Source organism: Aquarana catesbeiana, linkage group LG09 (assembly GCF_042186555.1).
Source record: "Aquarana catesbeiana isolate 2022-GZ linkage group LG09, ASM4218655v1, whole genome shotgun sequence".
Classification (NCBI taxonomy): domain Eukaryota; kingdom Metazoa; phylum Chordata; class Amphibia; order Anura; family Ranidae; genus Aquarana; species Aquarana catesbeiana.
Window position 1 is genome coordinate 215,279,010 of NC_133332.1, and position 144,179 is coordinate 215,423,188.

General features: G+C 45.6%; 1 non-coding gene across 1 annotated transcript; it reads right to left on the reverse strand.

Annotated features, from left to right (window-relative positions):
* Positions 1–124,349: 124,349 nt before the first annotated feature.
* TRNAE-UUC (transfer RNA glutamic acid (anticodon UUC)) lies at positions 124,350–124,421 on the reverse strand. Its single transcript has one exon. It is a non-coding gene; the product is annotated as a tRNA-Glu (tRNA).
* Positions 124,422–144,179: the final 19,758 nt, after the last annotated feature.

Below are 144,179 nucleotides of genomic sequence, written 5' to 3' on the forward strand. Positions count from 1 at the left end.
GTGATGTTGTGGAAGAGGAATGTCACTTCACCAGTGAAAGTGCCCAGATCCTCATTGGGGAGATAATGGGGTGTAACAGGGATTTGGAAAACATCAAGCAAAACATCAATGATGTTCAAAACAAAATGAAGAACATCATTGATGTTTTAGGGAGAATTCAAAACACCCAGAAATCCCTAACTTATTTCTGCTTTTTATTGATATTTTTCTGACAATTTTTTGACATATTATAGAAAAGCTAAATTTTGAAGATGCACACAGTGTGTCAACATGTGCTATCTGCCATCACGGGAGATCAATGTACGCGTTTTGTGGGTGCAACCCCCTTCCTCAATAATAAAGTAGCTGAGAGGAAGGGGTTGCACCCACAAAACATGTCCATTGATCCCCCATGATGGCAGCTGCATTCGCCAATCCTAATTGGGAACCCACCACTTCTGCAGCACCCGTACTTCCCCCATTCACATCCCCAACCAAATGCAGTCGGCTGCATGAGAGGCATTTTCTTTATGTCCTCCAGAGTACCCCTACCCAACGCACCCCCCCAAAAAAGATATCGTGTCTGCAGCAAGCGCGGATATAGGCGTGACACCCGCTATTATTGTCCCTCCTGTCCTGACAATCCTGGTCTTTGCATTGGTGAATGTTTTGAACGCTACCATACACTAGTTGAGTATTAGCGTAGGGTACAGCATTGCACAGACTAGGCACACTTTCACAGGGTCTCCCAAGATGCCATCGCATTTTGAGAGACCCAAACCTGGAACCGGTTACAGTTATAAAAGTTACAGTTACAAAAAAAAGTGTAAAAAAAAAAAAAAAAAAACACAAAGAAATATATAAAATAAAAAAAAACAAAAATAGTTGTCGTTTTATTGTTCTCTCTCTCTCTATTCTCTCTCTATTGTTATGCTCTTTTTTACTGTATTCTATTCTGCAATGTTTTATTGTTATTATGTTTTATCATGTTTGCTTTTCAGGTATGCAATTTTTTATACTTTACTGTTTACTGTGTTTTATTGTTAACCATTTTTTTGTTTTCAGGTACGCCATTCAGCTGCAGCGCGGATTTATTTATCTTGACAGCAACAGCGTTTGCTCCCACGATATATAAAGTCGTGACTCCAGCGGAGGTGATATATGCTGAAGCATGGGGGCAGCAGGGGCGGAGGAGCGATTTGCATGTGCATGTATGCCCATCATTAGAAGTGGGTGGATGAAGGGAGGTATTCTAATGGTGGGCATACCCATCAATCAATTTCTTTTTTTTCCTTCAGCCCACTGGCTGCATGAAAAAAAAAAAAAGATTACAATATATGCCCAACAAGGACCAGCAACGTACTGGTATGTTGCTGGACTTTGAGTGGTTATACCAGAATGATGCCTGCAGGTTCAGGTATCATCTTGGTATCATTCTTTTCAGCCGGTTGGCTGTCATGTAAAAGCAATCCTAGTGGCTAATTAGCCTCTAGACTGCTTTTACAAGCAGTGGGAGGGAATGTCCCCCCCTCCCACCGTCTTCCATGTTTTTCTCTGGCTCTCCTGTCCCAACAGGGAACCTGAGAATGCAGCCGGTGATTCCGCCAGCTGACCATAGAGCTGATCAGAGACCGGAATGGCTCCAATCATCTCTATGGCCTAAGAAACCGGAAGCTATGAGCATTTCATGACTTAGATTTCGCCGGATGTAAACAGCGCCATTGGGAAATTGGGAAAGCATTTTATCACACTGATCTTGTGTGGTCAGATGCTTTTAGGGCAGAGGAGAGATCTAGGGTCTAATAGACCCCATTTTTTTCAAAAAAGAGTACCTGTCACTACCTATTGCTATCATAGGGGATATTTACATTCCCTGACATAACAATAAAAATGATAAAAAATTTTTTTAAAAAATGGAAGGGGGGCGTGGCTTAGCGATGGCCGGGTAAAGACATGTGCTGCAGGAGCTCCCGGCCCGACCCGTTCCTCACCGGCCGCTCAATCAATTATCGGTACAGGCGAACGTGGCATGAGCACCCCTAAACAATACAGGATGAGAGCGACAAAGAGAGCGACAGGGACCCCGACCTCTCAACTCGGTATACGGCGGTACCTCAGAGACAGACAAGAACTATCACCGGGCGCCATTGTTTCCGCGCCACGTGCAGCTCGCTCTGAGAGAAGTCCCAATATGTCTCAGGTATTCCCCTCTGCTACTTCGCTGGACGCAGATCCACATATGGGGACCCCGGCCATTTTCCGTTCAGGGCCGGTAGGCCCTTCCCAAAGTCAACTCAGGCTTGATGATGACCTCCGCGCTATGCTGCAGGCCTTACCTACGAGGGCAGACATTGAAGCCCTGATCCAGCATGTGGAGGAGGCACACAGCAGAGACATGCAGGAGATAAAATCAGAACTGCACACAATCACTCATAGAGTGTCCACAGGGGAGAACTTGACCTCAGCACTGGAATCCCGAGTGTCATCATTAGAGCAGGCACATGAATCTCATAATATGGAGATTCAGGAGATGCAATTGCATATTGAAGAAATGGAGGACCGTAGCTGCCGCAACAACCTAAGGCTGCGAGGGATTCCAGAGGCAACAGGACCTGAGGACTTGGCTGAGACGGTTACAGCCATAATTCACAGACTTTTAGGATCCCCCCCACCCTCCCTGGAAATTGACAGAGTGCACCGAACCTTGGGCCCAAAGTCTACAGACCCTGCAAGACCCCGTGATGTACTTTGTCGTTTTACACAGATATGCCCAAAAGGAGACCATCCTGCGCAGTGCTTGGGAGAACGGCGACATCGAATTTGATGGTGCACACATACAGATTCTTCCGGACATCTCCAGAGCCACACTCCAACGCCGAGCTATGTTGAAACCCCTATTGGAAGCAGCAAGACAGCACGGATGCACGTACAGATGGGGGTACCCTCTGGCGGTAATGTTCCGCTCCAACCAATCTGCATTTACACTGCAGTCACCAGCGGATCTTCCCGCCTTCTTTACCTTCTTGGGGTCTGACCCGCTCGGGTCCGTTCACAGCTAGATCCGACCGGTCAGCCCACCCTCAGAGAACCCGGGGACGCTCGCGGGCTTCCAATGTAAACGGATCATGTGAGTCATAATTTAAGCGCTGTATTAGTTTCAGTTTTGTGAACTGCAGGACTGGGCATCATGGCACTTTCAAAGTTAGACCCCAGAGACTGTGACCCCTCCGTAGTGGGATTTTCCCAGTTTGCCAACCTACCGCCCTCATAATATGTTATCAGTTACTGGACAAAGCAGGGAGTCTATATGCATGTTGGGCTTTTAATGGAGTGCCCTGGCCACTGGTCGGATGACCCCCCCGCTAGCCTAAATGCATGCTGCCGCTGCACAAATATTAGGAGAGAGACGTGACATCTCAGCGCGGGGTCCAGTCATCCTGAAATAAAAGGGGAACTATGCATCTCCCTTCTTGTCACTCAGTTGACTTATGCAGTACCCCGGGTCGGGTACGAGGTGATCTATGTCCCCTACCGCCCTTTGGAGGCCCCGGACCGCCTGCCGGGGGATACCTCGTCTTGCCCACGGTGCCCGCATTTCTCCCATCTGAGCCCTGTCAATTCCTCACCCTGAGAGGCAAGTCAGTGAGGTCATCTTCAGAGAACACTAACTCACCGGGACCGCGCCGACACGCGCTACACGGCTGGGGGCCACACACCGAGAACTTAACTCCTCTCCCCCGGAACATGTGACTGCCTGGACGGGCATACCCCGTACACCATCCGCAGGGCTGGTCAGTCTGCTATATCCCTGATGCCTACAGGTGTCCCCGATCCAGTGACTCTTCTCATCACATATACTCCAGAGTACGGTTTGGATGGGATATTCGAGACTCTGTGGGGAGGGGGGAAAACTCCTAAATAGGCAAGTTGATGCCTCATTGTCCGGTCTCCCCCTAGATGTACGACAGAGCGGTGTCTCTGGGGGGGGGATGCTGGCCGGGGGGGCGGTGGATCGGGGGCTGTGGGGGGGGAGCGCCGGGGACACTTCCTCGGGGCTTATCCCCCCGCCTCGCTGCCGGTCCCCGGTGGGCGGTCTGTCCTAGGCTGTTTATTGGAGTGTGTTGATTTGGATCCGGGGAGGTGGGTTGAGGAGGGGTACCTAACTAAACAACTAACTGTCTTATTTGGGGATTGTTTTTTGCCTAAGTTAAATGCCAGATCTGCATGCTTACTATGTTCTTTATACTGTTTGAGTTAGATAAATATTACCTGTTACTTAAGAATGTTGATCCACAAGGTTCCCATGCCTTCTTGATTCTCATCTCCTGTACTAACATTAAGTCTTCTACTGCCTAGCCTCATAGACAAAAAAGAGCCCGGGGGGGGGGAGAGCGGGCGGTGCCCGGGTGTCTCCTAAGACCCTCGCTGAACATACTCCCAATTAGGACTACGCTCAATACTCGGGTCCCCCTGTAGAGCGTTTAAGCAATATTTTGCTATTACTTTAGTATATCAAAAACACTACTAGAGGGATCACTACCCTCATTTCTCTTTCTTCTCTATTACTCTCTCTTCTCTCCCTTTTTTTTTCCTTACTGCCCCCTAACTACACCCTTCTAACCCCTTATCCCCCGCTCCACCGCTCCGCACGATCATGGACGAAATTCACATTTTTGCCTTAAATGCTAAAGGCCTTAATGTCCCTGAAAAGAGACGAATGTTACTAAATGACATGAAACGCATGAGGGCAGACATTGTCCTACTGCAAGAAACACACTACCGGGAAAATGCTTTTCCCATTCTGAAAAACAGATACTACCCGACAGTATACCATTCAACGTTTACAGAGACCAAATCCAGAGGTGTCTCTATTCAGATCTCGGCCAAAATCCCTTGGTCCCTGAGTGCCATAAAGACAGACCCGATGGGAAGATACCTCTTCCTCAAGGGCATGATAGGAGAAGTGAAGGTGACTATAGCCAATTTCTATGTCCCAAACTGCCACCAAGACGTTTTTATCAGGAAACATCTGAAACTACTTCAAGAGTTCTCAGAAGGCCAACTCATTGTGGGTGGGGACTTCAATATCCCTTTTCTCCCTTCAGAAGACACCTCGTCGGGGATCTCATCCACGACTCGAGGAACACGCAAAACAATACACACAGCTCTGCATAACGCACAGTTGATAGATACCTGGCGTCTTTTTCACCCTGGTGAACGAGACTATACATTCTATTCCCATCCACACCAAATGTACTCACGTATAGATTACCTTTTGGTACCCCATAGACAACTACAGGCAGTCAGGAACACCGCTATAGGATCCATCACATGGTCTGACCATGCCCCAGTCATGATGCGCTACGCACTGACAGACTTCTACAGAGGACAAAGGAGTCCTTGGAGACTTAACGAGAGCCTACTGCAAGATCCGGAGACACTAGCTGCTATAACCAGGGAAATAACACACTACTTCTAAGTTAACCTTACCGCGGACAGTAACACAGGTCTTGTATGGGAAGCCCACAAAGCAGTGATACAGGGCATCCTTATACAACATGGCGCACGCCTCAAAAAACTAAGGACTGAACAAATGACTTTACTGATACACAAGTTACAGGCACTAGAAATTGCTCACAAACAGACCCCGACCAGACAACTGGGAATTGAACTAGACACGGTCCGTACACAAATCACCGACTTACTTTTTCGCATTTTAAAGCGAAAGCGTCAATGCAAATTGCCCGGAAAAAGTGTACGAATCCGGAAACAAGTGTGGTAGACTACTGGCACAATCCCTACAAACTCAAAGATCAGCTTCATATATACCACATGTAATCTCACATACAGGCCAGAAAAAGACCCTACCCCAACAAATTACAAATGAATTCAAATCTTATTACGAGAAACTATATAACATCCCCACGACACATCCTTCAGCAGAGCACATGAGGGAATACTTAACTGACTCCTTAATGCCCACACTATCAGCTGAAACACGGGACCTTTTAGAAGAACCTATAACACTATCTGAAATACAAACAGCAATAGGCAGCACTAAACCGGGGAAAGCCCCAGGCCCAGATGGACTTACAATCCAATATTATAAAGCGCTACTACCATCACTAGGAAATCACATGGTAAAGCTATATAACAACCACACAGAGCAAGGGATATTTCACAGCTCTACTTTGCAAGCCCAGATATCGGTCATTCCAAAAGAAGGGAAAGATACATCCCAATGCGGAAGTTATCGGCCAATCTCCCTGCTCAATACGGATCTAAAACTGTTTACCAAAATAATAGCCTCCAGACTACAGCTGCACCTCCCACACCTAATACATTTAGACCAGGTGGGTTTCGTCCCAACCAGGGAAGCAAGGGACAACACTATTAAGGTTCTGAACCTTCTTCACGTAACCAACCTCACAAAGACACCGGGTGTTTTTGTGAGCACAGACGCGGAAAAAGCGTTCGACCGTGTAAATTGGTCTTTTATGTTCGAAACGCTCCGACACGTGGGAGTGGGTAACAACATGCTGAAATGGATTGCAGCGGTTTACACAACACCGACGGCAAGAGTCAGAGCAAATGGGGTGCTATCAGACCAGTTCCCAATCACCAACGGGACGAGACAGGGCTGCCCTCTCTCACCCCTCCTCTTCGCCCTATCCCTCGAACCCTTCCTGTGCCATGTAAGACTAAATCCTGACATCAGGGGAGTGGAGATAAATCAAACCCAATATAAGGTGTCTGCATACGCGGATGATCTTATGTTCTCCATCACGAATCCAACAATCTCCCTCCCGAACCTACTTAAAGAGTTTGAGCTATACGGTAACCTCTCCAACCTGAAGATCAACTTCTCCAAATCTGAAGCTATGGGGGTGGGAATCCCAAATTCCCAGCTATTACATCTCCAATCCAGCTTTAATTTAAAATGGACCAACACCGCGCTAAAATATCTGGGTACTTTGATCCCCCACACTCTATCTCGGCTCTATGAATTTAATTTCCCACCACTACTAAAAACGGTACAGGCACTCCTCAACAACTGGGGCGCGGGCTTACACTCTTGGGTGGGACGGTGTAACATACTGAAAATGTCCATACTCCCAAAATTTCTCTACCTTATGCAGACTCTGCCTGTAAACATACCCGCCACTTACTTCAGGAAAGTACAATCGATCTTCTCGGAATTCGTGTGGGCTAAACAAAGACCAAGGCTTGCTCATAAAATACTGGTCCTTCCCAAACTGTTCGGTGGCCTAGCACTGCCAGATGTCCGTGCCTATTACCAGGCGATACATCTGGGGAGATTAATAGACTGGTGCCGTCACCATGAAACCAAGCTTTGGACCAACCTGGAACAAGACCAAAGTACAGTTCCTCTCTGGAGGGCCCCTTGGTGTCACTTGGCGGTTCCGATAGAGACTAAGCGGCACCCATTAATAGGAAACACCATACAAACCTGTGCTCGACTTCTTACACGGGCAGCCATGTCTTCTTCAAATTCCCCTCTATACCCAATATTAGGAAATCCACAGTTTACACCAGGCCTACAGGATGGTGTCTTTGGAAATCTGATTAGGTCGGGTATTTACCAAGCCTCCCATTTTAGCGCCGGAGGACGTTGGAAAACAACTGCAGAACTTACTGACCCTGCAGGCCCATATAGACTGGACTTTCTGAGGGCGTTTCAGCTGAGTCACTTCCTTAAAACCTTACAACCCCCCACGAATAGACAGATGCTCACCACACTGGAAGACATATGCTCAACCCAGGGGGCACTATCGCACACACTGTCTCTAACCTATAACATGTTGAATACTCCTACATCAGACTTCGTTCCACCAGGCCTAACTAAATGGGAAAAAGAACTAGATTGCAGCTTTAGCAAAACCAAAAAACAACAAATTCTTAGATTCACACACAAATCTTCTATATGTGCCAAAATCCAGGAGATGAATTACAAAATTCTATCACACTTGTACAGAACCCCAGCACAGTTACACAAACTTTTCGCAGCGACATTTGACCTCTGTTGGCGATGCCAAACAGAAAAGGGGACACTATTGCATGTTTTCTGGTCATGCTCTAGACTGACGTACTTTTGGCAAACAATAAGGAAAATGATACAGAAATTTACAGACTACGAGATTAAGGACGACCCAACATTTTTTCTCCTACACGCAGCTAACATCCCCTTAAAGACATACAAAAAATCTGTACTCCGACATCTTCTGGACGCAGCTAAAGCCTGCATTCCACTACGGTGGAAGTCCTCTACCCCACCGACCGTAGACTTATGGATCAAAAAAGTAGAAGAAATCAAACATATGGAAGACCTCATCCATACCGCACAAAACAGACAGGAAAAATTCTCCAAAACGTGGCAGGGTTGGAACTTGTTCATTTACTCTAACGAGAGTCAGACTCTGCGAGAGGCTACACCGTTTTCTTGAACACACACAAGCCAATTTCAATTTTTAAACTATGGACACAGGGCATTTGGCATTACAATTGCCGCCCGGCGGCGACTCTATTCGTCCCATGATCGCAGTGAGCATCCCCCCCTTCCCTTCCTCCTCATTTTCCCTCCTCTCATTTTCTCTCTCCTCCTGACTATAGGACTCTTTTACTTTCTTTTTTGAAATAAGGAAAAAGAAGGGAGGGAGCCCATGGGACCATACTTATTTAGTTCACCTCAACTCAGGAAACATATATGTCTGTGTTTTTCATATTTTTCACATTTACCTGTTAATAGCAATGTTTGATGTCACACATAGGTTTGTTATGTATGAACATACGGTGAAGACATATTGTATATTGTATGACACTGGTCCATGTGGGCCCCCTTTTGCCTGTTATAAATAAAAAATTAAAAAATAAATAAATAAATAAATAAATAAATAAAAATGGAAGGAACAGTTTAAAAATAAGATAAAAAAAAGCAAAAAAAAAAAAAAAGCACCCCTGTCCCCCCCTGCTCTCGCGCAAAGGTGAACGCAAGCGTTGGTCTGGCGTCAAATGTAAACAGCAATTGCACCATGCAAAAGACTTTTAAAAATGTATGTAGTTTGTCGCCACTGCACGTTTGCGCGCAATTTTAAAGTATGTCATGTTTGGTATCCATGTACTCGGCCAAAGATCATCTTTTTTATTTCATCAAACATTTGGGCAATATAGTGTGTTTTAGTGCATGCCTCTCAGCAAATAGCTTGGGGTGTCTACTTTCCAAAATGGGGTCATTTGGGGGGGTTTGTGCCATCTAGGCATTTTATGGCCTTGGAAACGGTGATAGGTAGTGAGGAGTGAAATAAAAAATTTACCCCCTTAGAAATCTTGAAGGCGGCGCTTGGTTTTCGGGGCCCCGTACGCAGCTAGGCTCCCAAAAAGTCCCACACATGTGGTATCCCCATACTCAGGAGAAGCAGCAGAATGTATTTTGGGGTGTAATTCCACATATGCCCATGGCATGTTTGAGCAATATATCAGTTAGTGACAACTTTGTGCAAAAAAAAAAAAAGTTTGTCATTTTCCTGCAACTTGTGGCAAAATATAAAATATTCCATGGACTCAACATGCCTCTCAGCAAATAGCTTGGGGTGTCTACTTTCCAAAATGGGGTCATTTGGGGGGGGGGGGTTGAACTGTCCTGGCATTTTATGGCCTTCAAAACTGTGATAGGTAGTGAGGAGTGAAATCAAAAATTTACGCCCTTAGAAATCCTTTAGGTGGTGCTTGGTTTTCGGGGCCCAGTACGCGGCTAGGCTCCCAAAAAGTCCCACACATGTGGTATACCCATACTCAGGAGAAGCAGCTAAATGTATTTTGGGTTCAATTCCACATTTGCCCATGACCTGTGTGAGCAATATATCATTTAGTGACAACTTTTTGTAAATTTTTTTCTTTGTCATTATTCAATCACTTGGAACAAAAAAATTAATATTCAATGGGCTCAACATGCCTCTCAGCAATCTTGGGGTGTCTACTTTCCAAAATGGGGGTCATTTGGGGGGGGGTTGTACTGCCCTGCCATTTTAACACCTCAAGAAATTAGATAGGCGGTCATAAACTAAAAGCTGTGTAAATTCCAGAAAATGTACCGTAGTTTGTCGACGCTATAACTTTTGCGCAAACCAATAAATATACACAAACCAATAAATATACGCTTATTGACGTTTTTTTACCAAAGACATGTGGCTGAATACATTTTGGACTAAATGTATGACTAAAATTGAGTTTTTTGTATTTTGTTTATAACAAAAAGTAGAAAATATTGTTTTTTTCCAAATTTTCGTTCTTTTTCCATTGATAGCGCAAAAAAATAAAAACCGCAGAGGTGATCAAATACCATCAAAAGAAAGCTCTATTTGTGGGAACAAAAGGATGCAAATTTCGTTTGGGTACAGCATTGCATGACTGCGCAATTAGCAGTTAAAGTGACGCAGTGCCAAATTGTAAAAAGTGCTCTGGTCAGGAAGGGAGTACATCCTTCCGGGGCTGAAGTGGTTAAAAAGATTGATAATCAACAATGTGTGGCTTCTTCTTTCAATGCTCAAAAGCATTTTTTGTAGTAAAGTTGGTGTTTTCAGTGACAATGGGGGTTATTTACTAAAGGCAAATCCACTTTGCACTTGCAGTTTCAGTGCAGTCTCAAGTGCACTTGTAGTGCAAAGTGTATTTTCTTTTAGTAAATAACACCCAACAGTGCTTTCTAATTTTACACAATCACGCCATTTTCAGGACTCCCCAAATTTCGGTCACGGTCAGCTAAAAGAAAGCAGTAAATCAAAGCAAATATTTGTTCAGTTTAAAATATATTTTCATTTAAAAAATGTCTCAGACATTGTATGGCATATCAATGGCCCCCCTACCCGCAAAGTATTCCATGTATCTTAGACGGACCTCACGGCACTCTGGGGGAGCAAGCCAGAACGGCCAGTTTCAAGCGCCGTCAGGGTTGGTTCATTCTGAATTCTGGTCTCAGGCCCAACTGAGGCAGCATAGTTCACAGAATTTCTCCTTAAAAAGTTGTGGAGAACACAGCAAGCCAGGATGATGTGATTGAGTTTATATTCCGCCATGTGTATCGGTGTAAGAAATAGGCGGAACCGGCTGGCCATTATTCCAAACGTGTTCTCCATCACTCTTCTGACTTTGGCCAGCCGGTAATTAAAAACCCTCTGGTTCGGGGTGAGGGTCCTCATAGGGAATGGTCGCAAATGATGGTCCCCCAGCGCAAACGCTTCATCCACAACGAAGACGAATGGGAGTCCTTCCGCATTGTCTTCTGGAGGTGGCAAGCCCAAGCTGCCATTCTGGAGATGCCTGTAGAACTCTGTGTGGGTGATGACTCCACCATCTGACATCCGGCCATTCTTCCCCACGTTCACATACAGGAACTCGTAAGTAGCCGTCACCACCGCCAACATCACAATATTATTGAACCCCTTGTAGTTGTAATAGTATGACCCCGAGCTGGGGGGGTGGGGCGATGTGGACGTGTTTCCCATCAATTGCCCCGACGCAGTTGGGAAAGTCCCATCGCTGGGCAAAGTAGGAGGCCACAGTCTGGCCACAGGAAACTGTGGAGTCAAACAAGAAAAAAAAATTAATCAACATGCTTGGCCAACACCAGTATTGCCCCGTACACACGATCAGACATTGATCGGACATTCCGACAACAAAATCCATGGATTTTTTCAGACGGATGTTGGCTCAAACTTGTTTTGCGTACACACGGTCGCACAAAGTTGTCGGAATTTCTGATCACCAAGAACGCAGTGACGTACACCACGTACAACGAGACTAGAAAAGGCCAGTTCAGAACCAAGCGGGGCACCCTTTGGGCTCCTTTTGCTAATCTCGTGTTAGTAAAAGTTTGGTGAGAGACGATTCGCTCTTTTTCAGACTCGTGGTTTTCAGATCGTTTTCTGCTGTTCAGTTTGTGCTTGTGGGTTTGTATCTGCTCTTCAGTGCGTGCAGCGAGTACCATTGACTTGTCATTGTGTTCTTGTTCGTTCGTTACTGTTTTTCAGGTCGCTCTTCACAGGCCTTGCTGTTCTTCAGTGCGTTCTGTTACTTCGTTCTGAGCAGCCGACCGTTTTCTAGCCATGTTGCGTATACGTACTCCTCGTAGAGTTCGTGCTGTGCGGGGGCTTGGTGTTGGGGTCCTGACCTTGACACAAGTCCAGTCCATGAACAGGGTGGGGAGGAGTTCATGGACCAAGAATTGGTTGCTTCAGCGTGACCAGTTCTGTCATATGCCTTTGCTCTGTGAGATCCGTGAGAATAATCCTGATGATTTCAGGAACTTTCTCCGGATGACGGACCCCGTATTTCACCGTTTGTTGCCTTTGCTGACCCCTTATATTAGCAGGCAGGATACCTGCATGAGGCAAGCCATCACTCCGGAGCAGAGGCTCGTCGCCACCCTGCGGTACTTGGCGACAGGGAGAAGTCTGCAGGACTTGAAGTTCTCGACAGGCATTTCCCCCCAGGCTCTGGGGATCATTATCCCAGAGACCTGTTCTGCCATCATCCAGGTCCTGCAGAAGAAGTATATTAAGGTAAGATTTTTATCCTTTAATATCACATTTTATTGTATTTATTGTTTGATAATATATTGTATTTCTTTCCTCATTCCCTAATTACCATGATTGGAATATGCTGTGAATGTCTCCTTTGTCCTCATGCATGCTGGATTTTTATGTAATTATTTTTGTTGTCCTTCATACATATTTGCCTTCACTTACCTCCCCAGCATGCTCTCCTGGCCCTATATTCACCTCATGTAGTCACTTAACAATGTATTTTATCAGCTCCATAGTAGTGCTTTACCCCAAACACCCCTAAAATGTTTTGAAATGTGATTTGTGCTTTAAATTCAGGCAGAGTGCCAGAGGCTTTTTTTGGGGGTCCCCAAATAATTTGGAACCCTCCCTCCCCCAACTGCTAAGTCAGCTGATAACAATTCTCTATCTATCCTCAATCATCTATCTGCTGATTTTGCCAAACCCATACACACTATACCCATCTCTTTTGTGGTCAGATATATGGATGAATTCCCCAAAGCATGTAGTGCGAGGGCCTGCCTGTATACTTTCAAATGGTAATGTTTAAAGTTTTTGTATCCTATTATTATCTTGATAGGTAATAGCAGAATGTCCAAATGTGCTCAAATGTGTACAGTGTGTATTTATATTTCTGTATTATGACACTTCTTACCTGTCCAGTGGGCTGCCAATAGTGTAACTAAGGAGGGGCTGTTCAAAGTAATACCCATTATTTAGGCATTCATCTCTCAATGAAGTGGAGAGGGTTACCTGTCCAAGAGTCCCCCCCTATAATGTTAGAAATAGCCCATGAGGGGGGGGATGGGGAATATGATAGGTATACCTTATACTTTGGTCTTTAAAAATTCCCATAAATAAATGTTATCTTGATGTTGGCCAAGAATGTTTGTGTCTAATCTGCTTTCCATGTTTATGTGCAAAAACACTAATTTTTTGTTTGTTTTACTCCACAGTTTCCTTCCACGCCTCAGGAATGGCAGACTGTGGCCTCCCACTTTGCCCAGCGGTGGGACTTTTCTAACTGCGGAGGGGCAATTGATGGGAAACACGTCCACATCGTCCCACCACCCAACTCGGGGTCATACTATTATAATTATAAGGGGTTCAATAGTATTGTGATGTTGGCGGTGGTGTCGGCTACTTATGAATTTCTGTATGTGGACGTGGGGAAGAATGGCCGGATGTCCGATGGTGGAGTCATCGCCCAGACGGAGTTCTACAGGCATCTCCAGAATGGCAGCTTGGACTTGCCACCTCCAGAAGACAATGTGGAAGGACTCCCATTCGTCTTCGTTGCGGATGAAGCCTTTGCGCTGGGGGACCATCTTGTGCGGCCATTCCCGATGAGGACCCTCACCCCGGACCAGAGGGTTTTTAATTACTGGCTGGCCAGAGCCAGAAGAGTGGTGGAGAACACGTTTGGAATCATGGCCAGCCGGTTCCGCCTATTTCTTACACCCATACATATGGCGGAGTATAAACTGAATCATATTATCCTGGCGTGCTGTGTTCTACACAACTTTTTATGGAAACATTCTGCCAACTATGCTAGCTCAGTTGGGCTTGAGGCCAGAATTCAAAATGAACCAACCCTGATGGCGCTTAAAAGTGGCCATCCTGGCTTGCCCTCTCTGAGTGCCCGTGATGTCTGGCTAAGATACCTTGAATTATTTGCGGGTAGGGGGGCTATCAATATGCCAGACAATTTGTGAAACCTTTTTCAAATAAAAAAAAATTAAGCAAATCTTTGGTGACATTTACTGCTTGTGTTTGTTTTAGCTGACCCTGACAGAAATGTGTTGAGTCTTGAAAATGGCGTGATTGTGTAAACTTACAAAGCACTGTTGGGTGTTATTTACTAAAGGCAAAGACACTTTGCACTACAAGTGCACTTGAAACTGCACTTGTAGTGCAAAGTGGATTTGCCCTTAGGAAATAACCCCCATTGTCACAGAAAGCAGCAATTAGAGCACCACAAAAGTGTTGGAGCGTTGAGACAATAATCCACACATTCTTGATTAACAATCTTTTTAATACCTGCACAATCACATGTGCATTTAGAAAAGGTTTTTAAAACAAATCAACATGTTTGTTGTATAACAATTTTTGGGGTCGCATTAGAAAAAGTAGAAATGTCCATTTAGGATAAAACAGGCATGTTTAAAACCAACAAGAAAGACACAAATCTTGAACTTACAAAGTTCACATTTGGTAGAACTTGAAGGCAATATCAGACATGAGTATTTAGAAACTGTGTTTGATATTGCGTTCAGATGGGGTGAAGTCACCCCCGGAAAAGCCAAATTTTGAACATGCACACAAATAGCCGAATGTCAACATGTGCTAGCTGCCATCACGGGGGATCAAGGGACGTGTTTTGGGGGAGCAAGCCCTTCCTCTCAGCTACTTTATTATTGAGGAAGGGGTTGCACCCCCAAAACACATCCATTGATCTCCCGTGATGGCAGAGAGCACATGTTGACACACTGTGTGCATCTTCACAATTTGGCTTTTCTACTATTTGACAAAAAATGTTAAAATTGTAGCACACCATAAAACAAAGGGATTTGGAGGGGTTTTAAACTCTCCCCAAAACATCAATGATGTTCTTATTTTTTTGAAGAACATCATTGATGTTTTTCTTGATGTTTTCCAAGTCCCTATTACACCCCATGATCTCCCCGATCAGGATCTGTGCACTTTCCGAGGTGAAAGGATCTGGATCCATAACATCATGATCACCTAAAAAGATAGAAACCAAAAAAAAAACATGTATTATAAATATGCCGGCATCCATCTCTTACCTGAGCCTGTGGTCGCAGACACTCACCTGTTGTGGTGCCAATTTCCACCACGTCTTCCTCCTCCTGCTCTTCATGTCTTGGTTGGATTTCCCCTTCTTCCAGAGGTGGGGGGGTCTCTGGTCTCCTCGGATGAGGGGTGTCCTCCGAGTCTTTTCTCCCCTATGTAAAAAAAAAAAATCGTATACTTAGCACACAGATATTTGAGGGAAGAACTATAAATATGAAACATTGCTTGGAAGTGGGGTACAATTGTCTATTTTGGCTGAGTTCCAAGATGTAGAATTTTTAGTGTCCTTTGTCAAGCTCCAATACTTTACCTGTTTTGTACAAGCTTCACAGATGGAGACACCCCTTTAGTATACACTAGAGCACCTGTGTGGGCCCCCTAATAAAAAGGGTGTTCTTGTGTCCCACACTAGTGGTCCAGCGTCCAGATGTCTAAACAGCTGCTGAGTGTTCTCTCCTTACACAGAATCTAGTTTGCATTTCATTCTATTAACAAACCCATCTACACAACCAAATTATTTTCAGACAAGTAGTCCCTAAAAAATGTGGGCAAATGCATATGGCCAAAACAATGGTGTTTTATAGGCCGAAAGAAAAATGTTTGATACGAACGAATAATGTGCCCATGAACATGAAAGTTGACATTTTAAACTGGATAACAGTTAAGAAAAGCACATGGAGCAGCACGAACGTAATAAAGACAAAAAGAATAGGAACACAGCACAACTACTTACTTTTTTGCAGCACTCTCCGGATCTTTCTGTACTGCTCGTGCTCTCTTAATTTTAGGTCCGACCACCGCTTCCTGAGCTGATCTTTCATTCGACGTACCCCGAAATTCCGGTGCAGACTTTTGACCACTTTCGCCATGATCTTGGCCTAACGGACATTGGGGTTGGGGTAAGGTCCATACTTTCCATCATAGTCGGCCCTCTTCATTATGTCGACCATCTCCAACATCTCCCCAAAGGACATATTTGATGCCTTATATCGTCTCCTTCTGGATCGGGACATTTCAGGCTCCGGGCTTTCTTCCTCCTCCTCCTTGTTGGTGTAAATATCAGACACCTGCTCTGACTCCGCCATGTGCTCTTCCCCACTGTGCCGAACGAGAAAGGGCAGGGAATAGACTAGAGAGAACGTCAGGGGCGGGCGGAGTTTCACGCATGTCTATAAAGCGTAACACGCGTGCGTAGTACGTATGATCTGTGAGCGGAGGAAGGAGTAACGGAGGCGCCGATCGTGATAGTGAAGGTAAGATTTAACATTGGGCCTATACTGCTTCTAGATTGAGGCCTGTATTTGCACAAGTTTAGAAGACTTTAGGCTGACATTAGGGTTTGTCTTGTGTTGTGTCTTGCAGTGAAAATGGATATCTTGAAAGATAAGGACTTTATGGCAATCTTCATTGATATGTTCAGGGAGCTGCCCTGTCTATGGGAGATAAACCACCCTGAATATAAGAACCAAAGAAAGAGGAAGGCAGCTGTCATGAAGATCCTGCCAGAAACCAGCGATCCAGGCGCACGGGAACACGGCCATGGGTGCGGGCACGCGCACTCCCGCTGGTGTCAGGCGGGCTATTTAAACCGGTCTGTCACACTCCATCCCCGCTGTCTGCTCTACAGCGTTCTGTGTGAGTTACCTGATCTGATCTGTGTATCCTGTTATCTGACCCGGCTTCCTGTTTGACCATCCTGCTATCCGCCTGCACCAGACCCTCTTGGCTTGCCTGACCATCCCTCTGCATTACCCCTGGTACCTCTGCTGTCCGACTGCTACCGACCACCGGCTTGTTGACCCTCCACTGTGTATACCGGCTTCCAGGCTATTACCTGCTGTTGTTCCTGGTTCCAGTCCAGCGTTCCAGTCTGCTACCTCCTGCTTGTTCCTGGTTCCAGTCCAGGGTTCCAGGCTATTACCTGCTGTTGTTCCTGGTTCCAGTCCAGCGTTCCAGGCTATTATCTGCTGTTGTTCCTGGTTCCAGTCCAGCGTCCCAGTCTGCTACCTACTGCTTGTTCCTGGTTCCAGTCCAGCGTTCCAGTCTGCTACCTACTGCTTGTTCCTGGTTCCAGTCCAGCGTTACAGGCTATTACCTGCTGTTTCCAGTCCAGTGTTCCAGTCAGCTACCTACTGCTTGTTCCTGGTTCCAGTCCAGCGTTCCAGTCTGCTACCTACTGCTTGTTCCTGGTTCCAGTCCAGCGTTCCAGGCTATTACCTGCTGTTTCCAGTCCAGCGTTCCAGTCAGCTACCTACTGCTTGTTCCTGGTTCCAGTCCAGCATTCCAGTCTGCTACCTACTGTTTGTTCCTGGTTCCTGGTTCCAGTCCAGCGTTCCAGGCTATCACCTGCTGCTTGTTCCTGGTTCCAGCCCAGTGTTCCAGGCTCCTACCTGCTGTTGTTCCTGGCTCCAGTCCAGCACTCCACTATCCGGCTTGCTTACCTGTTGGGTTCCTGGTCCTATCTGCATTCCAGTCTCTGTCTTCAGTCTTCTCTTCAGGTTCCTGATTCCAGAGGGTGCCACCACTACTGAACTACCAGCAGCTGTTGATCCTGCCAGGCACCCATACCACTCTTCACTCCTGGCCCTCTGTTTCCATTCCAGGGGAACGGGAGTGGGAGCTGTAAGGGAGGTCTTTCCCTGCACTTCAGGCTCACAACCTACCAGGTACGTGACAGTAGCAGACAGCCATGTCTGAGCCTGAGCAGGGAACGTCTCCCATGGACGAACTCTGTGCACACCTGGCAGGATTGACTGAAGCAGTCAAGAATCTACAGCAAGGATACACCAGGCTGGAGGAACGAGTGTTAACCCTGTCTAATCCCATTGGGGTGCAGGGAGCTTCCTCTGCTCCTGCTCCTTCAGTCGGGCCTTCCTCAACGGTGGTCATGCTCCCCCCAGAACCTAAGGTTCCTACACCTGAACGTTTCTTCGGAAATCGCCATAAGTTCAGGGCCTTCCGCAACTCCTGCGAATTATTTTTTGCTCTTCAGCCACGTACTTTTTCCCTGGAGGCTACAAAGGTGGGCTACGTAATTTCTCTACTCTCTGGTGACCCCCAAACCTGGGCCCATCGCCTCTTAGAGCAAAAGGACATATCCCTGACCAATCTCTCCACGTTCTTTGACGCACTGGGTCAGTTGTATGATGACCCCCAGCTGTCCGTAACTGCAGAGACGGCTCTGCACACCCTTCAACAGGGTTGCAGAGCAGCAGAGGACTATGTGGCTGAATTCAGGAAATGGAGTGCGGACACGAATTGGAATGATGCGGCTCTCCGCTATCAGTTTCGGTCGGGACTTTATGATTCTCTGAAGGATGAATTGGCCAGGGTGGGTACACCACAGACTTTAAATGCTTTAATCGATCTAGCCATCCAGATCGATCGACACCTACGAGAGCGTAGGTCTGAGAGAGCTATGGGGTCTTCTCGTCCAACTTGGGTTACCCCTAAGGTTCCTCATCACTCATCACCAACTCCACCTACCTCCACGTTTAACTTACCTGAGCCGATGCAATTGGGAGTCCTGCGGCCTTCGCTCACCCAAGAGGAACGACAACGTCGTCGAGCAAATAATTTGTGCCTGTATTGCGGGGAACCTGGGCACTATGTCAGGAACTGTCCCCTTAAACTCCGTAAGTGTTTATCTCTATCTACTGACTATGTTACACCTCTGGTTTAAAACACCACTAACCTTGCTCTTCCTCTTCTGCTACAGCTTCCAGGAGAGACCCTGCAAATCACCGCCATTATTGACTCGGGAGCTTGCAGCTGTTTCATGGATTCTCTTTTTGCCACCCAACACCAAATACCTTTGTTGCCTAAAGCCCATGGACTCTCTATCCATCTAGCTGATGGAACCGCTATCAAGTCTGGACCTGTTACTCAAGAGACTATCCCAATACCCGTTTCCATTTCCAACGCCCATCAGGAACAGTTACGCCTGGACATTATCGCTTCACCCCTGTTTCCCATAATTCTCGGCATGCCATGGTTACAGGCTCACAATCCGGACATTAATTGGATCACGGGTGAGGTTACCTTCCCCTCTCCTTATTGCCAACAGTTCTGCAGAACTCAGAATACCCAGGAGAACCCTACTCTGCTATGCCTAGATACAGATCCTAGTCTACACCCGTCCGTTCCTTCTGCCTATCATGACTTTTTAGACGTATTTAGTAAGCAGAAGGCAGAGGTGTTACCCCCTCACCGGGCCTATGATTGTCCCATTGAGTTACTTCCCGGTGCTGAAATTCCTTTTGGAAGAATCTTTCCTTTAACTGAAGTGGAACAAGGGGCGTTGAAAGAATATATTGATGAAAACCTTAAAAGAGGCTTCATTCATCCATCCACGTCTCCCGCAGGTGCAGGCATCTTTGTGCAGAAAAAAGATAAAACCCTCAGGCCTTGTGTGGATTACCGCAAATTAAATAAAATCACTGTGAAGAATCGGTACCCTCTCCCCCTAGTACCAGAGCTGTTCCAAAGACTGGGGACGGCCACCATATTCACCAAACTTGATCTCCGTGGGGCCTACAATTTAGTTTGTATTAGGGATGGAGACGAATGGAAGACCGCCTTTCGTACCCGCTATGGACATTTTGAGTACCTCGTGATGCCTTTCGGCCTGTGCAATGCCCCTGCTACATTTCAATACTTTATTAATGATGTGTTACGTGACTTTCTAGACCTGTTTGTCATCGTCTATTTAGACGACATATTGATTTTTTCTTGTTCCCTTGAATCCCATCGCAGGCACGTCAGAAGTGTGTTGGGCCGACTTCGACAACACGGTCTATATGCAAAGGCTGAAAAATGTGAATTTGAACAGGAAAGTATTCCATTTTTGGGGTTAGTCATTTCCAGTAAAGGCATTAAAATGGACCCTCAAAAGGTCACTGCAGTCCTAGATTGGCCAGTCCCGACAGACAAGAAAGGAATCCAGCGATTCGTTGGATTCGCTAATTTTTATCGTAAATTTATTAAAGGGTTTTCAGCCATCATTACACCCATCACACAACTAACCAAACAAGGTATATGCTTCCATTGGTCTGCCGAAGCTCAAATAGCTTTTGAGACTCTCAAGGGCCTTTTCACCTCCGCCTCTGTACTAAAGCATCCAGATTCCTCTCTGCCATTTATACTAGAAGTGGACGCATCTGAAATTGCAGTAGGGGCAGTGTTGTCCCAAAGACAGGGAACTAAGGCCCTGCTGCATCCTGTGGCCTTCTTTTCTCGTAAATTGTCCACGGCAGAGAGAAATTATGATGTAGGTGACAGAGAGTTGTTGGCAATCAAGTCAGCATTGGAGGAGTGGTGCTATCTGTTGGAGGGTGCCGCTCATCCAGTCTTAATTTTTACAGATCATAAGAACCTGGAGTATTTGAGATCTGCAAAGAGGTTGAAACCAGGCCAGGTGGGCTCTCTTTTTCTCCAGGTTCTCCTTTCATGTCACTTACCGCCCTGGTTCCAAAAATACCAAACCTGACGCCCTATCTAGGATGTTTCACAAATCCCAAGAGATTTCCCCTCCAGACACCATTCTGTCCCCGGGGAATTTTCTTTTACTTCAGGGAGACCTGCTTTCCCAGATTAAACAGGCTTCCGCAGGATTGGAATCTTCCATTAAAACAGAGCTCCAGGTTAAGGATGGGTTACTGTGGCATGAGAGTAGGATCTTTATACCTGAAGCACTACGAGTTTCAGTACTAGAGCTCTGCCACGATCATGCGCTGGCTGGGCATTTTGGCGTAGCTAAGACCACTGATTTGGTACAGTGTACCTTCTGGTGGCCTCAGCTACGCAAGGATTGCAAAGAGTTTGTAGAGTCCTGTACCACCTGCATTAGGAACAAAGGGCACAAAACAAAGGCATGGGGTCTACTAAAACCCTTGCCTGTCCCAGATAGGCCCTGGAAAATGCTCTCTATAGACTTTATTGTAGAATTACCCCCGGCTGGGGGCTTCACCTCAATCTTTGTCATAGTGGACCAGTTGTCGAAGATGGCTCACTTTGTCCCAATAAAGGGCACCTCTTCAGCTATAGAAACAGCACAAGCATTAATTAAAGAGGTCACCAGGCTCCATGGGGTACCAGTTAATATCGTTTCAGATCAAGGGGTACAATTTACCTCTCGATTCTGGAGGGCTTTGTGTAAAACCTTGAACATTGAACTTTCATTTTCATCGGCTTATCATCCCCAGACTAATGGGCAAACAGAAAGAACAAACCAGACCCTTGAACAATATTTGCACTGTTTTTCTTCTTTTGCCCAAGATGATTGGATTTCTGTTCTGCCATTGGCCGAATTCGCTTATAACAATTCTATTCATTCTGCTATCAAACAGACTCCGTTTTTTGCGAATTATGGTTTCCACCCTTCATTTTTACCTAACTCTCTTCCAGAATGCACAGTACCCGCAGTCCAGGAGAAATTGGATTTCTTTACCTCCAACAACCAAGTTTTACAGGACACCATGACCAGGACCCAGGAGTATAATAAAGCAACCTTCGATAAGAAAAGGCGAGGTGAGCTCTTACTTGCACCTGGGGATCAGGTATGGTTGTCCACAGTAAACCTCAGGTTGGCTTGCCCTTCCAAGAAATTGGGTCCCAAGTTTCTTGGACCGTTTTCTGTTAAGCGGAGAATTAACGAAGTCGCATACGAACTTGAACTCCCGGATTCACTAAAGGTACATCCAGTTTTTCACGTGTCCTTGCTCAAACCATCTATTGCCAACCCATTTCCAGGTCGAAGTACGGATCCTCCTGATCCAATCCTGGTAGATGGGGAGGAGGAATTCAAGGTGGAGGCTATCATGGACCATAGGAAAAGAGGTAACCAGAATCAATTTTTGATAAAATGGAAGGGGTTTGGCCCAGAGGAGAATTCTTGGGAACCAGAAGATAATATTCATGCTGAAGATCTGTTACAAACCTTTAAAAGATCCCACCCAGAGAAATTTTCTCAAAGGTGCATCCGGAGGCTGCCCGTTGGGGGGGGCAATGTCATGAAGATCCTGCCAGTAACCAGCGATCCAGGCGCACGGGAACACGGCCACGGGTTCCACTGCGCATGCGCGCGCGCTCACGGGTGCGGTCACGCACGGGCACGCGCGCGCGCACTCCCGCTGGTGTCAGGCGGGCTATTTAAACCGGTCTGTCACACTCCATCCCCGCTGTCTGCTCTACAGCGTTCTGTGTGAGTTACCCGATCTGATCTGTGTATCCTGTTATCTGACCCGGCTTCCTGTTTGACCATCCTGCTATCCACCTGCACCAGACCCTCTTGGCTTGCCTGACCATCCCTCTGCATTACCCCTGGTACCTCTGCTGTCCAACCGCTACCGACCACCGGCTTGTTGACCCTCCACTGTGTATACCGGCTTCCAGGCTATTACCTGCTGTTGTTCCTGGTTCCAGTCCAGCGTTCCAGGCTATTACCTGCTGTTGTTCCTGGTTCCAGTCCAGCTTTCCAGGCTATTACCTGCTGTTGTTCCAGGTTCCAGTTCAGCGTTCCAGTCTGCTACCTACTGCTTGTTCCTGGTTCCAGTCCAGCGTTCCAGTCTGCTACCTACTGCTTGTTCCTGGTTCCAGTCAAGCGTTCCAGGCTATTACCTGCTGTTTCCAGTCCAGCGTTCCAGTCAGCTACCTACTGCTTGTTCCTGGTTCCAGTCCAGCGTTCCAGTCTGCTACCTACTGCTTGTTCCTGGTTCCAGTCCAGCGTTCCAGGCTATTACCTGCTGTTTCCAGTCCAGCGTTCCAGTCAGCTACCTACTGCTTGTTCCTGGTTCCAGTCCAGCGTTCCAGTCTGCTACCTACTGTTTGTTCCTGGTTCCAGTCCAGCGTTCCAGGCTATCACCTGCTGCTTGTTCCTGGTTCCAGCCCAGTGTTCCAGGCTCCTACCTGCTGTTGTTCCTGGCTCCAGTCCAGCACTCCACTATCCGGCTTGCTTACCTGTTGGGTTCCTGGTCCTATCTGCATTCCAGTCTCTTCACTCCTGGCCCTCTGTTTCCATTCCAGGGGAACGGGAGTGGGAGCTGTAAGGGAGGTCTTTCCCTGCACTTCAGGCTCACAACCTACCAGGTACGTGACAGCAGCGCTGGATAATTTGTTGGAATTTGTGAAGACGGTGATCCCCACGGCAGACATCACCTATTTGAAGATCCTAATTGGTGGCCTGAGGAGCACTTATCTAAGGGAGCACAAGAAGGTCCAGGATTCCCAGAGATCCGGAGCTGCAGATGACATCTATGTCCCCAGGCTGTGGTACTATGACAGACTGCATTTTCTGTCAGGTCAGACTGAACCCAGGCCAGCACTCTCCAGTCTTCCTTCCACGCTTCCTTCCCCCCCCCCGCTGAGGCTTCTGATACACAACCTGGGCCTTCCAGGCAGAAATATGTGGAGGAGCCCAGCTTGAGCCAGGTATAGCATTCCTCTAAATATTTCTGGTTGTCCCATCAATGATGTTAACTAGATGTTAGTTTGGAGTACTAATTTATGATTGTGATTGATGATGCAAAAACTACAACCATGTCCCTTTTTCATACACAGGGAAGTTTCAGCCAGGAGGTGGCTGGGCAAGCAGGCTGCCTGATATCCAGGTCCTTACCCTACACCCTCAATGACAAAGTGGCAGGAAGATGAGTAACCTGGAGGAGGCTGCCATAGGCCTCTTTTGGAAGGCTACAGAGGCCCTGAGAAGCTCACACAGTGTGGAGGAGGACTTTGCTGGCCTAACTGCCTGCAAAATGCTGCAGATGGAGGAGGGCCAACGACTCTTGTGTGAGTCCTTAATTTTGGAAGCTCTCAATAAGGGGTTGAGGGGCCAAATAACATGTGCTACCCACATTTGTAACCTCACACATAGTCCTCCTCCTCCTCAAGGTCCTACTACTCCTCCTCCTCCAGGTCCTACTACTCCTCCTCCTCCTCCAGGTCCTACTCCTCCTCCTGCCACATCTACAACACCAGAGCCACAGCCAGGGAGGAAGCGTGGAAAGAAGACCAGAGAGTGATGACCTGGGTCCAGTCTGGTCTGGCAAAAGATGCAGCCTCTTGTAGTACCACAGCCTGGGGACACAGATGTCATCTGCTGCTTTCCGGATCTCTGGGACTTCTGGACCAGACTGCACTCCCTTGGATATGGACTTCTCAGGCCACCAATTTTGCAGAAAAAGATTTGATGTCTGCCCTGGGGGTCCAAGGCTTCGCCAATTTCTGCTGTTTCTCCAGCGTTGCCTCCCTCTTTGTTTGGTTCTAAGCCCTTAATAAAGGATTTTTTCTTTCAATTATACTCGCCTACGTGTGTTTTCCTTAAGGAAGGACAGTTTGTTTGTGAGGAGGCAGGTACTTTTCAAAAATACAATGTGAAATTAACAAGGGACACCAACACCAAGCAACCTTCTTGAGCTTAAATAATACAAGATAATAATCGTGTTGTGGTAACTTGACACACAAAACACACACAAAAATATTATGGAGTAAAACTAAAAATAAAATAAAACAAAGATCAGCCTTGAAAAAAATACAAACCCAAAAAAAAAATAAATAAATAAAACAGCCTTGAAAAAAATAAAAATAAATAAAACAACAAAAAAGAAATTTTGTCAGATGTGACAAATCCAAATATATTGAGGGAATCGCGACAAATAATAAAGAAAGAAGTTTGTGAGAAGTCTGTGTGAATATGAGCAGCAAAACGACTTAATTCTTCTCACATTATAAAGAAGAAGAGAGTGCGCTGTATTAAACCATTTTTTACATTGCAGCGTGACGAAAGTGCTGGATCCATTGTGAACGCTAATTTTACCAGACCGAGCTGTTCCGTCTCGGAATTTCTTCTGAGCATGCGTGGCACTTTGTGCCTCGGAACTGGCCACACATGGTCGGAATTGACGCGATCGGATTTTGTTGGCGGAAAATTTTATAGCCTGCTCTCAAACTTTGTGTGTCGGAAAATCCGATGGAAAATGTCCGATGGAGCCCACACACGGTCGGAATGTCCGACAACACGCTCCGATCGGACATTTTCCATCGGAAAATCCTACCGCGTGTACGGGCATATAACATTTATTTTAGGGAGTATTTAAAGACAAAGGTATAAGGTCCACCTATCAGATCCCCCCCCCTCTCATGGGCCATTTAAAAAATTTTAGGGGGGGGAGATGTTTTGGACAGGTAACCCTCTCCACTTCATTGAGAGATGAATGCCTAAATAATGTGTATTACTTTGGCCAGCCCCTTCTTACTTACACTATTGGCAGCCCACTGGACAGGTAAGAAGTGTCATAATACAAAGATATAAATACAGTGTACACATTTTAGCACATTTTTACATTCTGCTATTACCGATCAAGATAATAATAGGATACAAAAACTTTAAACAGTACCATTTAAAAAGTATTCAGGCAGGCCCTCGCACTACATGCTTTGGGGAATTTATCCATAAATCTGACCACAAAAGAGGTAGGTATAGTGTGTATGGGTTTGGTAAAGTCAGCAGATAGAGTATTGGTATCAGCTGAGTTAGCAGTTGGGGGGAGGGAGGGTTCCAAATGATTTTGGGACCCAAAAAAGAAAAACCTCTGGCACTCTGCCTGAATTTAAAGCACAAATCACATTTTTACACATTTTAGGGGGTATTTAGGGTAAAGCACTACTATGGAGCTGACAAAATACATTGTTAAGTAACTAGACGAGGTGGATATAGGCTCAGAAAAGCATGCTGGGGAGGTAAGTGAAGGCAAATATGTATGAAGGACAAAAATTTTTTTTTTTTTAAATCCATCATGCATGAGGACAAAGGGGGCATTCACAGCATATGAGTACGTACACGCAACATGGCTAGAAAACGGTCGGCTGGTCAGAACGAAGTAACAGATCGCACTAAAGAACAGCAAGGCCTGTAAAGAGTGACCTGAAAATCAGTAACGAACGGACAAGAACACAATGACAAATTAATGGGAACTCACTGCACGCACTGAAGACCAGATACAAACCCACAAGCACAAACTGAACAGCAGAAATACGATCTGAAAACCACGAGTCTGAAAAAGCACGAATTGTCTCTCACCAAACTTTTACTAACACGAGATTAGCAAAAGGAGCCCAAAGGGTGCCGCGATTATTATTGAACTGCCCTTTTATAGTCTCGTCGTACGTGGTGTACGTCACCGCGTTCTTGGTGTTCGGAAATTCGGACAACTTTGTGTGACCGTGTGTATGCAAGACAAGTTTTAGCCAACATCCGTCGGAAAAAATCCATGGATTTTGTTGTCGGAATGTCCGATCAATGTCCGATCGTGTGTACAGGGCATTAGAGTCCACAAACTATGGTATGTATATTTGAAAATGGATCAGTCCTGATGTACTAACTGCCATCTCATTTCTTGAGGCTCTAAAATGCCAGGACAATACAAATACCCCTCAAATTACCCCTTTTTTGGAACCTAGATAGCCCAAGGTATTTAGTAAGAGGCATGGTGAGTTTTTTTTAAGTTGTAATTTTTTTTTTCACAATTTTTTGGAAAAGAAAGAAATTAAGGAAACATTTTTTTTGTAATTTTACCAAGTTATGTGTCACATACCTGGACGGAGGCAAAAGTGATGAGGGGGCTTCCCTTGTGGCTTAGTGCAGAGCAACCCTGAAGGTGGAGATAGGGAGTGCTATACCCAAAGAAGTACGGGCTGCCAGCTGTGGAGTTGGCTGAGGATCAGAGTAGATGAGGCACCAGAAGGAGCCTTGACCATGCAGCGGTGTCAGCAAGGCAGAAAGAGTTAAATGACATTTTTGTATGTGTGCACTGTAATCATTTTTTTGGTTTGTATGGTCTTATGGCTGCACCATCTTTTATGCATTTTTTAGGCTGTGCCCACCAAATCTTTGTTTGGCAAGGCAGAAGACACTCTAGAAGGGCAGGTGAAGTCTTGAGCATGCAGAGGTACCAATAAGACAGGTGTCACTCTAGATGCATAGGCAGATCTTGACAGGTGAGTGGAACAGGAAGCGGGGTCAGGAGCCAGAACCAGGATCATGCATAGTAGGGGCTAAAGCAGGTGGTAAGGAGGCAATACAGTGCCCCCTCACAACTTGTCAAATGCTTTCTGAAGAGCAATCTGAACATGAATGAACATGCATGGCTCTTCAGAGAGCATCACACCTGTGAACAAATCCTTATGGTGACACAATGACTGCTGTGACAGTGATCAAGGGCACCGTAACTGGTGTGGTGGTGATCAGGGACACTGCAACTGGTGTGGCGGTGGTTACAGACAATATGACTGGTATGGTGGTAATCAGGGACACTGCAACTGGTGTGGCAGTGATTAGGGACACTAAGTGGGTGGCGGTAATTAGGAACAGCTGTGTTTATATGTTATCAAGTAATCGCTGTGATTGGTCACAGCGTTCACATGATATCTACCGATCACCATGATCTGCTGTGTCCACACGCAACAGCAGTCACAGGATCGCAGGAAACTGGAAAGCACCTGCTCAGCCATATTATTACAGTAGACCGGGCAAGAAGTGGTTAAAATGGTCTGTTGCAAAGTGGAAAACTGTTCTTTGTTCAGACATTCTTTTTGGTAACCAGGTAGGCCTTGCATATTTTAGCAGGACAATACTAAACCACATACTGCATCTATGACAACAGCATGGAAGAATCCAGACCTTTAAACAAAGGAAAATATTTGGCGCATCTTGAAACGAAAAATACGACATGGAAGACCCAGGACTATTGAGCAGTTCGGATCCTATATCAGGCAAGAATGACAACATTCCTCTCCCAAAACTCCAGCAACTGGTCTCCTTAGTTCCCAGACATTTACAGAGTGGGGGTCATTTACTATAGAGCTACGGTGCTAATTAGCGCGAATTAGCGCTAATAGCGATAATTAGCGCTAATTTGCAGTAATTAGCGCTAAAGCGGTATTCAGTATAGCGCTGGTGAGAAAATACTCCCAAAATCGAATTTACTATGGTTCCCTGAAACCAAATAGCGCCCAAACCCTTACTCTGCTAAAACCTGGAGTAGTGCACATGAAAATAATGTTTAGAGCATGATAAAATTGCCTAAATGGTACTGAAATATGCGTTATATTATTTAAAGATAATCTGCTTTTAAACTGTGTAAAAAAGTAATTTCTACACTGAAATATCTTTAAAAGTCTGAGAAGTGAAAAATTCCCCGTTTTGGACAACTAGGTGCCAACACAACTTAGCATGCTCAGACCTGAAAATAACTCTCATTTTAACTCAAGTGCCTTTTTTAGCTGGCGGTATAGTAAATACCAAAATGAGAGCTAATTAGAGAGCATTTTTTTGAAGTGAAAATCTGCTCTATTTTAGTCCAAATCAAGTTTCAGCCATTGATTCTAATGGAACAATTCTAACTTTCACAAAAAAAAAACCTTTTAATGTTGAGATGAAATGTATCTTTCTGTGAAATAAATTTTCCTTTGCAACATTGTTACTTCTACTTAAAATATTTTGATTTTAAGAAAGCTGGAATGTGGAATGTTTTGATGTTTTGGTAAAATATATTTTTCTCTGCCACTTTCACTTGTTACTCTCAAGCTCACAACAATCTTTATCCCAAACTCACACAGGTGTATTTATAATCCACAAACAATACCATTGCTGATGCAAATTTAAAATTAATCACTTTTTTTGTGCTTTTTATTATTTCCAAATATTCATAATTTGAGCCCAAAAAATGTGATATGTGTACCAACATCGGAAATCAAAATGTAATTCCCAAAAATTTGAGGGTAATATTCTACGCTCACCCACAAAAAAACACCAAATATCACAGAATAAATCAAGAAGAATAACTCTTGTTGGAACAGGAAGGGGCTTTCCCCAAACTGTTCCCACAAAGTTGGGAGCATGAAATTGTCCAAAATGTCTTGGTATGTTGATGCCTTAAGAGTTCCCTTAACTGGAACTAAGAGGCCAAGCCCAACCCCTGAAAAACAACCCCACATCATAATCCCCCCTCCACCAAATCATTTGAACCAGTGCACAAAGCAAGGTCCATAAAGACATGGATGAGGGAGTTTGGGGTGGAGGAACTTGACTGGCCTGGACAGAGTCCTGACCTCAACACAACAGAACACCTTGGGGATGAATTAGAAAGGAGACTGTAGGTCAGGCCTTCTCATCCAACATCAGTGCCTGACCTCACAAATGCACTTGGAAGAATGGTCAAACATTCCCATAGACACACTCCTAAACCTTGTGGACAAGAAGAGTTGAAGCTGTTATAGCTGCAAAGGGTGGGCCAAATGAGTTTTCAACCCAATACTAATACTGGGATGCCATTACAGTTCATGTGCGTTTAAAGGCAGGCGTCCCAATACTTAGGCCAATATATTGTATATTGCTTGTGACACTGAGCATGGCTATGGACTTAGGGCTGGTTCATACCACAGAGATGCAGAGAACATGTGTGGGGGCTGCCTGGTGGCTAAGTGGGTAGCAGTTCTGTCTAGCAGCACCTGGGATGTTGCTTCAATTCCCCAACATGCTAATCCTTGTGTTGAAGTTTGTATGTTCTCCCTGTGTGGGTTTCTCACCACAATCCAAAGACATGCTGGCACCCTATTTGTCTCCTGTCGAAATAGGTTCTAATGTAAGAAAGTTAATTTTGGACTTTAGATTGGAAGCTCATTGCAGCCAGGGACTGATGTTAATGTTTATTAGCACTAATCATGACCAGGGACTTGGACATTTCAAATTTTAGGGTTTACACTGCATGGGTACATATGCTTAGAAAACTGTTGCTTTGTTTATGTGGATGCAAATTGACTTTGATCTTTGTCCTGTAGTTGGAGATTTGATGCACATAGCCAAGGGCTAACACAGTTGCGAATACTATTATGTGTTCCTGCTCATCAGGTGCAATCAGACATACATGAAGAGACAGATTGAAAGATATTGGTGGGTGTGTACTTCTATTGGGTGTGTCAGTGTGCTAACAATACAACCTCTCTTATATAAAGGCCTGCAGTAGGGGGGTTTGTTTGGCCTGAGAAGGCCAGGTTTTTGGCTGTGATTTGTGGGGGAGAAGGAATGATATTGTGCATATTGACAAATGCCCAACTAGGGAGATTTGATGAACTTCTTGTCCGTTTTTTTCAATCAAAAGTGGGTTTATGTGGCCATGCTGTCAATGTTGTGCGTGTATTGTTCCTCTCTGATTATGCAAACATCGTTTGGAAGCATCTGCTGACCTACTCTTTTTGATCTCGTTGTTTAATCGTGTACACCGAAATGCAGCTTCCAGCAGAACATGGTCACCAATGTATGTATGTGTGGATTGTGGGCTGGTGGTGGGTGTTTTGAATAAGTCTTTTGTAATATTATGTTGGAATGCTTTGTAAGAATAATAAGTATGTTTCTATAATCTTGCAGATAAAGATGTGATGTGTTGCCCGTTATACACTGAAATTAAAGCTGTGTCCACTCTAAGGTTTTGTCAAATTTTAGACTGTAAGCTCCTATGAGCAGGGCCCTTAAAATCCCATTGCTAAATGTAGCACCATATATCCTGTCCAAATTTTTTTGAAGCTAGTAAATGAATGTAAATTTTTTTTTTTCTGCTGGTAAAATAAAAGTACATTATTGAGCTTTGTTGTGGTGTTTTTTATTTTCTTCTACTTTTCTTTCTCTTTAGTTTTTGTGGGTGGTGGTTTTGGGAAAGTGCAATATCTCTAATATTTTATTTCAATATGTATTTGTGCACCAAAAAACTAATCTTTGTCCTGGTTCACATTGATGCTACTTTGAAATCGCGCTACTTCACTTGAAGTAGCACGATTTCAAAGTAGCAAGGTCAGCGTGATTTCAGGTGCGACTTGATAGACATCCGTGTGGCTTCATACACAAATGTCTATTGAAGTCGCACCTGAAATCGGCAAAAGTAGAGCAGGAACTACTTTAGCAAATTGGTGCGACACCACAAAAAAAGTTGCATCGAATGGAACAGTGCCGTTGCTGCCAATAGTCATGCGATTTGATCTCTCAAATCGCTCCAATGTAAACCTAGGCTTCTGCACACCTGCAAGTTAATGATAAAAGTGGAATCTTTATATACAACAGCTGTGGAGAATTGCAGGTAATGAATTCAGCTGGTGGATAGGCAGTGTTGTATGTGTCGGCTTTAGTTCACATTGGTGCGATTTGATATGTCAAAGCCGTGACAATTGCACTGTTTTAATTGGTGCATCTTTGGGCTGCAATTTGTATTGATATCAGTACAGAAACCTGCACAGATGTCTCTGAAATTCCCCCTGCAGTTGGGACTGACATGCAGGAATGAAAGCGTGTGATTTCAGCTGAACGATTTCCTCCCTCTGTTAGTGTGAACCAGGGCTCAAACTGGGCCTTTTGTTTTTATCATACACCTGCTGCTAACCCAGGGACACCATTTCTTAGTGTGGTTTCGCATTCTGACCCAGAAATAAGTCATTGTAATCACCTGGAAGTTCCTGTGCTGGTCAGGATCTCCATCTAGGTGGACATGGTGAGGTCCCGATTTAGCAAAGAGGAGGTGCTGCTCATTTTCCGGATAAGGGTATGATATGTACTTGTGCTTAATCAATGCGGGGGTGGATGTGGTAGTTAGATTTGGTGTGGGTGGGGTTCATTGATTTGTTTGGCATCCCCACACATTTGCTTCTGGCCCATGTGCACATATTACTTCCTGCATTTGTTCTGCTGATGTAAATGCAAGTATAAATGAGAGCTCCTTTCTATTAAAATATATATATGACTTATTTCACAGTTTGGCGACTTTGGACCTCCAAGTTGCTTGACAAGTTGTACCCCATAATTCTCAATGATAACTAGGGATGGGCCGAACATCCCCCCTGTTCGGTTCGCAGCAGAACATGCGAACAGACAAAACATTCGTGCGAACACTGTTAAAGTCTATGGGACACGAACATGAATAATCAAAAGTGCTAATTTTAAAGGTTAATATGTAAGTCATTGTCATAAAAAGTGTTTGGGGACCTGGGTCCTGCCCCAGGGGACATGTATCAATGCAAAAAAGTTTTAAAAATGTCTGTTTTTTCGGGAGCAGTGATTTTAATAATGCTTAAAGTGAAACAATAAAAGTGTAATATTCCTTTAAATTTCGTACCTGGGGGTGTCTATAGTATGCCTGTAAAGGGGCGCATGTTTCCCGTGTTTAGAACAGTGTGACAGCAAAATGACATTTCAAAGGAAAAAAAGTCATTCAAAAGTTCTCGTGGCTATTAATGAATTGCCGGTCCGACAATACACATAAAAGTTCATTGGCATGGCATGGGAATTCTCCACAGGGGAACCCCAAACCAAAATTTAAAAAAAATATGGCGTGGGGGTCTCCCTAAATTCCATACCAGGCCCTTCAGGTCTGGTATGGATATTAAGGGGAACCCTGGCCAAAAATGTTTAAAAAAATGGCGTGGGGTCCCCCTCAAAATCTATAAAAAAATCCACACCAGACCCTTATCCGAGCATGCAACCTGGCAGGCCGCAGGAAAAGAGGGGGGGACGAGAGAGTGGCCCCCCTCCTGAACAGTACCAGGCCACATGCCCTCAACATTGGGAGGGTGCTTTGGGGTAGCCCCCCAAAACACCTTGTCCCCATGTTGATGGGGACAAGGGCCTCATCCCCACAACCCTTGCCCGGGTTGTTGTGGGGGTCTGCGGGCGGGGGGCTTATCGGAATCTGGAAGCCCCCTTTAACAAGGGGACCCCCAGATCCCGGCTCTCCCCCCTATGTGAAATGGTAACAAGGCATTTAAGATAGAAGAAAGAAGAAGCATTTAAATAAAGGGATTGTCAAAAAATGTCTCTTGTCATTTTTAACATTTTTGACACTTTTTTTGTGAAATGGTAGGCCCCCTTACGATTTCACTCAGGGGGGAGGGCCAGGATCTGGGGGTCCTCTTGTTAAAGGGGGCTTCCAGATTCCGATAAGCCCCCTGCCCGCAGACCCCCACAACCACCGGGCAAGGGTTGTGGGGATGAGGCCCTTGTTCCCATCAACATGGGGACAAGGTGTTTTGGGGGGCTACCCCAAAGCACCCTCCCAATGTTGAGGGCATGTGGCCTGCTACGGTTCAGGAGGGGGGGAGCTCTCTCATCCCCCTCTCTTTTCCTGCGGCCTGCCAGGTTGCGTGCTAAGATAAGGGTCTGATATGGATTTTTGGGGGGACCCCACGCCATTTTTAAAAAAATTTTGGCGCGGGGTTCCCCCTAAAATCCATACCAGACCTGAAGGGTCTGGTATAGATTTCGAGGGGGACCCCACGCCATTTTTTAAAATTTTGGCCGGGGTTCCCCTTAATATCCATACCAGACCTGAAGGGCCTGGTATGGAATTTACAGGGGAACCCCGAACCAAAATTTAAAAAAAAAATGACGTTGGGGTCCCCCTGTGGGGAATTCCCAGGCCGTTTTTATCAATGAACTTTTATGTGTATTGTCGGACCGGCAATTTATTGATAGCCGCGAGTACTTTTAAATGACTTTTTTTCCTTTGAAATGTCATTTTGCTATCAGACTGTTCTAAACACGAGAAACATGCGCCCCTTTACAGGCATACTATAGACACCCCCCAGGTACGAAATTTAAAGGAATATTACATTTTTATTGTTTCACTCTAAGCATTATTAAAATCACTGCTCTTGAAAAAACTTCCGTTTTTAAACATTTTTTTTGCATTGATACATGTCCCCTGGGGCAGGACTCGGGTCTCCAAACACTTTTTATGGCAAAGAACTTGCATATAAGCCTTCAATGAGAACTTTGGATTTTGCAGGTTCGAGCCCTATTGACTTCCATTATTCCAGCATATGTGATTTGACAGGCATTATTGCCGCAATAGCGCTGCTTTCCATTTGTATTAGCGCTGACTTTCTGATAGTTGAAGTCTTTCTGGCCTTTTTTGAGAGTTATTTTTTGGTACTACAGGATAATTTTTTGGCGCTATAGTAAATGACCCCCTGTGTTGTTAAAAGAAAAGGAGCTGCTACACCATGGTAAACATGGCCCTGTCCCAACTTTTTTGAAACGCGTTGCTGACATCAATTTCAAAATTACTTTATTTTCTTCCTTAAATGGTACATTTTCTTAGTTTAAACATTTGATATGTTTTCTATTTTCTATTGTGAATAAAATATGTGTTTATGATATTTGAAAATCATTGCATTCTGTTTTTATGTAGATTTTACACAGCTTACCAACTTATTTGAAATTGAGGTTGTACAAAGTTTGAAAAAGCTGAATGTTTGATTACTTTCAACAATTTGAACGATTTCGACAGTGCATTGCAAGCCCTGATTGGCTGAAGCAGTGAAAACTTCAGCCAATCAGGGCACAGAGCACTGTCAGAGTTATGATTGGACACTGTCATCATGACTTTATCCAATCATGGCTCATTCCCACCCCACAGTATAAACATATTTTTTCAGTGGCATCCATTTTCAGTGTGATTTCGGCGAGGAGAGAGATAGAACAGGGCTCTGTTCAGTGCTATTAGTTAGTGTGCTATACTGTGCTATTTTACTTCAATTGTCAGTGTAGAATATTAGTTTAGTGTCAGTCTAGGGATAGTGTGAGTGTAGTGAGGAGGACTATCTTTCAGCTTTGCATAGTGTGCAGCTAGAGTAGGGACAGCTCAGATAGTTTCACTCTAGTGTAGTGAGACTGTGCCATTCATACATAGTGTAGAGTAGGGACAGCTCATATAGTTTCAGTGTAGTGTAGTGAGACCGTGTCAGTGATCTTTACATTAGTACAGTGTTTCTCAACTCCAGTCCTCAAGGCGCCCCAACACAGGGCCGGTCCCAGGCGGGTGCACGGGGTGCAGTGCACCCAGGCGCCAGAGAGGTGGGGGCGCTGAAGCGCCAGAGTGCTCCCCTCCCTCCTCCTTCTCCCCTCCGTGCTTCTGGACACTTCTGGATCTACTTCTGGATAGCTCTGTCCGCAGGTCACCGCCGCGGAGTGGCCGCTGTGCTTTTCACTGCTAGAGCCCGTCCCCCCTCCCACCTCCTCCTGTCAGAGGAGAGCAGCCGCCGGAGATCGGAGCGGCTGGTCTCTGTGTTGAGAGAGACCAGCCGCACAGTGACTGCGCTGGGGGGAGGAGGGGGGGCGGCCCGTGCCTGCAGCCTGACACAGGTTCTCTCCTCTGTCTCTCACTCCCGCCTAAGCTGCTGCCTGTCTCAATCTGTTCTTCACCCGGGCGGCGCGGCTTCACACTGTCCTCTCTAGCTGCCGCACGGGTGTTATGTGTCTGTACTGATAGAGGGAGGTTTGTCCCTGGGGCGGTCTGTACTAATGGGGGTTGTCCTGGGGGGTCTGTACTAATGGGGGGTTGTCCTGGGGGTCTGTACTAATGGGGGGGCTGTCCTGGGGGGTCTGTACTAATGGGGGGGCTGTCCTGGGGGGTCTGTACTAATGGGGGGGTTGTCCTGGGGGTCTGTACTAATGGGGGGTTGTCCTGGGGGTCTGTACTAATGGGGGGTTGTCCTGGGGGTCTGTACTAATGGGGGGGTTGTCCTGGGGGTCTGTACTAATGGGGGGGCTGTCCTGGGGGGTCTGTACTAATGGGGGGTTGTCCTGGGGGTCTGTACTAATGGGGGGTTGTCCTGGGGGGTCTGTACTAATGGGGGGTTGTCCTGGGGGGTCTGTACTAATGGGGGGGTTGTCCCGGGGGTCTGTACTAATGGGGGGTTGTCCTGGGTTGTCCTGGGGGGTCTGTACTAATGGGGGGGTTGTTCTGGGGGTCTGTACTAATGGGGGGGTTGTCCTGGGGGTCTGTACTAATGGGGGGTTGTCCTGGGGGTCTGTACTAATGGGGGGGTTGTCCTGGGGGGTCTGTACTAATGGAGGGGGAGTTGTCTTGGGGGGTCTGTACTAATGAAGGGGGGTTGACCTGGGGGGTCTGTACTAATGAAGGGGGGGATTTGTCCTGGGGGGTCTGTACTAATGGAGGGATTTGTCCTGGGGGTCTGTACTAATGGAGGGGGGTGTTTGTCCTGGGGGTCTGTACTAATGGAGGGGCTGTTTGTCCTGGGGGTCTGTACTAATGGAGGGGGGTTGTCCTGGGGGGGTCTGTACTAATGGAGGGGGGTTGTTCTGGGGGAGTCTGTACTAATGGAGGGGGGTGTTTGTCCGGGAGGGTCTGTACTAATGGAGGGGGGATGTCCTGGGGGGGGTTTGTACTAATGGAGGGGGGTTTGTCCTGGTGGGGGGTCTGTACTATTGGAGGGGGGTTTGTCCTGGTGGGAGGTCTGTACTAATGGAGGGGGGGTTTGTGCTGGGGGTCTGTACTAATGAAGGGGGGATTTGTCCTGTGGGAGTCTGTACTAGTGGAGGGGGGGTTTTCCTGGGGGGTCTGTAGTAATGGTGGGGGTTTGTCCTGGGGGGGTCTGTACTAATGGAGGGGGGGTTTGTCCTGGGGGGTCTGTACTAATGAAGGGGGGATTTGTCCTGTGGGGGTCTGTACTAGTGGAGGGGGGTTCTCCTGGGGGGTCTGTACTAATGGAGGGGGTTTGTCCTGGGGGTCTGTACTAATAGAGTGGGGGTTTGTCCTGGGGGTCTGTACTAATGGAGGGGGGTTGTCCTGGGGGGGATCTGTACTAATGGAGGGGGGGTTGTCCTGGTGGGGGTCTACTAATGGAGGGGGGGTGGTTTGTCCTGGGGGGGTCTATACTGATGAAGGGGGGGGTCTGTACTGAGAGAGGGGTTTATACTTAGTGGGGGGTCTGCACTGACGATGGGGGGTCTATACTTAGTGGAGGGGGAGTCTGTACTGAGGGGCGATTAAAGTTGGTGGAAGGAGGGTGACACCATGTTATACCGCACCTGGTGACACCAACCCTAGTGATGTCACTGCAGCTGCGGGCTCTCCTTTCGCCCCTTCCCCTCCCTCTCCCTCTCCTCCGCACGTGCACTGCTATACTAGTGAGCGGCGCTGGCCAGCACAGCCTCCCACTATGTTTCTTCCCCCGCCTTTATATCAGCCAGGGAAAAATAGAATAGAAAAAGGAGAAGAGGATTGTGGGACATGTAGTCCCGAGGACTGGCAGCCCCACTGTAACACGGAAACTGCAGCCCACACAGCAGGCTCAGCTGAATGGGAGAGAGAGAGAGAGATACAGGAGCCTGGGAAAGCTTTCAGGGAAGTACACCCAGGACTCCAGAGGAAGAGGGCAGTGCTGAGGGAACACCATCAGAGAGGAAACCCCACTGCCCTGCGCCACCAGAGGGAAAGACACACAGCCTGGTGCCATCCCTGGCAGAGAAAGGAATGCAGTCATTGCCAGAATACAGATCTGGGTTCTACCCAGCGGAGTCACCATGGGCAATTCAGAGTGAGCTGACTCCTGATCAGAGGAACCATCGCTGGGTCAGGTGAGAGGGCCGATCGGCCATTATCTACTAACGTCCATAGGAACTGCAGTCTCTGACCATCTCCTGTATCATGTCTTCAGTCTCTGACCTTCTCTTGTATCATGTCTTCAGTCTCTGACCTTCTCTTGTATCATGTCTGCAGTCTCTGACCATCTCCTGTATCATGTCTGCAGTCTCTGACCTTCTCTTGTATCATGTCTGCAGTCTCTGACCATCTCTTGTATCATGTCTGCAGTCTCTGACCATCTCCTGTATCATGTCTGCAGTCTCTGACCATCTCTTGTATCATGTCTGCAGTCTCTGACCATCTCTTGTATCATGTCTGCAGTCTCTGACCATCTCTTGTATCATGTCTGCAATCTCTGACCAGCTTCTGTACCATGTCTGCAGTCTCTGACCATCTCCTGTATTATGTCTGCAGTCTCTGACCATCTCTTGTATCATGTCTGCAGTCTCTGACCATCTCCTGTACTATGTCTGCAGTCTCTGACTGTCTCTTGTATCATGTCTACAGGCTCTGACCATCTCCTGTACTATGTCTGCAGTCTCTGATCATCTCCTGTACCATGTCTGCAGTCTCTGATCATCTCCTGTACTATGTCTACAGTCTCTGATCATCTCCTGTACCATGTCTGCAGTCTCTGATCATCTCCTGTACCATGTCTGAAGTCTCTGATCATCTCCTGTACCATGTCTGAAGTCTCTGATCATCTCTTGTACTATGTCTGCAGTCTCTGACCATCTATTCTATCTTGTCTGTAGTCTCTGACCATCTCCTGTATTATGTCTGCAGTCTCTGATCATCTCCTGTGCTATGTCTGCAGTCTCTGATCATCTCCTGTACCATGTCTACAGTCTCTGATCATCTCCTGTACCATGTCTACAGTCTCTGACCATCTATTCTATCTTGTCTGTAGTCTCTGACCATCTCCTGTATTATGTCTGCAGTCTCTGACCATCTCTTGTATCATGTCTGCAGTCTCTGACCATCTCCTGTACTATGTCTGCAGTCTCTGACTGTCTCTTGTATCATGTCTACAGTCTCTGACCATCTCCTGTACTATGTCTGCAGTTTCTGATCATCTCCTGCACCATGTCTGCAGTCTCTGACCACCTCCTGTACTATGTCTGCAGTCTCTGACTGTCTCTTGTATCATGTCTACAGTCTCTGATCATCTCCTTTACTATGTCTGCAGTCTCTGACTGTCTCTTGTATCATGTCTACAGTCTCTGACCATCTCCTGTACTATGTCTGCAGTCTCTGATCATCTCCTATACCATGTTTGCAGTCTCTGATCATCTCCTGTACTATGACTACAGTCTCTGATCATCTCCTGTACCATGTCTGCAGTCTCTGATCATCTCCTGTATCATGTCTGAAGTCTCTGATCATCTCCTGTACCATGTCTGAAGTCTCTGATCATCTCCTGTACTATGTCTGCAGTCTCTGACCATCTATTCTATCTTGTCTGTAGTCTCTGACCATCTCCTGTATTATGTCTGCAGTCTCTGATCATCTCCTGTACTATGTCTGCAGTCTCTGATCATCTCCTGTACCATGTCTACAGTCTCTGATCATCTCCTGTACCATGTCTGCAGTCTCTGATCATCTCCTGTACCATGTCTACAGTCTCTGACCATCTATTCTATCTTGTCTCTAGTCTCTGACCATCTCCTGTATTATGTCTGCAGTCTCTGACCATCTCTTGTATCATGTCTGCAGTCTCTGACCATCTCCTGTACTATGTCTGCAGTCTCTGACTGTCTCTTGTATCATGTCTACAGTCTCTGACCATCTCCTGTACTATGTCTACAGTCTCTGATTTCCTGTACCATGTCTGCAGTCTTTGATCATCTCCTGTACCATGTCTGCAGTCTCTGATCATCTCCTGTACCATGTCTGCAGTCTCTGATCATCTCCTGTACCATGTCTGCAGTCTCTGATCATCTCCTGTACTATGTCTGCAGTCTCTGATCTCCTGTACCATGTCTGCAGTCTCTGATCATCTCCTGTACCATGTCTGCAGTCTCTGATCATCTCCTGTACCATGTCTGCAGTCTCTGATCATCTCCTGTACTATGTCTGCAGTCTCTGATAATCTCCTGTATTATGTCTGCAGTCTCTGACCATCTCCTGTACTATGTCTGCAGTCTCTGACTGTCTCTTGTATCATGTCTACAGTCTCTGACTGTCTCTTGTATCATGTCTGCAGTCTCTGATCATCTCCTGTACTATGTCTGCAGTCTCTGATAATCTCCTGTATTATGTCTGCAGTCTCTGACCATCTCCTGTACTATGTCTGCAGTCTCTGACTGTCTCTTGTATCATGTCTACAGTCTCTGATTGTCTCTTGTATCATGTCTGCAGTCTCTGATCATCTCCTGTACTATGTCTGCAGTCTCTGACCATCTCTTGTATTATGTCTGCAATCTCTGACCAGCTTCTGTACCATGTCTGCAGTCTCTGACTGTCTCTTGTATCATGTCTGCAGTCTCTGATCATCTCCTGTACTATGTCTGCAGTCTCTGATCATCTCCTGTATCATGTCTGCAGTCTCTGATCATCTCCTGTACTATGTCTGCAGTCTCTGATCATCTCCTGTATTATGTCTGCAGTCTCTGATAATCTTCTGTACTATGTCTGCAGTCTCTGACCATCTCTTGTATCATGTCTGCAGTCTTTGACCGTATCCTATATTATGTCTGGGGACTCTTTCTAATAGAAGCCCTCTCTGTGTGCATCAGAGAGACTCCCCTCCAGGTCTCATTAGTGTTCTCTCTTCCTGTATTTTCTTTATTGTTAAGAGATCATGGGAGGATTTCAGGGTAACGAAGACTTCTTAGAGGAGCAGCTCTGTATTTGAGTCGTTGCCATAGAATCGTTTGTAAAGGGGAGGAGTTGGTAAGATGACCACGCCCATGTGGGGGCGCCAGAAATATTTCTGCACCCAGGCGCCGGTGACCCTAGGATCGGCCCTGCCCCAACAGGTCATGTTTTAAGCTTTTCCATTATTTTGCACAGGTGATTTGATCAGTTTCACTGCCTTAGTATTTACCACAGCCATTTCATCTGAGGGAAATCCTGAAAACATGACCTGTTGGGGCGCCTTGAGGACTGGAGTTGAGAAACACTGCATTAGTATATAGCTAGAGTAGGGACAGTTTGGATAGCGTCAGTGTAGTAACGATTAAACACCTTCTATTTGATTGTGTTACTGCCAGTTTAACGCCATTTACTTCTGTGTGTGTTACTGCCAGTTTAACGGCATTTACTTCTGTGTGCGTTACTGCCAGTTTAATGCCATATAGTTTTGTGTGCGTTACTGACGGTTAAACGCCATATAGTTCTGTGTGTGTTACTGCCAGTTTAACGCCATATTGTTCTGTGTGCGTTACTGCCAGTTTAACGCCATTTACTTCTGTGTGCGTTACTGGCAGTTTTATGCCATATAGTTTTGTGTGCATTACTGTCAGTTTAACGCCATATAGTTCTGTGTTCGTTACTGCCAGTTTAACGCCATATAGTTTTGTGTGCATTACTGCCAGTTTAACGCCATATAGTTCTGTGTGTGTTACTGCCAGTTTAAATCCATATAGTTCTGTGTGCGTTACTGTACATTTGGCGCATTTTATTGCAGTATATTATAGTGTATCCGTGGAGTGTGCCTGTGTAGTGTGAGTACTCAAATTAAGTGCACCAAACACCTCTTTACATTGATTAAAGTGCATCTACATATGGATTTCAACTTCTTCTTTACATTTGCTTATAAGCACTGCCCCCTTCCTCCCAATAATGTCTGGGAGGACAACAAGGAGAGGCAGACGTTCCCTTGGCACTGTAAGGGGGCCAGCAACAAATGTGTCCACAGGCAATGGTGGACGTGGTGGTCAGTCCTCAGGCAGGGCATAATTTACTCTGTTTAGTGAGTTCGCCCGTGCTATCCAGCCACAGCATGCAGAGGAGGTGGTGGACTAGCTTATTAAACCTTCCTCATCCTCTGTCACGCAAGCAGAGACAAGTGTGCAGTCCCCTGCAGTTGCCAGAGTGGATAAACCTGCCTCCTTGTCCACATCTATTCCTGCCATAGCCCCAACATCAGCCATTGGGGAGTCAGCTGAGTTATTTGACCACAGCATCAGCCACTTGTCCCTTGATGATGCCCAGCCATTACTGGATTCAGATGTTGGTTCTGAGGTTGAGAATGACAGGAACATGAGCCTAAAGAGAGGGAGGAACACTGGTGTACAAATAGGCATTCATGTTCCCCAAGCTGCAGTGTATTGCCAAGTTGTCTCCAGTGGTAATGATGAAGATGGACGAGATGGAGATGGACATGATGATGATGATGATGAGGTCACTGATGTGACTTGGGTGCCAGATAGAGCAGAGGAGGAAACTGAAGGTGAGGCGGCACAACCCCAAGGAGGCAGACATCAAGAAAGAGTAGAGAGCAGCCACCCTATTCCATCACATTCTGCAGCTTGATTATCCTTGTGCATTCTGCAGCTGTTATCTCCTGGCCCACTCCCCAAAGCTCAGCTGTCTGGGCTTTTTTCAGCACATCTGCAGCAGATCACAGTGTTGCTATCTGCAAACTGTGTCTCAGGCACATCAAACGTGGCAAAAGCACCAACCATTAGGGTACTACATGCTTAACAAGGCATTTAACGTCCAACTATTCAGCCCATTGGCAAGAGCACCTAAAAGCCACACAAGAGGGGCACAAATCTGTCCCTCCTCCTCCTTACCTTACTTCAGTCTGCCCCTGCTATACCGAGTCATTACCTCTCAGCAGCCTCCACTGACAGGGGTGATGGTATAGCACAGGGTGTCCCAGGTCCTAGCAGAACATCTGCCAGCAACACACCACCAGCTGTAGACTGTAGCCGGCAAATTTCTCTGTCCCATCTGCTGCAACGGGAAAAAAAATACAGTCCCTGCCACCCACATGCCCAGCGTCTAAATGCAAACTTGTCAAAGCTGTTGTCTCTCCAACTTCTGCCTTTCAGCCTAGTGGATTCTGCCCCCTTCCGCAAATTCGCACAATGATCTGTACCACAATGGCAGGTTCCCAGTCGCTACTACTTTTCATGTAAGGCCATTCCATCTCTCTACCATCACGTGGAAGGGAATGTTCTGGCATCGTTGGGCAAGGCAGTCAGCCATGAAATCCAACTTACTGCTGACACATGGTCCAGCAAGCATGGGCAGGGACGATATATTTAGTTCACAGCACACTGGGTAACGCTGCTTGCAACTCGAAAGGATACAGGACACGGCTCGGTGCTGCAGCTTGTTGTGCCCCCATGTCTCCATACAGCTGGTGGTGATGCCAGACCTGTGAGCTCTACCTCCACCTCCTCCCCTGCCACCTCCATGCCCTCCTCTGCAGAATTGTCCTATGAACATCAGGTACCCCCTAAGCGTTCAAAGGGCTAATCCCAGAGTCAGGCTAATAGGTGCCATGCAGTGCTTCAGCTGGTGTGTTTAGGGGACAGGAACCACACCGGAGCAGAGATTCTCTGCAGGGACAGGCCCAGAGGTGGTTCACGCCCTGCCAACTGGAGCCAGGAATGGGAGTGTGCGATAATGGCTCAAACCTCCTGTCCGCCCTTAGACAGGTAATGTTGACACATGTGCCATGCCTGGCACATCTCCTCAATTTGGTGGTGCAGCATTTCCTAAATACGTACCCAGGGTTGCAAGATGTGCTAAAGCTGGCCAGAAGAGGCTGTAGCCATTTAAGGCGGTCATACACAGCCAGTGCTCGGTTGGCTGAAATTCAGCGGCAAATCCACCTGCCTGTAAACCGCCTGATTTGTGACATGCCCACCAGGTGGAACTCAAGTTTGTCAATGCTGCAGTGGCTATGCGTGCAGTAGAGGGCCATCAATGAGTACCTGTGCGAATACGGCACGGCGACAGGCTCAGGCAGCCTTGGCTTTTTTTCCCCACGCCAATGGCTGATCATTAAGGATTCATGCACTGTATTGTCACCATTTGAGGAGGCATAAGGATGGTGAGCCATAACAGTGCATGCATCAGTGACATAATCCCTGTTGTGTTCCTGCTGGAGCAGACTCTGTGTGGCATTATGGACAGGGCACTTGAGGCAGAGCAGCAGGAGAAAGAGGAAGACTTCCTTTCCTCTCAGGGCCCACTTTATCCAGACACCATCATTCCTATGTCACAGAACACACAGGAGGAGAGAGGGAATGAGGAGGAGGATTCTGGCACTTTCATAGGCTTCGAAGAAGAGGAAGACATCCGTCAATCTGTAAGCGATGGCTTACCAACCCCAGGACCCTTGGGAGTAGTACGTGGCTGGGAGGAGGAAGTTCCAGATGCTGTCATCTTGAGTGACCCTGAAGAGTCTGTTTCTCAAGCCTCTGCAAATTTGAGGCGCACGGGCAACCTCATACTTTAAAGCCTGGGAAAGGACCCAAGAATACGTGGCATAAAGGAGAAGGATGATAACTGGTTGGCAACCCTCGTTGACCACCGTTATGAGGGGAAGGTCTCAGAACTCATCCCGACCCCACCGAGTGCAGAAGATAAAATCTCTTGATGACACGTTAAAGATGATTTTATTGAATGATTTTCCTGACTCCAATAGGTTACAGTGTCGAGGAAAACGTAGTTTTGAGTCTTCTGTTGGTCAAGTGAGGAGCGTTGGAGAAGGCGTCCGCCTAAGTGAGGCATTTTGGAATTTTTTTAGTCCCCGCCACTCAGGGCTGTCAGCTTCCACATCCCATCGGCAGCGTCTGCATCACAGAGTGGACGATTACCTCGGGGTCAAAACAGAGATGGAGAGCTTTCAGCTGACGATCCACTGACTTACTGGGTCATGAGAATAGACCACTGGCCAGAACTTGCCCAGTATGCTATTGAGTTGTTGGGCTGCCCTGTATCCAGCGTGCTTTCAGAACGGGCATTCAGTGCTGCAGGAGGTTTCGTTACTGATCATAGAACGCGTCTGTCCACAGACTCTCTGGACCGTTTGACTTTTATAAAAACGAATCAGTCCTGGATTACCAGCTATGAAGCCCCTGATGCCGATGTCACTGATTAAAGTGGAGTTCCACCCCAAAAAAAAAAAAAAATTAATGTGCTTAAAAAAAACATAAAAAAAAAAAAACATTTGGAGAAAATTTTTTTTTTTACTCACCTCTAAATGCCTGTTGCTAGGGGGTCCCTCGTAGTCTGCCTCCTTCAGCGCCTGGGCTCCTGACATCACTTCCCTTGGCGCAGGAAGGGAGATCACCTCTTTCCTCTCCCTCTGTCAATCATCTGGGACATGTGACAGGTCCCAGATGATTGCTCGGCCAGTCACGGCGCGTGGCGAGGCTCGCGCATGTCGCAGTGGGTGCCCGGCTGTGAAGCCACAGCCGGGCGCCCACAGTTAAAATGCAGGCGCCCCTGAGGGGGAGACGACCAGGGCTTCGTTCCCCGCATCGATGGACCCTGGGAGGCAGGCGCCCCCGACACCCAAAGAGTAATTTTTCTGCACCTGTTTGACAGGTGCATATCATTGCAATTTTTTACAGCAAGGCCAATTCTTGCTTTCATAAAGAGTACCTCTATAGGGCTACGGTGGGAAGGTGCCACCGACACCCAAAGACCAATCTTTCTGCATCTGTTTGACAGGTGCATATCATTGCAATTTTTTACAGCAAGGCCAATTCTTGCTTTCTTCAAGATTACCTCTATAGGGTTTACGCTGGGAAGGCGCCACCGACACCCAAGACCAATTGGAAGGAATTTTTTCATTTTTATGCTTTCACTTAAAAAAAAAAAAAAAAAAAAACAACTACTCATTTAAAAATGACAAACTTTTTTTTTATTGATACATGACCCCTATAGCCATTGTATGTCCAATTACTTGCATATAAGCTTTCAAAATGGGCACTTTTAATTTTTGACGTTCGGGTCCCATTGACCTTAATGGGGTTCGATATTTGGATCCGAACTTTCGCGGTGTTCGAAAGTTCTGGTGCGAACCGAACAGGGGCCCATCCCTAGGAACCAATAGAAAAGTTAACCCTGAGAATACAAAGCAAGTCAACAGTACATTTTGGCTCCGGTATACAGTATTAAGTTATCTCTGGAAACTGTAAGCTTGTAGAGCCACTTACTGATAGGATCTTCAGCATCCAACCCTTTCAGGTGGGTTGGAAACCTGTGTCCCCTACTACGCACTGTGGTTTCTCATATCAGCTGCTATGCCAGTAGTTTGTCTAGTGTCCTGTGGGCCAAACCATAGCAGGTAGCAGGGAATGCAGGCATACGACACACCAAAAAATGTAGCGTTGGATACTGAAGATCCTAGTGGTGGGTGTGGCTTTGAGAGTAAAGACAGAAGTCATGAGAAACTGGACTGGTAGGCTGCCCTGGTGCATTGTAAACACAGGAGGTTGCCCTCTTGGTATGAGCACCATTCAGACAATAGTTTGCATTTTCTCAATAGATGCAAAACAATCTCTGATTGGATGAGGAGGAGAGCGTGACATCACCACTTTACCTCTCCACCCGTCCAATCAGAGAACGCTTTGAATTCATTGAAAAGATGCAAAGCATTCTCTGAATGGCGTCTGTGGTGATTTCTTGTGTTCAGAATGCAACAGGGCAGCCACTCAGCACAGGACCAGAAAGCTAGTAGAAATCACTGCAGCAGCCATGTCTACTACACTGTTTACCACCTTCCACAAGTATCCTGCAGGTATGGTATAGGCATAGTTATATTGGTCCAAGGTGGAAAATGAAAAAAAAAAAATCCATACCTAGAATTCAGGTAATCAGATAAATGGCTAAAATTGCATTTTCTGGTGTGTAAACACACATATTTGTCAGTGTTATCGATAAATATTGCACACAAGGTAACTTTAAAAAAATTTATATATATATATATATATATATATATATATATATATATATATATATATATATATATATATACACACATACACACACATATACATATACACATACACATACATACACATACACACACACACACACACACACACATTATATATATATATATATATATATATATATATATATATATATATATATATAAATAAAATCATAATTATGAAAAGCATAATTTTTTTTCAAAAATCATGAAAAGTATAGAATAGTAGACATTTTAAATAACGCTGGTCGGTGTTTTAAAGGCAGTGATATGCAGTGGCACTCCAAAAAGGGGAAATGTAAGAACTTTTTAAGAGAAAGGAAAAACATGAAAAAGGTGTAAAATGTTTGTCAACAATAACATAATACATGATAACATGTAAAATGCTTGCACAAGAGCTTCTGACACTGCAAGCAATTCCAGTTGTACAAATAGGACCCAGGCTCATTGATGTGAGGGGGTGGTCGACTCACATGCGTGCTTAATCTTGCTCCAGCATCTCTACCTGTCCATATACCTCCAATTACTTTATATCTGCTTTAATTAGCCTGAATGTTACCAAGCCAAATTATCTCTTATGCATGTGGCCTTTTGTTTGCACCTGAGCTGCTTTACTTCCTCTTACAAGTAATTGTGAATGCAAGATCAACTCAAAGCAGCTCCATTCACATTTGAAGTACCTGGAAGCGTATTGCATTTGAATAGTTTCCCAGTCTGATACCTGTATACATGAACCCTCTGTGTCTAGTAGAATATCTGTTCAAATGACTCCCTCTAGTGGACAAGATGCTAAGTGCCAACATTTCAAAGAAACAGAGAAACATACAAGCAAGCTTTGCTGAACTTCTTGGTTTCCATACCCTGATTGACTCTGCACAGGGATGTAGATGAGTTGTTCTGACTTTTCTCTGACTTTCATGATCAACATACTTGCTGATCAAAGCTTTTTAGGTCACAGTGACAAAATAAAAGCCAGGCAACTAGCATTATCAGAAAGAGAAGTCAGCAATGGCAGTCACTATGTTTCTATCATGACAGACTAAATTACAGACAGACATACAGATTAAAGTGGTAGTAAACTGCCAGAAAAATAAACAAAATTGGGCCCCCCGCAGGTTTAAGTCATACTGTACTAGTATGCGCCACATGCTAGCACATTGTGACAGACTTAACTGAGCCATCCAACGCACCGCTGTCACAGCTCCCCGGTGCTTCCGTCTTCCTTCCAGGTATGCAGATTCTGGCTGTGTGAATGTCCGGGATCGTGATGACATCACTCCAGCACATGCCCTTGGGAGCCCAGGCACAGAACTCTGAGGGAACGCCACAGGTATTCAGAGCTCATGCGCCGGAGACATCACCGGCTGCATGCAGTGTGAATATCTCCTAAACAGTGCAAGTTTAAGAGATATTCACTGTACCTACAGGTAAGCCTTTTTATAGGCTTACCTGTAGGTACAAGTTGAAGTTAAAAAGTGGACCTAACTTCCACTTTAAAGGGAAACATCATATTGATGCCAGAAAGATGAGTTCTCAAATCCAGGTTGTGTAGAATGTAAGGTGATTTAGGCAGTCACTCCACTGTTAGAAGAGTGAGTTGTGCTCTTATTAACATAAGAGACTGGGCAGTGAGGTGGACATGCAAATAATTTCCTTATAGATCCAAGCTATGATATCAGGAAGTGAGTCAGAGAGAGCTTGCAGCATGGTGCCAGAGTATGACAAAAGGGGGACTCTTCTTACTAAAAGGTGTGAGATAAATAGGATGAATAAGGAAATACTATGGAGATGGGTTTGTTTGTGGGACATTTATTTGCTTGTATTGATGGGCATGCACTTCCATTTTTAATAATTACCTTAACCTGCCTATTATAAGTTAATGCTGATCTCTCTTTATAGTTATGCATTCCTCACAACTTTCTGAGATGAGAAAAACGGACACCATTTAGCTCAAAGTATGTCAGCAATGGAAACCCTGCCACACTCCCAGTTACATGGAGCATGAAGGATTAATACCCAATTTCTCACACTTTTTCAATTATACTGGCTTTTCAAAATAACAAATGCAATAATATAGAGTTTGAAGGAAATGTTTAGTGTAGTTTAGCACTTTTGTTAGGTAACTAGTACATTTTGATAGCGGTCTATATCAGACCATCATGGACTACTGGGAAGAAAAGAGGGACAGAGGGAAATGTCTGAGATTTGAAAGTCCATCAAGAGCTGGGTAGGGATGAGCCGAACTATGGGACACGATTGTGAAAAATCAAAAGTGCTAATTTTAAAGGCTTATATGCAAGTTATTGCCATTAAAAGTGTTTGGGAACCTGGGTCCTGCCCCAGGGGACATGTATCAATGCAAAAAAAGTTTTAGGCAGTGATTTTAATAATAAGTGAAACAATAAAAATGAAATATACCTTTAAATATCGTGCCTGGGGGTCCTTAGAATGCCTGTAGCGCATCTTTCCCATGTTTATAACAGTGCCACAGCAAAATGACATTTCTAAAAGGAAAAAATGCCATTTAAAACTGCTTGCGGCTGTAATGTATTGTCGGATATAGATAAAAATATCAAAAATACAAAAAAAAAAAAAAAATGGCATGGATGTCACCCCCAAAATCCATACCAGGCCCTTCAGGTCTGGTGTTGATATTAAGGAGAACCCCACACCCAATTTTTTTTTTAAATGGCGTGGGGGTCCCCCAGGCCCCCAGGCACTGCATACTCTGAACAGCAGTATATATACTATACAGCCTGCCTATATACTCTGCAGAAAATTGGGCCTTAGGTGTTGGTGGTACCAGAACACTGTAAGCCCTCACAGTTACTCTTGGTGGGTGCAGGAACGGGCCCTGCTGTGAAATATTATATCAAGATTTGTAATTACATGCCCCTGTTAAACAGGGGCAGAAAAATTGGGCCTTGGGTGGTGGTGCCACAACACTGTAACCCGTTACAGATACTCTTGTTGGGTGCAGGAATGGGCCCTGCTGTGAAATATTAGATAAAAAATTTTAATTACATGCCCCTGTTAAACAAGGGCAGAAAAAATGGGCCTTGGGTGGTGGTGGTAGTGCCCTAAACCAAAAATATTGTTGGAAGCTAGCATCATCAAGATTAAGGAGGAATAGGATAGTCAGCATGAGCAGTCTTCAAGGAATCCCACATCCATAGCAAATTCAATCAGTTACATAAGCATCAGGTGCTTGATAGCTGCTGATCCAAGACTGATTCATTTTTATGAATGTGAGCCTATCAATGGAGTCTGTGGACAGGCGCACTCTTTGATCCGTTACAAACCCTCCAGCAGCACTGAATGTGCATTCAAAAAGCACGCTGGATGCAGGACAGGCCAGTAGCTCAATTGCATATTGAGCAAGTTCTGGCCAGTGGTCCATCCTCAAGACCCAGTAACCCAGTGGATACTCTGTTGGAAGGGCCTCCAAGTCTGCTCTTGCCCCTAGATATTCCCGCACCAAGTATTGCAGACGCTGGCGATGGTTGCTTGAACTGATCAGACCTTGGCGCTGAGGACTGAAAAATTGTTTAAAGGCAATCGGTCAGCCGGCCACCTTCTCCACCGATCTTCCTCTGACTGAACGAAGCCTCAGCAACACGTTGTCCAGCACCAGAATCCGATCCTGGTGCCATACTCGCACAGGTACTCATTGATGGCTCTCTGCTGTGTGTGCAGCCGCTGCAGCATTGCTAACGTTGAGTTCCACCTGGTGGGCATGTCACAAATGAGGCGGTTGGTGGGCAGGTTGCATTCCCTTTGAATGTCAGCCAGCCGAGCACTGGCATTGTATGACCGGCCGAAATTACCACAGACTTTTCTGGCCTGCCTCAGGAGATCCTGTAAGCCTGGGTACCTGCGCAAGAACTGCTGCACCACCAAATTCAGGACGTGTGCCAAACATGGAACATGGGTCAAGTGTCCCTGTTGAAGGGCGGAGAGAAGGTTGGTGCCATTGTCGCATACAACCATCCCTGGCTGAAGCTGGCGTGGCGTCAACCACTTTTGAGCCTACCCCTGCAGAGCTGACAGAATCTCTGCCCCAGTGTGGCTCCTGTCCCCTAGGCATACCAACTCAAGCGGAGGTGAGAAGTGACTAATGAGTGGGAAAAGGCAGAATCACCATAGAAATAGACACAAAACCAAGGAACAACAGAAAACAAAGCAAAAGGAGGAGGAGAAAAAAAGGGGACAACGAACCTACCCAAATGCAGCATCAGAAGGCACCACCAGCCGAACGTAAACGTGGGGCTGGTCTGCAAAGACCCCAGAAAGAAACTGGCCGTGTGAGCAGCCAGCTCCAATTGGGGAGTATAAGTATGCCGCCAACGCCACGTGGGTGACGCAGAGGAGGAGCCGCCGCACCTGAACCGAGTAGCACTCAGCCGTCGGCGTGGAAAGGCTCCTCCCTAAGGACACCGAGGTGGTTCCCACTCATTAGTCACTTCTCACCTTTAATCTCTCCTGCACTTTTTGCTGTTATGCTTTTACCCCTCTTGGTCACTTCCACTTCTATCCTTATGTCACTCACCTGTAAGCACGGTTCCCTATATACACACACTATTTACACCATCACTTTTCTCGAAACTCTCTGGGTACTCTATCTACTCTTCAACTAATATTACTCATAAATATGTCATTTTAAACCAGATATACAACTAATGGAATATATTATTCTGTTCCCAGAATTGTTTGTCCCTACGACAGTACATCCTCACTTGTGGATACATTTTGCCCCATTTTATTTCTTTCTTCCTGCCCGATGTCGCATCTATAATTATGCCGCCTCGGCTCCCGTGGAGAGGCAATGTCCCTGGCCCACCCTGCTCCCACCACAGCACACTGCACTTGTTACCTGAGTCGGTGAGTGTGCTTGGTAAAAACAGCTATAGATACTTAATGTTCATTTCATTATTTTCTAATTTTTTACATGGACTCTATGGTTCACTATACTTTTATATATATCCTTTAGGAAACTCAATCGCATCAGCTCCTGATGAGTGGGGACACCCACGAAACACGTCGAGCTTTGTATTTACGATGCCCCAGCTACATCTCACATGGAACCATAGTTTTTCATACCATATGTTTTCCTTAATTACATCAATTCTTTCTTACTCAAGAAATGCACATTCACCATATGGGTGCATGTGTCGGTATCAGGCTTGTTGTTGCTAGCAACACTACGCTACATCACTGTTTTATTTACATTGGATCATGTGCTGTTTTACGTATATACAATTTTTATCATGTTTATGTCATGTGTAACATCTCCTATGACCATTAATGAATTGTTTACTGTATATGAAATGAATACTCTTTTATTGTCTGATATTATTTACAAGTAATAAACATTTCTTAATGTATTTTTTACTATGGACTATTTTACCTCCACTACCCAAGCGCTTCATATAAAGTCCCAACTTCCCTTTTAAGTGTTACATCTAAATCAGGTGAACGGTGTAGGAATTACAACAGTTTGTATAAGTGCCTCCCACTTTTTAAGGGACCAAAAGTAACAGGACAATTGGCTGCTCAGCTGTTCCATGGATAGGTGTGTGTTATTCCCTCATTATCCCATTTACAAGGAGCAGATAAAAGGTCCAGAGTTCATTTCAAGTGTGCTATTTGCATTTGGAATCTGTTGCTGTCAACTCTCAATATGATATCCAAAGAGCTGTCACTATCAGTGAAGCAAGCCATCATTAGGCTGAAAAAACAAAACAAACCCATCAGAGAGATAGCAAAAACATTAGGTGTGGCCAAATCAACTGTTTGGAACATCCTTAAAAAGAAAGAACGCACCGGTGAGCTCAGCAACACAAAAAAGACCTGGAAGACCACAGAAAACAACTGTGGTGGATGACCAAAGAATTCTTTCCCCGGTGAAGAAAATCCCCATCACAGATCAAGAACACTCTCCAGGAGGTAGGTGTATGTGTGTCAAAGTCAACAATCAAGAGAAGACTTCACCAGAGTGAATACAGAGGATTCACCTCAAGATGTAAACCATTGGTGAGCCTCAAAAACAGTAAGGCCTGATTAGTGTTTGCCAAACAACATCTAAAAAAGCATTCAAAGTTCTGGAACAACATCCCATGGACAGATGAGACCAAGATCAACTTGTACCAGAGTGATGGGAAGAGAAGAGTATGGAGAAGAAAAGGAACTGCTCATGATCCAAAGCATACCACCTCATCGTTGAAGCATGGTGGTGGTAGTGTCATGGCGTGGGCATGTATGGCTGCCAATGGAAATGGTTCTCTTGTATTTATTGATGATGTGACTGCTGACAAAAGCAGCAGGATGAATTCTGAAGTGTTTCGGGCAATATTATCTGCTCATATTCAGCAAAATGCTTCAGAACTCATTGGACGGAGCTTCACAGTGCGAAAGCAACCAAAGAGTTTTTTAAGGGAAAGAAGTGGAATGTTATTCAATGGCCAAGTCAATCACCTGACCTGAATCCGATTGAGCATGCATTTCACTTGCTGAAGTCAAAACTGAAGGGAAAATGCCCCAAGAACAAGGAGGAACTGAAGACAGTTGCAGTAGAGGCCTGGCAGAGCATCACCAGGGATGAAACTCAGTGTCTGGTGATATCTATGCATTGCAAACTTCAGGCTGTAATTGACTGCAAAGGATTTGCAACCAAGTATTAACCCTTTCATGACTAAGCCTATTTTTGAAATTTGGTGTTTACAAATTAAAATCCGTATTTTTTGCTAGAAAATTACTTTCCCAAAACATTATATATATTTTTTTAGCAGAGAATCTAGAGAATAAAATGGCAATTGTTGCAATATTTTTTATCACACGGTATTTGTGCAGCGGTGTTTTCAATGCAAATTTTTGGAAAAGGGACACTTTCATGAATTCTAAAAAATCCAAACAGTAAAGTTACCCCAATTTTTTGTATAATGTGAAAGATGATGTTACGCCGAGTAAATAGATACCAAACATGTCACCCTTTATAATTGCACGCACTCGTGGAATGGCGACAAACTACGGTACCTATGAATTTCCATAGGTGACGCTTTAAAATTTTTTTACGGTTACCAGGTTTGAGTTACAGAGGAGGTCTAGTGCTAGAATTATTGCTCTCGCTCTGACGATCGCGGCGATACCTCACATGTATGGTTTGACCACCGTTTACATATGCGGGCGCGACTTCCGTATGCATTTTCTTTGCTGCGCGAGCTCGCGGGGACAGGGGCACTTTAAAAAAATTTTTTTTAAATTTATTTTATTTTTTTTTTACTTTATAAATTATGTTTTAAAAAAATTTTTTTTTTTTTTTTTTACTTTTATTGCTGTCACAAGGAATGTAAAAGGAATGTAAACATCCCTTGTGACAGTAATAGGTGGTGACAGGTACTCTTTATGGAGGGATGGGGGGGTCTAAAAGACCCCCCATCCCTCCTTTACACTTCAAAGTATTCAGATCGCCGAAAACGGCGATTCTGAATACTGTGTACTTTTTAAAATTCGGCGCCATTGGCAGCCGAGTAAACGGGAAGTGACATCATGACGTCGCTTCCGTGTTTACAACGAGAAGGCTGGAACGAAGCCACTCACAGCTTCGTTCCAGCCCGCCCCCAGCCGCCGAAGGTACCCGATTGGACACCGGGCCTCCCGATCGCACGGGAGGCCCGGTAACAGCAGCGGAAGGCGGCGGAAGGGGGGGGTGTCCCCTCCCGCTCCTCCGGTATAACAACCGAGCGGCTTTTAGCCGCATCAGTTGTTATACACGGCTAGCCGATCGCCCGCTGTAAACAACGGTACCGGGATGATGCCTGCAGCTGCGGGCATCATCCCGGTATAACCCCGGAAAGCCGAGTACGCACATCTGCGTACGGTCGGCGGGAAGGGGTTAAAAAGTGAGAGTTTGATGAATGATTGTTAATCTGTCCCATTACTTTTGGTCCCTTAAAAAGTGGGAGGCACATATACAAACTGTTGTAATTCCTACACCGTTCACCTGATTTGGATGTAAATACCCTCAAATCAAAGCTGAAAGTCTGCAGTGAAAGCACATCATGTTCGTTTCATTTCAAATCCATTGTGGTGGTGTATAGAGCCAAAAAGATTTAAATTGTGTCGATGTCCCAATATTTATGGACCTGACTGTATTAAACGTGGGCTACTAGGCCCTTAACTATAAATGCCTGTCTGATGTGGACTCACTACAGAAAAACGCATCTATCACTGAGCTGAACAATCCCCAATGTCACCAGTGGTGCTCGAATGCGGGCATGTAGACGGTGGAATCCGGGTCCTTGCTCCATGGTGAGTCGCATCAGGAACTACTGCTAGCTGTGTATGGCAGCCAGGCAAACAGCATTGCACAGAAGTTTATTTGATGGGCTGTGTTGCATGCAGGTTGTGTACTTATGAAAGGAGAATCGCATTTTGTTTTTTCTCTGCTGTGAAGTGTGTTGGAAGTTGCTGTGTGTAAAACAGCAAGGATGGGGCAGTCAAAACAGAAAAAGGAAGCAATCCTTGCTGAAGCAAGGAAAAAGGTTCTGTGGCTAGAGGTTATTTCACCACATGCCCCAGCCACACCAGAGAATTCGTCCAAGTGTGAAATCTCTGTGACCTGGGGCAAATTATTAATGTCACCCCCAGTTAAAAGGGAAGTGAAAGCGGTTGTCCCTTGCAACAGGAAGCCAGGTGGACAACAGCGTGTGGAAAAGAGGAATATGGTCATCCGTGGAAGTAATGTCCAGGTCAGCAGGGATGTCTGGGATCCAAGGAGTCTGTCTGCTGATGGTCATGACCAGTGGTATCCTGTGGCAACAGAGAGCCGGTCATCATGGAGATTCCAAGAAAGTAAAGCTCAGCGTCCAGTACCGTGCTTGGAATGTGGTCAAGTAGGGCATGGAATTTTTACTTGCCAAAGGTTCTGGAACAACGCTGCAGAGTCTGGAAAGGCTGCAGTGTCGTCCTGTGGCCACACAGAGGAAGTAGCTGGTATGGATGCAGCTGAAAGACAGCCCACTCAAGTGAATGGTATGATGCCAGCCACTGAAAATGGTAAGACTGTTTCAGTTTGTGGGACTGAACCTAGTGACATGGGAGTGTGTCCACCGGGGAGATCCACAGTGCAAATGGACATAGACTTGCTACAGTGTGCTACCCAGAGCAGTGGGGAGGCACATGGTGAAGCCCAGCTGACAGCAAGGTTAAAGACTTAAATGGACATGGGGACTATGCATGTTCCTGCTATAATCCAGCAGAGTGCTGGAATAGTTAAACTAGGGGTGACCAAAACTGTTCTTGTGCCATGTTCCCTAGTGACAGGTGCTGCAGAATTGCCCAGGGAAACTTCAGAGGAGCTCGCAGTGACGGAGCTGAGAGTTTCCCAGGTCAGCAATGGAGCTGCCCAAGGAGGAAAGAGTTCCTCTTTAAAGATAGAGGGTGCTGTGAGGAGAGGCTCACTGGCTGTGGTGGGTAACAGACAATACACAAAAGTAGCAGTTATGTCTACACGTAATGAAAATTCTGATGGTTATGCTGACAAATGTGTTACTGTTGGCAAATGTGATGGTATTGGTGATAATGACATTGAAAAATGTGTTTCCTTTAATGTCATATCTGAAAATGTTGGAAATGTGTTTGCTACCAATGATGGGAGTAGGAGATCTCCCGTGACAACCAGAAGCGCAGGATTGTTCATGGAAGTCTTATGGGGTCTCCATGTGTTGGAGCCAGGATAGCTGTGGTGCTACTCTGGTGAAACAAAGGAAGACTGAGTCACACAGTGAGAGTGTGTGGGCGCAGCCCCACAACCCTAAGTGTAAAAAAGTTGTCAAGAGGTTAATTCAGCCTGCAAAAGCTGAAAGTGCAGAGCTGTGTGTGTGTCAGTAGCGCCCCCAGAGCAGGTAGGGCAAAAGCATGTATTAAAGCCTGCCTTGTCAGATGATGTGTCACCCCAAGGAGATATGTATAGAAATGACACAGGTGATGTTTTGGCTAGTGAATCCCAGGTTCCTGTGGGGCCTTCCAGAGTAGGTGATGGAACCACAATAGACTGGGATAATTGCTATGAGAATGCAATTGCAATACTAAATAATGTGGTGGACATAACACCTGCTATGCCCAATGGAGGGATCGCAGATCGGCTGGTGCTCAAGGACACATTTGTCCCTGCAAAGGTTAATGCCCTCCAGTCTGAAGGAACTATTCAGGGTGCTGGCATAGCAGATGTGTTGTCCACAGCTCAAGTGTCAAGGTGACAATGTGACTTGTAACGACCTGCAGCGGCTCACTGACACTGGTTCAGAAGGGATAAGTGTAAGACTTGTGTCTGACAGTGCTCCAGGGGAGCAACAGGCTGTGATGAGGGGTACCTCCAAGGAGTTGGAGGTCTCTTCAAATGTCAACCTCAGAGGATGAGCCTCTCAATGTCTTGGACAGGGGAAAAGACCCTAGAAAGGCCTGGTATTTAGACATGGGATGTTTAGAGATGACAGAAACCTTACTTGAAATGCTGGAGTTGGTAAAATGCACTCACTGTACACTTGGGTGTCTCCACCACAGTGGGATCAGGTGGTGTTGTGTAGTACCAATGGGTGGAGCCAGGTGGTATAGGCCGTGCTGGGAAGCCTTGATCAAGAATGGTATTGGTGGGACCAATGCTTATTAAAAGTGTGGCAGATAGCTTGGAGATTCTCTGAGAGGGTGCTCCCAGTTACTGAGTGGTATGGAAGGTGCTCAGGAGAACCGTTGGAGACATCAAAGGTCTCTCTGGCTGGTGCAGTGACTAGAAACATTTCTGCTGCTGTGGTCCAAGGTGCGGCTGAGCAGTGGTCAGTAGAGGGCGTGGATACTGTCTCACCCGCTAAACCTCATGAGAAGGAAGGGCCCAAAATAGACGCAGCACTAGCAGAGATGCTTTCTATCACTCGGAAAGAGGTACAACTTAAAGTACCCGGAGACACTGTAAAGGAAAGTGCTAATGTTGGTTGCTGCAACAATGTAATGTGTACATCAGAAAGAAGTAGTTTGTGCTTGGATCAGTGTCATTTGTTAGATCAGTTACCCATGGGATGTTGGCCAACAGGTGAGGTGAAGTTGTGCTATGGAACCGTGGGGTGTAATTACTTGCCTGTGTTTTGTCCCTCCTCAGGTCTGGTTCTAATAAGTACTGAGATAGATGGCACTGATTGTGTTCGACAGGGTGTCATTGAAACGTATGATCTGCTAATATTTGGTGCTATTAAAAGTGATATGGTTGCCGTGGGTAACCATAGAGAGGTTTTTGAACCTGAAAGACCTGTGGTGAAAGATAAAACTGACTTCCGTAAGTTGGAAGGTAGGATCAGGGAATGCAAAGTTCCCCCAAGAGAGGAGAGGATGCTCAGGGACCCCAAGAGAAGAGAGGGAAGGCAGAGTATGCGGAATTATAGGACCCTGTTAAGATCCAAGGTGGGACGTACCTGGAAGCACACCCGAAAAAAGGCTTGGGCCTACGTGGCTGATGGCCAGCACAGAGGTGTCCCAACTGCTATGGTGGGTGCAGGTGTTTCTCCCTCTGAATCAAAACAAGAGGGGGTGGTATGTGGCAGAGCAAGGCTCTGTCCCTATGAAAATGGGGTTAAAGTGGACACAGAGTCTGCATAGAGCTACAGAGCGTAGGTTTGAAACAGAGAAAACTGCTCTAGCAATTTTCTCCGGATCTTGCTATTTCTGGAAAGGGCTCTGTAGTTTGGAGATCCTTCAGAGTCTTGGGTGGAACGGCATCTCCAACCGTGTGTCCGGGTCTTGTGGACAGCCAGCAGGGTGTGTGCCCAGGTGCACACAGCCCATATAACGAGGGGCTGGTGAGAGCAGAAGAAGGAAGGGGGAGTTGGAGCAGTGACTGCTAGTGAGTGTCTCTGTGAGGATAGATCCTGTGTGCATTAAGAAGCTCAAAGCTGTGTGCAGGGCCGGTCCTAGACGGGGTGCACGGGATGCACACAGCCCATATAACGAGGGGCTGGTGAGAGCAGAAGAAGGAAGGGGGAGTTGGAGCAGTGACTGCTAGTGAGTGTCTCTGTGAGGATAGATCCTGTGTGCATTAAGAAGCTCAAAGCTGTGTGCAGGGCCGGTCCTAGACGGGGTGCACGGGGTGCAGTGCACCCAGGCGCCAGAGAGGTGGGGGCACTGAAGCGCCAGAGTGCTCCCTTCCCTCCTCCTCCTCTTGATTGCATCTGGCGGCGGCGCTCTCCGCCGGTGTTAAAAGAAGAAAGGCGCCGCCGCCGCTGTGTATGCTGCTCAAGCTCCTCCCTCCTCCTGTCAGAGAAAGAGAGATATCGGAGGCAGAGCGGCTGGTCTCTGCATGGAGAGAGACCAGCCGCACAGTGATGTCGCGCACGGGGGGGGGAGCGGAGCGGTCCGTGCCCGACACATTCTGCTCTGTGTCTCCCACTCCTGCCTACTTTAAACTCCTCTGCTCTTCACCTGGGCGGTGCGGCTGGCTGCACACTGTTCTCTCCTCTTCAGCTGCCACCCGGGTGTATATATGTACCCTAATGGAGGGGAGGCTGTACTAATGGAGGGGGGGCTGTACTAATGGAGGGGGGGACTGTACTACTAAAGGGGGGGTCTGTACTAATGGGGTCTGTACTAATGGAGGGGGGCCTGTACTAATGGAGGGGGGCCTGTACTAATGGGGTCTGTACTAATGGGGTCTGTACTAATGGAGGGGGGTCTGTACTAATGGTGGGGGTCTCTACTAATGGAGGGGGGTCTGTACTAATGGAGAGGGGGTCTGTCCTGGGGGTCTGTACTAATGGAGGGGGGTCTGTCCTGGGGGGTCTGTACTAATGGAGGGGGGTCTGTACTAATGGAGGGGGGTCTGTACTAATGGAGAGGGGGTCTGTCCTGGGGGTCTGTACTAATGGAGGGAGGTCTGTCCTGGGGGGTCTGTACTAATGGAGAGGGGGTCTGTACTAATGGAGGGGGGGTCTGTACTAATGGGGTCTGTACTAATGGAGGGGGGGGGTCTGTACTAATGGGGTCTGTACTAATGGAGGGGGGTCTGTACTAATGGAGGGGGGTCTGTACTAATGGAGGGGGGTCTGTACTAATGGAGGGGGGTCTGTACTAATATGGGGGTCTCTACTAATGGAGGGGGGTCTGTCCTGGGGGGTCTGTACTAATGGAGGGGGGTCTGTCCTGGGGGGTCTGTACTAATGGAGGGGGGGTCTGTACTAATGGAGGGGGGGTCTGTACTAATGGAGGGGGGGTCTGTCCTGGGGGGTCTGTACTAATGGAGGGGGGTCTGTACTAATGGCGTCTGTACTAATGGAGGGGGGGTCTGTACTAATGGGGTCTGTACTAATGGAGGGGGGGTCTGTACTAATATGGGGGTCTCTACTAATGGAGGGGGGTCTGTCCTGGGGGGTCTGTACTAATGGGGGGATCTGTACTAATGGAGGGGGGATCTGTACTAATCGAGGGGGGTCTGTACTAATCGAGGGGGGGTCTGTACTAATCGAGGGGGGGTCTGTACTAATGGAGGGGGGTCTGTACTAATGGGGGGGTCTGTACTAACGGGGGGGTCTGTACTAATGGAGGGGGGTCTGTACTAATGGAGGGGGGTCTGTCCTGGGGGGTCTGTACTAATGGAGGGGGGTCTGTCCTGGGGGGTCTGTACTAATGGAGGGGGGTCTGTACTAATGGCGTCTGTACTAATGGAGGGGGGGTCTGTACTAATATGGGGGTCTCTACTAATGGAGGGGGGTCTGTACTAATGGAGGGGGGGTCTGTCCTGGGGGGTCTGTACTAATGGAGGGGGGTCTGTACTAATGGAGGGGGGTCTGTCCTGGGGGGTCTGTACTAATGGAGGGGGGTCTGTCCTGGGGGGTCTGTACTAATGGAGGGGGGTCTGTACTAATGGCGTCTGTACTAATGGAGGGGGGGTCTGTACTAATATGGGGGTCTCTACTAATGGAGGGGGGTCTGTCCTGGGGGGTCTGTACTAATGGGGGGATCTGTACTAATGGAGGGGGGATCTGTACTAATCGAGGGGGGTCTGTACTAATCGAGGGGGGGGTCTGTACTAATATGGGGGTCTCTACTAATGGAGGGGGGTCTGTACTAACGGGGGGGTCTGTACTAATGGAGGGGGGTCTGTACTAATGGAGGGGGGTCTGTCCTGGGGGGTCTGTACTAATGGAGAGGGGGTCTGTACTAATGGAGGGGGGGTCTGTCCTGGGGGGTCTGTACTAATGGAGGGGGGTCTGTCCTGGGGGGTCTGTACTAATGGAGGGGGGTCTGTCCTGGGGGGTCTGTACTAATGGAGGGGGGTCTGTACTAATGGCGTCTGTACTAATGGAGGGGGGGTCTGTACTAATGGAGGGGGTCTCTACTAATGGAGGGGGGTCTGTCCTGGGGGGTCTGTACTAATGGGGGGATCTGTACTAATGGAGGGGGGGTCTGTACTAATCGAGGGGGGGTCTGTACTAATCGAGGGGGGGTCTGTACTAATATGGGGGTCTCTACTAATGGAGGGGGGTCTGTACTAATGGGGGGTCTGTCCTGGGGGGTCTGTACTAATGGAGGGGGGTCTGTCCTGGGGGGTATGTACTAATGGAAAAGAAAAAAAGGAGCAGAGAAGAGGATTGTGGGACATATAGTCCCGAGAACTGGCAGCCCCACTGTAACACGGAAACTGCAGCCCACACAGCATGCTCAGCTGAATGGGAAAGAGAGAGAGAGACAGAGACAGGAGCCTGGGAAAGTTTTCAGGGAAGTACACCCAGGACTCCAGAGGGAGAGGACAGTGCTGAGAGAACAGCATCAGAGAGAGAACCCTGCTGCCCTGCGCCACCAGAGGGAAAGCCACACATCCTAGCGCCATCGCTGGCATTGAAAGGAATGGAGTCATTGCAGGAATACAGCGGAGTCACCATGGGCAATTCAGAGTGAGCTGACTCCTGATCAGAGGAACCGTTGCTGTATCGCTGGGTCAGGTGAGAGGGCCGATCGGCCAATATGTACTATGTCTGCAGTCTCTGACCATCTCCTGTAGTATGTCTGCAGTCTCTGACCATCTCCTGTATTATGTCTGCAATCTCTGACCATCTCCTGTACTATGTCTGCAGTCTCTGATCATCTCCTGTACTATGTCTGCAGTCTCTGATCATCTCCTGTATCATGTCTGCAGTCTCTGATCATCTCCTGTATCATGTCTGCAGTCTCTGATCATCTCCTGTACTATGTCTGCAGTCTCTGATCATCTGTAGTATGTCTGGAATCTCTGATCATCTGTACTATGTCTGCAGTCTCTGGCTATCTCCTGTACTATGTCTGCAGTCTCTGATCATCTCCTGTACTATGTCTGCAGTCTCTGACCATCTCCTGTACTATGTCTGCAGTCTCTGACCATCTCCTGTTCTATGATTGTAGTCTCTAATCATCTCCTGTATTATGTCTGCAGTCTCTGACCGTCTCCTGTACTATGTCTGCAGTCTCTGGCCATCTCCTGTACTATGTCTGCAGTCTCTGGCCATCTCCTGTACTATGTCTGCAGTCTCTGGCCATCTCCTGTACTATGTCTGCAGTCTCTGGCCATCTCCTGTACTATGTCTGCAGTCTCTGGCCATCTCCTGTACTATGTCTGCAGTCTCTGATCATCTCCTGTATTATGTCTGCAGTCTCTGACCATCTCCTGTTCTATGATTGCAGTCACTGATCATCTCCTGTACTATGTCTGCAGTCTCTGACCATCTCCTGTTCTATGATTGCAGTCTCTGACCATCTCCTGTTCTATGATTGCAGTCTCTGACCATCTCCTGTACCATGTCTGCAGTCTCTGACCATCTCCTGTACCATGTCTGCAGTCTCTGACCATCTCCTGTACCATGTCTGCAGTCTCTGACCATCTCCTGTACCATGTCTGCAGTCTCTGACCATCTCCTGTACCATGTCTGCAGTCTCTGACCATCTCCTGTACCATGTCTGCAGTCTCTGACCATCTCCTGTACCATGTCTGCAGTCTCTGATCATCTCCTGTACCATGTCTGCAGTTTCTGATCATCTCCTGTATCATGTCTGCAGTCTCTGATCATCTCCTGTATCATGTCTGCAGTCTCTGACCATCTCCTGTATCATGTCTGCAGTCTCTGACCATCTCCTGTATTATGTCTGCAGTCTCTGACCATCTCCTGTATCGTGTCTGCAGTCTCTGACCATCTCCTGTACCATGTCTGCAGTCTCTGACCATCTTCTGTATTATGTCTGCAGTCTCTGACCATCTCCTGTATTATGTCTGCAGTCTCTGACCATCTCCTGTATTATGTCTGCAGTCTCTGACCACCTCCTGTATTATGTCTGCAGTCTCTGACCATCTCCTGTATTATGTCTGCAGTCTCTGACCATCTCCTGTATTATGTCTGCAGTCTCTGACCATCTCCTTTATTATGTCTGCAGTCTCTGACCATCTCCTGTATTATGTCTGCAGTCTCTGATCATCTCCTGTATTATGTCTGCAGTCTCTGACCATCTCCTGTACTATGTCTGGGGGTTCTTTCTAACAGACTCTCTAACAGAAGCCCTCTTTGTGTGCATCAGAGAGACTCCCCTCCAGGTCTCATTAGTGTACGCTCTTCCTGTATTTTTTTTTATTGTTAAAAGATCATGGGAGGATCCTAGGGTAACAAAGAGTTCTTAGGAGAGCATCTCTGTGTTTGAGTCATTGCCATAGAAACATTTGTAAAGGGGAGGAGTTGGTAAGATGACCACGCCCATGTGGGGGCGCCAGAAATATTTCTTCACCCAGGCGCCGGTGACCCTAGGATCGGCCCTGGCTGTGTGCGTTGAAGGGCTTCAAAGCTGCGTGTGTCCAAGGAGCCAGAAGCTGTGTGCATTGAGGGGCTTGAAGCTTTAAGGAGCCCAAAGTTGTGTGCACCCAAGACCGTGGGCCTGGAAGATCTGGTGGTTTGAGTTATCAGTACCTATAACAGCAATGCTGTTAAAGAGTAGCCAGGTGGGCTTGCATTTTCAGTTTTGTTTCAATGACGTGTAAACCCCTGCATGGGATTCCTTACTATATTTATGGACTGTTTTGTCTTTTTGTTCATTTAATAAACGTGGGCTACCAGGCCCTTAACTATAAATGTCTGTCAGATGTGGACTCACTCCAAGCTATCTCTCTGTCCACACCAACAACACTACACACGGCCGCCGTGTAAGCAGCCTTCTATAGTGTGGGGCATGTACTTAGTCCCCCTGAGCCATGATTGGCCAAAGGCACCCTGCCTTTGGCCAATTATGGCTCTCTTAGCAGAGCGTGCTGTGATTGGCCAAAGCATGCAGGTCAGGTGTATGCTTTGGCCAATCATCATACAGCAATGCACTGCAATCTCGCAGTGCATTATGAGGCATTCTGTGGCACTCGAATTAGCCACGAACACCCCATAATGTTCGCTCTTCTGCGAAGGGGCGAACACCCGATGTTCGACCCGAACATCAAGCTCATCCCTAGAGCTGGGACAAGTTGATTATACACAATTCTGGGTGGGAGGATCAGACTGAACACAGGGACAACAAACGTCCAATTCTTAAACAAAACAGCCTGTTTATTCTATGAAAAATAAAAATAAAGCATATTCAGGCATTCATCCTCAAAATAAAGGCACAAATGAAAAAACAAGCATCTGCTGAGCTGCAAATATGTTAGAGGCTGGGGGGGGGGAGAAGAGAATGATAGCAACTTTCCATTTTGGGTGGTCCACCTTAAGGAACCCAACCTACAAAAAATTGGCCAGTAGCATTCGTTTACAGCATTGCCAATGTATTCTCTGTTATTTTTTAAATAAAATTAAACTGTTTCAAAACTTTGTTAACAATGTTACTTAGTGAGACATTGTATTTCCAGATGGTTGTGTCTCTTATAAATGATGTTACTGGGAGATTTGGTTGCTTTGGTAGTCGGGTATGGTGGAGACCGGCAACATCATTGGGAACATCAACATTCCCCTTGTAAGCTTTTAACACATAATGAACTGATGTTTGAATTACTTCTCTCAGATTAACAATCATTTTATGATTGTTCCAGATGTTGGGCTGCTCAGGCTCATAGTGGATATGTTGCAAAATGTTGGTTCCTGGTACGTTTTTTGGAAAAGCACCTTGAAATGTGGAGCCTGTGACATTAATTGGATAGTAGTGGTTTTCGATGAGAAACACAGCTTTGTTGGGGTGTTGTTTCTCAAGAGCTTCCATAATTTCAATCCAGTCTTTGTGTATTCTTGGCAAAATGATCTCATCAAGATCACTGAATGTCACATATCGACTTTTGTACATGTTCCGATACATACAGCCATTCAGTGTCACAAGTTGACCATAGTAGCCAATCTGGTTGGCAAAGTTCATGTCTTGGTACCAAGCACCAGATGACTGGAGATACTTGTCTATGGGCCAAGGAATTATCTCTAACAATCCCTCTGTGAGGTAGTAATCAAAACTTTTGGTTTTGCTGCAGTTGTTCTTATAGAGAACAACTTTTTGAGCTTCGAGCAGCCGGTACATCTCAATAGCTTGTATAACTGGCAGGACCTGCTTGCTATTTCCAAACATGGTTGTGATACACACAGTAAAGTTAACCAAGAAAGACCGAGAAACCCGATTTTTTTATTTCAAATATGGGAATGGACTTTCTGTCCTTTGTGTTAGACCAATGGACTGAGATATTCCTTGAAGTACATTTCAAAGGTTCTGTACAATATCACATCTGCTGGACCATGATGAAAATTAAACCTAAAGAATGTACATCAATTTGGGCTTTAACTGGAATAAAGCCATCGCAATTTATGCAATAAAACCAACAATATAAGTCCTTCACATCCTCGTCATGAAGAATTGCAATCACCTGCACTCTTTTGGATTCTCTACCATCATAATAAGCTGATATGACAAATGTTTTATTGTCTTACAGGGGCGTGATGGGAACATCATTAACATTAGGTAGTACTTTCATGGCTATTTCTGACTCTTTGGATTTTTGGAAATAGGTAAAAGAGACCAAAAAAAAATTGACAGTTACTTACCGATAACTGTTTTTCTAGGATATCTTCCAGGACGGCAGGCCTGAGAGATGAGAGGCTCCTCCCTACAGGAAACACAATCAATCGACAGCAGTTTTAAGTCCCCACCCTTCCCCTTGATCCTCAGTTTGTAGAGAAGTAACTCCTGAACCTGGTTCACAAGGGAAATCATTCCTCATAGGTACTCACCTTCTAGTGTTCTACCATTTTCTCTCCTCCAACGGGCGGGAAGTAGGCCTGCCGTCCTGGAAGATATCCTAGAAAAACAGATATCGGTAAGTAACTGTCAATTTTCTCTAGTCATCTTCCAGGACGGCACACCTGAGAGGATAATCAAGTACCTCAGGCCTACCTTAGGGTGGGACCACTGCAAGACCCTCTTGGCGGACCTTGGTTCTGCAGTGAGTTTTACCTCCACTCCATATGCTTGATGAAGGTATTATAGCTGGATCATGCGGCTGGTCTGCAGGTCTACTCCACTGATGTCCCTGACTTCTCTGCTTCGGATGCAGGACCTAGGTGGAGTGGGCTCTTAAAGATGGAATCAGAAAACATGTTAAACTTGTAGGTTATCAATGTTGCCTGTCTCACACATCTAACAACCATGGCCTACTGTGCCTGTAGGTGCTACTTAGAACCCTTAAAGATTAATCAGAGACCTGTGTTGTAAGACAAGGACACTAATTGATCACTAAGAGGGCCTGTCTTAACACTACCCTGTTCAGGGAATTAAAACTGCAAAAAAAGGTGGGCCCCTAACAGACAACCTTTTTTTGTTCATTTTTATCTTTACATCAGCAAAGACTAAAGGGAAGCCTACTTTTTTTTTTTTTATAAAATTCTGTTTATTGTTTTTCTTTTTTATATATCATACAACAATGGACTCGTCCAGAGGACTGTGTCCATAAGGTCAACATGACCCTATTGTCTGTCTAACAAAGACCAACTATCTAACAATCTTCCCCACCCCTTGAACCACAGCTCGACATGTTATCATAAATCTATACAGTAATTTTCATGGTATGTACGCCCTATTCCCCTTGTGACGGAAGTTGCAGCATTCAGTGTCTCTATTATCAAAATGTAGTATTTGACATTAATTGATTAGGACCTTCTGGCATTTATTTTCCAACATAGGGTATCACTTTGTTTACATTAAATTATATTGAATTAAATTAAATTAAATTATTTCCCCATTAGCCCACTGTGCTATTGGATTTAAACCACGCTTGCCACACCCTATCAAATTTTTTCATACATCCTCAGGCCTCGTATGTGGCTTTGTAATACGGAAGCATGGAGTTTACCAGGCCATTCCATGCACCAAAACTCGGGCCTTAGATTTTTTCCACTCTAAGAGGATGGCTTTCTTACCATAGAAAAACAGGACATTTAGCATTGTTCGCATGGCTCGTGAGGGTACAACTTCATCTACCAATCCTAGCAAACACACCTTAACATTCATTGGGATCGGTACTGATATCACTTCAGAAATACATGTCGTGACATCAGTCCAAAATTTTTGAATGTGTGGGCAGCTCCAAAAAATGTGATCAGCGTCAGCTGGCGAATAACAGCATCTCCAGCATTCCGCCGATACCATGGGAAAAATCTTATTCAGTCTAGCAGGCGTAAAGTAGCTCCTATGAAGGAATTTAAACTGAATCAGCCTATCTCTCACCGATACCAGATGTTTAAATGGCTGCGTCCATAAATCATCCCAGTCCTCTCCCTGTACCTTTGGGACTTCCCCCTCCCATTTTTCTCTGCATTTAGCAATCGCCAATGGTGTTACCTTAAAGAATTCCTTGTAAGTATTTGAGAGAGGCTTGACCAAATCAACGTCTGATAACATGGTTTCAAGAGACGAGGGCAAGGATTCTACCCTCGCCTCGCGAAACTGCACCTGATACGCATGACGAATTTGCAAAAACCTAAATAGGTAAGAGTTTGGGAGATCATGCCTTGACTGTAATTGTGAAAAAGTTAAAAGTTCACCATAAATTGTAATATCTCCTAGCTTCTTGATACCTTTGATTGCCCAGATCATGGGATCCGGTAAATTATAAAATTGTGTTAGCTTTGGGTTCATCCATAAGGGAGTTGACGGTGACACTCCCCCGTAACTTGGACATGCTATTTTAACTGCTGTTTCCCAGGCCTTAATAGTGGCTTTCATTGTCAATGTTAGAGGTAACTCAGACCTGGAGCCCCTAAACAGAGCAAACTTAAGACTTTCATAGGACCCCAAGTGTGCCGCTTCCAGTACTGTAGCTGCGTCTCCATCCTCAGTCGTCAGCCACCTATGTGCAAAGACCAACTGTCCCGCTATGTAGTATTTTTGCCAATCTGGCAATGCCAGGCCTCCCTGATCTCCTGGTTCCTGCAACACCCTATACCCAATTCTTGGAGGTTTAGGGGCCCAAAGGAAGGATGAGATGATACTGTCCAGCTTTCGAAAATACGATTTCGGAACCCAGACAGGTGCATGTCTCAGAAAATATAATACCACCGGGAGAAATTTCATTTTCAATAAGCTGATGCGACCTATTAATGATAGCGGAAGTTTTGTCCATGTTAGTACTTTCTGCTTTAACAATGTTATTAGGGGTGACAGGTTAAGAGATATGTATTCTTGAATGTTCGCTGTGATCTGTATGCCAAGGTACTTAATGGAGGTAACCCACTCTAATTGCAAGTCAGGGTCTGCATCTGCTCTAGCCCTCGGGTCTATTGGTAGGATTGATGACTTATTCCAATTCACTTTTAGACCTGAAAAGATTGTGAAGCGATTAATAATTCCTAGTGCAGCTCTTAAGGAGTCCCTGGGGTCTTCCAAAAAAAGCAGCATGTCGTCTGCGTAAAGTGCCAAAGTTTCCTTTATGGTGCCTACCCGAATGGATTTTATTGCGCTGGCTGATCTCAATGCAACTGCCAGAGGTTCCAGCGCAATGGCAAACAGAAAGGGGGATAGTGGGCAACCCTGCCTAGTTCCCCTACCTACTTCAAAGAAATCTGAGATGGAGGTTCCCAATCTAATTGCTACTTTTGGATGATTATAAAGCATGGCCACCCACCTCCTAAAGTATAGCCCAAATCCCATAATCTCCAGGACCTTGAACATGAAGGCCCAATCCACTGAATCGAAGGCCTTTTCAAAGTCAATAGATACTACTATTCTAGTTCCAGGGGTCATTGAGTGAACTTGCAAGTGAGTAAATAATCTCCTCAAGTTAGTGTCTGTCGACTTCCCCGGCATGAAGCCGGTTTGGTCTATGTTGATGATCGAGGGGATTACTGTAGCCAACCTCATGGCCAATACTTTAGTCAGAATTTTAAGATCTGTATTTAGTAAGGCTATAGGCCGATATGAGGCACATTCCTGTGGGTCTTTCCCTGGCTTTAGTAAAAGGACCATATAAGCCTCCAACATGGAATCAGGCAGGGCGTCATGTTCATGACAGTATGCCAGTAGTGTGTTAATTCTCGGGGCCAGGACTTCCACGTTTGCCTTATAGAAGTCTGCTGGAAACCCGTCAGGGCCAGGAGCTTTGTTTGGGGGAAATGTAAAAATTGCCTGTTCAATTTCCTTCTTGGTAATTTTGGCTTCTAAAGTATTCCTGTCCGCATCGGTAAGTTTTGGTATTGGCAAGCCCTCAAGTAATGAATCTAGTTCAGTCGGGTCATATGCGGGGATTGGAGAATAGAGAGAGGAATAGAACCGGACAAACTCTTGCATAATCTGTTCCGGTTTACTAAGTATAGATCCTCCCTGGGTTTTGATGAGTGGAATACTTGTAGTCTGTCGAGAGTCAGCGACCAACATAGCCAACAGTTTCCCATTTTTGTCTCCCTCTGCGAAGACCGTCTGAGCCCCTTTAACCATTTCTACCCGGGCCTGTCCCGTAAAATGTAGTGAAATTGATCGTCTTGCTTCCAGCAAGGCGTCGTAAGATGTTCTTGTAGAATATCTCGCATGGGCCTCTGCAGCTTCTCTTTGTTTGTTCTCCAGAATTTCTATCTCTTCCCTGTCCTGCTTACGGGTTGTTTTAATGGCTGAGATAAATTCCCCCCTCGTCACTGCCTTGAAGGCATCCCATACAACATGAGGTTCCGCCGAGTCAACATTGGAGGACCAGTATGCGTCCATAGCCTCAGTTACCTGAGCGGAAACTTGCTCATTCTGTATCCAGCCGGGTGCAAGCCTCCATCCCCCTCCCCGTGCTCCCGAACCTAGGATCAGAGTAACAGCCAGGGGGTTGTGATCAGTCAGGCCACCAGCTAAATACTCTGTGTCTTTCACATATGGTAGCAAGAGATTGTTCCCGAAAGCAAGATCAATCCTTGCTGCAGATCTATGTGCCGTTGACACGTGTGAAAAGCATCTATCCGTTGGATGCTTCCAACGCCATAGTTCCGTGAGATCGGCCACAGATTGCCATCCATTCAGGTCGCTGGAGCTTCCCCTAGATGGGTTAGAGCTATCCAATGCTGCATCAAGAACCGCATTGAAATCTCCCAAAACCATCACAGGAAGGTGAGCATAAGGTGCCAATTTAAGCAAGAGATCATATAGTATTTTAGCCTGAAATGGAGGGGGTACATAAACATTTATTATCACTAAAGTTCTATGACATATATCTAAGACTATTGCTACATAGCGACCATTTGGATCTGTGAATACCTGATGTACTGTGCAAGAGAGGTTTTTGCATATCAAGATGGAAACCCCCCTAGCAAACGTGGAATAGGTTGAGTGTATTGCCCTTTGAATCCACGGTTTGCGCAAAGAGAGGATTCTACTGCCATCCAGATGCGTTTCCTGTAGCAGTATTATATGTGGGCGAGTCTGTTTAATGTATTGGAATATGGAGGCCCTCTTAAGTTTGTGATTCAGGCCCCTAACATTCCAAGACACAATCTTAACTTCCGCCATCTTTGTATCTACCACCGTCTGTCATCAACCGGATGTTAATCCATATAGGGGGATCACCCCAACATACCTTATCCATCACTACTGTACTAGAAACGAGCATAAAACATATATCCCTATGTCGAGCTGTGGTTACATAACTTCCCTCCCATGCTTTTATACCAGAAACAAAACACCCCAGTCCAGTATATAGCTTATTCCCTAAACAAAACAGCAGCACAAAAAAACTTGCGGTGACTTCCCGCCGCAGCAATCGAAAGTTCTGCAGCACTTTAACTGGTCCTTTAGCATTAGGGAGTTTCATAAGGACTACTTGAATTCCTAACCCACATTACACGTGAATTACTCAGGATACACTGGTAAGGGACAACAACTTATGATAAAAGAAAAAAGAAAAATTTTCCTCTCAAAAAATGGAAGTCCCTGAGTAGAGATACAAAATCACCCCTTTTAACCTCACAAGGGATGCAGCACATGCGCGTCAAACCATTTAACTTTGATCAGCAATACCATATAGCAACTCCACATGCACTGTAAACCCCGTAGCGGAAATTATAATAATAAAATGGGGGTATCAATGATAGTTACTTTTTGATAGGGATTTTTTGAAGGAGAATATGAGCCGTCCTGCCATGCTATGTTGGTGCGAATCTCAACAGATCCACGCTTCCACGTCAGTTCTCATAAGCATGGACTCCATGAAATATAGCCGAAACAAAAAAATCAAGAGGAGTTAAAAAAAAAAAAAAAAAAAAAAAAAAAGGGTAAAAAAGCACAGTGTAGAGAAAAAAACAAGCGCCAATTCCACAAGGCCTCACCCTGTAGCATCCACTTCAGGAGGACGATATCATTGTATATTCAGCGTGTTACAATTCCTTGTCCATCCATTCACTGGCCTCCTCTGGGTTCTCAAAGAATTTCACCGACCCCTTATGCTGGATCCTGAGTTTGCTAGGATATATCATACTGTATTTGACTTCTTTTTCTCTCAGGCGTCTTCTGACCTCATTGAAGGATCTGCATTTTTGCTGTGTCGCAGCTGAGAAGTCTGGGAACAGCATTATGCGCGCATTTTCATGCTTCAGCTCCTGTGTCTGCCTGGCCTGCATCAGGATCATGTCACGGTCACGGAAGTTCAAGAAGCGGACCAGGAACGGTCTGGGGAAAGCCCCTGGGGGTCTGTTGCCCGTCGGGACCCTGTGCACTCTCTCAACCACATATGTAGGGGGCATGTCTGGCATGGCTAGCAATTGTTTAAAGAAATGTTCAGCAAACTGTGCAGGCCTGTCCCCCTCCGCTCCCTCAGGGAGACCCACCACTCTTATATTATTCCTCCTCTGTCGGTCTTCTGCGTCTATGGCTTTATGCTGAAGGGATCTGACCTGATCTCTGAGCTCAGCAATTTGCGCTCCATAATCATGAGAAGTGTCTTCTATGTCAGAGACACGTGTCTCCACGGTGGTTAGTCGGCCTCGGATCTTATCCAGGTCATGCCTGATTAGGTTGCACTCTGATGAGAGATGATCAATGCGCCCCATGAGCTCTGCTTTGCTAGCATTGATTGCCTCTAGAATCGGCCTTGTGATAGCTTCAGCATCCACTGCAGGGTTCAGCTCACCTGCTCTCTCCGTCCCTCCTGCATTCTCTGTGTGAGCCATCTTACCAGGATGTGTCTTGGCGCGCTGCTCTTTCGGAGAGGAGGACAAGATGGCGGGGGCGGGGCCAGGCGCTGTGTCCTTAATGGAGCGTGTCTGCCGCTGGTCTAGCGGTGCCTTGCCGGTCTTTTTCGATGTTGAAGAAGGCATCCCCAAGTTCAGTGTTCTCTCCCCCACCAGATCTGAAGTTTGTGGGTCAGAATATGCGCTCTGTAGCTGCGGATGATAAGCAGGAGAGCGGAGCTGTGGAGAGATGCGTCCTGCCTCAATCACATCCGGCCGGAAGTCCCTCAAAGGGAAGCCTACTTAAGGGTAATAGATTAACCGAGGCTTGATCCCTGGGTTTAAGACATGCCCACTCTGTGGCTTTACTTACGCCTGAGTGCCTACTTCAGGAGAATAAAGTTCATAGCAGGAGTATAACACTTATACTGCTACATCTAGTTCTGCTAGAAGGGTGAGATGAAGGCCATGCACCGAGCCGTAACCTATTCGGTCGGGTGGACATCTTTATACTTCATCTTCAGGTCATAATACTCCTCTGAACAGAACTTCCCAAGTTCTTACTAAGCAGGGTGATTCTTTATCGCCTTCCTCCAGTGTCCTATAACCCTACTGGGCTTCAACCCTAGGAAATGGTTCCAGCATCCCTGAATGTAAGGGGCTGAGGCTTTCTGACATGCGACGTCTGCAGCCAGAACTCCAGGCCCCTCCACGGAAAAGAGGGCTGAAATACAAAAGGTGATACATGCATTATTAATATCACAAATTAAAAAATCATAGATTGTGGACCCAGCACAATAGAAAGGACACAAGAATAGACAATAATGTGTATCTGAGTGTGGCTAGCTAAACCAACATATCAAATATGGGAGAGACCCAAATCTGAACTTCAATGTAGACAAACAGTCCTCACAGTCTGGTTTTCTGATGTGCAGCCAATCTGTAAAAACATTAAGACACACGCAAACCCTCAGCCTTGGTTCACACTGGGACGACTTGTCAGGCGACCTAGTCACCTGACAAGTAGCGTCCTGTTCTGTGCAATGGAGCCATTCTAAATCGGCACGATGCAAGTCACTCCAACTTAGAAAAAGGTTCCTGTACGACTTTGGGGGCGACTTGCATTGACTTCTATACAGAAGTCGTTTCGCAAGTCGCCGCTGAGTCGTGTCCTGGGTCGCCTGAGGCAGTCGCGCTGTAAGTCGTGCTGCCTCAGTGTGAACCGACCCTAAATGCTGCATGTTTCTGAAGTGCAGCTAGCTAGGTCATAACTGATATATATACATAAAGGACAGGAGTCCTGTTTATGGTGGAGTTTTACTGATGTACAGCAAAACAGGGCCATAAATATAAGACAGAAAGACCCAAACTTCTATGTTGCGTATTTCTGATGAACCACCAAATACAGTTATAAGATCAATATGGCACTGGCTAGCTAAACCAACATAACAAGACAATATCTTTTCTGTTATGCAGTTCTGTAGTGCAGACACATAGAACCAACATGGAAAGGACCCAAGCAACCTGCAGCATTGTGTTTTTCTGAAGTGCAGTAAGGTAAGGGAATCTGAAACAGAAAGCACCAACAAGCTTCAATGTTGAGTATTTCTGCTGTGCAGCCACATAAAAACAGACAAGCTGTGTGAAGTTGGCACCCCATGTTTGTAAAACCTGAATAAAAATATACCATTCGTTTGTGCCGCGTTTGTGCTGATTTGTGCCGCAAAAATGAGCGTTTGTGCCGGTTCGGTTTCTGAGATATTAAACATTCAATTTAATGCAAGCCCCGCCCACTTTGCACCCCATGTCTTTGAATTTTAAAAACAAACGCGCCATTCGTTTGTGCCATGTTTGTGCTGGTTTGTGCCGCAAAAATAAATGTTTGTGCCGATTTGGTTGCGGAGATATTGTGCGTTATAGTTGCTGTAACCCCGCCCATTTTGCACCCCATGTTCCTGAATTTTAAAAACAAACGTGCCATTCGTTTGTGCCGCGTTTGTGCTGGTTTGTGCCGCAAAAATAAACGTTTGTGCCGCTTTGATTGCGGAGATATTGTGCGTTATAGTTGCTGTAACCCCGCCCATTTTGCACCCCATGTTCCTGAATTTTAAAAACAAACGTGCCATTCATTTGTGCCGCGTTTGTGCTGGTTTGTGCCGCAAAAATAAACGTTTGTGCCGCTTTGGTTACGGAGATATTGTGCGTTATAGTTGCTGTAACCCCGCCCATTTTGCACCCCATGTTCCTGAATTTAAAAAAAAAACGCGCCATTCGTTTGTGCCGCGTTTGTGCTGGTTTGTGCCACAAAAATAAACGTTTGTGCCGCTTTGGTTGTGGAGATATTGTGCGTTATAGTTGCTGTAACCCCGCCCATTTTGCACCCCATGTTCCTGAATTTTAAAAATAAACGCGCCATTCGTTTGTGCCGCTTTTGTGCTGGTTTGTGCCGCAAAAATAAACGTTTGTGCCGCTTTGGTTGCGGAGATATTGTGCGTTATAGTTGCTGTAACCCCGCCCATTTTGCACCCCATGTTCCTGAATTTTAAAAACAAACACGCCATTCGTTTGTGCTGCGTTTGTGCTGGTTTGTGCCGCAAAAATAAATGTTTGTGCCTCTTTGGTTGCGGAGATATTGTGCGTTATAGTTGCTGTAATCCCGCCCACATTGCACCCCATGTTCCTGAATTTTAAAAACAAACGCGCCAATCGTTTGTGCCGCGTTTGTACTGGTTTGTGCTGCAAAAATAAACATTTGTGCCGCTTTGGTTGCGGAGATATTGTGCGTTATAGTTGCTGTAACCCCGCCCATTTTGCACCCCATGTTCCTGAATTTTAAAAACAAACACGCCATTCGTTTGTGCTGCGTTTGTGCTGGTTTGTGCCGCAAAAATAAATGTTTGTGCCTCTTTGGTTGCGGAGATATTGTGCGTTATAGTTGCTGTAATCCCGCCCACATTGCACCCCATGTTCCTGAATTTTAAAAACAAACGCGCCATTCGTTTGTGCCGCGTTTGTGCTGGTTTGTGCCGCAAAAATAAACGTTTGTGCCGCTTTGATTGCGGAGATATTGTGCGTTATAGTTGCTGTAACCCCGCCCATTTTGCACCCCATGTTCCTGAATTTTAAAAACAAATGCGCCATTCGTTTGTGCCACGTTTGTGCTGGTTTGTGCCGCAAAAATAAATGTTTGTGCCTCTTTGGTTGCGGAGATATTGTGCGTTATAGTTGCTGTAATCCCGCCCACATTGCACCCCATGTTCCTGAATTTTAAAAACAAACGCGCCATTCGTTTGTGCCGCGTTTGTGCTGGTTTGTGCCGCAAAAATAAATGTTTGTGCCGATTTGGTTGCGGAGATATTGTGCGTTATAGTTGCTGTAACCCCGCCCATTTTGCACCCCATGTTCCTGAATTTTAAAAACAAACGTGCCATTCGTTTGTGCCGCGTTTGTGCTGGTTTGTGCCGCAAAAATAAACGTTTGTGCCGCTTTGATTGCGGAGATATTGTGCGTTATAGTTGCTGTAACCCCGCCCATTTTGCACCCCATGTTCCTGAATTTTAAAAACAAACATGCCATTCATTTGTGCCGCGTTTGTGCTGGTTTGTGCCGCAAAAATAAACGTTTGTGCCGCTTTGGTTACGGAGATATTGTGCGTTATAGTTGCTGTAACCCCGCCCATTTTGCACCCCATGTTCCTGAATTTAAAAAAAAAACGCGCCATTCGTTTGTGCCGCGTTTGTGCTGGTTTGTGCCACAAAAATAAACGTTTGTGCCGCTTTGGTTGTGGAGATATTGTGCGTTATAGTTGCTGTAACCCCGCCCATTTTGCACCCCATGTTCCTGAATTTTAAAAATAAACGCGCCATTCGTTTGTGCCGCTTTTGTGCTGGTTTGTGCCGCAAAAATAAACGTTTGTGCCGCTTTGGTTGCGGAGATATTGTGCGTTATAGTTGCTGTAACCCCGCCCATTTTGCACCCCATGTTCCTGAATTTTAAAAACAAACGTGCCATTCGTTTGTGCTGCGTTTGTGCTTGTTTGTGCCGCAAAAATAAATGTTTGTGCCTCTTTGGTTGCGGAGATATTGTGCGTTATAGTTGCTGTAATCCCGCCCACATTGCACCCCATGTTCCTGAATTTTAAAAACAAACGCGCCATTCGTTTGTGCCGCGTTTGTACTGGTTTGTGCTGCAAAAATAAACATTTGTGCCGCTTTGGTTGCGGAGATATTGTGCGTTATAGTTGCTGTAACCCCGCCCATTTTGCACCCCATGTTCCTGAATTTTAAAAACAAACACGCCATTCGTTTGTGCTGCGTTTGTGCTGGTTTGTGCCGCAAAAATAAATGTTTGTGCCTCTTTGGTTGCGGAGATATTGTGCGTTATAGTTGCTGTAATCCCGCCCACATTGCACCCCATGTTCCTGAATTTTAAAAACAAACGCGCCATTCGTTTGTGCCGCGTTTGTGCTGGTTTGTGCCGCAAAAATAAACGTTTGTGCCGCTTTGATTGCGGAGATATTGTGCGTTATAGTTGCTGTAACCCCGCCCATTTTGCACCCCATGTTCCTGAATTTTAAAAACAAATGCGCCATTCGTTTGTGCCACGTTTGTGCTGGTTTGTGCCGCAAAAATAAATGTTTGTGCCTCTTTGGTTGCGGAGATATTGTGCGTTATAGTTGCTGTAATCCCGCCCACATTGCACCCCATGTTCCTGAATTTTAAAAACAAACGCGCCATTCGTTTGTGCCGCGTTTGTGCTGGTTTGTGCCGCAAAAATAAACGTTTGTGCCGCTTTGGTTGCGGAGATATTGTGCGTTATAGTTGCTGTAACCCCGCCCATTTTGCACCCCATGTTCCTGAATTTTAAAAACAAACGCGCCATTCGTTTGTGCCGCGTTTGTGCTGGTTTGTGCCGCAAAAATAAACGTTTGTGCCGCTTTGATTGCGGAGATATTGTGCGTTATAGTTGCTGTAACCCCGCCCATTTTGCACCCCATGTTCCTGAATTTTAAAAACAAATGCGCCATTCGTTTGTGCCGCGTTTGTGCTGGTTTGTGCCGCAAAAATAAATGTTTGTGCCGCTTTGGTTGCGGAGATATAGTGCGTTATAGTTGCTACAACCCCGCCCACATTGCACCCCATGTTCCTGAATTTTAAAAACAAACGCACCATTTGTTTGTGCCGGGTTTGTGCTGGTTTGTGCCGCAAAAATAAACGTTTGTGCCGCTTTGGTTGCGGAGATATTGTGCGTTATAGTTGCTGCAACCCCACCCACTTTGCACCCCATGTCCCTGAATTTTAAAAACAAACGTGCCATTCGTTTGTGCCGCGTTTGTGCTGGTTTGTGCCGCAAAAATAAACGTTTGTGCCGCTTTGGTTGCGAAGATATAGTGCGTTATAGTTGCTGCAACCCCGCCCACATTGCACCCTATCTTCCTGAATTTTAAAAACAAACGCGCCATTTGTTTGTGCCGCGTTTGTGCTGGTTTGTGCCGCAAAAATAAACGTTTGTGCCGCTTTGGTTGCGGAGATATTGTGCGTTATATGTTGTCAAACCACATTGACTTTACACCTTGTTATTAAAGCTTACATACAGAACCTAAACTCAGCTTGGGTTTCCTTAATGTAAAGCTCCTCCCACTGTACTGGCACTGCACTTCATATTGTACCCTGAAAAAGGCACCTCTGCCGGGTTAGCCCCTCATATCAAAATTTTAGAAAAAATCTTATGCAGTTTGTTAGATCTTTGTTAGATCAGGTTAGATCAACCGTTGTTTGCATTAGATCTCACACAGAAGAAGCGATATTAACAGTTATTTGCTGGGGGGGCTAACCCGTCATCAGCCCCCCTTATCAAAAAATTGACCAAACAGTTAGCTATTTTGGAAGCAATTTGTTAGATCCGGTATGATCAAGTGTTTTTAACGTTAGATCTCACATAATTAGAGACTTATTAAGTGATTAATGTGGGGGGGCTGGCCCTCCCTTATCAAATTTTCGCCCCAAAAATCATTCAAGCTAATAGATATTGGTTAGATCCGGTAAGATCAAGTGGTTTTAACGTTAGATCTCACATCATTTCAGAGATATTCCACATCAAAATAGAGATATTAGGTGGTACATATGGACGGGCTGGCCCCCCCTTATATTCAGCGCAATGAAAATCACACCCAACTTTTGCTGCGGCACAAAAACTTTTCCTCAGCTGCAGGGGCCCAACTTATGATCCTGCACACAAGCCCTCTGCTTTCAGAAAATGCCCCTGACCTGAGCTCATCATTGCACATCCATTCCAGATGCTCGTATGTGACATCACATACATCCCATACATCACATACATCCCACACATCCCATACATCACATACAAGCACGTGGTCTGGATGTGAGCGGTGGATCAGCTGGATGAGTGTGCCAGGACAAGTAGATGTGTCTCATCTCTGCTTCCTTTTACCACTCTGCATATCACACATATCATAGATGAGAAGAGGGTACAGTGGTGGGAAAAATGAGCAGGAGGGGTTTAGATGTGGGACAGAAGAACAGGAGGGTACAGCCGTGGGGCAAATGTGCAGGGGGGTTCAGTTTTGGTGCAGATGAGAAGGAGGTTCAGTGGTGGGACAGAAAAGCAGGTTGGGTAGAACAGTGGGGCAAATGTGAAAGGAGGTGTATTGGTGGGACAGATGAGCAGGAGGTTACAGTGGTGGGGCAGGAGAACAGGGGGAACATAGGTGGGGCAGAAGAGCAGGGGGTACAGAGGTGAAACAGATGTGCAGGAGGTACATTAGTAAGGCAGATGAAAAAGCGGGTTACAGTGGTAGGGCAGATGAGAAGGTGATTCAGTAGTAGACAGAAGAACATGGGAATATGGCGGTGGAGCAAATGTGCAGAGAGGTACAGTGGTGGGGCAGATGAGAAAAATGGTACATTGATGGGGTAGATGAGCAGAGGGGTTACAGTGGTGGGGCAGAAGAGCAAGGGGGTACAGTGGTGGTGCAGATGTGCAGAAGGTGCAGTGGTGGGAGGGATGCGAAGGGGGTTCAGCAGTGGGACAGAAAAGCAGGGGGGTACAGTGATGAGGCAGATGAGCGGGGGAGGGGTTTAGTGTTGGGCCAGATGACAAGGGGGTTACAGTGGTGGGAAAATGAGCAGGAGGGGTTCAGTGTTGGGGCAGATGAGAAGGGGGTTTAGCGGTGGGACAGAAGAGCAGGGGGGTACAGCGGTGGGGCAGATGTGAAAGGAGGTGCATTGGTGGACAGATGAGCAGGGGGTTACAGTGGTTGGGCAGAAGAGCAGGGAGAACAGAGGTGAGACAGATGTGCAGGAGGTACAGTGATGGGGCAGAAGAGAAAGGGGGTTACAGTGGTGGGGCAGATGAGAAAGGGGGTTACAGAGGTGGGGCAGATGAGAAAGGGGGTTACAGAGGTGGGGCAGATGAGAAAGGGGGTTACAGAGGTGGGGCAGATGAGAAAGGGGGTTACAGTGGTGGGGCAGATGAGAAAGGGGGTTACAGAGGTGGGGCAGATGAGAAAGGGGGTACATTAGTGGTACAGATGAGCAGGGGGTTACAGCGGTGGGGCAGAAGAGCAGGGGGAACAGAGGTGAGACAGATGTGCAGGAGGTACAGTGATGGGGCAGAAGAGAAAGGGGGTTACAGAGGTGGGGCAGATGAGAAAGGGGGTTACAGAGGTGAGGCAGATGAGAAAGGGGGTTACAGTGGTGGGGCAGATGAGAAAGAGGGTTACAGAGGTGGGGCAGATGAGAAAGGGGGTTACAGTGGTGGGGCAGATGAGAAAGGGGGTTACAGAGGTGGGGAAGATGAGCAGGGGGAACAGAGGTGGGACAGATGTGCGGGAGGTACAGTGGTGGGGCAGATGAGAAAGGGGTTTACAGTGGTGGGGCAGATGAGAAAGGGGGTTAGAGAGGTGGGACAGATGAGAAAGGGGGTTACAGTGGTGGGGCAGATGAGCAGATAAGTTCAGTGTTAGGACAGATGAGAAGATGGTTCAGCAGTGAGACAGAAGAGCATGGGGGTACGGTGGTGGGGCAGATGTGCAGGGGGTTACAGTGGTGGGGCAGATGTGCAGGGGGGTACAGTGGTGGGGCAGATTTTCAGGTGATACAGTGATCTGAGGTGTGAAGGTGTATGAATTGGGGTTGATCTGAGGCGTGAGAGTGCAGGATGTTAATTTCTCACTGCTAAAGTAGTTTACAGCATTTACTTTATAAAAAATCCTTTTCGTGATTGAGATTGTGAAGTTGACTTTTTTTGTTATAAAATCGGTACGCTCAATTTCTTTGAAAACATTTTTCGGCACACTGCTCAAAAGGCTGCTTACCTCCTGGCCTATCAGTTTTTATTAAAGATGGAAAATGGGCTGTGGAGCAAGACCCGCTGTCGCCCAAAACTATTTTCTCATTTTCAATAATCAAAGAAGGTAAGGAAAAAAGGATGGAAAAGGTAAAAGGATAGAAGGGGGGGGGGAGGTAAGGCTGGGGGGGGGGGGTGAAATGGCGTTGGTTCAGGATAACTATGATGAATGGGCTCCGGAACTTTTCTGTGACATTAAGTCCCAAGAAGGGCAGTACCCTCTGCGGAGTCGACAATCTGGTTCCATAGTCCCCAAGTGTTAGAGTATTTTTCCTGTTGGTGTTGTGCAGTGAGTACTCGATCTTCCATCTCATTTGGAATGGAGTTTTTATAGAGTTTGGCTCAGATGGAGGAGACATGTAGCAGGAAAAAGCTGGATCACCAGGAACCTTGTATTCCGTAAATTTTTGCGTGGTTTATCTGTCTCCCAGAAGTGGATCAATTTAGGGCACGACCAAAATATGTGAAGTCGTGTTCCTCCATCCCCCTGGCATCTCCAACATTGGTCAGTAGTTGCAGGGTGAGGTACCACCTTGTTAACAGTTTATAGTTGGTCTCTTTAATTTTTGTACAAACCGATGATTTCAACGAAAATCTGAGGACATGTTGTATCTGAGCAGATGTTAATGTACGCCCCAGCTTACTTTCCCATTTGTTCAAGAACGGTAAGTGTGGTTGTTCAGCCGGACAGTTCAAGAGGGCGTATGTTTTGGATAGAGCCTGTGGAAGGGAACCCTCTTTGGAACAGTATGCTTCAAAGGACGTCAGGGGACGATTAAATCCCTGTGAATTAGGCAAAGTATTGAGAAAGTGTTGTAATTGTAGCGCTGTCCACAAGGAAAGTTTGAAGGGCTCATTAGCACTACTGTGGAAGGCCATTGGCCTCCCGTTAGGAAGTGGGATGCCTGGACCCTACCTGTTTGGCTTAGGGTCCGAAACATTTGCGGTTCCAGACCAGGGAGGAACCACGGTTTTTCTATGATAGGGAGCAATGGGGAATCAGGGAAGAAAGCCGGTTCTGTGTGCTGACCTGGGAGCATATGCGGAGTGTCGTACCCAATATGGGGTGTAACTTCAGCACAGGTGGTAGTTGGTCATAGCACCACAGAGCCCCTGGCAGCAGAATGTCAGTCTGGGCCTGTTCCAGTTGTGCCCACAATTTAGAGCAGCGATGCCAAAATTTATTAATTTTAAGCTACTGCCACGGGGGCCTAACTTCTCATATAAAATAACGAACTGTTATGTATTTATCATAGATTAAATAAAACATCTCACTGATCAAACTGCAACAAGCTTTTATCCCTACTTACATTGCGATTATTACTGATTTCTGCCATGTGCATGCTAGGTTTAATGCAATAATAACTTCATCTAACAATTAACTACTAACTTGGATGTTGTTATTGGCAAAGAATATGAAATCTCTGAAATGATGTGAGATCTTACGTTAAAACCTCTTGATCTTACCGGATCTAACGAATATCTATTAGCCCGAATGATTTTTGGCCCGAAAATTTGATAAGGGGGGGCCAGCCCCCCTCATTAATCACTTAATAAGTCTCTAATAATGTGAGATCTAACGTTAAAAACACTTGATCATACCGGATCTAACAAATTGCTTCCAAAATAGCTAACTGTTTGGTCAATTTTTTGATAAGGGGGGGCTGATGACGGGTTAGCCCCCCCAGCAAATAACTGTTAATATCGCTTCTTCTGTGTGAGATCTAACGCAGACAACGGTTGATCTAACCTGATCTAACAAAGATCTAACAAACTGCATAAGATTTTTTCAAAAATTTTGATATGAGGGGCTAACCCGGCAGAGGTGCCTTTTTCAGGGTACAATATGAAGTGCAGTGCCAGTACAGTGGGAGGAGCTTTACATTAAGGAAACCCAATCTGAGTTTAGGTTCTGTATGTAAGCTTTAATAACAAGGTGTAAAGTCAATGTGGTTTGACAACATATAACGCACAATATCTCCGCAACCAAAGCTGCACAAATGTTTATTTTTGCGGCACAAACCAGCACAAACCCGGCACAAACAAATGGCGCGTTTGTTTTTAAAATTCAGGAACATGGGGTGCAATGTGGGCGGGGTTGCTGCAACTATAACGCACAATATCTCAGCAACCAAAGCGGCACAAACGTTTATTTTTGCGGCACAAACCAGCACAAACGTGGCACAAACGAATGGCGCGTTTGTTTTTAAAATTCAGGAACATGGGGTGCAAAATGGGCGGAGTTAAAGCAACTATAACGCACAATATCTCTGCAACCAAAGCGGCACAAATGTTTATTTTTGCGGCACAAACCAGCACAAACGCGGCACAAACGAATGGCGCGTTTGTTTTTAAAATTCAGGAACATGGGGTGCAAAATGGGCGGGGTTACAGCAACTATAACGCACAATATCTCCGCAACCAAAGCGGCACAAACGTTTATTTTTGCGGCACAAACCAGCACAAACGCGGCACAAACGAATGGCACGTTTGTTTTTAAAATTCAAGAACATGGGGTGCAAAATGGGCGGGGTTACAGCAACTATAAACGCACAATATCTCCGCAACCAAAGCGGAACAAACATTTATTTTTGCGGCACAAACCAGCACAAACACAGCACAAACAAATGGCGCGTTTGTTTTTAAAATTCAGGAACATGGGGTGCAAAATGGGCGGGGTTACAGCAACTATAACGCACAATATCTCCGCAACCAAAGCGGCACAAACGTTTATTTTTGCGGCACAAACCAGCACAAACGCGGCACAAATGAATGGCACGTTTGTTTTTAAAATTCAGAAACATGGGGTGCAAAATGGGCGGGGTTACAGCAACTATAACGCACAATATCTCCGCAACCAAAGCGGCACAAACGTTTATTTTTGCGGCACAAACCAGCACAAACGCGGCACAAACGAATGGTGCATTTGTTTTTAAAATTCAGGAACATGGGGTGCAAAATGGGCGGAGTTAAAGCAACTATAACGCACAATATCTCCGCAACCAAAGTGGCACAAACGTTTATTTTTGCGGCACAAACCAGCACAAACGCGGCACAAACGAATGGCGCGTTTGTTTTTAAAATTCAGGAACATGGGGTGCAAAATGGGCGGGGTTACAGCAACTATAACGCACAATATCTCCGCAACCAAAGCGGCACAAACGTTTATTTTTGCGGCACAAACCAGCACAAACGCGGCACAAATGAATGGCACGTTTGTTTTTAAAATTCAGAAACATGGGGTGCAAAATGGGCGGGGTTACAGCAACTATAACGCACAATATCTCCGCAACCAAAGCGGAACAAACGTTTATTTTTGCGGCACAAACCAGCACAAACGCGGCACAAACAAATGGCACGTTTGTTTTTAAAATTCAGGAACATGGGGTGCAAAATGGGCGGGGTTACAGCAACTATAACGCACAATATCTCCGCAACCAAAGCGGCACAAACATTTATTTTTGCGGCACAAACCAGCACAAACGCGGCACAAACGAATGGCGCGTTTGTTTTTAAAATTCAGGAACATGGGGTGCAAAATGGGCGGGGTTACAGCAACTATAACGCACAATATCTCCGCAACCAAAGCGGCACAAACGTTTATTTTTGCGGCACAAACCAGCACAAACGTGGCACAAACGAATGGCGCGTTTGTTTTTAAAATTCAGGGACATGGGGTGCAAAGTGGGCGGGGCTTGCATTAAATTGAATGTTTAATATCTCAGAAACCGAACCGGCACAAACGCTCATTTTTGCGGCACAAATCAGCACAAACGCGGCACAAACGAATGGTATATTTTTATTCACGTTTTACAAACATGGGGTGCCAACTTCACACAGCTAAACAGACAGCCTTCCTAGCTGCGATCTTTCTGGTGTATTGCAAAGTAAGGCAATAAACTCCATGATGTCTATTCTTGTGTGTAGCAAAACCTCAACCAGAAGGGAAACTTCAGGCTCCCACACCTGTGCGACCCAACCTGCAACCGCAAAAACGCAAGAGAAAAGTCATACACTATGGCTTCCAATGGGAACCATTTGTGTCTGTGCAACTCCAGGTCGCAGCGCCACCAAGCAGACCCTGCTTTCTGGATCCACAGACCTCAAGATTACACAGGTAACTTGCAATTTTCAGGTTAAACAAGCGAGGGGTCCCCAATGCTGTATCTCCCTGGAGGCGTGCAGCCAACAACCCCCTGCTGTGTATCCCTAAGAAGCAGCAAGGTAGAACAATGAGAAACAGAAAAGACACCCCTCACTGCTGTGCCTTTCTGATATGCAGCCGATAAGGCAGTAAATATAGAACATACAGGACACAAACAATCTTCAATCTTTGTGTATGTCTGATGTGTAGTAATATACCAATACTGAGCAGATACGCCACCATCCTCAATGTGTCTCCCTGCTGAAGCAGCAAAAACAAATCAGAAAAGGACAAGCAACCTCACTGCTGTGTCCCTTCTGATATGCAGCCAATAAGGCAGTAAATATAAGACATAAAAGGACAGACAACCTTCAATCTTGTATATATCTGATGTGCAACAATATAACAATCTGAATAGAGATAGCACATCCATATTGAAGGGATTTGGAATGCGACTCAACATGTCAAATCGCATGTCTAAAATCGGCAACCTTTGCCGTTAATAGCACTGTCAGCCTGACGCCACTTTGCGGGGCTGCACCGATTACCAAAGGCAGTACTAGTACTACCCCTGGCACAGGTTCAATTTGTATTTCCCAACAATTCAGGACCATCAATCTTCACTACTGCCTTTCTAATAAGCAACCAATAAGGCAGTAACACAGGACACAAAAAAACCCCAGACAGAACTCAATTTTGAGTATGTCTGATGTGCAGCAATATAACAAATATGAGCAGAGATGTCATAAGACTCAATTATGTGCATTTCCGCCATGCGTCACAAGACCAGAAAGTACAGACCACCTTCCCTGTTGTATTTTTCTGATCTGTAGCCAAATAAGGCAGTACCTTTAGGATATAACAGACAACAACAAAGCTTCAGTGCAGTGCATTTCTGATGTACAGCAATATACCCCTTATGAGCAGAGATGTCACAAATCTCAATGTGTATTTCTGCTGTGCCACAAAACATCCCAGCAAGGACAAACCTTCACTACTGAGGTCTACTGGTGTGCAACCAAGGAGGAGTCATGGTGTATCCCTTTATGAAATAACCAAACAGAGCAATTTGATCCCTAGGCATAGCCTGGGCTGTAGATACTAACACTTCACCCCCAGTGAAGGAACACATTCTAAAAATGGTTAGACACCTTACTATAGTAGCTGTTGTCCTACCTTACCTCCGTAGACTGAGCAAACGCTGGCCAGCTCACACACAGGTGGGGCTGATCAGAAACTAAAGTCTCAATGAGCCCAGCCCTAGAGACCAATTTAGGACAGCCTCTAGAAAAGGTGATCACCAATTTAGCCTGGAGGAAAATAGCCACCTGCAGGCTTTAAACAAGCAATCGTGTATCTATCTAGCTCTTGCATATGTTTGCACAGAAAATCCTTAATTAAAGGATATAGGAAGCGATTTATGGTAAATCGCCTTTAGATCTGTCACTGAGTTGACTGTAGCCCAAACCAACAAAAAGGTTTTTCTTACCTCCTGCACTTTAATATAACCACAATGTAAAGGTGGAGTGGGAGGTTGGAGCTTATGACTTCAGATTCCTAGCAGCTGGGCTAATAGGGCCATATAACTTAGTGCACCTGCTGACCAGGAGAGCTTACTCCTGAATCCTTCAACCATTGCACAATCCATAAATTGTTCAGTGGTATACCCCTGGCCTGTAAGGAACTCTTTGTATCTACCAGGTCCTCCCCTCCTTCGCTCTATTCATCCCTACTAATGTCCCACAACCGGACATGTAGGGAGAGTCTGGAAACCTACTGTTGTGATAACCACAGTGTCTCTGCTGTAAGAGGGAGCTGTGGCTGGTGGTTTTAGCAGTAGCTTCTGGGCTATTTTGTTATGCAGACCCCAGGTCCTGCACTGCACCACTTAGTAAATACAGGGGGAAGGGGAAGAAATGCCTTACCTACCTCTTTCCCATCTGAGGTGTTTTAGGCACACTCGCTCCTCTGCACCACTTGTCCACCATACAGCATCTCTGATGTAAGAGGGAGCTGTAGCTGGTGTTTTTAGCAGAAGCTTCTGGGCTATTTGAATCTAGACCCCAGGGGAGATTATCTCAAATGCCCAGAAACCATCTGGCTGGGATTGGGGATTTTGCAGCTAAATTCCCAAGGTAAAGGAAAGTACTCACCGTTGTAGTCTTCCCCTTTTTCCACAGCCACCGGGCTTGCTTTTCCATCCTTATGGTCCACACGCAAGGAGGATAGCCGCCAAAGTGCCCCCCAACTGCTGTCCCCGTAGGGAGCTGCAAGGTTAGGCTGTGTCCTGCCAGTCAGTATATACACCTGGGGGGGCAATGCCGTACGTTCCTCATTCCATTCTGAGGTGGTTTAGGCAGACATCCACCGTAGTGAACTGGTGCCTCCTCGAAAGGAGGATGTGGGCGCCTGCTCCTGCTGACTCTCAGCCTTCCCTCCTGGGTAAGAACGCGGGTCGTTCAGGCGGTGCCCTCCCCAGCAGCCCACGCGAGCTACCAGGGGCCCAGGAGTCGGGGGCCCTGGAAAGTACTGACAGCCAGCACCCCTGTCTGAACGGACGCCCGGACAGGTAAGGGGGGGAGACAGGAAAAAGGCCCCTGAAGTTCTGGGGACACCACTGTACCCAGGGGCCTTCAGCTCTCAGGGGGGCTCTTCCAGTTTCTGCTGCCCCCCCTGAGGAAAGGATAGGGGAACCCCCCAGGAAGGATAAATATATCCAGCCAGACCCAGAGGCCCATCAGGTACTAACCAGGCCCGACCCTGCTTTGCCTCCGAGATCATACGAGATCGGGCAGGCGGCGCCCTCTTTCACTTTCAGGGTGATGTGGCCGTAGGCCTTCCCCAGGCATTTGGTCCGGCTCCCAGGGGGGGACCACCAGCCCCAGGCTTCGGGTCATTTGGAAAAAAACAAACGGTTTCGCTGTGTAGGGAGAAACACAATCAAAAACTGAGGATCAAGGGGAAGGGTGGGGACTTAAAACTGCTGTCAATTGATTGTGTTTCCTGTAGGGAGGAGCCTCTCATCTCTCAGGCCTGCCGTCCTGGAAGATGACTAGAGAAAAAATGGATTATATAGGCAATGAGTAATTTTCTCCTTGAGATACTGATGAAGTGTCTTAAAAAACTGACCATCTCGAACTTCTGTTAATGCAAGAAGAGAACCAAATTGTCTATTTATTGTGATGCATGCAGTTTATTCCTATCTTTTTTCTGAAAGTAAATTCTCAGTAATAAGCATTCACAGCCAGCATAGGTGCTGGGGCTTACAACATTTCCAGACTTAAGCCGCAGCCGATTGTTGGCCAACCAAGCGTCTGATTTTTGTCAAAAGGGCGTGTGCCAGGATCTTGTCTTGCATACTAACGTTACACAATTGTCGTGCCACAAACACGAATGTAGTGACATACTACGAGGAATTTCAGCTCTTGAGCGCCACCCTTTGGGCCCCTTCTGCTGATTGCGTGTTTCAATTGATTCCGAGCATGTGTGTTTGTACTTTCGACTTTTGTGTGACGGATTTGTGTACTGACCATACAAAAATCAGTCATCAAGCCGCTGTCCACCAAAAATGTACTTGTCAAAGGAGTGTACTAACGGTAAGATTTTAGGACAACAGTCTGTCAACAGACAATCCCCTGCCAACAATCGAACCGTGTGTACAAGGCTTAACTCTGCCACACAAAAAGGGAACCAAGATAATGGTGGCAATTTTGTACAGGGGCAAAAAATGTAGATCTGGTTGTATCACAAAAACTGCAGGACTGCTGCCTTTGCCATTACACTGGAAGCTGAACTTTGAACGCCAACCAAAGCCATTTTTTTAAATTGTGGGTGAATTAAAGAAGAGTTAAATTATATGTTTTATTCTTGCCTTTATCCTGATAACTAGGACAGAAAGTGAAAGGAAATTGCTCAGCAGTGGAATCTGTTCAATGTTACCACTGTCAACAGCGGAATATTTCCTCAGTTTAGGAAGAACTCCCCACACTTAATTTTGAATCTTCGAGATGTGATAAGTGATAAAAAAACTCTCCAGGGGGACATAGGGCTTGGTCTATCAAATAACGCACTTTGTTTTTCTGTGAGGACTGAGGTTTTCTTACAACTACATTTCTTTTTCGTATGCCACGGGACACAGAGCCTTGTTAATTACTTAATGGGTTGTATAGCTCACCAATAGGTGATTGGACACTGGCACACCCAATGAAGACAAGTCCCCCTCTATATAACCCTTCCCATAAGGAGAGTACCTCAGTTTTTTCGCCAGTGTCTAAGGTGTTGGTCACGGTTAAAGATGTGCTAAGAAGAAAGCTCTACTGAAAGATCACTCCGGGGGTCAAGGAGCTATGCAACTGGATCCATCCAAAAAAGCCAAAAAAAAAAAATCTAAAATAGATAGTACCCAGGCCTCCCGGAAGAGCGAGGTTTTGCCTGTAATGTCTCTCTTGTAGGACTGGGATCCAGTACTTTGGGCACGTATTAAAAATGCACAAAGATACCCTGGCAGAGTCTTCTACAGGTCCAGGGAGGAGGCCTCCTTTAAATAGGAACCCAGAGCCCTGAAGGTTGGCACAACACTACCCGCCGTGATGGGTGAAGATTGGATCTGTCTGGTCTTCAGCAGTTCCTGCGGCGGGGATAAGGTAAGTGAGAAAATCCTAAGAAAAGATCTCTTAGGACTTTCTCCTATGAGTAGCTGCATGTCTTACCTGTTTTCCGCCACTGGAGGGAGTAAAGAGGCATACCTGGTGTTCTACTTACCATGCTCTCCAGGAAACGAAAGCTCAGTGTCAGCTGGTATGTTGAGCGGCTCACTTCCTCAGGCTGCAGGCTCTGCCACAACTCTGTAGGGGTGGACCCTCGTAGTCCAGGGTCCACGGCGGTCGTTGGGGGGGGGGGATCTCTCTCTCCCCCTTCTAGCCCCTCACCGCCGCCACCATTACCCTTTGCACAAGGAGAGCGCTTTTGAAGCCAGTTTGGCAGGGAAGCGTGGGGGGGTTGCCACGGGCGTGCACATGCGGCGTGCACGCCAGCTACAGCGCAGGGCGGAATTTTTTTAATAAACCCCCAGACGCCAGAGCTCTGCATACAAGAGGAACACAGCAGCTTGGGGCACGTAAGCAACTCCATGTGTGTTGGATGCAGGCACACCAAGACGACTACTCAGCATCAGGCTGTGCAAATTAGCAGAATTTTGTTTGTATTGCTAGACTAGCTCAGCAGTTGATGCACCTGCGCTATTACCTCTGCTTTTTCCTAGCTTAGGACTATGCCTTCCTGTAGAAGGAGTTCAGGGGCAGGGAAGAGGGGCACTAAGGTGTCGCCATCTGGATCAGGGAGTCCTAGTCATGCCTGCCTGGTTCCATCCTCCCCTGCTGGACCTGATGCAGCCGCACAGGATGAGCCATTGCCCCTGTCAGGCTTTGCAGCTTCTCCTAATATGGCAGCTCCTGCATATGTCACTGAGGACACTTTAGCAGCAGCATTAAATGGTTTAGAGGAAAAAATCGCTACTTTAATCGCAGCGTCCTCGCAGAAGAGCAGAAAGCGGGGTAGGTCCCTTTCTGCTGCTCTAAATCCCCCATCAGATGAGTCTGATGATGATGATGATACTCCATCAGGGGACAAGGATCAGGAGCAGTTGGATGAATCGGGGGAATCAGAGGAGGCTTTTTCTGTCTCCCAGGTTCTCAGATTGCAGGTGCAATGCTATGCAAAAGCCGTACGTGCTACGTACAAATTGCCCTCTTCTGAGTTAACTGAGTCCCCTGTTTCTTCCTTGGGATCATTAAAATCCCTGCAGGCTGTATATACTTTCACGGTCCATCCTTTATTGGAAAAACATATTTATGCTGACTGGGAACATCCAGACAAGCAGTTTTCTCCTCCTAAGAAATTTGCTTTCCTTTATCCGATGGAGGAAAACTTTACCAAGAAATGGAGCTTGCCGGCAATAGATGCGGCTATTTCTGTGAACAAAAATCTGACTTGTCCTGTAGACAATGCTCAGGTGTTTAAGGACACAAATAAGAAAAAGCTGGAATCTTTACTCAGGTCCTCCTTTAGTATGGCTGGCGCTGTAACCCAACCTGCTGTGGCAGCGATTGGCATGTGTCAGGTACTAAAGAGGCAGGTGAAGCAAGGGCTTAAAGATCTTCCTGCTGATCAGGTTAAGCTATGGGCGGACCTGCCTAAGGCCTTATGTCTTGCGGTAGATGCCATTAAAGATTTTATTTAGCAGGCATCCAGCCTTACCCTCCTGCTGGTACACATGCACAGGATTCTGTGGCTAAAGCATTAGTCAGCTGAAGCTCCATGCAAAAAGCTTTTAACCGGTTTCCCCTTTCATGGGGAATGGCTGTTTGGGGATGACCTGGATAAATACATCCAGAAGATTTCTAGTGGTAAGACTACCCTTTTACCAGCTAAGAAAAAGAGTAAACATCCTTCTTTTAAACGTTCTCTCTCCCCGATTCCTGGGGCCACGGCCTCCAGGCCGTGGCGACAGCCTTCTCAGCCAGATGCAAGAGGCAAGGCCAAGGGCCAAGCCCAAGGACAAAAGAAACCTTCGGGTCGGAAATCTGCTAAGCAGAACCCCAAAGCCTCCTTATGAGGGGGCGCCCCCGCTCAGCCAAGTGGGTGGGCGACTTCTGCGATTTTCAGGGGCTTGGCAGGCGGAAATCCGGGACAGGTGGGTAATTTCCATAGTGTCCCTGGGTTACAAGCTGGAGTCCCAAGAATTCCCGCCTTACCGTTTTCTAAAAACATCTCCAAAGATCCAGTAAAAAGAAAGCCCTTCTTCCAGGCATTGGATCACTTGCTATCCCGAGGGGTAATTATAGAAGTTCCCCTAAAGGAGCAGGGGTCAGGGTTTTATTCAAACCTCTTTATGGTTCCAAAAACAAATGGGGATGTCAGACCTATTCTAGATCTAAATGGTCTGAATCAATTCCTGAACATTCGCCCCTTTCGCATTGAGTCAATTCACTCTGTGGTCTCCATCCTATTAGGGGGAGAATTCATGGCGTCAATAGACATCAAAGACGCATATCTACATGTGCCTATCAGTCCCGCTCACCAAAGATTCCTAAGGTTCACAGTAGAAGAGCGCCAGTTTGTAGCCCTACCCTTTGGTCTAGCTACTGCACCCCGGGTATTTACAAAGATTCTAGCCCTGCTTCTAGCAAATCTAAGGGCGCGGGGCATAGCGGTGATGGCATATCTAGATGACCTGCTACTGGTAGAGCAGTTGGTAGCATGGTTAAACCACAATGTGCTCAGCACGATAAAATACCTAGAGCACTTAGGTTAGGTCCTCAACCTGGAAAAATCATCCTTGCAGCCCTTAAAGAGGGTGGAGTATTTGGGCATGATCATAGACACTGCCCAAAGCAGGGTATTTTTACCCGAGTCAAAGATCAAGTCTATAAGAGAATTGATCCAGATGGTCAAGGTGAGGAAGGAACCATCCATTCGTCTTTGCATGAGATTGTTAGGAAAGATTGTGGCCTCTTTCGAGGCCGTTCCTTACGCCAGTTTCATTCGAGACTGCTGCAAAACAGCATCCTATCTGGCTGGAACAGGAGAGTCCAAGCCTTGGACTTGCCAATGTGCCTGTCATCAGAGGTACGACAAAGCCTCAGTTGGTGGTTAAGAAACAAAAATTTGAGAAGGGGAAGATCCTTCACCCCAGTCACCTGGAAGATGATATCAACAGATGCCAGCCTTATGGGCTGGGGGCAGTTCTGGAAGAGGCTTCGGCCCAAGGGAAATGATCCAAGGCCGAAAGGAGCCTGCCCATCAATATTTTGGAGATCCGGGCAGTGTATTTATCCCTCAGAGCCTGGACGTACAGGTTGCAGGGTTATCCTATCCAGATACAGTCCGACAATGCTACTGCTGTGGCCTGTATCAATCATCAAGGGGGCGCCCGGAGTCGGGATGCCCAGAGGGGAGTGAACCAAGTACTGGTTTTGGCAGAAAAGCATGTTCACTGTCTTTCTGTAGTCTTCATTCCGGGGGTAGAGAATTGGCAAGCGGACTATCTGAGCCACCAGCAGCTGTTACCAGGAGAATGGTCTCTGCACCCTGAGATATTTCAGGCCATATGCCGGAAATGGGGATGTAGATTTACTAGCCTCCAGGTTCAACAGGAAGTTGGACAACTTTGTATCGAGGACAAGGGATACTCTAGCATACGGAGCAGATGCGCTAGTGATTCCTTGGGATCAGTTTTCTCTGATCTATGCATTCCCTCTGATTCTTCTCTTACCGAGACTGCTTTTCAGGGTCAGGAAAGAAGGGAAACCAGTAATCTTGGTGACTTCAACTTGGCCCAGAAGATGCTGGTACACAGAGATCGTAAGGATTGCGGTGGGAAAACCTTGGGTTCTTCCACTCCGCCCAGACCTGCTCTCGCAGGGACCAGTATTCCATCCTTTCTTACAAAGTCTAAATTTGACGGTTTGGCTGTTGAAACATACATTTTGAAGAAACATGGACTTTCGGGTCCAGTTCTCTCCACACTGGTTAATGATAGGAAACCGGCCTCCAGGCTCATCTATTACAGAATCTGGAAGGCATATGTTTTCTAGTGCGAATCCTAAAGGTGGCATCCTCAAAAGTATGTCATTGGTAGGATTCTAGCTTTTCTTCAATTGTGGTTAGAGATAAAACTGGCCCTGAGCACTATCAAGGGTCAGATCTGGAGCCCTATCAGTGTTCTTTCAAAGACCAGTTGCATCTCATTCTCTAGTCCGGGCTTTTATTCAGGGAGTATTGCGGTTACATCTGCCAGTCAAATCACCTTTGTGCCCATGGGATTTGAATTTAGTCTTGTCTGTTTTACAGAAACAGCCCTTTGAACCTGTTCGCCATATTCCATTGCTCCTTTTGAGTAGGAAATTGGCCTTTCTAGTCGCTAGGAGAGTATCTGAACTGGCAGCTTTCTCTTGTAAAGAGCCTTATTTAATTGTCCACAAAGACAAGGTTGTGTTGCATCCCCACCTCACCTTTCTCCCTAAGGTGGTGTCGGGTTTTCATCTAAACCAAGATGTTGTCTTACCTTCTTTTTTTCCAGACCTGCAGTCTGCAGAGGAAAAATTATTGCATTCTCTAGATGTAGTGAGAGCAATAAAGGTCTATCTGAAAGCAACTGCTCAGATACGGAAGACTGATGTTTTGTTTATTCTGCTGGAAGGTCCTAGAAAGGGCCAGGCAGCATCGAAATCTACTATCTCTAAGTGGATTTGGCAGGTTATTATTCAAGCTTATGGTTTGAAACAGAAAATTCCTCCTTTTCGTGTGAAAGCGCACTCAACCAGAGCAGTAGGTGCTTCTTGGGCGGTGCATCACCAGGCCTCCATGGCTCAGATCTGCAAGGCTGCAACCTGGTCTTCAGTCCATACATTTACCAAATTCTATCAAGTGGATGTAAGAGGGCTTGAGGATACCGCCTTTGGGCGCAGTATGCTGCAGGCAGCAATGTAGGTCCTCACGTCCGATAGTGGTCTGCTTTGATTTGTGTCTCCCTCCCCTCAAGTTGAGAATTGCTCTGGGACGTCCCATTAGGTAATTAACAAGGCTCTGTGTCCTGTGGTGTATGAAAAAGAAAATAGGATTTTTAATAACAGCTTACCTGTAAAATCCTTTTCTTGGAGCACACCACGGGACACAGAGACCCCCCCCATTCTTATGGGATCCTTATTGCTTTGCTACAAAAACTGAGGTACTCTCCTTATGGGAGGGGTATATAGAGGGGGACTCCAAGAAAGGGATTTTACAGGTAAGCTGTTATTAAAAATCCTATTTTTTGATTTAGTGAGGATTTTTGAAAAAAGTGTTCTGCAACTGTATGCAATGCAAGCAGTTTTGGTGCAATTGTGTGGGATTTCAAGGAATAAAACAGGTGCTGAAGAGGCAACATATTGCCTACCAGCAACCTGCCCTCTGAAAAGCGATCCACTGCAGATAGCTTCTCAGATGGCCAGCAAGGGCTGCCCAATGTGAACCCCTAAACTGGTATTAAAGTGATTATAAAGTCTCGCTTTAAAAAAAAAAAAAAATAGCAAACATGTTATACTTACCTGCTCTGTTGCAGTGGATTTGCACAGAGCAGCCTGGATCCTCCTCTTCTCGGGTCCCTCTTTGCTTTTCTGGCCGCTCCTGTCTGACGAGTGCCCCCATAGACCAGCAGCTGGCTATGGGGGCAGCCGAGCTAAGTCAGAGCTCGATGTATCCATTCAGACACAGAGCCCCGACCCGGCCCTACCCCTCTCTCCCCTGATTGGCTAGCTGACTTTGATTGGCAGCCGTGGGAGCCAATGGGGCCATGGCTGTGCCCCAGCCAATCAGGAGTAGCGTCCCGGACAACCGAGGGAATCGTGGACATTGCTGGAGAGACAGGGGGCTCAGGGTAAGTATTAGGGGGTGCTGGGGGGCCTGTTACACACAAAAGGTTTTTTTATCTTAATGCATAGAATGCATTAAGATAAAAAACCTTTTGCCTTTACAACTCCTTTAAACCCAAAGCAAACATTTATTATATTGCTAATTACCATTTCTTAGATCTTCAATTTTTTAGGTTTTCATTTTTATATCCATCTGGTAATCCAGCTAGTAAGGCTATTGTTTTTCAAAAGAACAACCTCTCCAGAAGAATGTATCAGTTACAGAGATGAGACAAACAGTTTATCACTGACAGGGGTGCTTACAATGATCAGCTTTTATGTATTTATGTAAAACCTTTATCCCAAAAGGAAAAAAAACTGCTTGATGTAAATGCTTATAATGTATTATCTAGTTTGGCTTAAATTTGTTAGTGTATCTAAATCTGCTTGTACATCTAACGCCCCCCACCCCCCTCCCCCAGACTATGCTACTGTCCAAAGGTAACAGAAAAAATATATACCTTAGCGCCTTTGGATATAATAACTGATCATCAAAACACCAGCTGCAGTAAAAAACTTGCTAAGAAGCAAATTAGCAAAAGAGCAAAGAACAAATAAGAAAACAGTTTGCTGCGCTTAGTGTTGATCAAAATTCATATGTACATACAAAACACCCATAAGAACTAATAAAGTCCCATTAGGAGATGATATAAAGTGCTTGTGCTTAAACTGATATCTCCTGTGCAATGGTGCTCAGACTGGGTGCCCCACATAGATGCACACTCACCCCTAGATGTTGACCACCTATCTTTAGCGTGGTCTCTTAAGCATGTGGGGTTACCCCTTATGGAAGCCTGTTGAAATGACGTCTCATACATAGATATATCTCATAAGGATGGATGGAAATGACAGAGGAAAAATTTAATTGCGCAATGCCATTAAAACTGATTCATTCAATACACAAATAAAAATAATCCCACTCACATTTAAAAGTGCCTTATAGTCCTGGCACCCAGTGTGTATAGCAGGTGATTGGTATGGGTAATTGGCCCTTGCATAGGAAGTATGGGCGGAAGTATCGCAATGCCGTGGTAACCCTTGAACGTTTCGACCTATCACAAAGCCATCATCAGGAAGTGATCATTCCGCCATGTTTGTTAAGGGCATTTATTCCCTAACTTTGGATCTAATTGTTCGATTATATTTGACACCTGCTACATACTACGGGGCAGCGTACAATCTGAGTTACATGATAAACGATATCTGCAAAGACTAGACTCATATTAATAACTACATTTAAAGAGAAAACATATAAATTTACACATCCATATAAAAAATAAAAAATAAAAATAAAGAAAAAGGAAATAAGATAGTGAAAAATAGGAAGCCCTCTGCTGGTCATAACACTATATACATTTAAGCTAATACTCAGTCATTCTAAAAGGGGCCACCTAGTGGTGTAATATAATAGTACACTTTACTAAAAGTGAATTTAGTGAGTTGTGAATTAGCAATCCTCTATTGGTAGATTAGTATCAGTGTTACAATAAATGTAACATAATTAACATGGTGAATATAGTGATAAAGTTAAATTAAATAAACGTTGGATGAATTGAACGTTGAATAAAGTGAACGTAAAAATAAAAATATATGTGCTTAATTAATACAATAAATGTCTAAATGTTGTTTATATAGGAGTGAAATTAGGAAGACAAATAGGAATAAAATAGAAATAAAAATAGTGGCTGCACTAGTTAACCACTAGAAGCTCTAAATTTGAATACTGGTGTTTCAAGATAGTAGAACAGTTCATCGATAAAAAAATCGATAAGAAATGAACCATTAAAAAATGCATAATAAAAATAGATTATTATTCCCTTTATTGAGGAAACTGAAGAGTTCGTAAAGGGTGAGTGGAAAAACCTGGAGAAGAAGCCTTGTATTAATAACAGGTTAATAAGCTATACCCTTTAAAAGAATCAAAATTTAACCTGCTTGTGTCATCTTTCCTAGTAGATGCTTCACTGATGAGACTGGCTAGGCATGTCACTTTGCCTATGAAGGATGTTGTGACATTTAATTATGTTCGAGATTGTAAGCTAGACGTAGATCTAAAACAAGTTTAGGCAGCATCAGGGGATGCTTGCAGGGCTGCAGTAACTCTGGAGGAAGATGGAAGAGTGATCACCAGCTGGACAGCTAACTTTGGGAAAGTAATTTTGAATGATGTAGATCAGGATAAGATAGTCAAGGCTCTTCAAAAACCAAAAATAGCATGTGACTTCATAAATGAGCGGATAAGCGGATATCATAAGGGGCTCAGCCTGTGTCTTCAGTAACATCTAGCACTGTGCCCAGGGCCATCTTTAATATCGATTGGACCCTGGGCAAACGTTTTCTTGCCCCCCCCATACAATTTTGCTCGCCACCTGCTCTGAGACACACAATAAATAGCAGCTAGACTTAAAATCAGTTTACTGTATCAGATCAGGCAGCGATTGCCATTGGTTGCTAGAGGTTACAGTGTATCATTACCGCTTACTGACTGGTTGCTAGAGGTTACAGCACACATTACGGCTCACTGATTAGTTGCAGCACATGATTTCTGCATGTTGATTGGTTGCTAGAGATTACTGTACAGTAATACTGCTCACTGATTGGTTGCTAGAGGTTACAGCACATCATCTCCTCACTGCAGGGGACAAGATATAAATATGAATGCTGCTGCTATTTACATTTGAATGCTGCTTATTTACATGTAAACACAGGGTCTGCAGTTGAGTCATTTGTACACAACAGGGCAGAGCTGGGTAGCATTAGTAGCAGCAATACACACTGAGATAGCAGGACACAGCAAGGGACTAAAACTTCAAGGGACAAGGGAATTTAAACTGGGATAGTTGGCAAGTATGAGGCAGCTGCTTTGGGCCCCACAACAATTACAGGGCCCAGGGCAGCTGCCCCTTTTGCCCTGCCATAAAAAATGCCCTGACTATGCCTAAAGCTCTGGTTGGTGAACCGGGCTTCTAAATTGAACTGGTGTAATTTTCCACATGACGGTTCAAATCTCTTTGGAATTAAGCTGGATTCTGAAATTATGAAGGTGATTGGGGGCTTTTCGGGGTTGACTCAAAGCCGGGGATAAAGGGGGAGTCAGGATGCAAGGACGATGCCGGAGCTTGAGCGATGATCTATTACACCTTTCAGGGTATACTCCCCCTTCATCTCCAGCTTCAAGTCACATGACCTGCTATGGTTTGCCGATGCACATCCATGTTTGGAGTCTATGATGCGGCCAGGGAGGAGCTCCGTGGTGTCCGGACACCCAGAAGTGTAACGCTGCCCTTGTCGGTTACCAGCTCTTCTAATCCACCCACTGACTTCACCGGTTACTGCACCAGCTCTGTCCTCCCCCTCCTGGTCGCACAGTGGTTCTGAACCCTGCAAGGTACCATCCCCTCTGACGCTGCCCGGTGAACTGACCACGATCACTGCATCTAGCATCTGAAAGGGTGCCATCTAGCTTCGCAGCTTTTTGTCACCAGTCCCCTCCTCCTTCCACAGTATTAGATAGCCATCCTTCCATCACTATTGGCTTAATCATTGGTATCACCACAGTGAGTTCATGTTCTTTTGACTGTTTTTATACATCCTCTTTCCCATTGCACCTGTGGATATACTTTTATGTTGTATAAATCTATTAATAAACTGTTTATGGTGCCTACGAATGCATTGACTGATTCTCACTCCTTGGATCTGCGCTCCCCCAGTCTGTGTTCTTTATCCTTTTTCAATTGGTCAATTGAGTGTGGCAGCAGTGGTCCAGCATGACTCTTTTATTTGGCTTCTGGGTCTACTTTTTTGCACCTGGCTTCCTGTTTTACAGAGCTGAAGATTTGAATGAGCAGTGTGGAGCCCTCACAAACAAGTCTAATGATGCCCTAACAAAGGACAAAGGCCCTAAGTCTGTAAGCAAAAGTGTGCCACTGTTACTGCACATAAGCAGGAAACTGAGGATCTGATGGCCGAGTTGAGTCAGATGAAAGTAAGGCAAGGCCTATGGTTTCCAGGAGACACATGTGGACTGATTTACTGAAGGTGGGGGTCCCTAGCTGGTTGCCGCCCGCCCACCATCAAATGATGGTGGGGTGGAGCGGCTCTCGTTCTGTGACAGCATCCAAAACGGCGCTCTCGCGACCGCCGTCCCACGGGGGTGCGCAGTGATCACGGCCATGACTTATTGCTAGGACACAGCGCGACCCCGATCTGCTCTACTGACACCGTCCACTGCCCTACTGACACCGTCCACTGCTCTACTGACACCTGACACCGTCCACTGCCCTACTGACACCATCCTCTGCTTTACTGACACCGTCTTCTGCCCTATTGACACCATCCACTGCACTACTGACACCGTCTACTGACCCCGATGTCTTCCTGTCAGTGTGAAACTGCCTGCCTGTGTGATGTACAGGCAGACAGCTTACACTGACAGTCTGCAGCAGTCCTGCCTGGTACCAGCGATATGTTGATCGCTGGTGCAATGCTTTCCAGGCTCCTAAAAAAAACGTAAATGCACATTTTTTTACCTGCAAAAAAAGTGCATTTATTTTTCATTTTAACCACTTGTCAACTGGGCTAATTCTGACACTTTCACATACATGTGAAAATCTAAAAATATTTTTTACAAAATACACGTTCATGAATTTGTTTGCACGCAAACACAATATAATATCCAATTTTTTTGTGAAATGTAAAAGATGGTGTTATGCCAAGTAAATAGATACTTAACATGTCACACTTTAAAATTGCATATGCCTGTGGAATGGCGTCAAACTGCGGTACTTAAAATTTACCATAGGTGACGCTTTCAATTTTTTTTACAGGTTACCAGTTTAGAGTTACAGAGAAGGTCTGGCACTAGAAATATTGCTCTTGCGCTGACGTTCACGACGATACATCACATGCGTGGTGCGTTTACATATGCGTGCGGGAATTACGTATGCGTGTGCATTTGCACATAAGCAGGGGGAGACGAGGGGGCGCTTTTTAATTTTAATTTTATTTTATCTAAATGTATTTTTTTACACTGTCTTTTGTGTTGCGTTTGTTATAAATATGATTTTTTTTTTTTTTTAAAGTTATTTTTATTGTAATTTCAAGGTAAATACAACAACAAAATAGAGCCTATTGGGCATATCCAGGCTCGGTTATAAGAACTACACACTAATACAGAGAAAAAAAAAAAAAAAGGAGAAAACAAAAACATATACATGCATACATATATGTGAACACATACACACCCACATATACATATACATACACATATACATAGGAACATATATTCTAACTAAACCACTGTACGCTCAACCACCTGTACAGAATATTCGAAGTAATCCTCTAATTCCATGTATATCCTGTAACGCCCACTTTAGTCAATCATGAAATGAGATGTACATTACAGTAACATATTCGTATTCCCCCCCTCCCCATAAACTATCAATTAAGCAGCCTAGTGACGTTCATGAGATCAGGGATGTCACTTGTGCTATTCCCGGTACTAATAGAGTGAACTTATCATCAAATGAATCTGCGTTACAGAGGGATTCTGTCCAAATATCCCATATTTTGTGGAATTTTTTACCACAGCCACGTGACAGGTAAGTAGCTTTGTACAAGGGTAGAGCCGCATTCACTAACTTCTTCCAGAAATTTAATGAAGGTGCAGATGAGGCCTTCCATCTGAGTACTATAGATTTACGGGCGTAGTAAAGTAATAATCCTAGCAGGGTTCTGATTGCCCGGCGTGGGGCCAGTGGTTCAACCAGTCCCAGCAGACATACCTCTATAGACAATGGCACGGGGACGGTGGTGACAGTCAAAATAAATTTGGTTACCTCAACCCCAAAAAATTCAATATGAGGACAGTTCCAAAAAATATGAGTGAAATCCGCTGAGGCTGAGTTGCATCTCCAGCAAGAGGCAGAGATAGATGGATAGATTCTATGTAAACGCACGGGCGTGTAATATACCTTATGTACTATTTTAAATTATCTCTCGCTGATACTAGTTGTGAAAAAGGGTATTCCCATATTTCTTCCCAATCTTCTGTGTCTAGTGTAGGGAAATCTACCTCCCACTGTGCCCTAAGGTTTTCTAGCCCCGCGTGGATGTTAGGGAGTAGTGCTTTATATATGGTAGATAAGGGCTTAGACAGATTCATCTCTGAGCAGAGTCTCCAGATTTGAGGTGTAAAAGGCCACATGAGCATTTTCAAACTGAGTGTTGAAGGCATGTCTAAGCTGCAGGAATCTAAACAGGTGTGAGTTAGGTAAATTATACTGTTGCTTCAACCTGTCAAAGGTTTGTATTCTGCCCTCTAGACAAATTTGATTTATATATTTGATGCCCTTGCATGCCCATACCCCAGGGTCGGGAATGGACCCGAATTCTGGCAATTTCGGGTTAAACCAAAGAGGGCTATAGGGGGAAATGTGCCCCGAAGGTATAGGGCGTAGCGAATATGCCACTGACCATGCCCGTATGACCACCCTCATTGCCACTGTCAGAGGAAAGGGAGCTCTAGGGCCCCGGTAAAGTAGGTTCCGTAGCGCCTCATAAGACCCCAAACGTGCTGCTTCCAGGACCACCGCTGCGTTGGACTCATCAGAGACCAGCCAGTTGTGGGCATGGGATAACATAGCCGCCACAAAGTAGGAGTGAAGGTCAGGGCAAGCCAAGCCTCCCTCTCCCCACGGTCTCTGCAGCACCGTCAGCTTAAATCTCGGCTGACCGGATCCCCAGAGAAAAAATAATAAAATGGTGTTTATCAGGCGAAAAACTTTTTTTACTTTCAAAATATTTTATTTTTTAAAATAACATAGAATACAATACAATTCATTAAATAATTGATTTAAATATTCATTAATATTGTATAACATTAATTCCTGGAGAATGACTATTTCACAAACGCGTGTTTTTGGTAAGTGGGGAGAAAATAAAATTGGACATAAATAAATACAATTAAATATACTGTTCCTGTGTAGTTAACATTTTAGATATTCCAATCTGGAGGGGATCATTAAAGAAATAGAGGCACTCCCAACCCCCGGCACCCCCTAACGGGATCATGCTGTACCGGAAGAGCGAAACCTTCACCCCCCCAACGACCCCAACCCCTAGTCAAGAAATGTTTAGACAGGAATAACCAGTCCGACAAAGGGGAAGATAAAATAAACTTATCTATAAATATTGATATAATAAATTAAAATTGTAGGTAAGAATCTTCAAATGTCATTTCCAGGAGTCATCAAGACATATAAATGAAAAGACAGAAAAAGAAGAGGAAAGGAAAAGGAGAAAAAGAGAGGGAATACGGGTCTATCCTAATACATGGGGTTGGAGAGAGCCTATATAACAACATGCTAAATACAAGTCCCTATATATTTAATCCAAGGCTCCCAAATTTGTTCAAACTGTGAGATCTTGTCAGCTAAAATGCTGGTTAACTTTTCTTGGGTCATTATCCAGGACACTTTTCTTCTGACCTCTGATAAAAAGGGCTTAGGTTTCTTCCAAGCTTTCGCTATTATAAGCTTGGAACCTGTTAGTATGAAGTGAATTAATTTTTGTGTGTGCTTTGGAATGAGAGGTATATGGGCATTAAGAATAGCTACATGAATGGATCTAGGAATCTGATGACCAGTCACCTTAAATATCATATTAAAAACCTTGTTCCAAAATGGTCGGATCTTAGGACATCCCCACCAAGTATGAACCATCGTTCCTAATAGTTGACATCCTCTAAAACAAGTTGGGTCTGCAGTTGGATATATGGTTGCAAGCTTGGTGGGGGTTAAATACCACCTGGTTACAACCTTAATGTTAGTTTCCATCAGGGAAACATTAAGAATTCCCCTGAAAGATTTTGAGTAGGCGGAATGCCAGGTTTCTAAGCTCCAATTAAATTGAAGATCATTTTCCCAGGCCTCCATATAGGAGGATTTAGCCGTAGGGTGAGTGAGGCACGAGTAAATCACAGAAATTCCTCCTTTTTGTTCAATCGCTTGTTCACACCAGATCTCAAATTGTGTGAATTGGATCGGAAGGGGATTATCCTTCCAAATTTGGTGTAAGAATTTAGAAATGAGATCGAAGCGAAGTCTTTCAGAATCCGAAAGTTTCAGTGTGTTGACACAATAGGAAAGGGTTATGGGCCTTCCAGATCTAAAGAAATGTCCTATACGATATAGTCCTTTGTCCACCCACCATTGGAATGCTTTTCTATCTAAGCCTGGAGGGAAGTCCGGATTATTGAATAAGTGTGATAGGGGACGTCCCATGGAAATGAGAGACGGATGAGTTCTGAGGCTGTCCCAAAGAGCGCAAGATTGGGACATAGTTGGGGCCATTATGGGAGGTCTTTGTTTAGATGGACACCCTAATAAATAATCTAAGGATAAATGGGGTATTGCCTGTTGCTCTATGGTGATCCAGTCTGGTTTTTCAGGTTTTGAGTAAATTATAGATAGTTGAGCCAGTCTAGCTGCTATATAATATTTGTGAAGATCAGGAATGCCTAGACCTCCCTTACTTTTATGACGATATAAGGTGTGTTGGGGTATTCGATAGCCACAGGTACCCCATGTGAATTTGAGAATCTTGCTCTGGAGTTTTTTTAGATGAGATTTATTAATTGGGATGGAAAGAGATCTGAAAAAATATAAAATTCTTGGGAGTAATGTCATTTTAATCGAATTAATCCTACCTAACCAGGAGAGTTCATGTTTGGACCATGTTTTAAGGTCATTTTCTAGTTTTTTATACAATGGGGGATAGTTGTTTGTGTATAGATTTTCTAAGCGAGCAGTAAGAGTGATACCCAGATATTTGATGGAGCTGTCTTTCCATTCAAATTGGAATGACTGTTTCAACTGAGATACAGTTGGTGGGGGGATTTTGTATAGTTGACCTTCAGGCCTGTTATTTTAGAAAATTTATTAAGGGTCTGATATATGTTTGGGAGAGAGGTCAATGGAGAGGTCACGAATAAGAGAAGGTCATCCGCGAAGAGCCCACATTTGTGGGTTTGATCTCCGCAAGAAACCCCCTTAATATTTGGATTGTGGCGAATATCTATTGCCAAAGTCTCTATAGCAATAGCGAATAGTATAGGGGAGAGCGGACATCCCTGTCTCGTTCCCCTGGCTATAGTTATTGGTTTCGAATAGTGTCCTTGTAAACGAATTAGCGCCTTAGGTTGCGAATATAGGGAGTGGAGCAGGCCTATGAAGCGCCTACCAAATCCCCATCGCTCTAAAAGGGAGAAAATGTATGGCCAAGAAACTGTATCAAAGGCCTTTTGCAGGTCAAGTGATAAAAGGAGCCCCTCCTGTCTCACTCCTCCCCCCCAGCCAGATTGTAGAATGGAGATCAGATTAATTGCTCGTCTTATCTGATCCGGGCCTTGTCTGCCTGGGATAAAGTCCACTTGGTCTTTATGTATGTAGGAGTTAATAAAGGATGATAAACGGTTGGCCAATATTTTTGTCATTATCTTAATATCATTATTAATGAGGGAGATTGGGCGATAATTGTTGACTTCTTCAGGGTTTTTATCAGGTTTGGGGATGATTGTGATGTATGCGGAGTTAAGGTAAGAATCTAAGAGAACACCCTTTGTTTTAGAATTAAAAAAGTTGGTCAGATGCGGGGCTAAAGTTCTTGAAAAGGCTTTGTAATAGGGAATAGATAAACCATCAGGTCCTGGCGTTGACCCTCTTTTGAGGTCTTTAATGACTTCCTGGACTTCGTCTATTGTGAAGGGAGCTTCTAGTAAATTTTTATGTGAGGGAGTTAGAGTTGGGATGGGGAGTTCATCTAGATATTTAAAAATTGAATCTTTATCTGAATGAGGAGAAGAGCTATAAAGTTTGGAGTAGAAATTTTGGAATGCGTATAAAATTTTGACTGGATTAGCTGTGGGGGGTTGACCTGCTATTCTAATCTTGGGTGTTGTATGAATTTTGATTCGGGGTGATAGTTTTGTCGCTAGTAATGACCCTATCTTGTTTGAATGTAAATAAAATTTATTACTACTCCATCTTATTGCTTTTTCAGCTTGCGTAGTGAGGGCTAGGTTGAGATCTAGTCTAGCTTTATCTAATAGGGATATAGAGACCAATGATGGATCTCGTTTGTGGCGAGCTTTGAGGGTAGTGAATTCAGTTTCTAAACGCTCTATTTCAGCTCTTTGTTCTCTTTTGGTTTGGGTAGAGATTTGTATAATTTTACCTCGAATAAAGGCCTTATGGCCAGCCCAGAGGGTTTCAGATGAAATGTCCCCCCGTATCATTGAGAGAGAAATAATCGATAAGTGCTTTATCAATTATCTCTACATTATGTGGGTTAGATAGAATTGGCTCATTTAATTTCCAATGACCTCTCTTTCTACTTAGTAAACTAGAACATATAGTTATAACAACCACTGAATGGTCAGATAAGGCTGTGTCTTTAATTTGGGCGCTGCTAATTGATGGTATTAGGTATGTGGGGGTCAAAATATGGTCTATTCTAGCATAAACATTGTGAGGGTGTGAATAATGTGTAAAATCACGTTTAGTAGGGTTTAGTTCTCTCCAGGCATCAGATAATCCATGAGTAGAAATTATTCTTGCAATTTTATGGCTTTCTTTGGTTGGGCGAGATAGTTGATCCTTTAGGGGTTTAGATTTATCTACAGTCTGGTCGAATGCTACATTCGAATCTCCCCCAAAAATGACTGTGCCCGCTAGCATAGGGTTTAATGTGTCCATCATAGTCTTGAAAAAGACAGCCTGTCCTCTATTGGGAGCATAATAAGATACTATAGTGTATAGGTGTCCTTCTATTGTACCCTGTACTAAAAGGATTCTCCCTTCAGGATCAGTATACTCTATATTCTTTTCAAATTTACACGATTTTGAAAAAATGATAGCTACCCCTTTAGTTTTATTTTCAGCGCTAGATAGGTGAAATTGGGGGAAATGTGGGTGTAAAAATTTGGGACTATACTGCACAGGAAAATGCGTCTCTTGAAGTAGGAGAATATCTATGTTAAGGGATTTATGGTAATCCAGAATTTTTCTTCTTTTAATTGGGGAGTTCAGGCCTTGAACATTGTGAGTGGCTATTTTGAGGAAGGTCTGTTTGTTGTCAGTCATAAAAGTCAATTAGAGTGTACTCTTGAAGTAAATCCTCACTCACCCTAGGAAGTCTGCTGACCAAAAGCATAATAATGGCCTCATTTACTGGATAAGAATGGAAGATTATATGCGTTGATAATCTGAGAACATGGATTTCTGTAATATAAAGACAGGTTAAACACGTACCAATTAAAGGGGAAAGAAAATAAGAAGAGGAAAGAAGAAAAAGGCAAAGAGAAAAAGGAAAGTCTCCTATCATACAGAATCAGGGTTCGGGAGAGGAGACACCCCTCGAAGCCTGGAAGAAAAAACAAAAAAGGTCTGACCCAAAGGGTACAGACAACCTAGTCCCCAGAGACCTACTGGCTTCTAAGGAATAGGTGAAAGCGCATGTGGAACAGCTCCACACAGGGCGCCCGCAGCAGGGAAACAATTATTAGTAAAAATAGCACTAAAAGTTTGACTTATAAAACTATGCATTGTCACAATTCTCTGTAAAATAATATTTTTCATTAAGTCCTAGACAGCAATAACTGATATGTGTTGATAAAGCCTATAAGCGTATAGATGAAACCTATAGGCAAAAAAAAAAAAAAAAAAACAGAAAAAAGTCTGTAGTAAAGTGAATAACTATAAAACCGGCTAGAGGATTAGAATAGCAAATGAGGGAAAAAACCTTCAAAAGGTGTCACAGAAAGGTCTGTAAACAGTCTCTATATCCATTTAAGAGACAAGTAACAAGAATGGTGTGGGAGTCATTATTCAGGATGGACCGTCTTCTTTGCTTTTCTTCGCTTTTCCCTTGTTCCAAAGTGGATCTTGTGATCTCGACGGGTTGGGTCTTTTGGTCGGGCTGGGACATGTAGTGGCGGTATCCATTTTAGATTGAGAGATGAGTTTGAGTTGTAGTAGCAATCTCTCCCCTTCCTGGAGGCTGGAAAAGGAGTAGGATCTCCCTTTGTCAGTAAACTTGACTGCTAGTGGAAAGGCCCATCTGTATTTAATCTCATTCTGAGTGAGGACCAGTAGAAGAGGCTTCAATGCCCTCCTTCTTTGCAGTGTGGAGGGGGATAAATCAGCAAAAAGTTGAATTGGGTGGCCATGACAGAGTATTTGCGGGGCAAATCTGGCTTTTTTCATGACCTCTTCTTTTACGCCATAAAAATGGGGCTTGGCGATGATGTCTCTGGGTTTTCCATCTTTTCTAGGAGGTCCTAGGGCTCTGTGGGCTCTATCCAGTTCTAGACGGTGCTGGGGAATATTAGGAAGAATGGTTTTGATTATCTCCTGGACTGCTGATGGTATGTCCAAAACAGATTCAGGCAGCCCTCTGATCCTAATATTATATCTGCGAGATCTGTTTTCAAGTTCATCAATTCTGGAAATGGCAAAATCTAATTGTTCTGGGACAGTATATAATTGTTTCGCATTTTGGTTCGATGCAGTCACTGTTTCCTCCAATTTGTGCTCTATAGCATCAATTCTTGTTCCAATATTTTGAAAGTCAGCTTTCAGGTCTCCGGTAATTTTAGCCGCTGTGTTTGAAAGTCCTCTATCAAGGAGTTCTGAAAACCTTTGGAATAGGTCCGTCAAAATAAATTCCTGCTCCCCTGAAAGAGCTTCTGAGGGAGCTGAGGTAGTCTGAGGAGTGCCTGTCTGAAGCCCTGAGGTAGATTTCAGTGTCTCAGGGATGAAAACTGGCGGTTTTTCTGTGAGGCAGAATGCTCTGGATTCTGTATTCTGCATATCGGCGGCCATTTTGGATTTTTCCCCCTCACAATTTAAAAAGTTAAATTATGGTCCGGAGTCCCTCCTAACGAAAAAAAAAGTATATGAGGGTGTTCCTCTTTAAGTAATAAGTCTGTCTGTGAAATTTCAATTCTATGTGACTGTCAATTTATCAGCTACGGGCGCCGCTGCATTAAGCTGATACGGAGCTCTCGGCTCAGGCAGCCATCCACGGAGCTCCGCGCATGCGCTCTCGAAAAACTTTTTTTGGGATCCAGACAGGTGCATGTCTGAGAGCATAGAGAAAGGCAGGTAGCAGCTTCATCTTAAATAAATTGATCCTCCCGATTAAAGAGAGGGGGAGATGTGCCCACGCCTTCAGTCTTTTTCTCATCCTTTGTATCAGGGGTTCCAAAATATTATATTTTTTTTATATTAATCAGACATTAGATACATGGGACAATATTACAAAAGTGAGTTGGTCAGATTACTGTCAGTTTTTTGGCTTGAGTAGATTTCTCAAACAAATGCTGTTTCATACAATGGGGTTAGATACCATTGTTGTATTCAATTGACAGTTTGAACAGGCTATTGTCTCTATAGCTACAGTAAACAAGTAAGCTTCAAGGGAGCTTCTCTCAAACTGAAAGAATGACTGTTAGTCAGTTTGTTATGAAAACAAGTTTGTAACCATTAACTTTTGTCAACAAACTTGTACAAATAAAGAGGGGTGAGTAGAGACTGGAACACTCATCATCATGCTTTGAAGATCAGAAGCCACTCATGATACAAGAACAGTGCCTGATTTCCAGAAGAATTGTTGCCAATGGAGATCATGAACATACAGTAACAGAAGATAAGTAACCTTTAGGTGTATTTGTACTGGTATTATAGACCATAGGCTGTTCATTTGCTAGGCATTTTGCTTGTTATGGATTTCTGTCAGTCTTGTATTGTATTCCTAATATTGTAATAGTTTTGCATGTACAGCATCTTTGTATAGTAAAAGCACATTTACACACTGCAGAAGTCTCAGCTTCCTTGCTTATACCACAGAATAACCTTGTTAGATTGACGCAAGCAAAACATTTGGGGGCTCGTGCCGCGATCTGTGCTATAACTCAATTGAAGCAGACCTGTTTTTCTGTAGTGTGTTGTGTAGCTTGTGCTAGGTAAAATGCTGCATAAGCTGTTTAGGAAAAGCAAGGCTGCAGAGGATTCTGGTGGCCAGAAGGAAGTGTGCAGCTTACCTATCTGGGCCAGAGACAATGAGTGGGAGCCTCTTGCTAAAGAATTTGTGTGCTTCTCCCTTGAAGCTGACTTGGGGTGATAAAGTCTCAGATCATTTTGTAGATTTTAGCCTTAAGGGGTTGGATTTAAGTAAAGCAGAGAAGAGGACAGTGTCCACAGTGGGTTGGCACTTCCTTAATGCTATTTATACCGAATCACATAGAAGGGAGAAGGCAGAGGCAGAAGTTAAGATATTAAAAGACCAGCTAGCAGTTGCTTCAGAGTGTGTACGTTCAACCGCTAGTCGGGCTGATGATTTGCAAGAGCGGTGTGCAGTCCTCATGAGCAAATTAATTAATGCATAATTAAGGAAAAGGAAGGGCCATAAACCTGTTAGTAAAGCCAGGGTACGTGCCATTGTCACATCCCAAAATTGTGATTGTGAGGATGTGCTCTCCTCAAATGATAGTGAGGATGAGGAGATAGAGTTTGATATTTCACATGATGATCTGCTAGTGGGAAAGAAAAAGTATGCCAGACCTCTCATTACTAAGCATAGGAAACAGCAACATAATAGAGAGGATATGGCAGATGGGGAGGTGCATTATCGCAATCCCAGAGATGTGGAATTTGAAAAAGTACGGGAGTTTACACAAACTGAACTCCATGAGCTGGCAAAACAATAAAAACAAAGGTCTGGGGAGCCCTTATTGAGTTGGCTCCTACGCTTATGGGATGAAGGGGCGGACAGTGTTGTTTTGTCAGGTAAGGAAGCAGTGACTATGGAAGTGCTAACCATTTCAGCCCCGGACCATTTGGCTGGCCAAAGACCAGAGGACTTTTTACAATTTGGCACTGTTCTGCTTTAACTGGTAATTGCGCGGTCATGCATTGTTGTACCCAAACAAAATTTGCGTCCTTTTTTTCCCACAAATAGAGCTTTCTTTTGATGGTATTTGATTGCCTCTGCGATTTTTATTTTTTGCGATATAAATGGAAAAATACCGAAAATTTTGAAAAAAAATGATATTTTCTACTTTTTGTTATAAGAAATATCCAATAAACTCAATTTTAGTCATACATTTAGGCCAAAATGTATTCAGCCACATGTCTTTGGTAAAAAAAATGTCAATAAGCGTATATTTATTGGTTTGCGCAAAAGTTATAGCGTCTACAAACTAGGGTACATTTTCTAGAATTTATGCAGATTTTAGTTTATGACTGCCTATCTCATTTCTTGAGGTGCTAAAATGGCAAGGCAGTACAAACCCCCCCAAATGACCCTTTTTTGGAAAGTAGACACCCTAAGGAAATTGCTAAGAGGCATATTGAGCCCATTGAATATTTTATTTGTTTAAAAGATTTAAAGTTGTCACTAAATGATATATTGCTCACACATGCCATTGGCATATGTGGAATTACACCCCAAAATAAATTCTGCTGCTTCTCCCGAGTATGGGGATATCACATGTGTGGGACTTTTTGGGAGCCTAGCTGCGTACGGGGCCCCGAAAACCAATCACCGCCTTCAGGATATAGAAGAGCGTAAATTTTTGATTTCACTCCTCACTATCTATCATAGTTTTGAAGGCCATAAAATGCCAAGATGGCACAAAACCCCCCAAATTACCACATTTTGGAAAGTAGACACCCCAAGATATTTGCTGAGAGGCATGTTGAGTCCATGGAATATTTTATATTTTGCCACAAGTTGCGGGAAAATGACAAACTTTTTTTTTTTTTTTTGCGCAAAGTTATCACTAAATGATATATTGCTCAAACATGCCATGGGCATATGTGGAATTACACCCCAAAATACATTCTGCTGCTTCTCCTGAGTACGGGAATACCACATGTGTGGGACTTTTTGGGAGCCTAGCCACGTACGGGGCCCCGAAAACCAAGCACCACCTTCAGGATTTCTAAGGGTGTCAATTTTTGATTTCACTCCTCACTACCTATCACAGTTTTGAAGGCCATAAAATGCCAAAATGGCACAACCCCACCCGCCCAAATGACCCCATTTTGGAAAGTAGACACCCCAAGCTATTTGCTTGAGATGCATGGTGAGTATTTTGCAGCTCTCATTTGTTTTTGAAAATAAAGAAAGAAAAGAAAAATGTATTTTTTTTTCTTTTTTCAATTTTCAAAACTTTGTGACAAAAAGCGAGATCTGAAAAATACTCACCATACCTCTCAGCAAATAGCTTGGGGTGTCTACTTTCCAAAATGGGGTCATTGGGGGGGGGGGGGTTGTGCCATCTGGGCATTCCATGGCGGGCTCCCAATTAGGATTGGCAAATTCTGCAGCAAGGACACTATGGACTCGACGGGCCTGTCTTTGTCTTCTTGGTGGCAGCGGGACACTACTTGTGCTTGCCACCTCGCCAGCTTGAACTGCACTTATGGGACTCGCCACGTCACCAAGTGTTACTGCAGTGCTGGATGTACGACCAGGGTATACTAGGCCGCTGGTGCTTGCCAGTTCCCCAGAAGGATGAGCGGCACTAGTGCTTCTCTGCTCCATACGAGAGCCCTGCGGTTCTTGCACCTCAACAGCAGAAGATCGGGGTCTGGTATGCCTGACCTTGGCAGGGACCACAACTCCGTTGTCAGAGCTATCTGTCATGGAGCCGCTGCTGTCTACAGGTTCGTATTCTGAGCCTGAATCTGACAGATGAGTGACTTCCTCTTCACTATCTGTCATGCTCAGAAACGTCTAGGCCTCTTCACTAGTGTACCTTGTACCTAGTGACAGTGATCGATCGATACTGTACTTGGGTGGGCTGGGCTGGGCTGGGCTGGGCGGAGGGGCAAAACGCAGGTGCTAGCAGGTATCTGGGCTGATCCCACTAACACTGCGTTTTTGGGAACCCTAAACTGCTGTAGACACTAGTATAGATCTGATCAGATATCGATCCGTTCAGATACTATACCACTAAGGGAAGTGTATGCTGCGTGCGTGGGTGTTAGCAGGACTGGCTCTAACCTGACGCTGCCTGGTGTGACGCAGACCCTATCTGACCCTTAAAACCTAACTTATATCACCCGCTGTGCGATCAGGGGGTTAAACCTTTATTGGGTAATAAACGGCGGGTATAAAAAACAAACTAACTAACCAGCGTCACCCGTAAAACTTATACGGTGATCACTGGTGAAAGGGTTAACTAGGGGCAATTAGGGGGTTAAAACCTTTATTAGGTAGTATATGGGGGTACCTGAAGCTATAAAAAGCTGACGGTGAACCTAAATACTTACCTGACTAACTAGCGTCACCTGTGACACTAATACAGCAATCAGAAAAAAGATTGCTTAGTGACACTGGCGACAGGGGGTGATCAAGGGGTTAAACCTTTATTGGGAGGGGTAAGGGGGGTACCCTAAACCTAAAGGGGCCTACCACTAACTGCCCTACCACTTATAACAGTCACAAACGACACCAATGCAGTAATCAGTGAAAAAAAACAAAAAAAGTGCTTTTGGTGTCACTGTGACAGGGGGTGCGGGGGTGATTGGGGGGTGATTTGTGTGCCTGCGTGTTCTACTGTATGTGTAGTGTTGGTGCAAACTTACTTGATGTCTTCTCTCCTCGGCGCCGGAACAAAAAGACCGACATGAGGAGAGATGACATCACTTCCTCTGCTTCTGTTTACATTACAGAAGCAGTGGAAGCATTCCATTCGTCAGGAGCGATCGCGAGGGGGTGGCCATAATTCGGTGGACTCCCCCTCAGCACCGATCGCTCCTGTAACAAATCCGACCGCTGCAGGCACCGGGGGGGGGGGTCCCCCCACCCGCTGGGAGGCAGGGACGTACAGATAAGCCCTTATGCCTGCCCGTGCCATTCTGTCAAAGTACATCGGCGTGCGGCGGTCGGCAGCTGGTTAACCCATGATCCACAATTGCGTCAGGCAATGCGAAAAGTCCGAGAGTTTAGCCTGAATTTTTCACTGTTAGACCTTGTGAGAGATGGTATAGTCCAAGTATACGCTAGTCCTACTGACCTGGAAAATACCTACTCATGGAGATCAATAGGAGAGGATATTTCCAGGTTACATGAGATGGGTTGTGTAACCGGATTAAATACGTTTCCAGAATGGATGGGTCCAGATATGGAACCCTTTATGTCTGCTCTGCGCTCTAAGCTGATGAAGTCTGCGCAATTTAATCTCAGGGCTCCATTTATGTCCTTGTTGGGAGGTCTGGGATTAAACAGCAAGATTCATGAAGCCACAACCCTTTTAAGCCAGTTGGGGGAGCTAGAGGAGACTAAAACAAAACCTCTCAGGGCAGTAGATAAGGTCAAGGCCAGACAGGAAGAATACAAGCAGAAAAGAACAGAGAAGAAAGGGAATGGGGTAGAGAAGACAGGAGGTGAAGAGAAAATAGGGTGGACCTATTAAAGGCAGGAGTACCTAAAGATGAGATAGATGGCATTTCTACTGCAGAAATGCTGAAGATGTGAAACATTTAGTAGGGAAAACTGTAAGGGTAAGAAACACTACCCCTAGTGAAGATAACATCAGCCTAGACTTAGAGAAAACAGAACAGACCCCTCCTGTTAGCCCCAAACCAATTCCCAAAACTGAACATGAACCCAAACCCAAATCCCTTTATCCTGGGGAGGAGTTAGAGAGACTCAGAAAACGGGATTGGGAGGTTCCATATCCTTTATGGAGGGAAGGTGAGTCTCCTGTAATAGCAGTAAAGGCAGTGACAGCAGGAGACCGATGCCCATATGCACCTGTCACTGTATGGTGGAGGAAGTCATCTTCTCCTACACATGTATTGGCTTTAGTTGATAGCGGAGCTGAAGTTACACTTTTGCAAGGCAATCCTTCCCATCACAAAGGAGAATTGATTTATGTAGAAGGTTTGGGAGGGAAACTACAACAGCAATTAGGATACGGGTGAAATTGGCTATTGGTAAGGGATCAGGATTTATGACAAATGTTTTGGTATCAGAGTTACCCAAAAATATTCTTGGGATGGATGTACTTCAAGGTCAGTCAATTCAGACTGAGAGAGGTACATTCACATTCGGGTATCCTGATAAAGCATATCTGGTAAGGGCGGTGAAGGCTGTGGTCAGAGGTCATGCGACATGGACCCCAGTCTACATTCCTCCACCAGAGAAGCCAGTCTGTCTCAAGCAGTACAGACTTCCTGGAGGCCACAAAGAAATTGGGGAAACTATTCAAGAACTGTTGAGCGTAGGGATCCTTAGACCTGTGTAAGTCCTTTCTCGTCTCCGGTGTTCCCAGTAAAGAAACCTGATGGGACATATATAATGACTATGGATTACAAAGAGGTCTAAACAAAGTGGCACCTCCATTGAAGTCAGCTGTACCAGATATGATCTCAATTGTTGAGAGAATTGCTAAAGAGGCTGTGATAGACCTGGCTAATGCTTTCTTTTCAATTTTGATAGACCCAGAGTGTCAAGACCAGTTTGCTATGGTGTGGGGCGGCCGCCAGTACACTTTCACTGTCCTTCCGCAAGGCTATCTTCATTCTCCAACGATTTGTCATGGACTGATTGCCCGAGATTTAAGTACCCTGAATTTGAAAGTCGCTGTGTTTCACTACATTGATGACATCATGATCTCTGGAACAAAAGAAGATGTAACTGAAGCACTACACCTGCTGATACATCACATGGAGAACAGAGGGTGGGCTATCAACAGAGACAAAGTCCAAGGACCTACCACAGAGGTGAAATTCCTAGGAATTATGTGGACTGGGCAACAGGGGAAAATTCCAGAGACAGTTGTGCAAACTATCCAGGTGCTGTCACCCCCTACTACCAAAAAGGAGGCACAGAAGTTCATTGGAGTTGTGGGGTTCTTGAGGTCATTCATCCCACATCTTGGACGGATTCTGAGGCCTATATATAATGTCACCAGAAAAAAGTTCTCATGGGGTTCAGAGCAGCGGACTGCATTCCTGGCTGCTAAAGAAGCTATTTTGCAGCATCAGGGATTAGGACCCGTCAGACAAGGAGTACCATTACAGCTGGATGTAGTGGAGCAGAATGGTACCATATCTTGAAGTATGTGGCAGCCAAATGAAAAGAAAGATCATGGGGGAGGGAGGGAAACAATGGGGGGCAGTTGGGACTTTATATGAAGCATGCAGTCTTGGGGACAACCAGCTATTAATGATGTAATTGCTTAAATATATACAGTAGGACCATAGTAGATAAAATACAAATGAGTGATGATGGTCGTAAAACCCTTCAGGATCCCAAATACACCTACACATGTATAAGGTACATAGTCTCAGGGATAGCCAGACATCAATAGTATAGATATAAAAGTTTATTGAAACATAAAAGGACCATGATTGATAGGGTAAAAGCAATAATTAATAGTGGTAGTATGAACCACAATATCATCTATATACACATACATGTTATCGATCCACATAATAAAATTTGATATAAAATTTGTATAGATATATCATATCTATACATTTTATACCTTATTTGTGATGCAGGATTGAGATACCTTACCCAGGGTCTCTTCCCTATCATATTTGGCAGACTAGTTAGTCTGGAGGACATTCCCACCATTGTAAACACTGTTTTATTATGTGGATCAATAACATGTATGTGTATATAGATGATATTGTGGGTCATACTACCACTATTAATTATTGCTTTTACCCTATCAATCATGGTCCTTTTATGTTTCAATAAACTTCTATAGCTATATTATTGATGTCTGGCTATCCCTGAGACTATGTACCTTATACATGCGTAGGTGTATTTGGGATCCTGAAGGGTTTTACGACCATCATCACTCATTTGTATCTACTATGGTCCTACTGTATTTATTTAAGCAATTGCATCATTAATAGCTGGTTGTCCCCGAGACTTCATGCTTCATATAAAGTCCCAACAGCCCCCCATTGTTTCCCTCCCTCCCCCATGATTTTTCTATGAGACAGGGATGGAGATATATGACCTATATGGTCTTTACCTCATATAAAGTCCCAAACCAATTGTTTTTATCTAAATGAAAAGAAAGGACTGAGAGCAATACCCATTGGATTTTGGTCAAAACAACTGACAGGGGCACAGAAGAGATACACGCCCCTAGAGAAGTACCTGTTTGGGGCCTACACAGTACTTCAACATGTAGAGACCATTCCAGGAAAGGACACAGTCACCATCCATACTGCATTGCCAATAGCAGGATGGGTGAGAGATAATGGACTGACCACTAGGGCAGCTGTAGTCCAGAACCAGACACTGATGAAATGGAAGTGGTACCTTCAAGAAAGATTGGGTATTGCAGCTGGAGATGTTAGAGACATTTCAAAACAGTTGGCAGGGCTTTTTACTTCTTACAGTCATCCCCCATTCAAGAGGCTCCACCCTTTGAGTCTCTGTCAGAAGACATGAAGGAGTCAGCATGGTTCACTGATACAAAGAGTAAGGGTAAACTAATGCGCAAAACCAAATATAAAATATATATATAGGTAAAAGGAGAAGCAGCCAACATATATAAGTGTTCCCACACAGCAAAAGTAAAATATAAATAAACGTATGTGGCGCTAGCAAACCTATTCAATCCAGATCAATAAATCTTCAATATAAATGCTAAATGTGCAATTCCAACCACCAGGCGGTGATAAGGCAATAGAGGTGCCTGACAGTGCAAAATAAAGCAACAAAATATACACCCAATAATAACTTCAAAGTGCAAACAATAAAAATAGCCAATGAGTAAACCTAAAAAAAATCAATAATAAAAAAACTGAAGGTGAATCAATGATTCACAATAATGTTAAAATGCAATATCTAGCAAAATAGATAAACTTCAAAATAATTCATATGTGAACAAAGTGCAGAAAACAATCAATGTGCAAAAAGAGCGATTAATGTCCACTTCATACACTCCCCATCCGTGTGTGAAAAAATCTTCCAAACAGTTCATAAGTGAAGAAAGTGCAGAGTGCAAAAAAACAATCGATGTGCAAAAAAGGAACAATTGATGTCCACTTCATCCAATCCCCATCCGCGGTGCGCCACCTGTTCCCCTATCCTCTCACCTCTAGCAGCGGCCCCTACGGGCCAAGTAGGACTCAGAACAACCAGAGATGATGACTTTCCATGAGACGATCGACCTTCTGGTATTTGGCAGACACCTTCAATCTCCGGGCTCAGCAGTGAGGGCATAAGGTAAAATAGAAGAAGGGTGGCTCCAATGTGTAGTAATAAAAAAAAATTATTTAACATCCAGCACACGCAGTAACTTACATAAAGGAAAGCGAAGAACAGCATTAAAATCGAGTACTTCCGGTCTCGGCCCTGACCAAAAGTGACGTCACCTGGCTCCTCCCTGATGCGTTGCATCACTGCTCACCTGACTTCATCAAAGGGTGATCGTGGTTCACTGATGGTACAGCCATAGTCGCCTCGTCTGGGCGTAAATGGACAGCAGCAGCCTACAACCCAAGTACAGACACAGTCCTGCAGGAGACTGGAATTGGAGGGTCCAGTCAGTATGCAGAGTTGAAAGCTGTAGTGATGACTCTTCAGGAGGATCTTTCTTCCCATGTCACTATCTACACTGACAGCTGGGTGGTTTTTAAAGGACTGACAACTTGGATGCCCACGTGGAAGTCCAATGAATGGATGATTCATGGAAAGGTGGTGTGGGGAGGCAAGGAAGTCTGGGACTACATCTGGAAGGAAGCTCACTCCCGCACCATAAAAGTGGGGCATGTTGATGCACATGTGCCCCTAGTCCCAGACTTTGAGAACTATAACAGAGTTGCAGATGAAATTGCCAAAGTGAAGGCAGTTGTGCCAATTTATCCTGTTTTGATGAACTTGGCCAACTGGGCCCACAAGCAATCTGGGCATTTGTGGCAGAAAGCAACATATGAATGGGAACAGCAGAGAGGATTGCCTATATCCATGGACATGATAAAGACTGTAATAGGGAACTGTACAGTGTGTGGAGAACTGCGACAATGGCCATTGTAAAACTACTCCACCGGGTCGATTAAGAGGGATGAGAGGCCTGCAGGTCCCCTGCCCCAGGGAAATATTGGACTGAGATATTGTTGCACTGCAGTGGACACCTATTCAGGACTTATGCTTGTTCATCCCTGCAAACGTGTAGATCAAGCCGCAATGCTTCAACTGCTCCAGAAACTTGTCGTTGCTTATGGTTGTCCCAAACAAGTCCAAAGTGATAACGGCTCACACTTCACTGGATCAACAGTACAGCAGTGGGCCAAAGATTCTGGAGTAAACTGGTTGTGCCACATCCCATACCATCCACAGGCAGCTGGTTTGATTGAAAGATACAACGGGCTATTGAAGGACCAGATACGCAAACTTACACCCACACATACACTAAGTGGGGTGGGATCGGGGTCCTCACACAGGCAGTCATGTTGTTAAATTCTAGGCCAATAGCCAAAAGCACACCATATGAGAGGATGGTAGGGGCTGGGGCACAGATTCCACAGCTGGAGTGCAGAGTTTAGTATTTATGTAAGGTTCCTGAAAGAACAGGGCTTAACAGATACCATGTTACTGCTTCCCATGACATAGAAACCAAGAGTTACGTCTCTGAAGCTGAAGCCTATCTAGGAATGAGAGGGAATCTGGCAGGAAGGTTTGAAGTTACATTTGCATTGACAGATGAGCTTCAAGACAGTGGCTGGGACTCTGAATGGTTAGTGGATACTTCTCAGCAAGAGTGGAAAGTGAGGCTACATAACAGCAAACCTTCCAAAATAAACAGCAGTGATCTTCTGGGAAATATCAGTATATTTCCTCTCCTCCCTATTGATGTTCTTTGGGAGGGTCAGAAGTGGGTACAGGCAGGGGGCAAAGTGTTAGTCAGATATCCAGGCAAGAAGCCACTTAGAGGAAAGATTTTAGCTGAAGGGCCTGGATCTACTGTTTATGTATTATTAGAAGGAGCAGATAATCCGCTTTGTTTTCCACTCCACAGGCTGACTCCGATTTGATCCATAGGACATGATGGAAAGAATGACGGAAGATCGCAAGAGCTGTGGAGAGCAAGGCCTTTAATGAATTAAAAACTGGACTTGTTTCTAAAGAATATCAATGCTACACTACCAGGTGTAAAAAAATTGGACTTTGTAGGCACCAGTCATAAAATCAAATACCAAAATTTTTATTTATACAGAAATACAAACATACATATTGTTAAAACATTGCAGCTTGTTGCAAAACAATGACACATGCTCTCTCATATATACATCAAAGCACAAAGAGGGGTACCCCTTAAAGCAAAGGGAACAACAGAGGTTACCACCCCTTATTGGGCATAGGAAACATCAAACCAGTGAATTTTGGTATTTGATTTTATGGTACATACAAAGTCCAATTTTTTTACACCTGGTAGTGTAGCATTGATAATCTGTAGACGTAGGACGTTGGCACTGCTCTATCCATTAAATCTCCACAGACCATCCTGTGATGAGATTTGGCACCCCGTTTTAAAATTCTATTGTTTCTAAAGAACTTTAGAATGGACTTTCTAATTAATTTTTAAAGACTGAAACACCTTCTCAATGACAGAAATATGGGAGGTGTTGCATTCAAGGAAAATGAATGTTTAGAATGAGTTTTCTTAGTAATGAAATTATTTTCTGTATGGAGTCTGAAAGAAAAAAATCTAGGGAGGAATGTGTTGCGTTTGTTAAAAATATGATTTTTTTGTATTAATGAGACATAAGATACATGGGACAGTATTACAATAGTGAGTTTGTCAGATTACTGTCAGTTTTTTTGGCTTGAGTAGATTTCTCAAACAAATGCTGTTTCATACAATGGGGTTAGATACCATTGTTGTATTCAATTGACAGTTTGAATAGGCTGTTGTCTCTATAGCTACAGTAAACAAGTAAGAGAGGGTCTCTCAAAATGAAAGAATGACTGTTTGTTATGGAAACAAGTTTGTAACCATTAACTTTTGTCAACAAACTTGTACAAATAAAAAGGGGTGAGCAGAGACTGGGACACACATCATCATGCTTTGAAGATTAGAAGTCACTCATGATACAAGAACAGTGCCTGATTTCCAGAAGAATCATTGCCAATGGAGATCACAAACATACAGTAACAGAAGATAAGTAGCATTTAAGTGTATTTGTACTGGTATAGACCATAGGCTGTTCATTTGCTATGCATTTTGCTTGTTATAGATATCTGTTAGTCTTGTATTGTATTCCTAATATTGTAATAGTTTTGCATGTACAGCATGTTTGTATAGTAAAAGTACATTCACACACTGCAGAAGTCTCAGCTTCCTTGCTTATACCACAGAGTAACCTTGCTAGATAGAGGCAAGCAAAACACTTTTTATTTATTTTTTTAAAATTATGTTTATTGCTACCACAAGGGAAGAAAAACATCCCTTATGAAAGCATGGGTCGTGACTAGGGTTGCCACCTTTTCTTCAAGCCAAACCGAACACTTTCGCGGTGCACGGCAATTTTTTTGTAGTACACGCTATAGAATTGTAAAATACCTTGGGTTACCCAAAGAGAGTAGTAATGAGGTGTGCTACGGTGAACAGCGGCTATGGCCAAATTGCATTAACAGTGGGGGGGACTTAAAGGGGCATGGTTAAATAAAACAAAAGCATTAGTGTACCCATAAAATATGATTCGATTAATAAAAGAAATGTCAGTTAAAATACTGCTGATATTGTCAGCCAGTAGAGCAGTGGACGGTGTCAGAAGATCAGTGGATGGCATCAGTAGAGCAGAGGACGGTGTCAGTAGGGCAGTGGATGGTGTCAGTAGGGCAGTGGACGGTGTCAGTAGGGCAGTGGACGGTGTCAGTAGAGCAGTGGACGGTGTCAGTAGACTTTGTCAGTAGGGCAGTGGACGGTGTCAGTAGGGCAGTGGACAGTGTCAGTAGAGCAATGCACGGTGTCAGTAGACGTTGTCAGTAGGGCAGTGGACGGTGTCAGTAGGGCAGAGGACGGTGTCAGTAGGACAGTGGACGGTGTCAGTAGAGCAGTGGACGGTGTCAGTAGACCAGTGGATGGTGTCAGTAGAGCAGTGGACGGTGTCAGTAGAACAGAGGACGGTGTCAGTAGAGCAGTAAATGTGTCAGTAGGGCAGAGGACGGTGTCAGTAGAGCAGTGGACTCTGTCAGTAGAACAGAGGACAGGTGTCAGTAGAGCAGTGGACGGTGTCAGTAGAGCAGAGGACAGGTGTCAGTAGAGCAGTGGATGGTGTCAGTAGGGCAGAAGGCAGTATCAGTAGAGCAGAGGACAGGTGTCAGTAGTGCAGTGGACGGTGTCAGTAGAGCAGAGAACAGGTGTCAGTAGAGCAGTGGACGGTGTCAGTAGGGCTGTGGACGTTGTCAGTAGGGCAGTGGACGGTGTCAGTAGAGCCGTGGACGGTGTCAGTAGGGCAGAGGACAGTGTCAGTAGGACAGTGGACGGTGTCAGTAGAGCAGTGGACGGTGTCAGTAGACCAGTGGATTGGGGTCAGTAAAGCAGTGGACGGTGTCAGTAGAACAGAGGACGGTGTCAGTAGGGCAGTAAACGGTGTCAGTAGGGCAGAGGACGGTGTCAGTAGAGCAGTGGACGGTGTCAGTAGAACAGAGGACAGGTGTCAGTAGAGCAGTGGACGATGTCAGTAGAGCAGAGGACGGTGTCAGTAGGGCAGTGGATGGTGTCAGTAGGGCAGAAGATGGTATCAGTAGAGCAGAGGACAGGTGTCAGTAGTGCAGTGGACGGTGTCAGTAGAGCAGAGGACAGGTGTCAGTAGAGCAGTGGACGGTGTCAGTAGGTCTGTGGACATTGTCAGTAGGGCAGTGGACGGTGTCAGTACCCATAAAATATGATTCGATTAATAAAAGAAATGTCAGTTAAAATACTGCTGATATTGTCAGCCAGTAGAGCAGTGGACGGTGTCAGAAGATCAGTGGATGGCATCAGTAGAGCAGAGGACGGTGTCAGTAGAGCAGTGGATGGTGTCAGTAGGGTAGTGGACGGTGTCAGTAGGGCAGTGGACAGTGTCAGTAGAGCAATGCACGGTGTCAGTAGACGTTGTCAGTAGGGCAGTGGACGGTGTCAGTAGGGCAGAGGACGGTGTCAGTAGGACAGTGGACGGTGTCAGTAGAGCAGTGGACGGTGTCAGTAGACCAGTGGATGGTGTCAGTAGAGCAGTGGACGGTGTCAGTAGAACAGAGGACGGTGTCAGTAGAGCAGTAAATGTGTCAGTAGGGCAGAGGACGGTGTCAGTAGAGCAGTGGACTCTGTCAGTAGAACAGAGGACAGGTGTTAGTAGAGCAGTGGACGGTGTCAGTAGAGCAGAGGACAGGTGTCAGTAGAGCAGTGGATGGTGTCAGTAGGGCAGAAGGCAGTATCAGTAGAGCAGAGGACAGGTGTCAGTAGTGCAGTGGACGGTGTCAGTAGAGCAGAGAACAGGTGTCAGTAGAGCAGTGGACGGTGTCAGTAGGGCTGTGGACGTTGTCAGTAGGGCAGTGGACGGTGTCAGTAGAGCCGTGGACGGTGTCAGTAGGGCTGTGGACGGCGTCAGTAGAGCAATGCGCGGTGTCAGTAGACGGTGTCAGTAGGGCAGAGGACAGTGTCAGTAGGACAGTGGACGGTGTCAGTAGAGCAGTGGACGGTGTCAGTAGACCAGTGGATTGGGGTCAGTAGAGCAGTGGACGGTGTCAGTAGAACAGAGGACAGTGTCAGTAGGGCAGTAAACGGTGTCAGTAGGGCAGAGGACGGTGTCAGTAGAGCAGTGGACGGTGTCAGTAGAACAGAGGACAGGTGTCAGTAGAGCAGAGGACGATGTCAGTAGAGCAGAGGACGGTGTCAGTAGGGCAGTGGATGGTGTCAGTAGGGCAGAAGATGGTATCAGTAGAGCAGAGGACAGGTGTCAGTAGTGCAGTAGACGGTGTCAGTAGAGCAGAGGACAGGTGTCAGTAGAGCAGTGGACGGTGTCAGTAGGTCTGTGGACATTGTCAGTAGGGCAGTGGACGGTGTCAGTAGAGCCGTGGACGGTGTCAGTAGGGCCATGGACGGTGTCAGTAGAGCAGAGGACGGTGTCAGTAGGGCAGTGGATGGTGTCAGTAGAGCAGAGGACGGGGGTTGCTGGTGATCTGGAGCCTGGGACTGGTCTAGAGCACAGCTGTCAAAACCCGGGCTGTCCAGGTCATTCCCGTACAAGTAGCAACCCTATCCACCGTATATACCCAGATCTAGAGGTGTGTGTGAGTGTAATATTCCTAATGGGGGGGGGTATGGGTGTAATATTCCTGATGGGGGGGGGGGGTATGGGTGTAATATTCCTGCTGGGTGGGAGTATTGGTGTAATATTCCTGCTGGGGGGAGTATGGGTGTATTATTCCTGCTGGGGGGAGTATCGGATGTAATATTCCTGCTGGGGGGAGTATGGGTGTAATATTCCTGCTGGGGGGACGTCTGTGCAGGAAGTTCTTGTCGTATGATAGACAAGGCAAGGCTCTGTTCACACCTAGGTGTTCCGGATTCCCGAATTGCCGCAAAACACAGCACACGCTTGCGTTCCCTTTACTTTCAATATCACCCCAGTCAAGGCGTGTTTTGCCGCAATTGTCACCTGACAAATTGCAGGACTGCTTTTGGGAAACAGGCATCCCGCAATTTTGTTTGCGCGATTTGTCAGGTGACAATACTGTCCCATGATTGGGGTGCTATTGAAACTAACAGGATCACAAACATGCGGCAATTTGGGAATCGCAATAATTCCACCCGCGATCCAGAATGCCTAGGTGTGAACGCAGCTTAAGCGTCTTTTATCTGTTGATGGGTTCACCTTCTATAGATTCTGGGGTAACATTTTCTTCCTCAAACATTCCACACATTCACTTCATTCTTTATTCCACCGCTAATATACAGTATGCTCCGCATTGACCTTGTATAGCGCTTTTCTCTCCGAGGACTCCAAGTATTACAGATGGCGTTGGCCGGGAATGGAACCCAGGTCAGCTGCTTGAAAGGCAGCTATGCTCACCACTGCACCACCAACGCAAGGTAGCATGTCTTTGTAGTGTGGGAGGAAACCCACGCAAGCACAGGGAGAACATGCAAACTCTATGCAGATAGCGTCCTGGTCAGGATTTGAACCATGGACCCCAGTGCTGCAAGGCTAACCCCTAAGCCTCTGTGCTGCCATATGCGGCTTCTGTTCTCTAAGGCCCGTCCCCGCACAAGCACAGGGAGAACATGCAAACTTTATGCAGATAGTGTCCTGGTCAGTATTTGAACCATGGACCCCAGTGCTGCAAAGCTAACCCTTAAGCCTCTGTTCTGCCCATATGCGGCCGCTGTTCTCTAAGGCCCGTCCCCGCTGAGCAGAGTACATCAGTTATGTCCACTCAAAGCGCCTCTAGAAGAAATCCAAACTTATCATTAACTACAATCTATATACAGTATATAACACTCCAAAACACACCCAAAGAATAACACACACCTCCACAACATATACAAACTTATCGTAATCTACAGTTTATAACACTCCTATAATAAAATGCACCCAAATAACAATAAAGAGGGGTATAGTGGTCCCCAAATTAGCAACACAATGGAGCTAATTATTCCATTCACACTTAGGTCTTATCAGGGCTTTTTTTCTCGGAGAATAGGTGCAGGAACTCCCCCCGTCTGAGTCACCCCTTGTCTCTGCCCCTTACCCACCTCTGACCACCGTCCCTTGATTCCACCCCCTACCCACCTACCAGTACTGCCCCTTTTAAAAGAATACAGAATCAAATATCATTTTGTGGTGCTAAATCATTTGTATGGAACATGGTAATGATAAATAGAAAAGCAGTAAAATAGATCCCCTGCAGCCAGCAACAATAGAATCCCAGCAATAGATCTCCACACAACAATAGACTCCCCCAGCAACAATGGACTCCACCCCAACAACAATAGATTCCCTGCAGCAACAGTGAACCACCCACAACAAAATATCACACCCAGTAACAAAATATCCACCCAAACAACATTAGACCCCCCCAGCAGCAACAACAGATCTCTCAGCAGCCAGCAACATAAGACCACCCCCCAGAAACAATAGATTCCCCATCAGCAACAATACCCTCACAAAAAATCAGATCCCCACCAGTGACAATAGATCCCCCAGCAGACAACATCAATAGACCCTCCAGCACACCCCATGCTATTACATAGATTCAGTGCTGGAGGTGCTGGAACTGTGTTCCCCCGCGTTCTTGCTGAATAAAAGCCCTGGGCCTTATTCACATGGAGGGTATGAATCCGTACCCCATGGGAGGGCCGTGTTTATCGGAATGGGGATGCACAGGTGTTCCCAGCATCCCATGTAGGCACTCCCATTGCTGTCCACTGGGGTGCAGCGGTTGTACCCGATGTGACATCTGTGTGGGTGCTGGTGCATGGCCCCGAACACACCCAGGGTGCGTCTGCGCAACTGCACCCACATGGATGTCCTTTTTGGGGTAAACACAGCCCCAACACAGGGTACAGATTCATACACCCCGTGTGAGTGAGGCCTTGGACTTCTCCATATAGGACCTCACTGGCAGGAAGAGTTCTCATTTCTCCAGCAGAGAAAGCCTAAAGAAAGCTGGAAAGACTCCTCCCACCTCTGAAGACAAAAGGAGTTCCAACCTCCCTTCATAGCCGGTCCAACACACGCCTCAAAAACATACCAGCCTTAAACCTCCCCTCATAGCCGGTCCAACACACGCCTCAAAAAAATACCGGCCTCCAATCTCCCCTCAAAGCCGGTCCAACACGCGCCTCAAAAACATATCGGCCTTCAATCACCCCTCATAGCCGGTCAAACACTCGCCTCAAAAACATACCGGCCTCCAACCCCCCCTCATAGCTGGTCCAACACACACCTCAAAAACATGCCAGCCTCCAACCTTCCGTCATAGCTGGTTCCAACACACGCCTTAAAAACATACCGGCCTCCAACCTTCTCTCATAGCCAGTCCAACACACGCCTCAAAAACATACCGGCCTCCAACCTCCCCTCATTGCCGGTCCAACACACGCCTCAAAAACATACCGGCCTCCAACCTCCCCTCAAAGCCGGTCCAACACGCACCTCAAAAACATATCGGCCTTCAACCACCCCTCATAGCCGGTCAAACACTCGCCTCAAAAACATACCGGCCTCCAACCCCCCCTCATAGCTGGTCCAACACACGCCTCAAAAACATGCCAGCCTCCAACCTTCCGTCATAGCTGGTTCCCCCACACGCCTCAAAAACATACCGGCCTCCAACCTTCTCTCATAGCCAGTCCAACACACGCCTCAAAAACATACCGGCCTCCAACCTCCCCTCATTGCCGGTCCAACACAAGCCTCAAAAGCCTACCAGCCTCAAAACTTCACAACATAATCAATTACTTAATGTCGATCGACAATACATCGATCAAACATAATCACCTGTAAAAAAAAGTGTCTGAGATGTTGGTGGTAAACGCCTGCTAGGGCCGGGGGGAACCAAACCCAGTCCTTCAAAAGCTACCTCATATCCAAAAGTTGCCAAGAGTGTAAATGTAGACCTTAAGCTTTAAGGTTAATCAAAAATATCACATTCTAAAGGGAAAAGTATAACAAGGGGGAGGGGAAGTATGGAAGAGGGAGGGAGGGAGGAAAGGAGGGGGAGGTTGGGGGTAAGGAAGGGGTGTGGGGGTCCCCCCCAACCCTTACCCCCTTCATCCTCCATCCTTCCCCCCCCCCCTTTTCCTCCCTCTCTCCTTCTTCCATACTCCCCCTTGTTCTACCTTTCCCTTTACAATAAGATATTTTTGATTAACCTTAAAGCTTAATGTCTACATTTACACTCTTGGCAACTTTTGGATATGAGGCAGATTTTGGAGGATTTGGTTCGGTTCCCCCTGTGCTTAGCAGGATGTTTACCACCAACATCTCAGGTACTTTTTTTAGAGGTGATTATGTTTGGGCAATGTATTGTCGAAAAGCTTCTGCAGAAGCTGCAGAAAGGTAGAGGGCTAATGGGAAGACCCTCAGGTTACTGGAGTGGCAGCCGCCATCAGTGTAGGGACCTGTGTTGGTATAGCTGTACCTGGTCCCTAGGAGGGTTCCTCAGACTTTTTGTAGAATCTTCTTCTAGGAAAAATCCAATTATCTTCTTTGTCCAACTACATTGATAGTTGGTGATTCAGAAGCTACAGAAAGGGAAATATAGAGCTGATGGGAAGACCCTCCCGTTACTGAAGTGGCAGCCGCCACCAGTGTAGGAACCTGTGTTGGTACAGCCGTACCTGGTCCTTGGAAGGGTTCCGCAGACTTTTTGTTGAGTCTTCTAGGAACAGCCAATTGTCTTGTTCTGCTACATTGATGGTGATTCAGAAGCTCCGAAAACAAAAATGGAGGCCTGATGGGAGGACCCTCTGGTTACTGGAGTGGCAGCAACCAGTGTAGGGACCTGTGTAGGTATAGCCGTACCTGGCCCCTGGAAGGGTTCCTCAAACTTTCTGTTGCGTCTTCTTCTAGGAACAGCCCATTGTCTTGTTTGTCCAGCTACATTGATGGTGATTCAGAAGCTCCAAAAACAAAAATGGAGGGCTGATGGGAAAAACTCCGGTTACTGAAGTGGCAGCCACCACCAGTGTAGGAACCTGTGTTGGTATAGCCATACCTGGTCCAGTGGCGTTGTTAGGTGAGTGCGGGGGGTGCGGGCCGCACCGGGTGACACCCGCCAGAGGGGTGACACCCGTAGGTAGCAGGCACACGCCGCTACACTGCCCGCTGCGGCTTGTGCTGTGTCCCTCAGCACAGCGGACTAAAGCCGCCTCCCCCTCCTCTCTGTTTACTTCACACAGGAGGAGGAGGAGCCCGAGGGACACACACGGCTGTGTGCATCTGTCCGCGCTGTTCTGAGGTCTGTAAACTTTATGCATTACATACAGTATGTGGGTGGACATCATGTGCAGGGGGATTCTATACTAATGGGGGGCGCTGCACTGGGGGATTCTATACTAATGGGGGCTCTGCACTGGGGGGATTCTATACTAATGGGGGCTCTGCACTGAGGGGGATTCTATACTAATGGGGGGCTCTGCACTGGGGGGATTCTATACTAATGGGGGGCTCTGCACTGAGGGGGATTCTATACTAATGGGGGCTCTGCACTGAGGGGGATTCTATACTAATGGGGGGCTCTGCACTGAGGGGGATTCTATACTAATGGGGGGCTCTGCACTGAGGGGGATTCTATACTAATGGGGGGCGCTGCACTGAGGGGGATTCTATACTAATGGGGGGCGCTGCACTGAGGGGGATTCTATACTAATGGGGGGCGCTGCACTGAGGGGGATTCTATACTAATGGGGGGCGCTGCACTGAGGGGGATTCTATACTAATGGGGGGTGCTGCACTGAGGGGGATTCTATACTAATGGGGGGCGCTGCACTGGGGGATTCTATACTAATAGGGGTTCTGCACTGGGGGGGATTCTATACTAATGGGGGGCTCTGCACTGAGGGGGATTCTATACTAATGGGGGGCTCTGCACTGAGGGGGATTCTATACTAATGGGGGGCGCTGCACTGGGGGATTCTATACTAATGGGGGCTCTGCACTGGGGGGATTCTATACTAAGGGGGGGCTCTGCACTGGGGGATTCTATACTAATGGGGGCTCTGCACTGGGGGGATTCTATACTAATGGGGGCTCTGCACTGAGGGGGATTCTATACTAATGGGGGGCGCTGCACTGGGGGATTCTATACTAATGGGGGCTCTGCACTAGGGGGATTCTATACTAATGGGGGGCTCTGCACTGAGGGGGATTCTATACTAATGGGGGCTCTGCACTGAGGGGGATTCTATACTAATGGGGGGCTCTGCACTGAGGGGGATTCTATACTAATGGGGGGCGCTGCACTGAGGGGGATTCTATACTAATGGGGGGCTCTGCACTGAGGGGGATTCTATACTAATGGGGGGCGCTGCACTGAGGGGGATTCTATACTAATGGGGGGCTCTGCACTGAGGGGGATTCTATACTAATGGGGGGCTCTGCACTGAGGGGGATTCTATACTAATGGGGGGCGCTGCACTGAGGGGGATTCTATATTAATGGGGGGCGCTGCACTGAGGGGGATTCTATACTAATGGGGGGCGCTGCACTGAGGGGGATTCTATACTAATGGGGGGCTCTGCACTGAGGGGGATTCTATACTAATGGGGGGTGCTGTACTGAGGGGGATTCTATACTAATGGGGGGCGCTGCACTGAGGGGGATTCTATACTAATGGGGGGCGCTGCACTGAGGGGGATTCTATACTAATGGGGGGCGCTGCACTGGGGGATTCTATACTAATGGGGGCTCTGCACTGGGGGGATTCTATACTAATGGGGGGCTCTGCACTGAGGGGGATTCTATACAAATGGGGGGCTCTGCACTGAGGGGGATTCTATACTAATGGGGGCTCTGCACTGAGGTCTGCACTGAGGGGGATTCTATACTAATGGGGGCTCTGCACTGAGGTCTGCACTGAGGGGGATTCTATACTAATGGGGGGCGCTGCACTGGGGGATTCTATACTAATGGGGGCTCTGCACTGGGGGGATTCTATACTAATGGGGGGCTCTGCACTGAGGGGGATTCTATACTAATGGGGGCTCTGCACTGAGGGGGATTCTATACTAATGGGGGCTCTGCACTGAGGGGGATTCTATACTAATGGGGGGCACTGCACTGAGGGGGATTCTATACTAATGGGGGGCTCTGCACTGAGGGGGATTCTATACTAATGGGGGCTCTGCACTGAGGTCTGCACTGAGGGGGATTCTATACTAATGGGGGGCGCTGCACTGGGGGATTCTATACTAATGGGGGCTCTGCACTGGGGGGATTCTATACTAATGGGGGGCTCTGCACTGAGGGGGATTCTATACTAATGGGGGCTCTGCACTGAGGGGGATTCTATACTAATGGGGGCTCTGCACTGAGGGGGATTCTATACTAATGGGGGGCACTGCACTGAGGGGGATTCTATACTAATGGGGGGCTCTGCACTGAGGGGGATTCTATACTAATGGGGGGCGCTGCACTGAGGGGGATTCTATACTAATGGGGGGCTCTGCACTGAGGGGGATTCTATACTAATGGGGGGCGCTGCACTGAGGGGGATTCTATACTAATGGGGGGCTCTGCACTGAGGGGGATTCTATACTAATGGGGGGCGCTGCACTGAGGGGGATTCTATACTAATGGGGGGCGCTGCACTGAGGGGGATTCTATACTAATGGGGGGCTCTGCACTGAGGGGGATTCTATACTAATGGGGGGCGCTGCACTGAGGGGGATTCTATACTAATGGGGGGCGCTGCACTGAGGGGGATTCTATACTAATGGGGGGCGCTGCACTGAGGGGGATTCTATACTAATGGGGGGCGCTGCACTGAGGGGGATTCTATACTAATGGGGGCTCTGCACTGGGGGGGGATTCTATACTAATGGGGGCGCTGCACTGAGGGGGATTCTATACTAATGGGGGCGCTGCACTGAGGGGGATTCTATACTAATGGGGGGTGCTGCACTGAGGGGGATTCTATACTAATGGGGGGCGCTGCACTGGGGGATTCTATACTAATGGGGGCTCTGCACTGGGGGGGATTCTATACTAATGGGGGGCTCTGCACTGAGGGGGATTCTATACTAATGGGGGGCTCTGCACTGAGGGGGATTCTATACTAATGGGGGGCGCTGCACTGGGGGATTCTATACTAATGGGGGCTCTGCACTGGGGGGATTCTATACTAATGGGGGGCTCTGCACTGAGGGGGATTCTATACAAATGGGGGGCGCTGCACTGAGGGGGATTCTACACTAATGGGGGCTCTGCACTGAGGGGGATTCTATACTAATGGGGGGCTCTGCACTGAGGGGGATTCTATACTAATGGGGGGCTCTGCACTGAGGGGGATTCTATACTAATGGGGGGCGCTGCACTGGGGGATTCTAAACTAATGGGGGCTCTGCACTGGGGGGGATTCTATACTAATGGGGGGCGCTGCACTGAGGGGGATTCTATACTAATGGGGGGCGCTGCACTGAGGGGGATTCTATACTAATGGGGGGCGCTGCACTGAGGGGGATTCTATACTAATGGGGGGCTCTGCACTGAGGGGGATTCTATACTAATGGGGGGCTCTGCACTGAGGGGGATGTCTATACTAATGGGGGCTCTGCACTGAGGGGGATTCTATACAAATGGGGGGCTCTGCACTGAGGGGGGAATCTATACTAATGGGGGGTCTGCACTGAGGGGGGATTCTATACTAATGGGGGGCTCTGCACTGAGGGGGGGATTTTATACTGATGGGGGAGTCTGCACTGACGGGGGATTCTATACTGATGGGGGTCAGCACTGGGGGGGGGTGTATGTACTGATGGGGCGGTCTGCACTGAGGTGGGAGGTTGATACTGATGGAGGGGGGTCTGCAGACTCTGTACTGAGGGAGGGTTTCTGTACTGATGGGTGGTCTGTACTGAGGGAGGGGGTCAGTACTTAGTGGGGGGTCTATACTGAGGAAAGGGGGTCTGCACTGAGCGGGGGTCTGTACTGATGGAGGGGGTCTGTACTGCGGGAGGGGACTCTGTACTTAGTGGGGGGGGTCTATATTGATGGAAGGGGGTCTGTACTGAGGTAGGGGGGCTATATTGATGGAGTGGGGTCTGTAGTTAGTGGAGGGGGGTCTGTACTGAGGTAGTTGGTGGAGGGGGGTGACACCAATTTTTTTGGCACCGGGTGACACCAACCCTAGTGACGCCACTGACCTGGTCCCTGGGAGGGTTCCTTAGACGTTTTGTTGAGTCTTCTAGGAACAGCCAATTGTCTTGTTTGACCAACTACATTAATAGTTGGTGATTCAGAAGCTGCAGAAAGGTAAATAGAGGGCTGATGGGAAGACCTTCACCACCTGATAGTGATTCAGGAGCTCCAAAAAACGAAAATGGAGGATGTTATATTCTTAATATTCAAAATTTTATTTTGATTTTAAAAAATATATTTCTGCAGAGTTCTCCCTTATGTAGTGTGAATGAGAGTATTTGAGTTAATGGTTTACAGATGTGACATTTGAACTAAGTTCTCAAAATTCTAGACATTTAATAGACATTTAATGGACATTGTAAATTTTATATATGTTTTTTAATGGTATTTTCTCATGTAACTGATATTTTGTTTGCAAGATGCAGACTGGTTGCCCCTCACCCGTTTCCTGTCTGATGAATAGCCATCCAATGTAAATGGAATTTCAGCCAGATTCGGGTCTCATGTTCCACTCTCTTGACCCCCACCCTTGGATGGGAGGAGTAGGAATATTCAGGGAGTGTGTATTTTTCAGCGCAAAAGCAGAGTTCTTAAAAGGACAAAGCGTCATTTCAAAGGTCTCTTCCCATCTTGGCTGCCATCTACACACATCTCCTTCTACATCATACAGACTTTCTTCAGCACACAAGGGGTTAATCGGCCATCTTTGAATTTTCAGAAGCACATGGTCACATGTAGCTTTACGAACTCTTTTCATATTTTTGAAACACAAACTAAATCTGAAATCTTTTTGATCATATATGAAGCAACACTAATTATGAATATGAATGTACTATTTAAAACACACAGTTTGATTTAAGCTGACTCAGACATACCATATTTATCGGCGTATAACACGCGCCGGCGTATAACACGCACCCCAAGTTTAGGAGGGAATTTTAAGGAAAAAAAACTTTTAGGAGGGAAGTTTAAGGAAAAAAAACTTACATTAAAATGCCCATCAATGCAGCCTTATTGTGTCCATCTGCAGCCTTTTCAGTGTCCATTGCAGCCTTGTCAGTGCAGCTTTGCCGCAGTGCAGCCTTGTCAGTGCGGCCTTGTCAGTGCAGCTTTGCCCCAGTGCAGCCTTGTCAGTGCAGCCTTGTCAGTGCAGCTTTGCCCCAGTGCAGCTTTGTCAGTGCAGCCTTGCCCCAGTGCAGCTTTGTCAGTGCAGCTTTGTCAGTGCAGCCATGTCAGTGCAGGTTTGCCCCAGTGCAGCTTTGTCAGTGCAAGTTTGCCCCAGTGCAGCCTTGTCAGTGCAGCTTTGTGCACTCGCCGCTGACATACACAGCCGTGTGTAGATTCAAATATGGCGCCAAGACTGCAGGGATTCGTCGGAGCCGAGATACACATACCCGAGTGTTCCCGGCTTTTTTCGGCACCGCTCACAGCCACGCCCAGACCTATGATGGACATAACACAGGTCCAATGGCGGGACTGGGCTTGACTGTGAGCGGCGCCGAAAAAAGCAGAGAAAATTCGGGTATGTGTATCTCAGCTCCGACGAATCCCTGCAGTCTCAGCGCCATATTTGAATCTACACACGGCTGTGTATGTCGATCACACAAAATCGGCGGGGATCGGCCTATAACACGCACCCACGATTTTCCCCTGATTTTAAGGGGAAAAAAGTGCGTGTTATATGCCGATAAATACGGTAATTAATAAATTTGTCTCACAATCATCATTTTAAAGCTTTAGCAATACAAAGCTATTTCTAACAGAGGGCTGATGGGAAAACCCTCCGGTTACTGGAGTGGCAGCCGACACTAGTGTAGGAACCTGTGTTGGTACAGCTGTACCTGGTCCCTGGGAGCGTTCCTCAGACTTTTTGTTGAATTTCTACTAGGAACAGCCAATTGTCTTGTTTGTCCAACTACATTGATAGTTGGTGATTCAGAAACTGAAGAAAGGGAAATAGAGGGCTGACGGGAATTCCATTAGGTTACTGGAGTGGCAGCCGGCACTAGTGTAGGAACCTGTGTTGGTACAGCCGTACCTGGTCCCTGATAGGGTTCCTCAGACTTTTTGTTGAGTCTTCTTCTGGGAACAGCCAATTGTCTTGTTTGTCCAGCCACATTAATAGTTGGGGATTCAGAAGCTGCAGAAAGGGAAATAGAGGGCTGATGAGAACACCTTCCGGTTACTGGAGTGGCAGCTGCCACCAGTGTAGAGACCTGTCTTGGTACAGCCGTACCTGGTCCCTGGGAGGGTTCCTCAAGTTTTCCATTGAGTCTTATAACACTCTATCCCCACGCACAAAACTTGGACTATGCAGAAAAGATAATGTGGCACTCCTGTTGGTGAAGATAGCTGAAGGTAATTCTCTCTTGAAAATATTGTAGGTGCTGATGAGAATCTTTCAAGAGAGTGATGACGTAGTGGACTCCGGTGATGATGGCTTGACTTGAAGATCTTCTTCGTCATGTTCACTATCAAATCATCCTCTGATCCCTCCTCCTGATCTCCTAATTTAAAATCTCTTCCAACATTTTGGCCATCTTCACTCCCAAAAAAGCTGCACCCCTTTCATTTAAGTGCAATCCATCACTGCTATAAAGAGAGTAACCGAATGAAAAGTCAGCCCAGTTCGCCATGAAGCCAAACCCCTCCTCCCTGCAATAGTTCCTCAGCCAGTTGTTAAGATCCCTAAGCTCCTGCTGCCTCTCTGGTGTGGCTTGAGGTACAGGCAATATTTCTGAAAACACTGCCTTGGAGGTCCTTTTCTTCAATATAGCCCCTAAGTCCCTGAAATCATTTTTTAGGGCGCCCCATCTTCCTCTAACTTTGTCGTTAGTACCAATATGTATCATGACAGCTGGGTTCTCCCCAGCCCCATCCAACAATCTGTCCATGCAATCTACAATGTTCTGAACTGGAGCGTCGGGTAAACAACATACTGTTCGGCGCTAAGGGTATTTGTGACAGATTGCCCTCTGTATCCTTCCAATAACTGAATCCCCTACCACTAGTATCTGCCTATACTTTCTTGTAACTTTGCCCCCATCTTCACTGGAGACGTTCCCCTGGCATTTTGGTGGAGTATCACCGTCACATTCTAGAAAATCCACCAGCATGTGAATGTCACATGCTGGTGGATTTTCTATGTGAATGTCGCACTCTGGTGGAGTCTCCTTGTGGAAGTCACACTCTGGTGGAGTGGCCATGTCTTGGTCGCACTCTGGTGGAGTGGCCATGTCTTGGTCGCACTCTGGTGGAGTGGCCATGTCTTGGTCGCACTCTGGTGGAGTGCTGAACCGGACGAGATTTAAACTGTCTATCGCCGGCTTTAGGAGCACAGACACTTTTAATTACAGCACTTAGGTTAAAGGCATAGTGCATATTAAAATGCTCATGGATAATTAATTAGCGTGGTTTTATTTGTATTCGTTTTGTCTGTCTGTATGGCATTGTTTACAAAGGTGATGAGGCCCCTATAGCATGAACGGACTGTTTTTGCAATATCGGTAGCTTTCAGGTGCTACATGCAAGCAGTCCATTGAAAATGCACACACGCAGCCACTTCTCTTAATATGACATGCACTGTCTGCATTCAGGGCCATTCGCCCACTCCCAGGGCCGTGTAGGCTCCATCGGACATTTTCCGTCTGAATTTCCGACAAACAAAATTTGGGATCTGAATCTCAAATTTTCCGACAACAAAATCAGTTGGTGGAAATTCCGATCGTGTGTACACAATTCCGACGCACAAAATTCCACGCATGCTCAGAATCAAGCAGAAGAGCCGCACTGGCTATTGAACTTCATTTTTCTTGGCTCGTCGTACGTGTTGTACGTCACCGCGTTCTTGACGTTCGGAATTTCCGACAACATTTGTGTGACTGTGTATGCAAGACAAGTTCCGTTCGAAAAAAAACATGGATTTTGTTCTTGGAATGTGCGATCGTGTGTACGCGGCATAAGGGGTTTAAAACCTGTACAGCACACAGGGATCTAATATGTGTATATAATTTTGTCATGTTTAAACAGGTGGTAAGGAGGCAATATAACACCTTCTTACCACCTGTCAAATGCCCTCTGAAGAGCGACCTGAATGAGGATTGCTGTTCAGAGGGCACATCATGTTTAAATGAGCCCTAAGGCAGTTCAGACAATCCATTATTTTTTGTCAATTCAGCAGAGAACAGGAGGGACTATTTCATGTTTTCTTTGGGGCACTGCTAAGTAATCTTCTGGTTTTCAGCAAGTCCAAAATCACGAGGAGATGGTGCTATTAAGAGATCTATAACCATCCATCTGCATGTGTATGGACTTCCCAGGGGTGTGTACACGTGGATTGTTGGAAATGAAAACAAAAGATTGACATATATGACTACAGAGTTGCAATCAAAATAAAACCTTCAAAGAGACAGTGGGAAAGAGATCTAGGTCCCATATCGGATGATCATTGGGAGGTGGCATTGTCTGCACTGCCCATGGTCTCTTTATCTTTCACACAGAAATTACCTCAACTATTCATTTCACACAGGACTTATCATGCCCCCGAGAAATTGTTTAAATGGCAGCATAAAGATACCCCTCTTTGTCCTAGATGTAATATGGGGAAGGCTAAATTAATACATATGTTATGGAGATGTCCTAAACTCCATCACTATTGGCAAGGGGGATTTCTACTGTTAACTCTGTATTTAAGTCAGAGTTGATGGAAGAACCTGGGGTATGCCTTTTAAGTATGATAGATGAATCTAGGACCCTGGAAAACACCCATGTACCGATAGTTAAGACTCTCTTTCAGGCCCGTAAACGTATAGCCCAAAAATGGATGTCTCCACATCCTCTGACATTAGGCGAATGGAAAATGCAAATAAATGATACAGTACTTAGAGAAAAATAAATATATCTACATAGGAACTACTCAGAATAATTTGGTAAGGTGTGGGGGATGTGGCTGACTACCATGGGTTCAGCACTCACAACCATCAATTAGGTAGAGCGGCACAAGGGGTTTGAGGACAGATATAGTTGTGACGATTTACTGACCTTTTATTACGCCGGATATATATGAATATAATATAATATATATATATATGAACCTCTAAATATAGCAGTGTAAAAACTTGATGAAAGATATTAGTAGGCTACAATGTTATGAGGTCTGTTTTTTTTTTTCTTTTCTTTTTCTTAAAGTGATTGTAAACCCTTACAGACCACTTTTTACTACAGTGAGCCTATAATAAGGCTTACCTGTAGCTACCCCGGATATCTCCTAAACCTGCACAGATTAGGAGATATCCCCTGTATCAGCATGTGCCGACGTCATCAGCACATGCGCACTTAAGCAATGGCATGTTCGTCTTTTTTGTGGGTTTACAACCACTTTAAAAATTTACAACCACTTTAAATATCGCTTATAAATGTTTGTTTATTATGATTATACAATAAGTACATAGGTTGTGTGTATGTCTTGTGTTGATTGTAACTAACAAACGTAATAAAAAAGGACTTGATTAAAAAAAAACAACATATGTACCTATGGGAATGTGACCCGTCATTAATGGAAGAAAATGATCCAATGAAAGGGTTTCCTTTATCTTGTATCTATCAATATCCACAATACGGTACTTACCTTTCGGGTCTTCTTTTTTCTGCTGTTGGCCATTGACTTTACAGCCGGCACCAAAGCATCCAACAGCAGCCGCGCATAAGAGCCCGTGTCCTCTTCATTCTTGTGGGCTTCTTGCTTGGGATATCTGCAAGATGGACACTGATATCTCCTTCCATAGGTGGTCTTCCAATGGTGGCTTTCTCTTTGGTTTTATTTTGAGAAACAACCTTTTTAAGGTTAAATCTGTTCATTATGAAGAATAATGAAACACGCTTTAAATGGGCGAGAATTAAATTGTAATGAAATCGGATAAAATCTGATCAGATTACAAGAAAAAACTTGCCAGAGAAAGAAGCTTGTGTTAACCACTCAGAGTCAACAAAGCAATTGGCAGGAACCCTGCTGAATGTTTCTTATATGATAGCAGCCGATGACATCACAGTGCAGCAGTGTTGTCATGGCAACTTTTTTTTTTTTAAATCTCCTGGTGCTCCTCTAACTTACAATTTTTCTTAAAGGAGCCTCCTCCTGGTTTTGAAATTCAGCCAGTAGGATTAGTATACAAATCTAATAAACAAGGACGTGGCTCCTTTAACCATTTAAGCCCTGGACCATTAGGCTGCCTAAAGACCAGAGGACTTTTTACAATTTGGCACTGTGCTGCTTTAACTGGTAATTGTGCGGTCATTCAAATGAAATTTGCGTCCTTTTTTTCCCACAAATAGAGCTTTCTTTTGATGGTATTTGATTGCCTCTGCAATTTTTATTTTTTGCAATATAAACGGAAAAAGACCGAAAATTTTGAAAAAAAATTATATTTTCTACTTTTTGTTATAAGAAAAATCCAATAAACTCAATTTTTGTCATACATTTAGGCCAATGTATTCAACCACATGTCTTTGGTAAAAAAAAATGTCAATAAGCGTATATTTATTGGTTTGCGCAAAAGTTATAGCGTCTACAAACTAGGGTACTTTTTTCTGGAATTTACACAGCTTTTAGTTTATAACTGCCTATCTAATTTCTTGAGGTGCCAAAATGACAGGGCAGTACAACCCCCACCCCCAAATGATCCCATTTTGTAAAGTAGACACCCCAAGCTATTTGCTGAGAGGCATGTTGAGTCCATGGAATATTTTAGATTTTGCCACAAGTTGCGGGAAAATTACAAACTTTTTTTTTTGCACAAAGTTGCCACAAAATGATATATTGCTCACACATGCCATGGGCATATTTTTTAAAATGATATTTTTTGCTTTTTTACCTTATTTTTAAACTGTTCCTTTCATTTTTTTAAAAATCATTTTTATTGTTATCTCAGGGAATGTAAATATCCACTATGATAGCAATAGGTAGTGACAGGTACTCTTTTTTGAAAAAATTGGGTTCTATTAGACCCTAGATCTCTCCTCTGCCCTCAAAGCATCTGACCACACCAAGATCGATGTGATAAAATGCTTTCCCAATTTCCCAATGGTGCTGTTTAAATCCGGCGAAATCTAAGTCATGAAATGCTCGTAGCTTCCGGTTTCTTAAGCCATAGAGATGATTGGAGCTGTTCTGACCTCTGATCAGCTCTATGGTCAGCTGGTGGAACCACCGGCTGCATTCTCAGGTTCCCTGTTGGGACAGGAGAGCCAGAGAAAACAATGGAAGAAGATGGGAGGGGGGGACATTCCCTCCCACTGCTTGTAAAAGCAGTCTAGAGGCTAATTAGCCACTAGGATTGCTTTTACATTAAATCCAACCGCTGGCTGAAAAGAATGATACCAAGATGATACCTAAACCCGCAGGCATCCTTCTGGTATAACCACTCAAAGTCCAGCAACATGCCAGTACTTGTTGGGCATATATTGTAATCTCTTTTTTCATACAGCCTGTGGGCTGCATGAAAAAAAGAGATTGATCGGTGGGTATCCCCACCATTAGAATACCTCCCTTCATCCACCCACTTCTAATGATGGGCATACATGCACCATTTTGTTTTTAACTGTGGTGGTGAAATCACCTCCAACAGCGCTGGAGTCACGGCTTTATGTATTGTGGGAGCAAACGCTGTTGCTGTCAAGATAAATAAATCCGTGCTGCAACTGAATGGCGTACCTGCTAAGCAAATGATGGTTAACAATAAAACAAAGTAACATTACAGTATAACAGTAAGACTTACCGTACCTGCAAAGCAAATACAAAAAAAAAACATAATAAAAAATAAAACATTTTTTAACGCAATCTGTGCCTAAAATATATATATGCCGAAGCATGGGGGCATCCGCCCGCAAAAGTTAGGAGCAAATCGCTACTCCACCCCTGCTGGCCCCATGCTTCGGCATATATGCTCTTTTTTTTTAATTGTGGTGGTGAAATCACCTCCTACAGCGCTGGAGTCATGGCTTTATGTATCGTGGGAGCAAATGCTGTTGCTGTCAAGATAAATAAATCCGCACTGCAGCTGAATGGCGTACCTGAAAACAAAAAAATGGTTAACAATAAAACACAGTAAACAGTAAAGTATACAAAAATTACATACCTGAAAAGCAAACATGATAAAACATAATAACAATAAAACATTGCAGAATAGAATACAGTAAAAAAGAGAAGAACAATAGAGAGAGAATAGAGAGAGAACAATAAATTGACAACTATTTTAGTTTTTAAAATTTTATATATTTTTGTGTGTTTTTTAATTTTTTTTACATTTTTTTTTACACTTTTTTTGAAACTGTAACTGTTGTAACTGTAACGGTTCCAGGTTCGGGTCTCTCAAAATGCGATGGCATCTTGGGAGACCCTGTGAGAGTGTGTCCTAGTCTGTGCTGTGCTGTACCCTACGCTAATACTCAACTATTATTATTATTATTATTATTCAGGATTTATATAGCGCCAACAGTTTACGCAGCGCTTTACAATATAAAAGGGAGACAATACAGTTATAATATAATACAATACAATACAATAGGATTAAGAGGGCCCTGCTCAGAAGAGCTTACAATCTAATAGGGTGGGGCAGGTGGTACAAAAGGTTGTAACTGTGGGGAATGAGCTGGTGGAAGTGGTAGGAGATTAGTTGGAGACGTGATAGGCTTTCCTGAAGAGATGAGTTTTCAGGGATTGCCTGAAGGTAGCAAGAGTAGGGGATAGCCGGATAGATGGAGGTAGCGAGTTCCAGAGGATGGGAGAGGCTCTGGAGAAATCCTGGAGACGAGCATGGGAGGAGGAGATGAGAGAGCTTGAAAGCAGGAGGTCTTGAGAAGAGCGGAGAGGACGATTTGGGTGATATTTGGAGACAAGATTAGTGATGTAGCTTGGAGCAGAGTTGTGAATGGCTTTGTATGTTGTGGTTAGAATTTTGAATTTAATTCGCTGGGTGATTGGGAGCCAGTGTAGGGATTGAAGTAGAGGGTTGGCAGACACTGAGCGGTTGGTAAGGTGGATAAGTCTGGCAGCAGCATTCATGATAGACTGAAGAGGGGATAGCCTATGGAGCGGTAGGCCAATGAGAAGGGAGTTGCAATAGTCAAGGCGAGAGATAACAAGGGAGTGAATGAGGAGCTTGGTGGTTTCATTTGTTAAAAAAGGGCGAATTTTAGAGATGTTACGGAGGTGAATTCTACAAACTTTTGACAATGATTGGATTTGAGGCTGAAATGACAAGTCGGAGTCTAGGATTACACCTAGTACCCTGGCGTGAGGGGAGGGACTGATGGTTGCATTGTTGATTTTGATGGAAAAGTCATGGAGGGGGGCACGGGCGGGGGGGAATATTAATAGCTCAGTTTTAGAGAGATTTAGTTTAAGGAAGTGGTGCGACATCCATGCTGATATGTCAGTTAGTAAGTTAGTAATGCGAGAGGAGACTGAAGGAGTGAGGTGAGGAGTAGACAGATAGATTTGGGTGTCATCAGCGTATAAGTGGTATTGGAAGCCGTGGGCAGTTATTAGGTGACCAAGGGAGGTGGTGTAGATAGAGAAGAGAAGGGGTCCAAGAACCGAGCCTTGGGGGACCCCCACAGAAAGGGGCAATGGAGAGGAGGAGACAGAGTTGTAGGTGACACTGAAGGAGCGCTGTGATAAATAGCCAGAGAACCAGGATAGAGCAGAATCTCGGAGGCCAAGGGAATGTAGTTTATTGAGAAGGAGCGGGTGGTCAACAGTATCAAAGGCCGCAGAGAGGTCAAGTAGTAGGAGTATGGAGTACTGGCTGTTGGTTTTAGCAGTTAGTAAATCGTTAGTGAGTTTTAGTAAGGTAGTTTCCGTGGAGTGCTGCGAGCGAAAGCCAGACTGTAAGGGGTCAAGAAGGTTATTTTCATTGAGGTAGGAGCTAAGACGGTTGTAGACTAAGCGTTCTAGAAGTTTAGAGGTGAATGGGAGTAATGAGATGGGTCTTAAGTTGTTCAGGTCGGTAGGGTCCAGTGAGGGCTTTTTAAGAATGGGAGTGATCTGTGCATGTTTTAGAGGGGAGGGGAAAATGCCACTAGAAAGGGAGAGATTGAAGATGTGGGTGAGGGAGCATAGGATAGAAGAAGAGGGTGACCGTAGTAGTTGTGAGGGAACAGGATCCAAGGGACAATTGGTTAGGTGGGCATTCGAGAAAATTTTTGTAACCTCTTCCGTAGTAGCCAATTCAAAAGAGGAGAGGGTTGAATGTGCTGCTGGGCAAGGTATGATGGGTGGGGAAGATGTACGCACAGTGGAGATGTCCTCACGAATTGCATTGATCTTGTCTTTGAAGTGATTGGCAATCTCTTGGGCAGTGAGTGAGTTAGTGGGTAGAGGGGGTGGTGGACGAAGCATAGAGTTAAAGGTTGAGAAGAGCCGACGGGGACTGGATGACAAGGAATTAATAAGAGAGACAAAGTAGGCTTGTTTGGCAGCATGGAGGCATGAATTGTATTTTAGAAGGGCAGATTTATATAGGGTGAAATCTTGCAGGCATTTGGTTTTACGCCACAGTCGTTCAAGAGCACGGCAATGTCTCTTGAGATTTCTAGTGTTGTCAGTTTGCCAGGGTTGTAACGGTCGGGGCCTAATTCTGCGTGTGGTTAGGGGAGCAAGTGCATCTAGTGATGATGAGAGTGAACTGTTGTAGACAGAAGTGGCCAGGTCAGGACAGGACAGGGGAGAGATTATGTCATATAGGTTGTCAGTAGCAGAATAGAGAAGAGAAGGGTTAAAGTGGCGAAGGTTTCTACAAGTAATTGTTTGCTGCTTGGAGGGATGGGTGGTTGGAGGCAAGGATACAGTGAAAGTAATGAGGTTGTGATCAGATAGAGGAAAGGGGGTGTTGGTGAGGTTGCCAGGGTTGCAGAGATGGGAGAATACAAGGTCAAGGGTATTACCATTGGAGTGAGTGGAAGTATGTGTCCATTGGGTTAGGTCAAAAGATGAGGTTAAGTTGAGAAGTTTAGCTGTAGTTGGGCTGTTGACATTGACAGGAATGTTAAAGTCACCAAGAATAATGGTGGGTATTTCAGAGGAGAGAAAGTAGGGTAGCCAGGCAGCAAAGTCATCAATGAAGCGCGATACCGGTCCTGGAGGCCTATAAATTGCTGCAATCCTCAGAGAAATGGGAGAAAACAGACGAATACAGTGCATCTCGAAAGAAGAGAGGGATAGAGAGGGAGGGACAGTAAGGACTTGGAAGGTGCTTTGTGGGGACAGAAGGAAGCCAACTCCACCTCCTTTCTGTCTGTTGGGTCTGGAGGAGTGAGTCCAATGGAGACCACCATGGGAGAGGGCAGCAGGAGAAGCTGAGTCAAAATTTTGCAGCCAGGTTTCTGTTATGGCCAGTATGTTCAAGCCATGAGAGATGAAGAGGTCATGTACAGATGTTAGCTTGTTACAGATGGAGCGGGCGTTCCACAGGGCACATGAGATTGGTGGGGTACTTTGAGGAAGTAGGGGGATAGAAATTAAACTGAGTGGATTGCGGTGGTTGCCAGAGGGGGAGGGGTATTGGATATGTATGGTAGCGTTCAAAACAGTCACCAATTCAAAGACCAGGATTGTCAGGACAGGAGGGACAATAATAGCAGGTATCCCGCCTATATCCGCGCTTGCTGCAGACACGACATCTTCTTTTGGGGGCTCGTTGGGTAGGGGTACTTGGGAGGATATAAGGAAAATGCCTCTCATGCAGCCGGCTTACTGCATTTGGATTGGGAAGGTGAGGTAGCACACCGTCTGGAAACAGAAGGGCTCTGACAATCTCTTCCTGGAATTTAAGGAAGGATCCAGTCCGTCCTGAAAAACTCTGTATAGCACATGAGTGTTCAGTAAAGCCAATTAAAATAAATAAACAGACACTTTCTTGTACCAGCGTCTGGCCTTATGGGCAACTAGGTACGGCACCAACAACTGGTTGTTGAGGTCCACCCCTCCC